The sequence below is a fragment of the Pseudophryne corroboree genome, chromosome 2 (assembly GCF_028390025.1).
Source record: "Pseudophryne corroboree isolate aPseCor3 chromosome 2, aPseCor3.hap2, whole genome shotgun sequence".
NCBI lineage: Eukaryota > Metazoa > Chordata > Amphibia > Anura > Myobatrachidae > Pseudophryne > Pseudophryne corroboree.
Genome location: NC_086445.1, coordinates 545,821,251 through 545,965,429, shown reverse-complemented (window position 1 = coordinate 545,965,429; position 144,179 = coordinate 545,821,251). Strand labels below are relative to the sequence as shown.

General features: G+C 48.2%; 1 protein-coding gene, 1 long non-coding RNA gene and 1 pseudogene across 4 annotated transcripts; all 3 read right to left on the bottom strand.

The window, feature by feature from the left end:
* Positions 1 to 32,689: 32,689 nt before the first annotated feature.
* AKIRIN1 (akirin 1) lies at positions 32,690 to 81,064 on the bottom strand. Its single transcript, XM_063954310.1, has 5 exons — positions 80,669 to 81,064; positions 59,097 to 59,234; positions 58,542 to 58,673; positions 45,677 to 45,748; positions 32,690 to 33,959 (listed from the first exon to the last, which is right to left on the bottom strand). The coding sequence occupies exons 1-5, from the start codon at positions 80,868 to 80,870 to the stop codon at positions 33,949 to 33,951; spliced, it is 555 nt and encodes a 184-aa protein (XP_063810380.1). The 5' UTR covers positions 80,871 to 81,064; the 3' UTR covers positions 32,690 to 33,948.
* Positions 81,065 to 94,030: 12,966 nt separating this feature from the next.
* On the bottom strand, positions 94,031 to 106,446 carry LOC135035033 (uncharacterized). Of its 3 annotated transcripts, XR_010230136.1 has the most exons (5): positions 103,910 to 106,446; positions 103,366 to 103,551; positions 96,016 to 96,062; positions 95,519 to 95,599; positions 94,031 to 94,285 (listed from the first exon to the last, which is right to left on the bottom strand). It is a non-coding gene; the product is annotated as an uncharacterized LOC135035033 (long non-coding RNA). The 3 variants fall into 3 exon arrangements; XR_010230130.1 differs by having other exon boundaries at positions 103,366 to 106,446; XR_010230142.1 differs by lacking the exon at positions 103,366 to 103,551.
* Positions 102,918 to 103,037, bottom strand: LOC135052029 (5S ribosomal RNA; annotated as a pseudogene).
* Positions 106,447 to 144,179: the final 37,733 nt, after the last annotated feature.

The window sequence follows — 144,179 nt, the reverse complement described above, 5'->3', positions numbered from 1 at the left end:
CAGCAACACCAATCACACCGTATAACCTGTGATCTGAACCCAGTTAACAGCATGATAACAGAGGAGCCTCTGAAAGATGGCTCACAACAATAATAACCCGATTTTTGTAACAATAACTATGTACAAGTATTGCAGACAATCCGCACTTGGGATGGGCACCCAGCATCCACTACGGACTATGAGAAATAGAATTATCGGTAAGTAAATTCTTATTTTCTCTAACGTCCTAAGTGGATGCTGGGGACTCCGTAAGGACCATGGGGATTATACCAAAGCTCCCAAACGGGCGGGAGAGTGCGGATGACTCTGCAGCACCAAATGAGAGAACTCCAGGTCCTCCTCAGCCAGGATATCAATTTTGTAGAATTTTACAAACGTATTTGCTCCTGACTAAGTAGCTGCTCGGCAAAGTTGTAAAGCCGAGACCCCTCGGGCAGCCGCCCAAGATGAGCCCACCTTCCTTGTGGAGTGGGCATTTACAGATTTTTGGCTGTGGCAGGCCTGCCACAGAATGTGCAAGCTGAATTGTACTACAAATCCAACGAGCAATAGTCTGCTTAGAAGCAGGAGCACCCAGCTTGTTGGGTGCATACAGGATAAACAGCGAGTCAGATTTCCTGACTCCAGCCGTCCTGGAAACATATACTTTCAGGGCACTGACAACGTCCAGCAACTTGGAGGCCTCCAAGTCCGTAGTAGCCGCAGGCACCACCAATAGGTTGGTTCAGGTGAAACGCTGAAACCACCTTGGGGAGAAACTGAGGACGAGTCCTCAATTCCGCCCTGTCCGAATGGAAAATCAGATAAGGGCTTTTTCAGGATAAAGCCGCCAATTCTGACACGCGCCTGGCCCAGGCCAGGGCCAACAGCATGACCACTTTTCATGTGAGACATTCTAACTCCACAGATTCAAGTGGTTCAAACCAATGTGACCTCTGGAACCCAAAACTACATTGAGATTCCAAAGTGCCACTGGAGGCACAAAAGGAGGCTGTATATGCAGTACCCCTTTTACAAACGTCTGAACTTCAGGGACTGAAGCTAGTTCTTTTTGGAAGAAATTTGACAGGGCCGAAATTTGAACCTTAATGGACCCCAATTTCAGGCCCATAGACACTCCTGTTTGCAGGAAATGTAGGAATCGACCCAGTTGAATTTCCTCCGTCGGGCCTTACTGGCCTCGCACCACGCAACATATTTTCGCCAATTGCGGTGATAATGTTTTTGCGGTTACATCCTTCCTGGCTTTGATCAGGATAGGGATGACTTCATCCGGAATGCCTTTTTTCCTTCAGGATCCGGCGTTCAACCGCCATGCCGTCAAACGCAGCCGCGGTAAGTCTTGGAACAGACAGGGTCCTTGCTGGAGCAGGTCCCTTCTTAGAGGTAGAGGCCACGGATCCTCCGTGAGCATCTCTTGAAGTTCCGGTTACCAAGTCCTTCTTGGCCAATCCGGAACCACGAATATAGAGCTTACTCCTCTCCATCTTATCAATCTCAGTACCTTGGGTATGAGAGGCAGAGGAAGGAACACATACCCTGACTGGTACACCCACGGTGTTACCAGAGCGTCTACAGCTTATTGCCTGAGGGTCCCTGGACCTGGCGCAATACCGGTCGAGTTTTTAATCATGTGGAAGACTTCTGGGTGAAGTCCCCACTCTCCCGGGTGGAGGTCGTGCTGAGGAAGTCTGCTTCCCAGTTGTCCACTCCCGGAATGAATACTGCTGACAGTGCTATCACATGATTTTCCGCCCAGCGAAGAATCCTTGCAGCTTCTGCCATTGCCCTCCTGCTTCTTGTGCCACCCTGTCTGTTTACGTGGGTGACTGCCGTGATGTTGTCCGACTGGATCAACACCGGCTGACCTTGAAGCAGAGGTCTTGCTAAGCTTAGAGCATTGTAAATGTCCCTTAGCTTCAGGATATTTATGTGAAGTGATGTCTCCAGGCTTGACCATAAGCCCTGGATATTCCTTCCCTGTGTGACTGCTCCCCAGCCTCGCAGGCTGGCATCCATGGTCACCAGGACCCAGTCCTGAATGCCGAATCTGCGGCCCTCTAGAAGATGAGCACTCTGCAACCACCACAGGAGGGACACCCTTGTCCTTGGTGACAGGGTTATCCGCTGATGCATCTGAAGATGCGACCCGGACCATTTGTCCAGCAGGTCCCACTGGAAAGTTCTTGCGTGGAATCTGTCGAATGGGATTGCTTCGTAGGAAGCCACCATTTTACCCAGAACCCTTGTGCATTGATGCACTGAGACTTGGCTCGGTTTTAGGAGGTTCCTGACTAGCTCGGATAACTCCCTGGCTTTCTCCTCCGGGAGAAACACCTTTTTCTGGACTGTGTCCAGGATCATCCCTAGGAACAGAAGACACGTCGTCGGAACCAGGTGCGATTTTGGAATATTGAGAATCCAATCGTGCTGCCGCAACACTACCTGAGATAGTGCTACACCGACCTCCAACTGTTCCCTGGATCTTACCCTTATCAGGGAATTGTCCAAGTAAGGGATAACTAAAATTCACTTCCTTCGAAGGAATATCATCATTTCGGCCATTACCTTGGTAAAGACCCGGGGTGCCGTGGACCATCCATACGGCAGCGTCTGAACTGATAGTGACAGTTCTGTACCATAAACCTGAGGTACCCTTGGTGAGAAGGGTAAATTTTGACATGAAGGTAAGCATCCTTGATGTCCCGAGACATCGTGTAGTCCCCTTCTTCCAGGTTCGCAATCACTGCTCTGAGTGACTCAATCTTGAATTTGAACCTCTGTATGTAAGTGTTCAAAGATTTTAGATTTAGAATCGGTCTCACCGAGCCGTCCGGCTTCGGTACCACAACAGTGTGGAATAATACCCCGTTCCCTGTTGCAGGAGGGGTATCTTGATTATCACCTGCTGGGAATACAGCTTGTGAATGGCTTCCAAAACTGTCTCCCTGTCAGAAGGAGACATCGGTAAAGCCGACTTTAGGAAACGGCGAGGGGGAGACGTCTCGAATTCTAATTTGTACCCCTGAGATATCACCTGAAGGATCCAGGGGTCTACTTGCGAGTGAGCCCACTGCGTGCTGAAATTCATTGAGACGGGCCCCCCACCGTGCCCGATTCTGCTTGTAAAGCCCCAGCGTATACTGAGGGCTTGGCAGAGGCGGGAGAGGGTTTCTGTTCCTGGGAACTGGCTGATTTTTGCAGCCTTTTTCCTCTCCCTCTGTCACGGGGCAGAAATGAGGAACCTTTTGCCCGCTTGTCCATGAAAAGACTGCGCCTGATAATACGGCGTCTTCTCATGTTGAGAGGCGACCTGGGGTACAAACGTGGAATTCCCAGCTGTTGCCGTGGCCACCAGGTCTGAAAGACCGACCCCAAATAACTCCTCCCCTTAATAAAGCAATACTTCCAAATGCCGTTTGGAATACGCATCACCTGACCACTGACGTGTCCATAACCCTCTACTGGTAGAAATGGACAACGCGCTTAGACTTGATGCCAGTCGGCAAATATTCCGCTGTGCATCACGCATATATAGAAATGCATCTTTTAAATGCTCTATAGGCAAAAAATATACTGTCCCTATCTAGGGTATCAATATTTTCAGTCAGGGAATCCGACCACGCCAACCCAGCACTGCACATCCAGGCTGAGGCGATTGCTGGTCGCAGTATCACACCAGTATGTGTGTAAATACCTTTTAGGATACCCTCCTGCTTTCTATCAGCAGGATCCTTAAGGGCGGCCATCTCAGGCGAAGGTAGAGCCCTTACAAGCGTGTGAGCGCTTTATCCACCCTAGGGGGTGTTTCCCAACGCACCCTAACCTCTGGCGGGAAAGGATATAATGCCAATAACATTTTTTCTTGTTATCGGGGGAAACCCACGCATCATCACACACCTCATTTAATTTCTCAGATTCAGGAAAACTACAGGTAGTTTTTCCTCACCGAACATAATACCCCTTTTTTGGTGGTACTCGTATTATCAGAAATGTGTAAAACATTTTTCATTGCCTCAATCATGTAACGTGTGGCCCTACTGGAAGTCACATTCGTCTCTTCACCGTCGACACTGGAGTCAGTATCCGTGTCGGCGTCTATATCTGCCATCTGAGGTAACGGGCGCTTTAGAGCCCCTGACGGCCTATGAGACGTCTGGACAGGCACAAGCTGAGTAGCCGGCTGTCTCATGTCAACCACTGTCTTTTATACAGAGCTGACACTGTCACGTAATTCCTTCCAACAGTTCATCCACTCAGGTGTCGACCCCCTAGGGGGTGACATCACTATTACAGGCAAACTGCTCCGTCTCCACATCATTTTTCTCCTCATACATGTCGACACAAAAGTACCGACATACAGCACACACACAGGGAATGCTCTGATAGAGGACAGGACCCCACTAGCCCTTTGGGGAGACAGAGGGAGAGGGAGAGTTTGCCAGCACACACCAGAGCGCTATATATATATATACACAGGGATAACCTTATATAAGTGTTTTTCCCCTTATAGCTGCTGTATAGTTAATACTGCGCCTAATTAGTGCCCCCCTCTCTTTTTTAACCCTTTCTGTAGTGTAGTGACTGCAGGGGAGAGCCAGGGAGCTTCCCTCCAACGGAGCTGTGAGGGAAAATGGCGCCAGTGTGCTGAGGAGATAGGCTCCGCCCCCTTATCGGCGGCCTTATCACCCGTTTTTCTATGTATTCTGGCAGGGGTTAAATGCATCCATATAGCCCAGGAGCTATATGTGATGCATTTTTTGCCATCCAAGGTGTTTTTATTGCGTCTCAGGGCGCCCCCCCCAGCGCCCTGCACCCTCAGTGACCGAAGTGTGAAGTGTGCTGAGAGCAATGGCGCACAGCTGCAGTGCGCTACCTTGTTGAAGACAGGACCTCTTCTGCCTTCTGGCTCTGTAAGGGGGCCGGCGGCGCGGCTCTGGGACCCATCCAAGCTGGGCCTGTGATCGTCCCTCTGGAGCTAATGTCCAGTAGCCTAAGAAGCCCAATCCACTCTGCACGCAGGTGAGTTCGCATCTTCTCCCCTTAGTCCCTCGATGCAGTGAGCCTGTTGCCAGCAGGTCTCACTGAAAATAAAAACGTAAACTAAAACTTTCACTAAGAAGCTCAGGAGAGCCCCTAGTGTGCACCCTTCTCGTTCGGGCACAGAGATCTAACTGAGGCTTGGAGGAGGGTCATAGGGGGAGGAGCCAGTGCACACCAGATAGTCCTAAAGCTTTCTTTAGATGTGCCCAGTCTCCTGCGGAGCCGCTATTCCCCATGGTCCTTACGGAGTCCCCAGCATCCACTTAGGACGTTAGAGAAATAAATAAAATAAATCTACCGGACAAGGGGGAAGATTTATTTAGCAGCACAGATCTTGCCGAGGCGAAGCAGGAAGGAACACCAACATCTCATCCCATCCCATCAGGATTTCATCCCCACCAGAGCACACAGCGCATCAGCTTAGTGCTAATGCGCTGTCTCCCTTCCCAGCCTCTAAAACGAATATTGAAAAGTCTTCCCCTGATATGGTGTTATCAACCTGCAGGGGCGTATCTATGCATTGGCCAGGATGGCACTTGCCAGGGGCGTTTGCTGAGGAGGGGGCAGCTGCCCGGTGGTGCCACCCTGGCCCGGCACCCTCTCTGGTCGCATGTGTGCGCGGCAGCTGAGACAGGGGCTGGAGATGCCTAGCCTGCTGACAGGGCCGTGCAGCGGTTCCCTTTATGTCCGCAGCACACGGTCCCGCCCCCTACCCTTCCTCACTGGCAGCTTCACACAGGCTAGTGCGGAATGTGCTCACACTCAGGGCAGTGAGTGCCGCTGGACCCACTGCTGCTCCTCCACAGTGGCCATGTGGCTGTGAACCTGTACTGCTCGCAAACTCAGCCACCCCCAGGGATTCAGGAACTACACATATGGGGGCTGTCCGACATTGCTTCACAGCTCTCCCTAGGGACCACCTTCCTTCACCACACTCTCCTGGTTTCCTGCACTTTTTAAAGGAGGAATGAAAAAAGCCAGGTACCATGGGGGCACTGTGTTTTGGGGGGTAATATGGGGTGCTGTGTGTATTGGGGATAATATGGGGGTTCTATGTGCACTGAGGGGGTAACGTGGAGACACTGTACTGGGGTTAATATTGGGTACTGTGGGGGTCATATAGGGTACTGTGTGTACTAAGGGTTATATAGGGGTGCTGTGTGTACTGGATGAAATACCATGTGGGGCCCTATGGGCGTCATTCAGACTCGGCCGCAACAGTGGCCCGCAGCGCAGTTTACCAGTGGCGCCAAACTGCGCATGCGCAGTGTCCGCACAGCGGTGGCGTAGCTGTACACATTGCGGTCGCATCCCCAATGGATGCAACTGCAATGTGATTGACAGGCAAGGCTGTTGCAAGGCGGAGTTTTGGTGTTGCGGGGGTGACGCTGGGCAAACGGGGCCGGGCAAGTTTTCAGGGCGGCTGCGTGACGTCACACATCACACAGATAAGGGTATAAGAGGGCAAAATGAAAGGGTTTCAAACAATGGGGTAGATGTATGATAGTTTGTTATGGTGGAGAAGTGGTACAGGTTGAGTATCCCATATCCAAATATTCCGAAATACGGACTTTTTTGAGTGAGAGTGAGATAGTGAAACCTTTGTTTTTTGATGGCTCAATGTACACAAACTTTGTTTAATATACAAAGTTATTAAAAATCTTGTATTAAATAACCTTCAGGCTGTGTGTATAAGGTGTATATGAAACAAATGAAATGTGTGAATGTAGACACACTTTGTTTAATGCACAAAGTTATAAAAAATATTGGCTAAAATTACCTTCAGGCTGTGTGTATAAGGTGTATATGTAACATAAATGCATTCTGTGCTTAGATTTAGGTCCCATCACCATGATATCACATTATGGTATGCAATTATTCCAAAATACGGAATAATCCGATATCCAAAATACCTCTGGTCCCAAGCATTTTGGATAAGGGATACTCAACCTGTATCAGATCACGTTATATATGCACTGACACCGCTTCCTCCCCATGTATTATTGCGGCGGTGTGTGCTGAATGACACAATGCTATCTGTAAGACAGCACGCCGATGTGCGGGGCAGTGTAAGAGTGGTCAGTGGCACTGACCATTCCAACACCTGCAGCTATCAATTTTGACAGCAGCAGGTGTAATTTCTCCATTGACAACCACTATAGCGGCTGACGGCTCCAGGATGCACACGGCAGCCGCATCAGGGATCGCTGGAGGGGGGAGTTTTCACTCCCACACTCTGGCAAACAAGATGTTCTTACATCTTGACGCTATTGCTTCCTGCTTTGCCTTGGTAAATAGGAAAAGCAGGTAGACTTATACCGGCATCATCTGTGCCGGTATCATACATTCCCCTCCAAGTGAGACTAGACCAACCATGTGTGAGGGGGAGGTGCGAGTGGAGTTGAGGGAGGTTTAAGTGAAAGTTCTAATTACAGAGTGTAATTATTCCGAAAATGTGGTGGTGGGGGCGGGGTGGGGAGGAGGGCGCGAGTCCCTTACTTTGCCAGGGGAGCTCAGACCCCTAGATACAACCCTGTCTACCAGACAAGAGGAGAGATGTATTATACTGAGGTGAAGCAGAAAGGAACACTGAACACTGCCAAGATGTATTAACATATCGTAAGCCGCAGTGGGAAAATCAAAACTCCCGCCTCTAGCGATCCTTACCGGAGCATACAGCACATCTGCTTAGTGCTGATGCCCTGCATCTCCCTGCCCAGTCAGCTCCAGTGCACGTGTGAGATCTCACATGCAGCCAGCCCGGAGCTGGCAGCCACCACAGCCAGGGACCACTGTGGTGTATGGCGTACAGGCAACAACACCTGCAGCTGTCGAAATCAATAGCTGCAGGTGTCGGAACAGTCAGTGCTACGGACTGGTCTTACATTGCCCACCACAATATCGGCGTGCTATCTAAAAAATAGCAGTGCCAATAATGACAGGGGCGCTTCACTGAGCACACGCTGCCGCAATCATACATAAGGTAAAAGTGTTATCAGCACACATACCGTGCGCTGATACCACTTCTCCCCCATATCAACTATTAATATATCTACCCCAGTATGCTTTTTCCAACACTACCTTGTAGAAGTAGCCAAAAAATTCCTTGAAACATAATTGATGTCACTTATTTTGTGACCGCTTTGGATTATTTTATCCATCTTCTTTAAGAGCACCAAACGCCAATGGCAATGACCTAGAGCTATCCTTGGATACTTTGGTTTACCATTGAATGTAACTAACTTTCTTCTGGCTATAATGGTGCAAAATATGCATTGGCTGTCAAAATCATTGTCTCTTTAGAAGCTTTGCATATAAAATGTACAGTTTCTTTAAATAACTTACATATCTATAAGCATCTCCTGCCTGCTCACTTTCACCAGTTTATCTAAATAAAAGTTATTCATTCAGAGGGGGAGATGTATCAAACCTTAGGTGTCTATTTACTAAGCCTCGGATGGAGATAAAGTCGCTGGAGATAAAGTACCAGCCAATCGGCTCCAGTCATTTTTTCAAACCCAGCCTGTGATATGGCAGTTAGGTGGGTACACACTGGAAAGATATATCTGCAGATCAATTGATCTACAGATATATCTATGGACGGATCGGGCAGTGTACTGTACATACACACTGCCCGATCCATCGGGGGCTGACGTCATGAACTGGGCGGGCCAGTTCAGCTGTCAATCACCGCCGGCCACCACAGCATGTGTACGGGCGGTCGGCCGACCGCCGTACACACATAACGACGTGCCAATATATCGTTAGATGTATTGGCCGTCGGCTGTGCTGCAGGGCCAACACGATACGTCTGTGAACGACAGAGTTCACAGACGTATCAGCTGTACACACTGGCCGACGGAGCCGCGATATATCGGCAATTCAAGAGAACGGACAATATATCGGCCAGTGTGTACGGGCCTTTACTGACCTTGAGACAGAGGACATAGCAACAATAGTTGAACTTAAAGATCTGGCAAACTTTTTCTATGTTTTTATCACCTGCATCGCTCATTGGACCACTTTGCTCAACAAGAATCACTCGTCTAGATAGGCAATAGCTGATTCAAACTTGGGGACAAAGGACCTGATTTAGAAGTGGACACTATTTGCATCACTGCTGTGTCGTTGTATGGTCACAATGGTCGCAGTCATCGCCCATCTAAGTCTAAGCTTACTTAGAATTGGCAACAGAAGTCTTCTGCCCAGGCCAGGAAACTGCGTAACCCTTGCCTCGGTATGCCTACTAAATGGGGGCAACACACTCCGTTCTTGAAAACCAGTGCCCATCCCACAACTGGCTGCAGTTTGTCAATCAAGCTGCAGCTTAGAGGGCACTGCCTGCGACAACACAGGACCCATTTTGCATGGATTCGGCTCATGCGCAGTCCACCCGCCATAGTAATTGTGCGCACACCTGCTGAGATCCTGAAAAAAATTATGGGTAATAGCTGCCTAATAGCTGCCGGCAGCCGCGCTTCAGGGCCTGCAGCATTAATTAGCCAGAGGTAATTTACCTTGCTCTAATTGAATCCATCCCCTTAATGTGACCTTCAACTTTTGGGGGGTTACAATCAATATTTTTCCTAAAGTTATCCTTCCTCAATTTGAGACACTAGGGTATATTTGAAGTGTTCTTCAAAATCCAAGTCAAGTTCACACAGACTTATATACACCTTGACTATCATGCAAAACTTCCCTGAAAACAATGTACTATCATCCAGTTTCTCAAATCTGTAAATTGTTCAGGAGGCTGATACTGTTCACAGCTTTTCTAGGGGAATACTCTTAATAAATGCTCCTTATGACCATTGGGCAAATCCTTATTGCAGACACCATGCACAAAATGTTGATTCTTCCAGCTCTTTTTTCCCTAGACATACAAATGGAAAAACATAAAAAAATAACTAGACTAATGTAAGGGTGTGTACCCACGGTGAGATACTATCTTTTGATTTTGACTATATAGTCAAAATCACAAGAAAAGTTAGTGCAGATCGCAAGGTGAAAGTCACCTTGCGATCCCGATACGATCCGATGCACGATCCTGCCAGGTCGGCATCACAAGAAAAGAGACTGTGCAGGCAAGTCAATCCTTGGTAGATCGGTGTACTATCTAGTTAATCTCACATGTCAATGACATCTCACATAAGCCAAAATCCTAAGCACACATAGTCCATATCTCAAGAAAAGTTAGTCAAGATCGGAGGTGCTGGGCTCCAGGGAGTTCAAGGGGAAATTCCAAGTGAAAATCGGGCATAGCAAGGATCTCACCGTGTGTACACACCCTTACCCTTAAAATAAGATTTTACTTACCGGTAAATCTATTTCTCGTAGTCCGTAGTGGATGCTGGGGACTCCGTAAGGACCATGGGGAATAGACGGGCTCTGCAGGAGACAGGGCACTTTACGAAAGAATTTGGATACTGGTGTGCTCTGGCTCCTCCCTCTATGTCCCTCCTCCAGACCCCAGTTAGAGAAACTGTGCCCGGAAGAGCTGACAGTACAAGGAAAGGATTTTGGAATCCAGGGCAAGACTCATACCAGCCACACCGTATAACTTGTGATAAACTTACCCAGTTAACAGTATGAACAACAACGGAGCAACAGATCAACCCTGATGCAACCATAACATAACCCTTATTTAAGCAATAACTATATACAAGTATTGCAGAAGAAGTCCGCACTTGGGACCGGCGCCCAGCATCCACTACGGACTACGAGAAATAGATTTACCGGTAAGTAAAATCTTATTTTCTGTAACGTCCTAGTGGATGCTGGGGACTCCGTAAGGACCATGGGGATTATAACAAAGCTCCCAAACGGGCGGGAGAGTGCGGATGACTCTGCAGCACCGAATGAGCAAACACAAGGTCCTCCTCAGCCAGGGTATCAAACTTGTAGAACTTTGCAAAAGTGTTTGAACCTGACCAAGTAGCCGCTCTGCAAACCTGTAATGCCGAGACCCCTCGGGCAGCCGCCCAAGAAGAGCTCACCTTCCTAGTGGAATGGGCCTTAACTGATTTTGGCAGCGGCAATCCAGCCGCAGAATGAGCCTGCTGAATCGTGTTACAGATCCAGCGAGCAATAGTTTGCTTTGAAGCAGGAGCCCCAAGCTTGTTGGAAGCATACAGGATAAACAAAGACTCTGTTTTCCTGACCCTAGCTGTTCTGGCTACATAAACTTTCAAAGCCCTGACCACATCAAGTAACTCAGAATCCTCCAAGTCACGAGTAACCACAGGCACCACAATAGGTTGGTTCATATGAAAAGATGACACCACCTTTGGCAGAAATTGCAGACGGGTCTGCAATTCTGCCCTGTCCATATGGAAAACCCGATAGGGACTTTTATGTGACAAAGCCGCTAATTCTGACACACGCCTAGCTGAAGCCAAGGCTAATAAAATTTCTCACGTGGAAGGTGGTCATGCTAACTCCACGGTCTTAAGTGGCTCAAACCAGTGTGACATTAGGAAATTCAACACCACGTTAAGATCCCAAGGTGCCACTGGAGGCACAAAAGGGGGCTGAATATGCAGCACTCCCTTTACAAACGTCTGAACTTCAGGTAGTTCTTTTTGAAAGAAAATGGATAGGGCCGAAATCTGGACCTTAATGAAACCCAATTTTAGGCCCAAAGACACTCCCGACTGTAGGAAGTGAAGGAAACGGCCCAGCTGGAATTCCTCCGTAGGGGCATTCCTGGCCTCACACCAAGCAACATATTTTCGCCATATACGGTGATAATGTTTAGCCGTCACGTCCTTCATAGCCTTTATCAGCGTAGGAATAACCTCATCCGGAATGCCTTTTTCTGCTAGGATCCGGCGTTCAACCGCCATGCCGTCAAACGCAGCTGCGGTAAGTCTTGGAACAGACAGGGACCCTGTTGCAACAAGTCCTGTCTTAGAGGCAGAGGCCAAGGGTCCTCTGTGAGCGTTTCTTGCAGCTCTGGATACCAAGTCCTTCTTGGCCAATCCGGAACAATGAGTATTGTTCTCACTCCTCTTCTTCTTATGATTCTCAGCACCTTGGGTATGAGAGGAAGAGGAGGAAATACATAGACCGACTGGAACACCCACGGTGTCACTAGTGCGTCTACAGCTATCGCCTGAGGGTCTCTTGACCTGGCGCAATACCTCTGTAGCTTTTTGTTGAGGCGGGATGCCATCATGTCTACTTGTGGCAGTTCCCACCGACCTGCAATCTGCGCGAAGACTTCTTGATGAAGTCCCCACTCTCCCGGGTGGAGGTCGTGCCTGCTGAGGAATTCTGCTTCCCAGTTGTCCATTCCCGGAATGAACACTGCTGACAGTGCTCTTACGTGATTCTCCGCCCAACGAAGAATTCTGGTGGCTTCCGCCATCACCACCCTGCTCCTTGTGCCGCCTTGGCGGTTTACATGAGCCACTGCGGTGACGTTGTCTGACTGAATCAGCACCGATCGGTCGCGAAGCAGGGTCTCCGCTTGACGTAGGGCGTTGTATATGGCCCTTAGTTCCAGGATATTGATGTGAAGGCAAGTCTCCTGACTTGACCACAGACCTTGGAAATTTCTTCCCTGTGTGACTGCTCCCCACCCTCGGAGGCTTGCGTCCGTGGTCACCAGGACCCAGTCCTGAATGCAGAATCTGCGGCCCTCGAGAAGGTGAGCACTCTGCAGCCACCACAGGAGAGACACCCTGGCCCTGGGGGATAGGGTGATCAGCCGATGCATTTGTAGATGTGATCCGGACCACTTGTCCAACAGATTCCATTGAAAGGTCCTCGCATGGAACCTGCCGAAGGGAATGGCCTCGTATGATGCCACCATCTTTCCCAGGACTCGCGTGCAGTGATGCACCGACACCTGTTTTGGTTTTAGTAGGTCTCTGACCAGTGTCATGAGCTCCTGAGCCTTCTCCATCGGGAGATAAACCCTCTTCTGGCCTGTGTCCAGAATCATGCCCAGGAAGGGCAGACGAGTCGTAGGAATCAACTGCGACTTTGGAATATTTAGAATCCAGCCGTGCTGTTGTAACACTTCCCGAAAGCGTGCTACGCTGATCAGCAACTGCTCTCTGGACCTCGCCTTTATGAGGAGATCGTCCAAGTATGGGATAATTGCGACTCCTTGCCGTCGCAGGAGCACCATCATTTCCGCCATTACCTTGGTAAATATTCTCGGTGCCGTGGAGAGACCAAACGGCAACGTCTGGAATTGGTAATGACAATCCTGTACCACAAATCTGAGGTACTCCTGATGAGGTGGATAAATGCAGACATGAAGGTAAGCATCCTTTATGTCCAGAGACACCATAAAATCCCCCCCTTCCAGGCTTGCGATGACCGCTCTGAGCGATTCCATCTTGAACTTGAACCTTTTCAGGTATATGTTCAGGGATTTTAAATTAAATATGGGTCTGACCGAACCGTCCGGTTTCGGTACCACAAACATGGTCGAATAGTAACTCCTTCATTGTTGAAGGAGGGGAACCTTGACCACCACCTGCTGAAGATACAATTTGTGACTTGCAGCTAACACTATTTCCCTCTCTAAGGGGGAAGCTGGCAGGGCCGATTTGAGGTAACGGTCAGGGGGCATCTCTTCGAATTCCAATCTCTATAGCCCAGGGATCCACCTGGGAGTGAACCCACTTGTGGCTGAAATTTCGGAGACGCGCCCCCACCGGGCCTAGCTCCGCCTGTGGAGCTCCAGCGTCATGCGGTGGATTTAGTGGAAGCCGGGGAGGACTTCTGTTCCTGGGAACTAGCTGTATTGTGCAGCTTCTTTCCTCTACCCCTGCCTCTGGCAGGAAAGGACGCACCTCGGACTTTCTTGCCTTTTTGTGATCGAAAGGACTGCATTTGGTAATACGGTGCTTTCTTAGGTTGTGAGGGAACATATGGCAAAAAATTTGACTTTCCAGCCGTAGCTGTGGAGACCAGGTCCGAGAGACCCTCCCCAAACAACTCCTCACCCTTGTAAGGTAAAACCTCCATGTGCCTTTTTGAGTCGGCATCGCCTGTACATTGCAGAGTCCACAGGACCCTTCTGGCAGAAATCGACATTGCATTTATTCTAGAGCCCAGTAGGCTAATGTCTCTTTGAGCATCTCTCATATATAGGACAGCGTCTTTTATATGCCCCAGGGTCAGTAATATAGTATCCTTGTCCAAGGTATCAAGTTCCTCAGATAAGGTATCCGTCCATGCTGCTACAGCACTACACATCCAGGCCGACGTAATCGCCGGCCTTAGTAAGGTACCTGAATGTGTATAAATGGACTTCAGAGTACCCTCCTACTTTCTATCCGCAGCATCTTTTAGGGTGGCCGTATCCTGTGACGGCAGGGCTACCCTCTTGGATAAGCGTGTTAAAGCTTTGTCTACCCTAGGGGAGGATTCCCAGCGTAACCTGTCCGTTGGCGGGAAAGGATACGCAATAAGCATCCGTTTGGAAATCTGCAGTTTTTTATCTGGAGATTCCCAAGCCTTTTCACATTACTCATTTAGCTCATGTGAAGGAGGAAAGGTCACCTCTTGCCTTTTTCCCCCATACATATAAACCCTCTTGTCAGGGACTGGGGTTTCCTCTGTGATGTGCAACACATCCTTCATTGCTATAATCATATAACGGATGGCTTTAGCCAATTTAGGCTGTAACTTTGCATCATCGCAATCGACACTGGAGTCAGAATCCGTGTCGATATCTGTGTCAACAATTTGGGATAGTGGGCGCTTCTGAGACCCTGACGGCCTCTGCGACATAGGATCAGGCATGGGCTGAGACCACGGCTGTCCTAAGGCTTCAGCTTTATCCAACCTTTTATGCAAGGAAGTAACATTATCATTTAAAACCTTCCACATATCCATCCAATCGGGTGTCGGCGGCGAGCCCACATTCATTTGTTCCCGCTCTGCTTCCACACAGCCTTCCTCGTCAAACATGTCCACACAAGCGTACCGACACCACACACATACAGGGGATGCTCTTTTTGAAGACAGTTCCCCCACAAGGCCTTTTGGAGAGACAGAGAGAGAGTATGCCAGCACACACCCCAGCGCTATATGTCCCAGGAGTCACACAGTAACTTAGTGTTAACCCAGTAGTTGCTGTATATACTGTTTTTGCGCCTAATTTATGTGCCCCCCCCCCCCCTCTCTTTTTACCCTCTTCTACCGTGATTCTGCAGGGGAGAGCCTGGGGAGCTTCCTCTCAGCAGAGCTGTGGAGAGAAAATGGCACTGGTGAGTGCTGAGGAAGAAGCCCCGCCCCCTCAGCGGCGGGCTTCTGTCCCACGTTTCTGTGTAAAAATATGGCGGGGGCCCCTGCATATATATATATATATATATATATATATATATATACACACACACATATATACACAGTGCCCAACTGTATATATGCCCACTTTTGCCAAGAGGTCTCTAATTGCTGCCCAGGGTGCCCCCCCCCGCACCCTACAGTGACCGGAGTATGTGGGTTTAGTGTGGGAGCAATGGCGCACAGCTGCAGTGCTGTACGCTACCTCAGTATAAAGACTGAAGTCTTCTGCCGCCGATTTCGAATTCGTCTTGCTTCTTTCACCGGCTTCTGTCTTCCGGCTCTGCGAGGGGGACGGCGGCGCGGCTCCGGGATCAGACGACAAAGGGTGAGATCCTGTGTACGATCCCTCTGGAGCTAATGGTGTCCAGTAGCAGGACCTATCTTCAGTGAGTAGGGCTGCTTCTCTCCCCTCAGTCCCACATAGCAGAGAGTCTGTTGCCAGCAGATCTCTCTGAAAATAAAAAAAACCTAACAAAATACTTTCTTTTATAGCAAGCTCAGGAGAGCTCACTAAGTAGCACCCAGCGCTTCCGGGCACAGATTCAAACTGGAGGAGGGACATAGAGGGAGGAGCCAGAGCACACCAGTATCCAAATTCTTTCTTAAAAGTGCCCTGTCTCCTGCGGAGCCCGTCTATTCCCCATGGTCCTTACGGAGTCCCCAGCATCCACTAGGACGTTAGCGAAAATGGGATGCGGTCAAAATCCCGGCAGAAGACTGATGGATCCCGGAGGTAAGTACTGGGTTTGGGGTTAGGCACTAGGGGTCATTTGTGTTAAGATGTGGGACAAGGTAAAATACTTAGCAGGATCAGTTGAGATTCTGCTGTCCTGTCGGGATTCCGACTGCCTGGATTTTATACCCAACCCCTTAAAAGGTTAGTGCTTACCTTGACCTAGTGTTTTTTTGACTTCTTGGGATCAGTTGCTGATCTATACTGCAGTCAAGTTCTGGTGAAATGCAATGCCGACCTCCATTGCCGGCAGGCTTTATGGGACATATTGCTATATTAGAGAATGGCAAGCCATAACAATACCCCTAAGGAGGGCTACCTTGAAGGCAGTAACACCAGGAATCATCTTGACGCTCCATAGCGCCGGGCCTGGCGCTAGCTGCTCAGCAAAGGGATGCAAAGCAGGGAGGCTCCATTCTGGAGAGGCGCTCTCCCTGCTCTGCATACCTGAGCTGATATCCCTGGTGCTGCCGGCTGCTGTGCCTGTTACACTCTATGACAGACAGCGGCGCCGGCAGCATGAAGCCTCCTCTCCCAAGTTCTCCCCCTCCCCTGTGACAGCCAGTGGGCTGACCTAACACAGGACCAGGCTACAGCAGGAGGATGAGCTGCTTCAGCACTAGCCAGCCAGACCTCCTTAGGTAAGTGTCGAGAGAGAGAGTGTGTGAATAATATATATATATATATATATATATATATATATATATATACACACACACACACACACACACACACACACATTTTATATATATATATATATATATATATATATAAAATCACATATATATATACATACACACAGTATCTTTATGTATGTGACATGTATGTACAGTGTGTATGTGGTGTGTGTAACAGTGTCATAATGTGTGTAAGCGTCACTGCTACAGGGGGCGTTGCGTGTGTCAGCGTCACTGCTGCAGGGGGCGTTGCGGGCGTCAGCGTCACTGCTGCAGGGGGCGTTGCGGGCGTCAGCGTCACTGCTGCAGGGGGCGTTGCGGGCGTCAGCGTCACTGCTGCAGGGAGCGTTGCGGGCGTCAGCGTCACTGCTGCAGGGGGCGTTGCGGGCGTCAGCGTCACTGCTGCAGGGGGCGTTGCGGGCGTCAGCGTCACTGCTGCAGGGGGCGTTGCGGGCGTCAGCGTCACTGCTGCAGGGGGCGTTGCGGGCGTCAGCGTCACTGCTGCAGGGGGCGTTGCGGGCGTCAGCGTCACTGCTGCAGGGGGCGTTGCGGGCGTCAGCGTCACTGCTGCAGGGGGAGTTGCGGGCGTCAGCGTCACTGCTGCAGGGGGCGTTGCGGGCGTCAGCGTCACTGCTACAGGGGGCGTTGCGGGCGTCAGCGTCACCGCTACAGGGGGCGTTGCGGGCGTCAGCGTCACCGCTACAGGGGGCGTTGCGGGCGTCAGCGTCACCGCTACAGGGGGCGTTGCGGGCGTCAGCGTCACTGCTACAGGGGGCGTTATGTGCGCTGTCCCTTTGTAAAGTATGGAAGGTCGCAAATTTATAGTTTGCAGGGGGGCACCGAACACCCTAGCACCGGCCCTGCACAGCACCCTGACTTTCTACTAATAAAACAGGGAAAACACAGGAAATCTAAGAAGGAATCCAGTGATATACAGTACCTTCCAGTGGCGTGAACATTCTTTCCTGTCTATCTTATACATTTTTCAGACAGAAATGTCTGAAAATACCGGCATTTACCCGGCCTTTTAGTGCCAGCTAGTTTTGCCGGTCCCTGCCTGAACCCCCTTTCACACAGTGGATCAACACGGGTATTTCGTCTGTGTGAAAGTGTCAACCCGGGTCAAAATTCCCTGGTCTCCAACCCTGGTAAATTCCTGGGTTAAAGTCATAGGAATTCAACCCAGCTTGGCTCTTTCACACAGAAAAAGACCCATGTTAATCGGTAAATTACCGGGTAGAACTGCTTCACCTGGTAATTTTACTTTGTCTGAAAAGGGTATTAGAAGAGTAGAATATAATCAATAAGCCAGGGCTGCCACATAGATTGAAAAAGGGATTTACTAGTGAAAGGCACTCACAGACATTAGCGGTAATGCTTAAATCTCACCACTGTAGAAGCAAAAATTATATAGTGGTGAACCTTGACGCAGACAAGGCCTTCTACCGGAATTCTTGGTTTTACTTATACAGATTTAAATTCCAGTATCGTTGACCCACCTTTTTACATATATGTGACCACCCTAAGAGGTTCCTGACAATTACTAACAATAATACTACTACACGCTTTTTCCCTGGGTTCCCCCTACCGCTTCTGCTTTTTAACTCAATCCTAAACACTCTCTTACGAAATTGGAAGTTAATTGAATGCAAGGACATAACATTCAGCAAAATGGAAATCCAGTTTTGCAGATTACATTTTGTTATACAGTATGTACATAATCCAAAGAAAGTCGTTCCTCATTTTAAATAAACTAGAAGACTAATATCGCAGGCTTTTAGTTAATAGTAATAGGATGAAAACTATGGCTTTCCAGTATCTGAAGGAGGTTAAAGTACATTAACAGGGTGCGGGGATTCAGTTAGCTGTGAAGAAACATTGTGAGACACAAAACGCTTTTTCCTGATGTTTCTCTGATTCTCCCCCCCCCCCCCCTTCCCCAGACAATCCAGTTTGGTCTCCCAGGAATTGAATAGCTGCCAGCGAAACACATGCCCGTGATCAATGATCGTGGATAATTCAATACCCTTTAATGGACTAACAAAATATTAAATATGTAGGACTGAAATTTCCCAAAATTCCAAACTTTACTAACAAAACTCAATACCTATTGGAAACACTATTATAGGCTGCTGTAACCCAATATGGTAACCTTTCATTATGTTACCATATACAGATGCTACCACTACTATTAAACAAGGTGTTAAAACTTTACGCAGAATGTTTTTTTGTAAATTCTTATGGTCCAAAAATAGGATTTTAATTACCTACCTGTAAATCCTTTTCTTGTAGTCCGTAGAGGATGCTGGGGTCCATGTTAGTACCATGGGGTATAGACGGGTCCACCAGGAGCCATTGGCACTTTAAGAGTTTAATAGTGTGGGCTGGCTCCTCCCTTTATGCCCCTCCTACCAGACTCAGTTTAGAAAATGTGCCCAGAGGAGCCGGTCACAGCTAGGGGAGCTCTACAGAGCTTTCTTAGTAGTTTCTTATTTTACAGGGAGGCTGCTGGCAACAGCCTCCCTGCATCGAGGGACTGAGGGGGGGAGCTGTGTCCACCCTGCGGGGTCTGAACCACTGTCTCCACTGACTGGACATTGAGCTCCAGAGGGGATAGATCGCTCCCCGCCACAGGGGGACGCTCACCCCAGCAGCATGCCTAACAAGCGGTAAAAACTGTGTTACCTATTAAGGGACACAGCGCTGGTTTAGGGTTTCCCTATACCTGTAATAGCGCTGTGTGTGACTAAGAGAAAAGGATTTACCGGCAGGGAATTAAAATCCTATTTTCTCTTACGTCCTAGGGGATGCTGGGGTCCATATTAGTACCATGGGGATGTACCAAAGCTCTCAGAACGGGAGGGAGAGCACAGAGGATCCTGCAAAACCGCTTGATCAACTTGAGGTCATCAGAGGCCAAAGTATCAAACTTGTAAAACTTAGCAAACGTGTTTGACCCAGACCAAGTAGCTGCTCGGCAAAGCTGTATAGCGGAGACACCCCGTGCAGGCGCCCAGGAAGAACCCACCTTACGAGTAGAGCGGGCCTTAACAGATTTTGGACAGCAATCCTGCCGTAGAATATGCATGCTGGATGGTGAACCTGATCCAGCGTGAAAATCGACTGCTTAGAAGCAGGACAACCAATTTTCTTGGGATCATAGAGGACAGACAAAGTCAGATTTTCTAGGACGAGCCATCCTCTTCACATAATTCTTCAAAGCCTTCACAACAACCAAGGCCTTTGAAGCAATTGAGTCAGTAGCCACTGGCACCACAATAGGTTGATTGATATGAAAAGCTGATACAAACCTTAGGCAGGAACTGCGTATGAGTCCTGCGTTCCACCCTATCTTCACGGACGGGACTTTTACAAGACAAAGCCTCCAATTCTGAGTCGCGTCGAGCAGAAGCCAAGGACAAAGTGACCACCTTCCACGTGAGAAACTCGATTTCAGCCTCCTGTAGAGGCTCAAACCAATCTGACTGCAGGAACTGCAACACCACATCAAGATCCCAGGGTGCCGTTGGCGCCACAAAGGGAGGCTGGATGTACAGAACCCCTTTCAAAAAAAGTTTGAACCTCAGGGAGGATAGGCAATTGTTTTTGGAAGAAAATGGACAAAGCTGAGATCTGGACCTTGATGGAGCCCAATCTCAGGCCCATATCCACACCTGCTTGCAGAAAAAGTAGAAAACGTCCAAGTGAAACGCCACCACAGGAAATTTCTTGGATTCACGCAAAAAAAAAAAAAAACTTTTTCCAAATTTAATGGTAATGTCTAGACGTTACCCCCTTCCTAGCCTGTCTCACTCGGGATACCCTTCCGAGCTAAGATCTGGCGCTCAACCGCCATGCCGTCAAACGTAGCCGTGGTAAGTCTTGATAAGCGAACGGCCCCTGCAGTAGCGGATCCTCCCGAAGAGGTAAGGGCCTTGGATCTTCCAGCAGACCCACGATGTTACCAGTGCGTCCACAACCACTGCCTGAGGGTCTCTCGACCTGGAACAGTACCTCTGCAGCTTCTTGTTGAGGCGGGAGGCCATCATGTCTATGTGTGGAACCCCCCCACCAACCGGTTACCTCTTCGAACACCTCCGGATAGAGGCCCCCTCTCCTGAATAGAGATTGTGTCTGCTGAGGAAGTCTGCTTCCCAGTTGTCTACTCCCGGAATGAAGATTGCAGACATCGCCATTGCGTGTCTTTCTGCCCAGAGGAGGATTCTTGACACCTCTGACATTGCCACCCTGCTCTTTGTTCCGCCTTGTCGGTTTATGTAGGCCACTGTGGTCACGTTGTCCGACTGCACCTGAACAGCCCGATCCTGTAGAAGGTATGCTGCTTGCAGAAGGCCGTTGTATACGGCCCTTAGCTCCAGGATGTTTATTGGGAGAAGGGATTCTTGATTCAACCACCTTCCTTGGAGGGTTTCCCCCTGAGAGACTGCTCCCCAACCTCTTAGACTCATCTGTGGTTAGAAGGATCCAGTCCTGAACTCAGACCCTTCGGCCTTCCAGAAGGTGTGGTAGTTGTAGCCACCAGAGGAGCGAAATCCTGGCTTTCGGTGACAGACGTATCCTCTGGTGCATATGTAGGTGAGATCCAGAACACTGGTCCAAGAGATCCAGCTGAAAGGATCGAGCATGAAACCTTCCATACTGCAGAGCCTCGTAGGAGGCAACCATCTTCCCCAGAAGGCGGATGCACTGATGAACAGATACCCGGGTAGGCTTCAAGACATCCCGGACCATTGTTTGAATCACCAATGCTTTCTCCACCGGTAGAAACACCATCTGCACTTCCGTGTCTAGGATCATCCCCAGGAAAGACAGCCTCCTCGTCTGCTCCAGATGAGACTTTGGAAGGTTCAGGATCCAACCGTGCTCCTTGAGCAGATGTGTCGTGAGAGCAATGGATCTTATCTTCTCCCTGGACGACACCTTGATCAGGAGATCGTCCAGATACGGAATTATGTTCACCCCTTGCTTGCGGAGGAGAACCATCTCTGCCATCACCTTGGTGAAGACCCTCGGTGCCGTGGAGAGACCGAACGGCAGTGCCTGAAATGGATAGTGATCGTCTAACAGTGCAAACCTGAGATATGCCTGATGCGGCAACCAAATGGGAATGTGGAGGTACGCATCCTTGATGTCCAAGGACACCAGGAACTCCCCCTCAGTTAGCCCTGAGATGACAGCTCTCAGAGACTCAATCTTGAATTTGAACTCCCTGAGGTAAGGGTTCAAAGATTTTAAGTTCAGAATTGCACATACCGAACCATCCGGCTTCGGTACCACGAAAATGTTTCAATAGTTCTTCCACTGATGAGGCGGAACTGGAACAATGACCGCGGACACTACCAATTTTCGGATAGCTTCCCGAAGAATTGCTCTGTCTGCCGGCAAAGCTGGCAAGCCTGATTTGAAGAAACAGTGAGGTGGGAGAGTTTGAAACTCCAGCCTGTACCCCCTGGACACTATATCTTGTACCCAAGAGTCCAGGCCTGACGACACCCAGACGTGGCTGAAACGCCGCATGACAGTGGACCGCACAGCCTGGAGGAAGGTCTCCCACCTGACTTTCCTCCAGGCTGTGCGGTCCACCGTCATGCTTAGGACTTTGAGGTACCAGAAGCAGGCTTCTGGTCTTGGGAAGCTGCGGGAGCAGGCTTTTTTCCTTTAGCTCGACCACCTCTGAAGAAGGTGCGAGAAGGCTTGTTCTTTCTAGGCCTCGCGGGCCGAAAGGACTGTGACGTGGCTGGTGTAAAAGGCTTCTTCGTAGCCGGTGCAGCTGAGGAGAGAAAATCCACGCATCCAGCACCTCCCCAAACAGAGCCTGACCTGTATAGGGTAGGCCCTCCACACTTTTCTGGATTCCGCGTCCGCGGACCATTGGCGCAGCCAGAGACCCATGCGAGCCGAGACGGACATGGGGGAGATCCCCGCAGCCATGGAACCCAGGTCCTTCATGGAATCTACCAGGAACCCTCCAGAATCCTGAATGTTACGTAAAAATAAATCAACGTCACCTTTATCCATCGTAGTCAAGTCCTCCTACAGAGTGATTGACCACCTGGCTATAGATTTAGAAATCCATGCACAGGCAATAAGTTAGCCGCAGTACAGTCCCTGAGTACATGGATTTGAGCGTAGCATCCACCTTGCGATCTGCCGGGTCCCGGGACTGGTAAAACCACCTGTTTAAACAGCCTGGAGACAGGTGTCAACTATCGGCGGGGACTCCCATTTTTTTTCTCTTGTCCTCTGGGAAGGGAAAAGCAACCAAGACCCTCTTAGGGATCTGGACTTATTCTCCGGATTTTCCCAGGCTTTTTCAAAGATAGCATTTAATTCCTTAGATGCTGGGAAGGTGAGAGGGGCCTTCTTACTGTCCGTGAAAAAGGCCTCCTCAACCTGCTCAGGAGTTGTGTCAGAAATATGCAACACATCCCGTACGGCCTCAATCATCAACTGCACCCCCTTTGCAAGTGATGCCGTCCCCCTCAACACATCCCCGTCTGCAGTGTCAGAATCGGTGTCCGTGTCATCCTGCATAGTCTTGGCAAGTGCACGTTTGAGAGAATGTACCGCAGGGGACCCTGAGGGAGCAGTATCAGACCATACAACCATAGAGGATTGCAGTACCTGAGTGACATGCTCAGTTCTTGTAACCCTTTCAGAAATCTGAGAAATAGTCCCCCTAAGAGAGGCTAACCACTCCAGTTCTCTAGCTGGGATCTGTGCTACAACAGTGCAATCCTGATTACATGGGATCTTCCCGAGAAGATAAATCCTCTGCAGCATATGAAACAGAGTCTCTAGACATGTTTGCTAATACACACCACTCACCCCACATACATAGAGGGTACTGGGCAGATAGAGTTTTCCCCCTAAGAATGGCAGAGAGACACAGAGTTTGGAACCAACCCACACACAGCGCTATTACAGGTATAGGGAAACCCTAAACCAGCGCTGTGTCCCTTAATAGGTAACACAGTTTTTACCACTTGTTAGGGGGGACGGTGACTCACTTGCCACACTTCAGCTCTGCAAGGGGGTGGCGGCATGCTGCTGGGGTGAGCGTCCCCCTGTGGCGGGGAGCGATCTATCCCCTCTGGAGCTCAATGTCCAGTCAGCGGAGACAGTGGTTCAGACCCCGCAGGGCGGACACTGCTCCCCCCCTCAGTCCCTCGATGCAGGGAGGCTGTTGCCAGCAGCCTCCCTGTAAAATAAGAAACTCTTAAGAAAACTTTTACTAATAAAGCTCTGTAGAGCTCCCCTAGCTGTGACCGGCTCCTCCGGGCACATTTTCTAAACTGAGTCTGGTAGGAGGGGCATAGAGGGAGGAGCCAGCCCACACTATTAAACTCTTAAAATGCCAATGGCTCCTGGTGGACCCGTCTATACCCCATGGTACTAATATGGACCCCAGCATCCTCTAGGACGCAAGAGAAAATTCACTAATGAATACATTTCAAAACAATGATACTACTGCTCACATACACGGTATCTCCTTGATTTAGATAGTGTATTAATGAGCAAGGCAAAGCGGACAGCTGCTCTTCCTCAGCATAGTCTTCGAGCTATTTTAAAGTCCATCTGGAAAAATAATATTTTACAGTACTTTAGATTTAAAGCTCCAATTGGAAATGTGCTGAAAACCATCTTTTTAAAAAAGTCATTCACCAGATGTGGACCTGGTATACTGCTTTTGGTCTTTTCCTAAGATACAAGATTTATCAATGACTGCTCAGATTGATCTTACTTTTTGGCAGGCCTAGCCAACCTGCGGCTCTTCAGCTGTTGTGAAACTACAAATCCCAGAATGCCCTGCCACAGTTTTGCTGTTAGGGAATGCTAAAACTGTGGCAGGGTATGCTGGGTTATGTAGTTTCAAAAACAGCTGGAGAGCCAGAGATTGGCCAGGCCTGCAATAAATTAGATCTGTATACACAAATGTGAGGCTGTGACCAAATACATGTGTAAAAATAAGATTTTACTTACCGGTAAATCTATTTCTCGTAGTCCGTAGTGGATGCTGGGGACTCCGTAAGGACCATGGGGAATAGACGGGCTCCGCAGGAGACTGGGCACTTTAAGAAAGAATTTGGATTCTGGTGTGTTCTGGCTCCTCCCTCTGTGTCCCTCCTCCAGACCTCAGTTAGAGAAACTGTGCCCGGAAGAGCTGACAGTACAAGGAAAGGATTTTGGAATCCAAGGCAAGACTCATACCAGTAACACCAATCATACCGTATCACTCGTGATAAATTTACCCAGTATAAACAACAACTGAGCATCAGATCAACCCTGATGCAACCAAACATAACCCTCATTTAAGCAATAACTATATACAAGCATTGCAGAAGAAGTTCGCACTTGGGATGGGCGCCCAGCATCCACTACGGACTACGTGAAATAGATTTACCGGTAAGTAAAATCTTATTTTCTCTAACGTCCTAGTGGATGCTGGGGACTCCGTAAGGACCATGGGGATTATACCAAAGCTCCCAAACGGGCGGGAGAGTGCGGATGACTCTGCAGCACCGAATGAGCAAACACAAGGTCCTCCTCAGCCAGGGTATCAAACTTGTAGAACTTTGCAAAAGTGTTTGAACCTGACCAAGTAGCCGCTCGGCAAAGCTGTAATGCAGAGACCCCTCGGGCAGCCGCCCAAGAAGAGCCCACCTTCCTTGTGGAGTGGGCTTTTACCGATTTTGGAAGCGGCCATCCAGCCGCAGAATGAGCATGCTGAATCGTGTTACAGATCCAGCGAGCAATAGTTTGCTTTGAAGCAGGAGCACCCAGCTTGTTGGGTGCATACAGGATAAACAGCGACTCAGTTTTCCTGACTCTAGCCGTTCTGGCTACATAAACCTTCAAAGCCCTGACCACATCTAGTAACTCGGAATCCTCCAAGTCACGAGTAGCCACAGGCACCACAATAGGTTGGTTCATACGAAAAGATGACACCACTTTTGGCAGAAATTGTGGACGGGTCCGCAATTCTGCCCTGTCCATATGGAAAAACAGATAGGGGCTTTTATGTGACAAAGCCGCTAATTCTGACACACGCCTAGCCGAAGCCAAGGCTAATAGCATGACCACCTTCCACGTGAGATATTTTAACTCCACCGTTTTTAGTGGCTCAAACCAGTGTGACTTCGGGAAACTCAACACCACGTTAAGATCCCAAGGTGCCACTGGAGGCACAAAAGGGGCTGAATATGCAGCACTCCCTTTACAAACGTCTGGACTTCAGGAAGAGAAGCCAGTTCTTTTAGAAAGAAAATGGAGAGAGCCGAAATCTGGACCTGAATGGAACCCAATTTCAGTCCCAAAGTCACTCCCGACTGTAGGAAGTGAAGGAAACGGCCCAGCTGGAATTCCTCCGTAGGGGCATTCCTGGCCTCACACCAAGCAACATATTTTCGCCATATACGGTGATAATGTTTAGCTGTCACGTCCTTCCTAGCCTTTATCAGCGTAGGAATAACCTAAACCGGAATGCCTTTTTCTACTAGGATCCGGCGTTCAACCGCCATGCCGTCAAACGCAGCCGTGGTAAGTCTTGGAACAGACAGGGCCCCTGTTGCGACAAGTCCTGTCTTAGAGGCAGAGGCCATGGGTCCTCTGAGCATTTCTTGCAGATCCGGATACCAAGTCCTTCTTGGCCAATCCAGAACAATGAGTATTGTTCTCACTCTTCTTTTTCTTATGATTCTCAGCCCTTGGGTATGAGAGGAAGAGGAGGAAATACATAAATCGACTGGAACACCCACGGTGTCACTAGTGCGTCTACAGCTATCGTCTGAGGGTCTCTTGACCTGGCGCAATATCTCTGTAGCTTTTTGTTGAGGCGGAATGCCATCATGTCCACCTGTGGCAGTTCCCACCTCCTTGCAATCTGCGTGAAGACTTCTTGATGAAGTCCCCACTCTCCCGGGTGGAGGTCGTGCCTGCTGAGGAAGTCTGCTTCCCAGTTGTCCACTCCCGGAATGAACACTGCTGACAGTGCTCTTACGTGATTCTCCACCCAGCGAAGAATTCTGGTGGCTTCTACCATCGCCACCCTGCTCCTTGTGCCGCCTTGGCGGTTTACATGAGCCACTGCGGTGATATTGTCTGACTGAATCAGACCGGTTGGTCGCGAAGCAGGGACTCCGCTTGACGTAGGGCGTTGTATATGGCCCTTAGTTCCAGGATGTTGATGTGAAGGCAAGTCTCCTGACTTGACCACAGCCCTTGGAAATTTCTTCCCTATGTGACTGCCCCCCACCCTCGGAGGCTTGCATCCGTGGTCACCAGGACCCAGTCCTGAAAGCCGAATCTGCGACCCTCGAGAAGGTGAGCACTCTGCAGCCACCACAGGAGAGACACCCTGGCCCCGGGGGATAGGGTGATTAACCGATGCATCTAAAGATGTGATCCGGACCACTTTGTCCAGTAAGTCCCATTAGAAGGTCCTCTCATGGAACCTGCCGAAAGGAATGGCCTCGTATGATGCCACCATCCTTCCCAGGACTCGAGTGCAGTGATGCACTGACACCTGTTTTGGTTTTAATAGATTCCTGACCAGTGTCACGAGCTCCTGAGCTCTCTCTATCGGGAGATAAACCCTTTTCTGGTCTGTGTCTAGGATCCTGCCTAGGAGAGGCAGATGAGCTGTAGGAACCAACTGCGACTTTGGAATATATAGAATCCAGCCGTGTTGCCGTTACACTTCCAGAGAAAGTGATACGCTGTTCAGCCACTGCTCTCTTGATCTCGCTTTTATGAGGAGATCGTCCAAGTACGTGATAATAGTGACCCTTGCTTCCGCAGGAGCACCATCATTTCCGCCATTACCTTGGTGAACATTCTCGGGGCCGTGGAGAGACCAAACGGCAACGTCTGAACTTGGTAATGACAATCCTGTACCGCAATTCTGAGGTACGCCTGATGAGGTGGATAAATGGGGACATGAAGGTATGCATCCTTTATGTCCCGAGTCACCATAAAATCTCCCCCTTTCAGGCTTGCAATGATCGCTCTTAGCGATTCCATCTTCAACATGAACCTTTTCAGGTATATGTTCAGGGATTTTAAATTCAATATGGGTCTGACCGAACCGTCCGGTTTCGGGACTACCACATGGTCGAATAATAACCCCCTCCTTGTTGAAGGAGGGGAACCTTGACCACCACCTGTTGAAGATACAATTTGTGAATTGCAGTTAACACTGTTTTCCTCTCGTGGGGGGAAGCCGGCAGGACCATCGGGGAGGGGGCATCTTCTCAAAGTCCAGCTTGTATCCCTGAGGCACAATATCTATTGCGCAGGGATCTAACAGGGAGTGAACCCACTTGTGGCTGAACTTACGAAGGCGTGCCCCCACCGGGCCTAGCTCCGCCTGTGGAGCCCCAGCGACATGCGGTGGATTTTTGTAGAGGCCGGGGAGGACTTCTGTTCCTGGGAACTAGCTGTGTTGTGCAGCTCCTTTGCTCTGCCCCCGCCTCTGGCAAGAAAGGACGCACCTCGGACTTTCTTGTTTCTTTGTTCGAAAGGCTGCATTTGATAATGTCGTGCTTTCCTAGGCTGTGTAGGAATATAAGACAAAATATCACAATTACCAGCTATAGCTGTGGAGACCAGGTCCGAGAACCCTTCTCCACACAATCCTCAGCCTTCCATATGCCTCTTAAGTCGGCATCATCTGTCCATTGCATATTCTACAGGACACGTCAAGCAGAAATCGACATAGCTTTGACTCTAGGACCCAGTATACTCATGTCTCTTTGGGCATGTTTTATTTATTTATATATATATATATATATATATATATATATATATATATATATATATATATATATATACACATATATACACAAACAGAGAACCCAGCACTCACCAAAGTAAACTCACTTATCCTCAACAATTCAATAAATAAATGATGGGGGTTTAGTTGGTGGATTGGCCAATGCACGGAAGCCCGCATACCGATTTTCAAGGTACCCCACCTTCATGCAGGTCCTACACTATCACAGAGTCTTAAAACCTGACTACCACACTGCTGCATCATCTGCCTGCTAGATGTAATGTGTACCTGCCACAGACTTTATGGCTTTTAAAGGCACACTAGTCACCTATTGCACTGGCTCAAAGATGATTGCTAAAAAACAGCTGAGACAGGTTCAGGATAATAAAGTCCACACAGGGGTGCATGAGAAAGCTAGTGGCCACGGTTAATAAGAGCTAACCATAGATTAACCCCTTCATATACACACAGAGTAAAAACCACAGCACTCACCGCACCAGAAGCGGGGCACAGCTATGCACTTACCACTCACAGGGTGGGGTGCATGTAACACTGCACTCTCCACCACAGAAGCGGGGTACACAGCTGTACTTACCACTCACAGGGCGGGGTGCATGTAGCCCATGACCACATCGCTCTAATAAATACAAACAGAGAACCCAGCACTCACCAAAGTAAACTCACTTATCCTCAACAATTCAATAAATAAATGATGGGGGTTTAGTTGGTGGATTGGCCAATGCACGGAAGCCTGTATACCGATTCAAGGTACCCCACCTTCATACAGGTCCTACACTAACCTGTCTCAGCTGTTTTTTAGCAATCATCTTTGAGCCAGTGCAATAGGTGACTAGTGTGCCTTTAAAAGCCATAAAGTCTGTGGCAGGTACACATTACATCTAGCAGGCAGATGATGCAGCAGTGTGGTAGTCAGGTTTTAAGACTCTGTGATAGTGTAGGACCTGCATGAAGGTGGGGTACCTTGAAAATCGGTATGCGGGCTTCCGTGCATTGGCCAATCCACCAACTAAACCCCCATCATTTATTTATTGAATTGTTGAGGATAAGTGAGTTTACTTTGGTGAGTGCTGGGTTCTCTGTTTGTATTTATTAGAGCGATGTGGTCATGGGCTACATGCACCCCGCCCTGTGAGTGGTAAGTACAGCTGTGTACCCCGCTTCTGTGGTGGAGAGTGCAGTGTTACATGCACCCCACCCTGTGGGTGGTAAGTGCATAGCTGTGCCCCGCTTCTGGTGCGGTGAGTGCTGTGGTTTTCCCTCTGTATGTATATGAAGGGGTTAATCTATGGTTAGCTCTTATTAACCGTGGCCACTAGCTTTCTCATGCACCCCTGTGTGGACTTTATTATCCTGAACCTGTCTCAGCTGTTTTTTAGCAATCATCTTTGAGCCAGTGCAATAGGTGACTAGTGTGCCTTTAAAAGCCATAAAGTCTGTGGCAGGTACACATTACATCTAGCAGGCAGATGATGCAGCAGTGTGGTAGTCAGGTTTTAAGACTCTGTGATAGTGTAGGACCTGCATGAAGGTGGGGTACCTTGAAAATCGGTATGCGGGCTTCCGTGCATTGGCCAATCCACCAACTAAACCCCCATCATTTATTTATTGAATTGTTGAGGATAAGTGAGTTTACTTTGGTGAGTGCTGGGTTCTCTGTTTGTATTTATTAGAGCGATGTGGTCATGGGCTACATGCACCCCGCCCTGTGAGTGGTAAGTACAGCTGTGTACCCCGCTTCTGTGGTGGAGAGTGCAGTGTTACATGCACCCCACCCTGTGGGTGGTAAGTGCATAGCTGTGCCCCGCTTCTGGTGCGGTGAGTGCTGTGGTTTTCCCTCTGTATGTATATATATATATATATATATATATATATATATATATATATATATATATATATATATATATAATCTTAAGACAGCATCTTAGATAGAGATAGAGATATATATATATATATCTCTATCTACATACTAGGGTCTCAATCTCTGCTGCTAAGGTACCTGTCCACGCTGCCACAGCGCTATAAACCCATGCCGACACAAACGCCGGTCTGAGTAGTGTACCAGAATGTGTACGCTATCTGCAGGATCCCTGAGAATAGCTGTTACGTCAGGGCTACCTTTTGGGCAAACGTGACACCCCAGGGGAAGATTCCCATCCTATCCCGACCCTAGTGGGGAAAGGATACTGCCTGAGAATTCTTTGTGGGAAGCTGCAGTCTCTTGTCTGGAGATTCCCGCTCTTTTTCATCATGAGAGGAGGGAAATTTACCTTAGCTTTCTTCCCCTTAAACATGTGTACCCTTGTGTTAGGGACAGATGAGTCATCAGTGATATGCAAATCATCTTTTATTACAATAATCATATTGAATACTTTTCTGCCATTTTGGCTGTAACTTTGCATTATCGTAGTCGACACTGGAGTCAACCTCCGTGTCGATATCAGTGCCTATTATTTTGGATAGTGAGCATTGAGAGACTCTGAAGGTCTCTGCGACATAGGGACAGACATGGGTAGATTTCCTGTCTGTTCTCTAATCTTTTGTGCAATAAATTCACCTTAGCACTTAATTACACATATCCAAACAGGTGTCGGCGTTGTCGACGGAGACACCCTCAGACACATATTTGCTCTATCTCCTCCTTAGGGGAGCCTTTTACCTCAGACATGTCGACACACATGTACCGACACACCACACACTCAGGGAATGCTCATCTGAAGACAATTTCCCCATAAGGCCCTTTGGAGAGACAGAGAGAGTATGCCAGCACACACCCCAGCGCTATTAACCCAGGAATAACACAGTAACTTAATGTTAACCCAGTAGCTGCTGTTTATATTGATTTTTGCGCCTAATTATGTGCCCCCCTCTCTTTTTACCCTCTTCTATGTAACTGCAGGGGAGAGACTGGGGAGCTTCCACTCAGCGGTGCTGTGGAGAAAAAACATGTCGCTGGTGAGTGCTGAGGAAGAAGCCCCGCCCCCTCGACGGCGGGCTTCTGTCCCGCTTTCATGTACAATTTTGGCGGGGGCTCATACATATATACAGTGCCCAACTGTATATTATGCTAACTTTTGCCAAAGAGGTCTCTAATTGCTGCCCAGGGCGCCCCCCCCCCCCCCCCCCTGCGCCCTGCACCCTACAGTGACCGGAGTATGTGGGTTTAGTGTGGGAGCAATGGCGCACAGCTGCAGTGCTGTGCGCTACCTCATATGAAGACTGGAATCTTCTGCCGCCGATTTCGAAGTCTTCTTGCTTCTGACACCGGCTTCTGTCTTTTGGCTCTGCGAGGGGGATGGCGGCGCGGCTCCGGGATCGGACGACCAAGGGTGAAATCTTGTGTACGATCCCTCTGGAGCTAATGGTGTCCAGTAGCCTAAGAAGCAGGACCTATCTTCAGTGAGTAGGGCTGCTTCTCTCCCCTCAGTCCCACGTAGCAGAGAGTCTGTTGCCAGCAGATCTCTCTGAAAATAAAAAACCTAACAAAATACTTTCTTTTTAGCAAGCTCAGGAGAGCCCACTAAGTAGCACCCAGCTCGTCCGGGCACAGATTCAAACTGAAGTCTGGAGGAGGGACATAGAGGGAGGAGCCAGAACACACCAGAATCCAAATTCTTTCTTAAAGTGCCCTGTCTCCTGCGGAGCCCGTCTGTTCCCCATGGTCCTTACGGAGTCCCCAGCATCCACTAGGACGTTAGAGAAATATATATATATATATATATATATATATATATATATATATATATATATATATATTTTAAGACACACTTGTAGTTTCCCAAAAATTTGCAGAGATCGATTCCCCGTGGAATGCAGATGTTGTTCTCATGTCCTCATATAATACTCCAGCCCCCTTCATGTTGGCTATTTGGGCCAAACAGCGCACACATACACAGGTTGATTTCTGTGTTTTTTTTAACTGGTCACAGCTTAGTAAAACAATTACTGAAGAAAACAGATTTCAAAGTTTCTATAAATTACATTTATGCATTTAATGTGATCAGAATTTTACATTAATGTCGTCTACCTACTTTTGAACATGCAACTGTATATTTAAAGAATATGTAAGCGTAATTAGCACAGTATGAGGTAACAGACTTAAAATATATAACATTTGGTTTTTTTTTTTGTGTACTTCATTTAAAAGATAAACCCCTTTCAGACACAGGAAGCCTATAGATCTTCAGCTACCGATATACTTTGCTAATTTTCTGTATGATGGGCGTTTTCGGTAAACTATACTGTTAAGTCATAAGACCTGGAAGAAGATCTGTGTAGCAAACACCCAGTCTTATTGTGAAAATCCTAGTGTACACAGTAAGGAAATAAGTAGAGTGCTGTGGAAAACACGGAAACATAGTCACTTATAACCGTTCTAGACACACGCAAGGTCTGTTAATTAGTAGGCTCAGATGGAACGGACAGCCATTTGTACAAGCTTACTGTTTAATTAAAGCAATAAATCACTTATCAATCAGAACTGCTCATAAGAGAAATTTAACCCACTTTCTTTTATTTCAACTAATTTAAAATGACACTAGAGGCACAATATTATATAAAGTCTGTGTGACTTCTTTCACACCCTTCCTATGATGAAGGATTATGATTAGTTCATGTACAGTCTGACAACCACATAGTATATTTTCATGCCAAAACAAAAAACTTTAAACAATGCACTCATCAAAATACCAGTAGATATTTTACTACAAAGTCCATAAACAATGTTGTCTCTGTAGCAGACAAAATATCCCCAAAAACATAATAACCAAACATTTCATAATAATCATGTTGGGATTGTGTGGTTATGTATACAGCAATGAGGTTATAATCACTACTCACTAAATATGCCACAATTATAGCCTGTATTGTCCTTTGTCATTTTCAGGCTAATAATTCCCCCCACTCTAACAAAAAAATAAAAAGTTCTTACAACTTAGTTGTAGTGCATCAAGCAAAGGCAAATTACTCCTCAAAATTATTCAGAGGGGAAAAAGAAAAAAACAAAAGAAAAAAACATGAATCACTCCATGGAAATACATGGTCCTTGGTCTAATGCCATATAGGGCACAAGACAGGGGTGAAGATGGGAAATAGCCATAAAAAAAAAAAAAAAATATACAATCTGGCAGATTACGGTCCGTTTTAATGGGTGATGCAGTATTATAACAAATGTCCATATAGAGAACTGGAGGATTTAAAAAAAAAAAAAAAAAAAAAAAAAAAAAATGGACGTGAAGGCAGCCAGCAATGACATTAAAATTCTCTCTAGATGACACAATGTGAAAAAAAATAATAATAATGTGCCATCTCACTGGTGGCAAACGATGTGGAGCAGCTGTAAAAGTCAAAACTGGTACCCAGATGGCAAAGTTTCAAGACACATCTGTAAAGATAAAAAAGGGAATTAAAGTATTTTGTCAAATAATCTAATGGCAAAATAAGTACTTTTCTACGTTTGAAATAACATAACCCTGCACAAATTAAGGAACTACAGATAGTATGAAAAACAAATCATAGATCAGTTGTAACAGCACTTTAGCATGAAACTGCATATTATTTATTTCATCCATGCACACAGCAAACACACCCTGGCCAGAGCCCACCCTGGTCTCCAAAAGGGCTCATCACCTTTGTCTATCCATGTTGCCTGCTCATCCAGCTTTGCTGCAGCATTTCAAGTGCTTCTTCTGTGATTTCAAGGGATAATCATCCCATACTATGTTGATACACAGAACACATCTAGACTCCTGAAAAGCAATACAGATAGCCAGGGCTGCACACTCAGAGCTCCTACAGTGAAATGGACTCCAGGCTGTCAGCTGCCCACACCAAGACTAAACCCACCACCCTACCAGTGGATGGAACACATTCAGGTTGAGGACCCTTTTGCCCTAGATGCAACCTGTGACTGCCCAAATAGTCTTGCCTCCTTGTTTCTGACCCCTGGAATGTAGACTGCCGAAATTGCTGGGATGCGTTTTTCTACCCACTGGTATACTGTATTTAGTTCATGTTTGCCATTTCCAAATCACTTTGAGTTAAAGCCTAGTGATTGATGTATGCCAACAGAATGCGTATTTGGCTTCCCCTGAAGAAAGTGTTGTACTTGCAGAAGAGTTCGAGAACAGCATGAAGCTCTAGAATGTGCATTAGCAGCCTTATTTTGTATATAAGACCAATGTCCCTGCAGGCAGAGATTAAGTGCCACTGCACCCAATCCCTGCTTGCTGGTGTCATTCACCACCATAGTCCACTAGTACTTAGAAAATATCCCTGAGAAAATGCTATCTGTAACCACTAGAGGGGAGATGAATGGCTAACAAAGAACAGTCTGAAAATCTGAACCTCCAAGCAAGAAGTTTGCCAAATCCATCTGGCTAGAATCTTAGGGTGGGTACACACTAAAGCAGAGGTTCTCAAGGCTGGACCACATTTGAGAACATTTGCACTAGAGCAATATCGGGACAATTTGCCACATTGGAACAACAAATCCTCTAAATAGTCTAGTAAGTACGCACAATTGTGCTCTCCCAAGTGTTACATGCTACATCTTCTGGTCTGCCATGCTGCGCAGCCAATCAGACGATATTGTATGTGGGGCTCTGCAGGGTAAGGAATGACGCAACGATGTATCGTTCATTACATCGTGTAGTGTGTACAGTCAAACTCGCATGGTCCAAGCCGAATAGAATTCAGCCAGACCATTGGGATGTTTGGCAGTCGCTCTAGTGTGTACCCACCTACCCACCCTCAGTCTGGAGGATGCTGGAGTGAATTCCTAACATTTTCATGTACTGGAAACAGGCATGTTGACTGACAGCGATGTTGCAGCCTACTAACGAACTGCTACAATCTTCTCAACCAGAAACACTGACAACCGATGTTGAACATGTTCAGCCTTTTACGATGTAATAAACACTATCTGAAAGCTGATCATCCAAACGGGATCGGTATGAAATCCCGCCAATCATAATCCCGACGGTCTATATACCGACACCCATTGACCGATGGTCGAAATCCCGACAAGGTCTAAATACCGACACGGACTAAATACCGACATGTAAAATACCGACAAGGTCTAAATACCGACATGTAAAATGCCGTCGGTATTTAGTCCGTGTCGGTATTTAGACCTTGTCGGGATTTCGACCATCGGTCAATGGGTGTCGGTATATAGTCCGTCGGGATTATGATTGGAGGTAAAGTGACTGCATCCCATCCAAACATGTCTTTGCAAGGTCTGCAGCACTAGTTGTAAATGGGATTTGAGCAATGGCTCTACCTTTATGAGAGGATAGTCTAGGTTTGGGATGACTGATATTCCACCACTTTGTTTGTCCAATCGTCTGCCAATATTGGTCAGAGTGAAATTCCTGCTGATAGCAAAACGGATTTAACTGGCCTCTCATATCTCTTATCTGCGGAGTCCTATAAAAACACTACATTAGGGGATAGGGTCACCAGTGAATTTAGGTAAAAGATACAGGAGCCATGGTTAAGATCACCATACGTCAAATCTTCATTTGAAAAAAATATGAGGGAAAGCATGTTGGCATTTATTTATTAAAATCTTTCCCAAGCCTCCTTTAGTACTCCAGCAAGTGAGAAATTGAGCATAAGTAAACTAATTGCTTGTTTTTCTTTTGTTCACTTAAGTAGATAAAGAACCTGAACCTCTGGTCTCAACACAGTCTAGAAACTAAAGTGCTTGACAGACAGCCAGCACCAAATAGCCTACATAGCTTTGTAGACTACCTCCTCTCAACTGGAAAGGTCAGCAAAATCCAAATCATCCTGAAACTCATCAGCATCTATAATTGAAAGATGCAAGTAGAATTAATTTGGAAAATGGACCTTTGCTGAAGCAAAGCGCTTTCAGTATTCACAGGATAAGGCATCACAGAACTTCCCAAGACCATGTCATCGAAAAACCTTTTACACGGACATGACTCAAGTGGTTCCCGAAACTACTGTGGAGATGGCAGGAGTTGGGATGACCCTAAGGCAGTGGTTCCCAAACTGTGTGCCGTGGCACCCTGGGGTGCCGCGGGACACTTGCAGGGGTGCCTTGGGTTGGTGGTCTAGGACCAATTCAAAATATTTATTATCCATGTAATAGGCAAAACTACTACTTGTGGCTGCCAATCATAAAATATGTGTACAAACAGAAGCAAATCTTGTCCCTCACCACATAACTGAACCTAAGTATGACATATAAACATAATTTACTTAATTTCATATTTTTTATAAATTTCCCAATAAGAAACTTTTGGCCTTGGGGTGCCGTGATAAAAATTCTGATACTCTAGGGCACCGTGATTCAAAAAAGTTTGGGAACCACTGCCCTAAGGAGATGGACATGGAATCCAAGAAACCTGTAATTGTGGACAGGGTTCCAGAAAAGAAAAGAATATCATGAACAAAAAGGTTTACTCACCTACTTTTAACTCTCAGGAGGCCCTATCACTATTTTTGCAAGGGACTATACCGGTCACATAAGCTAAACTAGTTCTGTCATGTCCAAACCGTCACCTGCAGCTATGTCAGAAATTTTGAGCAAGTGTAGTACAAAAAGGCCATGGCTGCTCTGGGTCTTGAAGTGCACCCTTCTTCAGACATAACAGAAAAGAGAACAACTGTAGTTGAAGCATGTATCCACAGAGTGAAAGTGTCCACAGCAGGACATACTCCCCAAAATAAGGAGTGGGCAGGGAAATCAACAGAAGAGAGGGAGAATGAATAGCAGTGTCCACAAATTTCCAGGACAAAACACATATACAACCGCGGTCGGTTCCGGGGCTTCTTGCGCCCCGGGCGGCATTAGGGGGCGTGGTCAGTTACGCCCCCGTACTGTAGTAGGATGTGCGGTGCGCGATGACGTAATCGCGCACCGCACAGCAAAGGTCCTCTCCACGAAGGAAAACTAGACGCTAAGCGTCTAGTTCCCTTCGTGGAGAGGACCTTTGCTGTGCGGTGCGCGATGACGTCAACGCGCACCGCACATCATTACAGTTAAGGTCCTCTCCAGGAAGGGAAACTAGACGCGTAGCGTCTAGTTTCCCTTCACAGGGCAGCGGCAGGGCACCACAGCAGCGGCGGATCTTGCCATGGTGCGGCACCCTCCGGATGGCGCCGGCGCCCTCGGAAGGCGGCGCCCCGGGCAAAAGTCCTGCTTGCCCGTGGCAAGATCCGCTACTGTATACAACACCCATACAAGCAGAATGAAATTAATGTTATTCAATAGTTTTGAGAGGTGTTCTATATGTAAAGTCACTCAAGCGTGCCTCACAGAAGAATGCAACGCTCTATCACCACAGACTTCTAGAGGTAAAACTGCAGTTCAACTGACAGGAAAGCCCTACAAGGAGAACTAATCACACACTCCCTCCAGTTGCTGCCTCACAAAATTGCACGGAGAATAACGGCATTCATATAGCTGACAGAGAGCCCACACAGGCAAAGAATGGGTCTCGTCAGACTGCTTCACAAGTAACAGATTAAAACCAAGCAATATCTGTTAACTAGGTAAGCACAGTCAACTGTGTTCAGTTTCAGCCACAGCCTACCAGCAGGTGGTACTCTTGTCCGGCAGCAAGCAAAATTCAGCAGTAGATCCCAAAGTGATTTCTCTTCAAAATTACATAAATACTTATGCGGGAAGCAAAAAACATAAAACCAGCGAAAGCAGTGGCGCTTGTTAGCACTCTTAGGTGCTCCATTTCATGCAGCTTTCAGTTAAAACTTAAGGCTTAAAAAGAAATAAAGGTAAAAATACAGCTGCAGGGGATGTTGCCCTCATGAGAATAGTTAAACTAGGATCTTATTGACCACTCAGACCAGATAGGATGTAGAGGGGAGGAGATTACTTTTACAATTTCAACATGCGCTCTACATTCCAAGGCTGAGACTCAGAGGATAGCCCCCTCTACTACTGGTCAATTTGCTATAATCTGCGGGCTTACTCACCAACTTCAACAAAGAAAAGAATTTTCCTTTCCACAATGAGGATACTCCAGTGAGATAAGTATATACAGGTGGAGTCTCCCTTAACCAAAATGATTGGGACAAGAAGTATTTTGGAATGTTTGCATGCCATAATGAGATATCTTGGGGATGGGACCCAAGTCTAAACATGAAATGTATTTATGTTTCATATACACCTCAGTCTATAGCGCGTATTTTACCTGCTTTTGATGTCCGGGGATTCACTTATCTAAAATGGGAGGGTCCCCGGGGACGCGCTCCGCAGCAGCAAATACTCCGGGACTCACATTTAGCGGAATAGCTGGACGCACTCATCTGAATCTGTAATCGCGCTAGCCAATCAGTGGCACGCAGGTGGTGACTGGCTGTTTCCTCAACCAATCACCTCCTGTAGTCTCCAGCCAATCATCCCTGCAGTGTCTCCCACCAGTCCGCCCGCTTTGAATCCTCCTCCCCTGCTGACCTGGGCTCCGCCGCCAGCACATTAATCTGTGCTGCAGCGCTGAGCCCCGCTCATCTCCACCTCCTCCCCGCTGCACGCTCCGCCGCCAGCACCAAGAGACTGGCCACGCTCATCTCCATTTCCTCCCCCCGCTGCACGCTCCGCCACCAGCACCAAGAGACTGACCAAGCTCACCAGGCACAGCGCCCTCCGCCGCAATGGTGAGTACCGCTCCGCATTAGCCCCCCCGCATCTGCCCCTGTGCTGTACCTGGAGCAAAGTGTATAACGTGCTCTATGTGGCGCAATATGTATAAAGTGCTCTACCTGGTGCAATGTGTATAAGCGGCACTACTGTGTGGTGTAATGTGAATTGGCACTATTATGTGGCCACGCCCCTTCCTCATGAAGCCACGCCCCTAAAATTTTGCAGCACGCCTTCGGCGCGCATTTCCTATACTTTGTGGTCTGGGAGGCGGAACACCAATTCACTTTCTGCCTAAGGGCACCAAAGTGTCTAGTATTACCTCTGGTGCAGGGTGTCCTGCATGATACACAGCTCAGCAGCATTGTCACCCCATCCCCCCACCTTGCAACACTTTTGTAGTGTCCAAACAAGATTAAAAAAGAACCTTCATTCCGATGGGAACCAAAAAAATAAGATTTTAAACCTACCGGTAAATCTTTTTCTCCTAGTCCGTAGAGGATGCTGGGGACTCCGTAAGGACCATGGGCACTATAAAGAACTTTAGAATGGGTGTGCACTGGCTCCTCCCTCTACGCCCCTCCTCCAGACCTCAGTTAGAGAAACTGTGCCCAGAGGAGACGGACAGTACGAGGAAAGGATTTTGGTAATCTAAGGGCAAGATTCACACCAGCCCACACCATCCACACCGTACAACATGGAATATACGCAACCAGTTAACAGTATGAACAAAAAACAGTATCAGTCAAAGACCGATTCCAACTGTAACATAACCCTTATGTAAGCAACAACTATATACAAGTCATGCAGAAATATGTCCGCACTGGGACGGGCGCCCAGCATCCTCTACGGACTAGGAGAAAGAGATTTACCAGTAGGTTTAAAATCTTATTTTCTCTTACGTCCTAGAGGATGCTGGGGACTCCGTAAGGACCATGGGGATTATACCAAAGCTCCAGACCGGGCGAGAGAGTGCGGATGACTCTGCAGCACCGATTGAGCAAACATGAGGTCCTCCTCAGCCAAGGTATCAAACTTGTAGAATCTAGCAAAAGTGTTTGAACCCGACCAAGTAGCCGCTCGGCAAAGTTGCAATGCCGAGACACCTCGGGCAGCCGCCCAAGAAGAGCCCAACTTCCTAGTGGAATGGGCCTTTACCGAATTAGGTACCGGCAATCCAGCCATAGAATGAGCCTGCTGAATCGTGTTACTGATCCAGCAGGCAATAGTCTGCTTAGAAGCAGGGGCGCCAACCTTGTTGGCTGCATACAGGACAAACAGTGCCTCTGTTTTCCTAACTCGAACCGTTCAGGCCACGTAAATTTTTAAGGCCCTGACTACATCAAGGGATTTGGAATCCTCCCAATCTCCCGTAGCCACAGGCACCACAATAGGTTGGTTCATATGAAACGATGACACCACCTTAGGCAAAAATTGAGGACGAGTCCTCAACTCTGCTCTATCCACATGGAAAATGAGATAGGGGCTCTTATGAGACAAGGCCGCCAATTCGGACACCCGCCTTGCAGATTGCCAAGGCCAACAACATGACCACCTTCCAAGTGAGAAATTTTAACTCAACAGTTTGAAGAGACTCAAACCAGTGAGATTTTAGGAACTGTAACACCACATTAAGGTCCCATGGTGCCACTAGGGGCACAAAAGAAGGCTGGATGTGCAGCACTCCCTTTACAAAAGTCTGGACTTCTGGGAGAGAAGCCAATTCTTTCTGGAAGAATATAGAAAGGGACAAAATCTGTACCTTAATGGAGCCTAACTTTAGGCCCATATCCACTCCAGTCTGTAGAAAGTGGAGAAACCGGCCCAAGTGGAAGTCTTCCGTAGGAGCATTTTTGGCTTCACACCAAGAAACATACTCCTCCAGATGCGGTGATAATGTTTCGCCGTCACCTCCTTCCTAGCCTTTATCAGAGTAGGGATGACTTCTTCCGGAATACCCTTCCCAGCTAGGATTTGGTGTTCAACCGCCATGCCGTCAAAAGTAACCGCGGTAAGTCTTGGAACACGCAGGGCCCCTGCTGTAACAGGTCCTCCCTGAGAGGAAGAGGCCATGGATCTTCTGTGAGCAGCTCCTGAAGATCTGAATACCAGGCCCTTCGAGGCCAATCTGGAACAATGAGTATTGTCTGCACTCTTTTTCGCCTTATGATTCTCAGTATCTTTGAGATGAGAGGAAGAGGAGGGAACATATAGACCGACTGAAACACCCATGGTGTCACGAGAGCGTCCACCGCTACTGCCTGAGGGTCCCTTGACCTGGCACAATACCTCCGAAGCTTCTTGTTGAGGCGTGACGCCATCATGTCTATTTGAGGAAGTCCCCAAAGACTTGTTATCTCTGCAAAAACTTCTTGATGAAGTCCCCACTCTCCTGGATGGAGATCGTGTCTGCTGAGGAAGTCTCCTTCCCAGCTGTCCACTCCAGGAATGAATACCGCTGACAGAGCGCTTACGTGATTTCCTGCCCAGCACAGAATCCTGGTGGCTTCCGCCATTGCCACTCTGCTCCTTATCCCGCCTTGGCGGTTTACATGAGCCAAGGCTGTGACGTTGTCTGATTGAATCAGAACCGGTAGGTCGCGAAGAAGATTCTCCGCTTGTCGTAGGCCGTTGTATATGGCCCTCAATTCCAGTATGTTGATGTGTAGAAAAGCCTCCTGGCTTGACCAGTGTCCCTGAAAATTCCTTCCTTGTGTGACTGCTCCCCATCCTCGGAGGCTTGCGTCCGTGGTCACCAGAATCCAGTCCTGAATGCCGAACCTGCGACCCTCTAGAAGGTGAGCACCCTGGAGCCACCACAGGAGAGACACCCTGGCCCTGGGGGACAAAGTTATTTTCTGATGTATTTGAAGGTGGGACCCGGACCACTTGTCCAGAAGGTCCCATTGAAACGTCCTCGCATGAAACCTGCCGAAGGGGATGGCCTCATAGGCCGCCGCCACCATTTTCCCCAGTACTCGAGTGCATTGATGGACTGACACTCTTTTCGGTTTTAACAGGTCTCTTACCATGTTCTGGAGTTCCTGGGCTTTTTCCCCTCGGGAGAAAAACCCTCTTTTGTTCTGTGTCCAGAATCATGCCTAAGAAAGATAGCCGAGTCGTTGGAACCAACTGCGACTTTGGCAGATTTAGAATCCATCCATGTTGCTGTAGCACTCTCAGGGAGAGCGACACGCTTTTCTGCAACTGTTCCTTTGATCTCACTTTTATCAGGAGATCGTCCAAGTACGGGATAATTGTGACTCCTTGAACAATAGGTGAGTGCGCTGTCAACGGCAGCCTGTATAGGGATGGTTAGTCCCTAAAAAAGTGAATACAGGACGAGAGAGTGAACTGGCGCCGGCTGAATTTCAAATAATGAACGGATGCAAATTTATCAATAACAAATTATTCATACATTTATTAAAATTAGACTAAAAATGATTACAACAAATCTAATTGTCAAAAGGGTAATAAAATAGATAAGGGATTGAGAGTCTCTCAAATTAACATGTGACCACTTCTATCTCCACTTAGGCAATGGAGGAGGAGAAGGGGCTCAACGCTGGTCTTGGTCACCACCAGCTTCATCAGGAGTATGCTCCTGAGGAAGCTGGTGGTGACCAAGACCAGCGTAACGCGTTGAGCCCCTTCTCCTTCTGATCACGGGCATTGCACCTGCCATTCTCAATCATCTGGCAATTATTGGACTTACAAACTCCCATAGGATCCTCACTAGTGCTGCCTATTTGGAATCTCTGGACATTCCCCTGCTGCCATTGGACCTCGACCTGCAATTGAGAGCCAAGGGGACTTCTTCCTGAGACCATGGTAATATCCATATCCAAAATTTATTGAGGACACTTTGGAGGACTGAGTCCTAGCCAGAAAACAAGTGCATATTGCCTAAGTGGAGATAGAAGTGGTCACATGTTAATTTGAGAGACTCTCAATCCCTTATCTATTTTATTACCCTTTTGACAATTAGATTTGTTGTAATCATTTTTAGTCTAATTTTAATAAATGTATGAATAATTTTTTATTGATAAATTTGCATCCGTTCATTATTTGAAATTCAGCCGGCGCCAGTATACTCTCTCGTCCTGTAATTGTGACTCCTTGCCTGCGTAGGAGCATCATCATTTCCGCCATTACCCTGGTGAACACCCTCGGGGCCGTGGAAAGCCCAAACGGCAATGTCTGAAACTGGTAATGACAGTCCTGTATAGCGAATCTCAGGTATGCCTGATGAGGAGGATATATGGTGACGTGAAGGTATGCATCCTTTATGTCTAATGACACCATAAAATCCCCCCCTTCCAGGCTGGAGATGACCGCCCTGAGCGATTCCATCTTGAACTTGAACCTTTTTAAGAACAGGTTCAGGAATTTTAGATTTAGAATGGGTCTGACCGAGCCATCCGGTTTCGGGACCACAAATAGGGTTGAATAGTACCCTTTCCCCTGTTGTGTTAGGGGAACCTTGATAATCACTTCCTGTTGACACAGCTTTTGAATTGCAACTAAAATGATCTCCCTCTCTGGGGGAGAAGCTGGTAAAGCCGATTTGAAGAATCGACGAGGAGGCACGTCTTCGAATTCCAGCTTGTAGCCCTGGAATACAATTTCCATCGCCCAAGGATCCACGTCCGACTGAACCCAGACGTGGCTGAAGAGTCGAAGACGTGCCCCCACTGGTGCGGCCTCCCTCAGTGGAGCCCCAGCGTCACGCGGTGGATTTAGTAGAAGCCGGGGAGGACTTCTGTTCCTGGGAACTGGCCGTAGCAGGCATTCTTTTCCCTCTACCCTTACCTCTGGCGAGGAAGGAAGAGCCCCGACCTCGTCTGGACTTATGCGACCGAAAGGACTGCATCTGATACTGTGGAGTTTTCTTTTGCTGTGGGGTAACATAAGGCAAAAAGGTAGAGACAGAGAGAGAGTATGCCAGCACACACCCAGCGCCAATAACACTGGAAAGAAAATTCCCAGATAAACCGCGCTTTTATATAATCATATAGATAAATCTATACACTCACTGCGCCTTACAAGTGCCCCTCACCCCCTCTTTTTTGCCCTCTGTCACAGTGTTCAGCAGGGGAGAGTCCGGGGAGCCAGCTTCTGCAGTGTGCTGTGGAGAAAATGGCGCTGGTTAGTGCTGTGAGATCAAGCTCCGCCCCCTCAGCGGCGGGCTTCGGTCCCGCTCAAATTTATTTATACTGGCGGGGGATTATAAAATATATTGCCTCCGCAGCCTATATATTCATAAGAGCCAGTCCTAGAGGTTTATTGCTGCCCAGGGCGCCCCACATGCGCCCTGCACCCATCAGTGCCTGCAGTGTGTGTAGTGTGTGGGAGCAACGGCGCGCAGCGTTACCGCTGCGCGTTACCTCATAGAAGATCTGAAGTCTTCTGCCGCCTTTGAAGTCTTCTTTCTTCTTATACTCACCCAGCTTCTATCTTCCGGCTCTGCGAGGAGGACGGCGGCGCGGCTCCGGGATGAACGGCGAGGGTGAGACCTGCGTTCAGGCTCCCTCTGGAGCTAATGGTGTCCAGTAGCCTAAGAAGCAGAGCCTATCATTTAAGTAGGTCTGCTTCTCTCCCCTCAGTCCCACGATGCAGGGAGCCTGTTGCCAGCAGTGCTCCCTGAAAATAAAAAACCTAACAAAATTCTTTTTTCAGAGAAACTCAGGAGAGCTCCCCTGTAATGCACCCAGTCTCCTCTGGGCACAGGATCTAACTGAGGTCTGGAGGAGGGGCATAGAGGGAGGAGCCAGTGCACACCCATTCTAAAGTTCTTTATAGTGCCCATGTCTCCTGCGGAGCCCGTCTATACCCCATGGTCCTTACGGAGTCCCCAGCATCCTCTAGGACGTAAGAGAAAAGACAAGTAGGAGGACCCCAATTTTTAAAAGTGAGGAGTCCATGGAACCTACTTTTTTTTTGGCTCAGCGCGATCACTGCACCTTATATAATATTTTAGGCAATTTTGTGCACGAAACAGTTTGTGTACACTGAACCATCAGAAAGCAAAAGGTGTCACCGTCTCAGTCATACTAAAAAATGTTGGATTTCAGAATATTTCGGATATAGGAGACTTAACTTGTATTAACACTGGGGAAAAAGCCACAGCAGATTCCTGCCATTGTAACTGCTAGAGTACACAGCATAAACGCTCATAATTTGTCACTAGAATCCCTTACATAAACAGCATTTGCATGTTGTTCACTAAAGAATCTTATAAAAGCGTAACTATCCGTTAATTTAAATATCAGAATTCATAGACTTTTTTCCCCCCCTATATTGACCTTTTTTTTTTGCAACCTCTTTAATCCAATGCAGTTTCCTTATAACTATGAAACCAGCGAGTCCTATGGAGCCAGAGTGCACACAAACTTCCTTCACATCAGATTTTGCTTCTGAAACTTAGTCGACATGTGGATTTTGAAAATTAAAATAAAATTCATACTTACAGCTTGCAGGCCTTGCCCCATACCGTCGCATAATCTGATCATGTGTAAATTTCACAAACGATTCATATTGTTCTACATAAGCAAGAAAAAGTACAGTGAAAAAAAAAAAATTGTTAGCATTTTCAAATATATTTAACATTTAATATTTTTTAATATTCCCTTTGTGCGTGTCTCTTAAAATTTGCAAGATCCTACCCAAGTTTCCTATGTTAAATTATTCACAGTTTAGTTAAAACATTAAAGGCCAAGTTTAATTAGCCGTTTTAATGCCATAGATTCCAGGTTAAGTGTCCGGATCTGTGGCAGAAAGTGCTATTTCCTGCAGATTTTTGTACAAACTACAGAAGGGTTCAAACAGAAGTACAGGGTAAGTGCAGCTTGCAGGCTTACCATGGGCTGAAACTGATTTGCAGCGGTAACAGCAGTGACTGGCTAATCTGGCCCATACTATCCTCACATCACAGCAGCTTTTACAAAAAATCATGGGTCATGGGGCTCTTGCATAATACTAAGGACCCATACCACTTGAGCCCTTTTTGCACACTGTTTTAACTTTAGAACAATATACAAAAATATGTTTGATAATATAATTGTTTCCAATGACCCTATAACCACTCATGACGTTACTTGTGTTTGGAAGCATTGAAGATTTGCACCTCATGCCTGCTATATCCAAATTGTTCCGACTTCCTATATATAGCCTGCTCCTTTCAGTGCCCTGACAGCTGGTAGTCAAGACACTGCCCATTGGAAAAAAAAAAACGCGTTGGCAGGAGTGCTACAGTCATCATGTCACCCATGTCCAGCAGACTGTACTTTATCAGTCAGGCAACAATATTACTTGTGTCTGATCAAGATGTATTGTGTGCTTCCAGATTCTATACACACTGGACCAAAGCAAATCATTTATTCAAACAGTCTAATAATATTTCAGCCAAACCAGTGATGAATCATGATTTACTAGTAAAGTGGACATAATGGGGGTGATTCAAATGTTTTTTGGGAGCCCATCAGAGTAATTCAATTGTTGCTCTAATTGTGCGCCCATTACGTTTTAATCATCAAAACAGACAGGGTTTAGAGGCAAATAGCGCTAATCCCGTCTAAATAGTCACTGCAATGCAAAGATACATTTAACACATTGCAAGCAGAAATGTCGGCACCACAGGTGATCACACCCAAATGGCAGAACAATTGAATTACTGCCATTGGGCGCCACCAAAAAAAATAATTGAATCAACCCCCGTGACTGCTGTGTCAAGGGTTCTCTCCCCTCCCCAATCACATTTTCCCACAGACCGAACTGCTGTTTCTCAGTGCCCCATAGTGGTAGTCGATATTAGGGGTGCTCAAAAGGTGCATATTAGTCTCAGAACATACTATAGCCAATTACATCAGAATCCAACAGTCAAACAAGTAGCCATAATATTTTATTTGCTCTGTACCCATAAAAGGGAAATTGGTGAAAATAAAATCCCACAAAGGAAACTTATAAATTGCCAATAAAAAGGTACTATCGTTGCTTCTTAATTTATTTTTTGTATAGAATAGATTGCATTAAAAATGGAGACTCTGCCCTGGGCTACCTAATGTAAAAGTCCGATGAGGGTGGCGGGACCTTTACAACTGCTGCTTGAACAGAGGTAGGAACTACCATATCCTGAGCCCTGCAGGAGCTGGAAGGTTTGACCCACCAGGTAAGATTCAATCAGTTGCCAATAGGGAGTAAGTGTGCAATGAAGGTGGCAAATGATCAGACTCCCTCACTCATACTTCTGTCAAAGCGACAATATTTAATAAAAAAAAAAAAAATCCTCATAATATATGAGAAACTATAATACATTTTAATTCTAGTATGAACTGCTTTCTATTCAGTCAAAAAATAAGAATTTACTTACCGATAATTCTATTTCTCGTAGTCCGTAGTGGATGCTGGGAACTCCGTAAGGACCATGGGGAATAGCGGCTCCGCAGGAGACTGGGCACATCTAAAGAAAGCTTTAGGACTATCTGGTGTGCACTGGCTCCTCCCCCTATGACCCTCCTCCAAGCCTCAGTTAGGATACTGTGCCCGGACGAGCGTACACAATAAGGAAGAATTTTGAATCCCGGGTAAGACTCATACCAGCCACACCAATCACACCGTACAACCTGTGATATGAACCCAGTTACCAGCATGATAACAGAGGAGCCTCTGAATAGATGGCTCACAACAAGAACCCGATTAGTTAACAATAACTATATACAAGTATTGCAGACAATCCGCACTTGGGATGGGCGCCCAGCATCCACTACGGACTACGAGAAATAGAATTATCGGTAAGTAAATTCTTATTTTCTCTGACGTCCTAGTGGATGCTGGGAACTCCGTAAGGACCATGGGGATTATACCAAAACTCCCAAACGGGCGGGAGAGTGCGGATGACTCTGCAGCCCCGAATGAGAGAACTCCAGGTCCTCCTCAGCCAGGGTATCAAATTCGTAGAATTTTGCAAACGTGTTTGCCCCTGACCAAGTAGCTGCTCGGCAAAGTTGTAAAGCCGAGACCCCTCGGGCAGCCGCCCAAGATGAGCCCACCGTCCTTGTGGAATGGGCTTTTATTGATTTAGGCTGCGGTAATCCTACCGCAGAATGCGCCAGCTGAATAGTGCTACAAATCCAGCGCGCAATAGACTGCTTAGAAGCACCCAGCTTGTTGGGTGCCATCAGGATAAACAGCGAGTCAGTTTTCCTGACTCCAGCCGTCCTGGAAAAATAAAATTTTCAGGGCCCTGACTACGTCCAGCAACTTGGAATCCTCCAAGTCCCCAGTAGCCGCAGGCACCACAATAGGTTGGTTCAAGTGAAAACCTGAGACCACCTTCGGGAGAAACGGAGGACGAGTCCTCAACTCTGCCCTATCCATACAGAAAATCAGATAAGGCCTTTTACATGACAAAGCCGCCAATTCTGACACACGCCTGGCCAAGGCCAACAGCATGACCACTTTCCACGCGAGATACTTTAGCTCCATGGTTTTAAGTGGCTCAACCAATGCGACATTAGGAAATCCAACACCACGTTGAGATCCAAAAAGTGCCACAGGAGGCACAAAAGGAGGCTGAATATGTAGTACTCCTTTAACCAAAGTCTGAATTTCAGGCAGTGAAGCCAGTTCTTTCTGGAAGAAAATCGACAGAGCCGCAATCTGGACCTTGATGGACCCCAATTTGAGGCCCAAACGTCACCCCTGCTTGCAGGAAGTGCAGGAATCGACATAGTTGAAATTCCTCCGTCGGGGCCTTCATGTCCTCCCACCAAGCAACAAATTTTCGCCAAACGCGGCGATAATGTCTTGCGGTGACATCCTTCCTGGCTATGATCAGGGTAGGGATGACTTCCTTCGCAATACCCTTTTCCTTTAGGATCCGGTGTTCTACCGCCATGCCGTCAAACGCAGCCGCGGTAAGTCTTGGAACAGACAGGGTCCCTGCTGCAGCAGGTCTTGTCTGAGCGGCAGAGGCCAAGGGTCCTCTGCCAGCACCTCTTGAAGTTCCGGGTACCAAGCTCTTCATGGCCAATCCGGAACCCCGAGTATGGTTTTCACTCCTCGCCTTCTTATTATTCTCAGTACCTTGGGTATGAGAGGTAGAGGAGGAGACACATAAACCGACTGGTACACCCACGGTGTCACTAGAGCTTCCCCAGCGATCGCCTGAGGCTCCCTAGACCTGGCGCAATATCTTTTCAACTTCTTGTTGAGGCGGGACGCCATCATGTCCACCCGTGGTCATTCCCAACGGTTTACCCGCATTTGGAAAACTTCTGGATGAAGTCCCCATTTTCCTGGGTGTAGGTCGCCCATCGGAGAATCCTTGTGGCTTCTGCCATCGCCATCCTGCTTCTTGTGCCGCCCTGTCTGTTTACATGGGCGACCGCCGTGATGTCGTCTGATTGGATCAGTACCGGCTGGTTCTGAAGCAGGGGCCTTGCTTGTCTTAGGGCATTGTAAATGGCCCTTAGCTGCAGAATATTTATGTGAAGCGAAATCTCCTTGGAAATTTCTTCCCTGTGTGACTGCACCCCAGCCCCGAAGGCTGGCATCCGTGGTCCCCAGGACCCAGTCCTGTATTCCGAATCTGCGGCCCACTAGTAGATGAGCCCTCTGCAGCCACCACAGCAGCGACACCCTGTTTCTTGCTGACAGGGTTATCCGCTGTTGTATCTGTACATGGGACCCGGACCATTAGTCCCACAGGTCCCACTGGAACGTCCTTGCGTGGAGTCTTCCGAATGGAATTATGCTTCGTACGAAGCTACCATTTTTCCCAGGACTCGTGTGCATTGATGTACCGACACCTGTCCTGGTTTTAGGATGTCTGACTACAGATGACAACTCCTCGGCTTTTTCCACTGGAAGAAACACTCTTTTCTGGTCTGCGTTCAGAAACATTCCCAGGAACAGAAGACGTGTCGTCGGGACCAGCTGTGACTTTGGAATATTGAGAATCCAGTCGTGCTGTTGTAGCACTTCCCGAGAGAGTGCTACCCCCACTACCAACTGTTCTTTGGACCTCGCCTTTATCAGGAGATCGTCCAAGTACGGGATAATAAAAACTTCCTTCTTGCGAAGGAGTATCATCACTTCGGCCATTACCTAGGTAAAGACCTTCGGTGCCGTGGACAACTCCAACGGCCGCGTCTGGAACTGATAGTGACAGTCCTGTACCACATATCTGAGGTACTCCTGGTGAGGGGGGGGGGGGGAATGGGGACATGCAGGTACGCATCCTTGATGTCCAGGGAGACCCTGTGATCCCCCTCGTCCAGGCTCGTAATAAGCGCCCTGAGCGATTCCATCTTGAACTTGAATCTTCTGATATAAAAGTTCAAGTATTTTAATTTCAAGATGGGTCTCACCGAACCGTTGCGGTACCACAACCACTGTGGAATAGTAACCCCTTACTTGCTGAAGGAGGGGCACCTTGACAATCACTTGTTGTGATTATAGTGTTGAATATCCACCAACACCGTCTCCCTGGCAGAGGGAGGTGCCGGTAAGGCAGTTTAGGAAACGGCGGGGGGAAGAACGTCTCGAACTCCAGCCTGTACCCCTGAGATACTACTTGAAGGACCCAGGGATCCATGTGAGAGAGCCCACTGTCCGCTGAAATATCGGAGACGGGCCCCCACCGTACCCGGGTCCGCCTGAGCAGCCCCAGCACCATGCTGTGGACCTACCGGACGCAGGGAGGACTTCTGCTCTTGGGAACTAGCTGTGTGTTGCAGCTTTTTTCCTCTACCTTTGCCTCTCGGCGGAAAGGATGAGCCTCTAGCCCACTTGTTTTTCTGGGGCCGAAAGGACTGTACTTGATGATACGGTGCTTTCTTTTGTTGTGGGGTAGCCTGTGGCAAAAAAATTAATTTCCCAGCAGTAGCTGTGGAAACGAGGTCTGAAAAACTATCCCCAAACAGTTTTACCCCCTTATAGGGCAACTTCCATGTGCCGATTCGAGTCTACATCGCCTGACCATTGCCAAGTCCATAACCCCCGTCTGGCGGCAATGGACCTAGCGCTCATTTTTGATGCCAGCCGGCAAATATCCCTCTGTGCATCACGCATGTATAAGACCACGTCTTTTATATGCTCTATTTTCAGCAAAATATTGTCCCTATCCATAGTTATTTTCCGACAGGGAATCTGACCACGTAGCGGGAGCACTGCACATCCATGCCAAAGCAACGGCTGGTCGCAATATAATGCCCTAGTGTGTGACCATATCTTATAGGGTAACCTCCTGCTTTCTATCAGCAGGTTCCTTCAGGGCGGCCGTACCCGAAGACGGTAGTGCCACCTTTTCTGATTAGCGTGTAAGCGCTGTATCTACCCTATGGGGTGTTTCCCCGCGTGACCTATCCTCTGGCGGGAAAGGGTACGCTGCCAATAACCGTTGTAGAAATTATCAATTTCTTACCGGGGGAAAACCACTCTTCCTCACACACCTCATTTAATTTCTCAGATGCAGGAAAAACTACTAATAGTTTTCTCTCACCAAACACAATACCCTTTTATGTGGTACCTGGGGTATAATCATAAATGTGTAATACATTTTTCATTGTCTCAATCCTGTAACGGGTGGACCTATTTGGAGGGTACACCAGTCTCATCGATGTCGACACTGGAGTCAGTATCCGTGTCGACATCTGTGTCTGTTATCTGAGGTAGCGGGCGATTTTAGAGCCCCCCATGACATTTGAGACGCTGGAAAAGGCACAAGCTGAGTAGCCGGCTGTTCCGTGTCGTCGACCTTTTATGTAAGGAGTTGACACTTTCACGTAATCCTTCCATAAGTTCAACCACACCGGTGTCGACCCCGCAGGGGGTGACAACATATTTACAGGCATTCGCTCCGCCTCCACCTCATTATCCTCCACATACCTGTCGACACAGCCGTACCGACACACAGCACACACACAGGGAATGCTCTGATAGAGGACAGGACCCCAACAAAGCCCTTTGGGGAGACAGAGGGAGAGTATGCCAGCACACACCAGGGCGCTATATATCACAGGGATAGCACCTATAAAAATAAGAATTTACTTACCGATAATTCTATTTCTCATAGTCCGTAGTGGATGCTGGGGACTCCGTAAGGACCATGGGGAATAGTGGCTCCGCAGGAGACTGGGCACATCTAAAGAAAGCTTTAGGACTATCTGGTGTGCACTGGCTCCTCCCCCTATGACCCTCCTCCAAGCCTCAGTTAGGATACTGTGCCCGGACGAGCGTACACAATAAGGAAGGATTTTGAATCCCGGGTAAGACTCATACCAGCCACACCAATCACACCGTACAACTTGTGATCTGAACCCAGTTAACAGCATGATAACAGAGGAGCCTCTAGAAAAGATGGCTCACTACAGCAATAACCCGATTTTTTGGTAACAATAACTATGTACCAGTATTGCAGACAATCCGCACTTGGGATGGGCGCCCAGCATCCACTACGGACTATGAGAAATAGAATTATCGGTAAGTAAATTCTTATTTTCTCTAACGTCCTAAGTGGATGCTGGGGACTCCGTAAGGACCATGGGGATTATACCAAAGCTCCCAAACGGGCGGGAGAGTGCGGATGACTCTGCAGCACCAAATGAGAGAACTCCAGGTCCTCCTCAGCCAGGATATCAATTTTGTAGAATTTTACAAACGTATTTGCTCCTGACCAAGTAGCTGCTCGGCAAAGTTGTAAAGCCGAGACCCCTCGGGCAGCCGCCCAAGATGAGCCCACCTTCCTTGTGGAGTGGGCATTTACAGATTTTTGGCTGTGGCAGGCATGCCACAGAATGTGCAAGCTGAATTGTACTACAAATCCAACGAGCAATAGTCTGCTTAGAAGCAGGAGCACCCAGCTTGTTGGGTGCATACAGGATAAACAGCGAGTCAGATTTCCTGACTCCAGCCGTCCTGGAAACATATTTTCAGGGCCCTGACAACGTCTAGCAACTTGGAGTCCTCCAAGTCCCTAGTAGCCGCAGGCACCACAAATAGGTTGGTTCAGGTGAAACGCTGAAAACACCTTAGGGAGAAAATGAGGATGAGTCCTCAATTCCGCCCTGTCCGAATGGAAAATCAGATAAGGGCTTTTTCAGGATAAAGCCGCCAATACTGACACGCGCCTGGCCCAGGCCAGGGTCAACAGCATGACCACTTTCCATGTGAGATATTTTAACTCCACAGATTCAAGTGGTTCAAACCAATGTGACTTTTGGAACCCAAAACTACAGTGAGATCCCAAAGTGCCACTGGAGGCACAAAAGGAGGCTGTATATGCAGTACCCCTTTTACAAACGTCTGAACTTCAGGGACTGAAGCTAGTTCTTTTTGGAAGAAAATTGACAGGGCCGAAATTTGAACCTTAATGGACCCCAATTTCAGGCCCATAGACACTCCTGTTTGCAGGAAATGTAGGAATCGACCCAGTTGAATTTCCTCCGTCGGGCCTACTGGCCTCGCACCACGCAACATATTTTCGCCAAATGCGGTGATAATGTTTTTCGGTTACATCCTTCCTGGCTTTGATCAGGATAGGGATGACTTCATCCGGAATGCCGTTTTTCCTTCAGGATCCGGCGTTCAACCGCCATGCCGTCAAACGCAGCCGCGGTAAGTCTTGGAACAGACAGGGTCCTTCCTGGAGCAGGTCCCTTCTTAGAGGTAGAGGCCACGGATCCTCCGTGAGCATCTCTTGAAGTTCCGGTTACCAAGTCCTTCTTGGCCAATCCGGAGCCACGAATATAGTGCTTACTCCTCTCCATCTTATCAATCTCAGTACCTTGGGTATGAGAGGCAGAGGAGGGAACACATACACTGACTGGTACACCCACGGTGTTACCAGAGCGTCTACAGCTATTGCCTGAGGGTCCCTTGACCTGGCGCAATACCTGTCGAGTTTTTTAATCATGTGGACGACTTCTGGGTGAAGTCCCCACTCTCCCGGGTGGAGGTCGTGCTGAGGAAGTCTGCTTCCCAGTTGTCCACTCCCGGAATGAATACTGCTGACAGTGCTATCACATGATTTTCCGCCCAGCGAAGAATCCTTGCAGCTTCTGCCATTGCCCTCCTGCTTCTTGTGCCACCCTGTCTGTTTACGTGGGTGACTGCCGTGATGTTGTCCGACTGGATCAACACCGGCTGACCTTGAAGCAGAGGTCTTGCTAAGCTTAGAGCATTGTAAATGTCCCTTAGCTTCAGGATATTTTTGTGAAGTGATGTCTCCAGGCTTGACCATAAGCACTGGATATTCCTTCCCTGTGTGACTGCTCCCCAGCCTCGCAGGCTGGCATCCGTGGTCACCAGGACCCAGTCCTGAATGCCGAATCTGCAGCCCTCTAGAAGATGAGCACTCTGCAACCACCACAGGAGGGACACCCTTGTCCTTGGTGACAGGGTTATCCGCTGATGCATCTGAAGATGCGACCCGGACCATTTGTCCAGCAGGTCCCACTGGAAAGTTCTTGCGTGGAATCTGCCGAATGGGATTGCTTCGTAGGAAGCCACCATTTTACCCAGAACCCTTGTGCATTGATGCACTGAGACTTGGCTCGGTTTTAGGAGGTTCCTGACTAGCTCGGATAACTCCCTGTCTTTCTCCTCCGGGAGAAACACCTTCTTCTGGACTGTGTCCAGGATCATCCCTAGGAACAGAAGATAAGTCGTCGGAACCAGCTGCGATTTTGGAACATTGAGAATCCAATCGTGCTGCCGCAACACTACCTGAGATAGTGCTACACCGACCTCCAACTGTTCCCTGGATCTTACCCTTATCAGGGAATTGGCCAAGTAAGGGATAACTAAAATTCCCTTCCTTCGAAGGAATATCATTATTTCGGCCATTACCTTGGTAAAGACCCGGGGTGCCGTGGACCATCCATACGGCAGCGTCTGAACTGATAGTGACAGTTCTGTACCATTAACCTGAGGTACCCTTGGTGAGAAGGGTAAATTTTGACATGAAGGTAAGCATCCCTGATGTCCCGAGACATCATGTAGTCCCCTTCTTCCAGGTTCGCAATCACTGCTCTGAGTGACTCAATCTTGAATTTGAACCTCTGTATGTAAGTGTTCAAAGATTTTAGATTTAGAATCGGTCTCACCGAGCCGTCCGGCTTCGGTACCACAACAGTGTGGAATAATACCCCATTCCCTGTTGCAGGAGGGGTATCTTGATTATCACCTGCTGGGAATACAGCTTGTGAATGGCTTCCAAAACTGTCTCCCTGTCAGAAGGAGACATCGGTAAAGCCGACTTTAGGAAACGGCGAGGGGGAGATGTCTCGAATTCTAATTTGTACCCCTGAGATATCACCTGAAGGATCCAGGGGTCTACTTGCGAGTGAGCCCACTGCGCGCTGAAATTCATTGAGACGGGCCCCCCACCGTGCCTGATTCTGCTTGTAAAGCCCCAGCGTATACTGAGGGCTTGGCAGAGGCGGGAGAGGGTTTCTGTTCCTGGGAACTGGCTGATTTCTGCAGCCTTTTTCCTCTCCCTCTGTCACGGGGCAGAAATGAGGAACCTTTTGCCCGCTTGTCCATGAAAAGACTGCGCCTGATAATACGGCGTCTTCTCATGTTGAGAGGCGACCTGGGGTACAAACGTGGATTACCCAGCTGTTGCCGTGGCCACCAGGTCTGACAGAGCGACCCCAAATAACTCCTCCCCTTAATAAGGCAATACTTCCAAATGCCGTTTGGAATACGCATCACCTGACCACTGACGTGTCCATAACCCTCTACTGGTAGAAATGGACAACGCACTTAGACTTGATGCCAGTCGGCAAATATTCCGCTGTGCATCACGCATGTATAGAAATGCATCTTTTAAATGCTCTATAGGCAAAAATATACTGTCCCTATCTAGGGTATCAATATTTTCAGTCAGGGAATCCGACCACGCCAACCCAGCACTGCACATCCAGGCTGAGGCGATTGCTGGTCGCAGTATAACACCAGTATGTGTGTAAATACATTTTAGGATACCCTCCTGCTTTCTATCAGCAGGATCCTTAAGGGCAGCCATCTCAGGAGAGGGTAGAGCCCTTACAAGCGTGTGAGCGCTTTATCCACCCTAGGGGGTGTTTCCCAACGCACCCTAACCTCTGGCGGGAAAGGATATAATGCCAATAACATTATAGAAATTATCAGTTGTTATCGGGGGAAACCCACGCATCATCACACACCTCATTTAATTTCTCAGATTCAGGAAAACTACAGGTAGTTTTTCCTCACCGAACATAATACCCCTTTTTGGTGGTACTCGTATTATCAGAAATGTGTAAAACATTTTTCATTGCCTCAATCATGTAACGTGTGGCCCTACTGGAAGTCACATTTGTCTCTTCACCGTCGACACTGGAGTCAGTATCTGTGTCGGCGTCTATATCTGCCATCTGAGGTAACGGGCGCTTTAGAGCCCCTGACGGCCTATGAGACGTCTGGACAGGCACAAGCTGAGTAGCCGGCTGTCTCATGTCAACCACTGTCTTTTATACAGAGCTGACACTGTCACGTAATTTCCAACAGTTCATCCACTCAGGTGTCGACCCCCTAGGGGGTGACATCACTATTACAGGCAATCTGCTCCGTCTCCACATCATTTTTCTCCTCATACATGTCGACACAAAAGTACCGACATACAGCACACACACAGGGAATGCTCTGATAGAGGACAGGACCCCACTAGCCCTTTGGGGAGACAGAGGGAGAGTTTGCCAGCACACACCAGAGCGCTATATACAGGGATAACCTTATATAAGTGTTTTTCCCCTTATAGCTGCTGTATAGTTAATACTGCGCCTAATTAGTGCCCCCCTCTCTTTTTTAACCCTTTCTGTAGTGTAGTGACTGCAGGGGAGAGCCAGGGAGCTTCCCTCCAACGGAGCTGTGAGGGAAAATGGCGCCAGTGTGCTGAGGAGATAGGCTCCGCCCCTTTTTCGCGGACTTTTCTCCTGCTTTTTTATGGATTCTGGCAGGGGTTAAATGCATCCATATAGCCCAGGAGCTATATGTGATGCATTTTTTGCCATCCAAGGTGTTTTTATTGCGTCTCAGGGCGCCCCCCCCCAGCGCCCTGCACCCTCAGTGACCGGAGTGTGAAGTGTGCTGAGAGCAATGGCGCACAGCTGCAGTGCTGTGCGCTACCTTGTTGAAGACAGGATGTCTTCTGCCGCCGATTTTCCGGACCTCTTCTGCCTTCTGGCTCTGTAAGGGGGCCGGCGGCGCGGCTCTGGGACCCATCCAAGCTGGGCCTGTGATCGTCCCTCTGGAGCCAATGTCCAGTAGCCTAAGAAGCCCAATCCACTCTGCACGCAGGTGAGTTCGCTTCTTCTCCCCTTAGTCCCTCGATGCAGTGAGCCTGTTGCCAGCAGGTCTCACTGAAAATAAAAAACCTAAACTAAAACTTTCACTAAGAAGCTCAGGAGAGCCCCTAGTGTGCACCCTTCTCGTTCGGGCACAGAGATCTAACTGAGGCTTGGAGGAGGGTCATAGGGGGAGGAGCCAGTGCACACCAGATAGTCCTAAAGCTTTCTTTAGATGTGCCCAGTCTCTTGCGGAGCCGCTATTCCCCATGGTCCTTACGGAGTCCCCAGCATCCACTTAGGACGTTAGAGAAAAAGTGTTTTCCCTTATAGCTGCATATATGTTGTATACTGCGCCTAAATTGTGCCCCCCCCCCCCTCTCTTTTTAACCCTTTCTGTAGTGTATTAACTGCAGGGGAGAGCCAGGGAGCTTCCCTCCAACGGAGCTGTGAGGGAAAAATGGCGCCAGTGTGCTGACGGAGATAGCTCCGCCCCTTTTTCGCAGACTTTTCTCCCGCATTTTTATGGAATCTGGCAGGGGTTAATATACATCCATATAGCCCTGGGGGTTATATGTGATGTATTTTTGCCAGCCAAGGTGTTTATATTGCTGCTCAGGGCGCCCCCCCCCCAGCGCCCTGCACCCTCAGTGACCGGAGTGTGTGGTGTGCATGAGGAGCAATGGCGCACAGCTGCAGTGCTGTGCGCTACCTTGGTGAAGACTGATGTCTTCTGCCGCCGATTTTCCGGACCTCTTCTTGCTTCTTCTAAGAAGCTCAGGAGAGCCTCCTAGATTGCACCCTGCTCGGTCGGGCACAAAAATCTAACTGAGGCTTGGAGGAGGGTCATAGGGGGAGGAGCCAGTGCACACCAGATAGTCCTAAAGCTTTCTTTAGATGTGCCCAGTCTCCTGCGGAGCCGCTATTCCCCATGGTCCTTACGGAGTTCCCAGCATCCACTAGGACGTCAGAGAAACAAAACATTATTTCAAGCAGGTAAGAGCTAATTAAACAATCAATGACTGACCTTCTAGTTTTGTGTTGAGAATTTGTTCATATTCTTCCCTTATCTTGTCCTCGTGGTCCTTCAAAAGACGTTCACACAAAATTCCTACTTGTCTTAAGCTGAAAGTTGGCTGGTCTTTCTTCACCGCCGACCCTGAACAGAAAGGCAGTGCCTTAAGAAGTCATTTTACATGCACAAAAAGCATTACCATGCTGCTACAGACTTACTGAATTCTCAGGAACAGACACTCCCCAGCCTTAAAATGTTCTCAAGACCCACTTGTTCACTCCAGCCTACTCTACTCCAAAAGGACTCCAATCTCCACTTTGAGCCACACTTGCTACTCCTTTCATTGTTTATATAGCACCAACTATAGTATGCAGAGCTTTACAGAAAATAATTATTCCCAACAGTCCCTTCAATTGCAAGCATTCCCCAGCAGGGCTTACCCTAGTCTTTGTTTTCCCATCTGCATTTATTCTGCCTGCCTAGTATGTCCCTATTTTATGTATGCATTGTTTTCCCCACTGTGGTACATGACATACATACATTATTATACTACAGTTCTCACATTACCTGGAGAGGATGGGGCTGTGAGAGATGAACTGGCCTGAACCTCACTTGAATGCCCAGTTTCACTTTGGTTGAAAGCTTCCAGCTGCCTTCGTCTCTGATAGCGTGTGTACTCCTGTCTCAGGTTCTGAAAGATTTGTTCTAAATGGAAGGAAACGGAAAAAATAAAATAAATACATAAAACAAAGGCTACACGTACTTTAATCAATCTTAACACACACAGTATGGGGCTGATTCAATTGATCTTCTCGCGGCCGCTACTAAAGGGCGCCCGACGGCAGCAATTGTAATTGTTCTGCCGTTTGGGTGCTAATTGGCCGCAGAGGACACATTTTTTTCTCCCAGCCTACTGAGGTGCAAGAAAAAAAAGTGTGTGTAAACTTGGGAGTTTGGACGCACAAAGCAGCAGGAAGTTTAGATAGGTTTAGCCTTTTTAGGTGGCTGAACTTGGTGTGTTTGAACGCGAAATGAGCGATGTGCATGGGCGTCAAAACACATTGAATTGTGACAATTATTTGGATGTCCAAACAGTCCTGTTTAGAAAGGATTTTTAGATGCCCATGACAATTGAATCAGCCCATAGTGTTCCCACCACGAAGCCAGGTGGACAAAGCGCACGGAAGGGGAGGGAGCGCTGCCCCACCTGTGTCAGTATTGAGGGCGAGCTGGGCCTCTCTGAGTCACTAATAGGGAGCTGGGCTTCCCCAAGCGCTCCCTTTCATGTGAATAGATGCCATGTGCACGACAGGCTGGTCGCCGCTAAAGGGGCAGGGCGCCCTGCTGAAACAGCCTAGCGTGAACACTACACACATATTATATTATATATATATATATATATATATATATATATATATATATATATATATATATATATATATATATATATATATATATATATATAAATAAAAATAAGATTTTACTTACCGATAAATCTATTTCTCATAGTCCGTAGTGGATGCTGGGGACTCCGTCAGGACCATGGGGGAATAGCGGCTCCGCAGGAGACAGGGCACAAAAGCAAGCTTTTAGGATCACATGGTGTGTACTGGCTCCTCCCCCTATGACCCTCCTCCAAGCCTCAGTTAGGTACTGTGCCCGGACGAGCGTACACAATAAGGAAGGATCTTGAATCCCGGGTAAGACTCATACTAGCCACACCAATCACACCGTACAACTTGTGATTTGAACCCAGTTAACAGTATGATAACAATGAAGTAGCCTCTAAAAAAGATGGCTCACAACAATAATAACCCGATGTTTTGTAACAATAACTATGTACAAGTAATGCAGACAATCCGCACTTGGGATGGGCGCCCAGCATCCACTACGGACTATGAGAAATAGATTTATCGGTAAGTAAAATCTTATTTTCTCTAACGTCCTAGTGGATGCTGGGGACTCCGTAAGGACCATGGGGATTATACCAAAGCTCCCAAACGGGCGGGAGAGTGCGGATGACTCTGCAGCACCAAATGAGAGAACTCCAGGTCCTCCTCAGCCAGGGTATCAAATTTGTAGAATTTAGCAAACGTGTTTGCCCCTGACCAAGTAGCTGCTCGGCAAAGTTGTAATGCCGAGACCCCTCGGGCAGCCGCCCAAGATGAGCCCACCTTCCTTGTGGAATGGGCATTTTCAGATTTTGGCTGTGGCAGGCCTGCCACAGAATGTGCAAGCTGAATTGTACTACAAATCCAACGAGCAATAGTCTGCTTAGAAGCAGGAGCACCCAGCTTTTTGGGTGCCTACAATATAAACAGCAAGTCAGACTTTCTGACTCCAGCCGTCCTGGAATTATATATATATATATATTTTCAGGGCCCTGACAACGTCTAGCAACTTGGAGTCCTCCAAGTCCCTAGTAGCCGCAGGCACCACAATAGGTTGTTTCAGGTGAAACGCTGACACCACCTTAGGAAGAAACTGGGGACGAGTCCGCAGTTCTGTCCTGTCCGAATGGAAAATCAAATATGGGCTTTTGTAAGACAAAGCCGCCAATTTTAACAATCGCCTGGCCCAGGCCAGGGCCAACAGCATGGTCACTTTCCATGTGAGATATTTCAAATCCACAGATTTGAATGGTTCAAACCAATATGATTTGAGGAATCCCAACACTACGTTGAGATCCCACGGTGCCACTGGAGGCACACAAGGGCTGTATATGCAATACTCCCTTGACAAACGTCTGGACTTCAGGAACTGAAGCCAATTCTTTCTGGAAGAAAATCTATAGGGCCGAAACTTGAACCTTAATGGACCCCAATTTGAGGCTCATAGACACTCCTGTTTGCAGGAAGTGCAGAAAACGACCTAGTTGAAATTTTTTTCGTGGGGCCTTCCTGGCCTCACCCACGCAACATATTTTCACCACATGTGGTGATAACGTTGTGCGGTCACCTCCTTCCTGGCTTTGACCAGGGTAGGTATGACCTCTTCCGGAATGCCTTTTCCCTTAGGATCCGGCGTTTAAACCGCCATGCCGTCAAACGCAGTCGCGGTAAGTCTTGGAACAGACAAGGTCCCTGCTGGAGCAGGTCCTTTCTTAAAGGCCGATGCCACGGTTCCTCTTGGAACAGACATGGTACTTGCTGAAAGCAAATCCCTTCTTAGCTCCCGAGGCCATTAGTCCTCTGTGAGCATCTCTTGAAGTTCCGGTTACCAAGTCCCTCTTGGCCAATCCGGAGCCACGAGTATAGTTCTTACTCCTCTATGTCTTATAATTCTCAATACCTTGGTTATGAGAAGCAGAGGAGGGAACACATACACCGACTGTTACACCCACGGTGTTACCAGGACGTCCACAGCTATCGCCTGAAGGTCTCGTGACCTGGCGCAATACCTGTCCCATTTTTTGTTCGGGCGGGACGCCATCATGTCCACCTTTGGTCTTTCCCAACGGTTCACAATCATGCGGAAAACTTCCCGATGAAGTTCCCACTCTCCCGGGTGGAGGTCGTGCCTGCTGAGGAAGTCTGCTTCCCAGTCGTCCACTCCCGGAATGAACACTGCTGACAGTGCTATCACATGATTTTCCGCCTAGCGAAAAATCCTTGCAGTTTTGCCACTGCCCTCCTGCTTCTTGTGCCGCCCTTTCTGTTTACGTGGGCGACTGCCGTGATGTTATCCCACTGGATCAATACCGGCTGACCTTGAAGCAGAGGTCTTGCTAAGCTTAGAGCATTATAAATTTGCTCTTAGCTCCAGTATATTTATGTGGAGAGAATTCTCCAGACTTGATCACACTCCTTGTGTGACTGCTCCCCAGCCTCTCAGGCTGGCCTCCGTGGTCACCAGCATCCAATCCTGAATGCCGAATCTGCGGCCCTCTAGAAGATGAGCACTCTGTAATCACCACAGGAGAGACACCCTTGTCCTTGGATATAGGGTTATCCGCTGATGCATCTGAAGATGCGATCCGGACCATTTGTCCAGCAGATCCCACTGAAGAGTTCTTGCGTGAAATCTGCCGAATGGAAGCGCTTCGTAATAAGCCACCATTTTTACCAGGACTCTTGTGCAATGATGCACTGACACTTTTCCTGGTTTTAGGAGGATCCCGATTAGCTCGGATAACTCCCTGGCTTTCTCCTCTGGGAGAAACACCTTTTCCTGGACTGTGTCCAGAATCATCCCTAGGACCAGCAGACGTGTCGTCGGAACAACTGCGGTTTTGGAATATTTAGAATCCACCCGTGCTGTCGTAGAACTACTTGAGATAGTGCTACTCCGACCTCCAACTGTTCTCTGGACCTTGTTCTTATCAGGAGGTCGTCCATTTTCTTTGAAGACGAATCCTCCTTTCGGTCATTACCTTGGTAAGGACCCGGGGTGCCTTGGACAATCCAACGGCATTGACTTGAAACTGATAGTGACAGTTCTGTACCACGAACCTGAGGTACCCTTGGTGAGAAAAAGCAAATTTTGGGACATGGAGGTAAGCATCCCTGATGTCCCGGGACACCATATAGTCCCCTTGTTCTTTGCTATCACTGCTCTGAGTGACTCCATCTGGATTTGAACCCTTGTAAGTGTTCAAATTTTTCAGATTTAGAATAGGTCTCACCTAGCCTTCAGTACCACCATATAGTGTGGAGTAATACCCCTTTCCTTGTTGTCGGAGGGGTAATTTTATTATCACCTGCTGGGAATACAGCTTGTGAATTGTTTTCAATACTGCCTCCCTGTCGGAGGGAGACATTGGTACAGCAGACTACAGGAACCTGCGAGGGGGGAAACCTCTCGACATTCCAATCTGTACCCCTTGGATACTACTTGTAGGATCCAGGGGTCCTGTACGGTCCCAGCGTCATGCTGAGAACTTGGTAGAAGCGGTGGAGGGCTTCTGTTCCTGGGAATGGGCTGCCTGCTGCAGTCTTCTTCCCTTTCCTCTATCCCTGGGCAGATATGACTCTTATAGGGACGAAAGGACTGAGGCTGAAAAGACGGTGTCTTTTTCTGCAGAGATGTGACTTAGGGTAAAAAACTGTGGATTTTCCAGCAGTTGCCCTGGCCACCAGGTCCCATGGACCGACCCCAAATAACTCCTCCCCTTTATACGGCAATACATCTTTGTGCCGTTTGGAATCTGCATCACCTGACCACTGTCGTGTCCATAAACATCTTCTTGCAGATGTGGACATCGCATTTACTCTTGATGCCAGAGTGCAAATATCCCTCTGCGCATCTCGCATATATAGAAATGCATCCTTTAAATGCTCTATAGTCAATAAAATACTGTCCCTGTCAAAGGTATCAATATTTTTAGTCAGGGAATCCGACCAAGCCACCTCAGCTCTGCACATCCAGGCTGAGGCGATCGCTGGTCGCAGTATAACACCAGCATGTGTGTGTATACTTTTTAGGATATTTTTCAGCCTCCTATCAGCTGGCTCCTTAAGTACGGCCCTATCCGTAGATGGTACCGCCACTTGTTCTGATAAGCGTGTGAGCGCCTTATCCACCCTGAGGGGTGTTTCCCACCGCGCCTTAACTTCTGGCGGGAAAGGGTATACCGCCAATAATTTTCTATCGGGGGAAACCCACGCATCATCACACACTTCATTTAATTTATCTGATTCAGGAAAAACTACAGGTAGTTTTTTCACCTCACACATAATACCCTTTTTTGTGGTACTTGGAGTATCAGAAATATGTAACACCTCCTTCATTGCCCTTAACGTGTGGCCCTAAAAGAAAATACGTTTGTTTCTTCACCGTCGACACTGAAATCAGTGTCCGTGTCTGGGTCTGTGTCGACCGACTGAGGTAAATGGGCATTTTACAGCCCCTGACGGTGTTTGAGACGCCTGGACAGATACTAATTTGTTCGCCGGCCCTCTCATGTCGTCAACCGGCTTGCAGCGTGTTGACATTGTCACGTAATTTCCATAAATAAGCCATCCATTCCGGTGTCGACTCCCTAGAGAGTGACATCACCATTACAGGCAATTTGCTCCGCCTCCTCACCAATATTTTCCTCATACATGTCGACACACACGTACCGACATACAGCACACACATAGGGAATGCTCTGATAGAGGACAGGACCCACTAGCCCTTTGGGGAGACAGAGGGAGAGTTTGCCAGCACAAACCAAAACGCTATAATTATCCAGGGACAACCTTTATATAAGTGTTCCTCCCTTATAGCATTTTAATATATATACATATCGCCAAATCAGTGCCCCCCCTCTCTGTTTTAACCCTGTTTCTGTAGTGCAGTGCAGGGGAGAGCATGGGAGCCTTCCCACCAGCCTTTCTGTGAGGGAAAATGGCGCTGTGTGCCGAGGAGAATAGGCCCCGCCCCCTTTTCGGCGGGCTTCTTCTCCGGAGTTTTAGATATCTGGCAGGGGTTAAATACATCCATATAGCCTCAAGGGCTATATGTGATGTATTTTTCGCCATACAGGTATTATACATTGCTGCCCAGGGCGCCCCCCTCCAGCGCCCTGCACCCTCCGTGACCGCTGTGTGAAGTGTGCTGACAACAATGGCGCACAGCTGCAGTGCTGTGCGCTACCTGAAGACAGAGTCTTCTGCCGCCTGGTTCCGGACCTCTTCATCTTCAGCGTCTGCAAGGGGGGTCGGCGGCGCGGCTCCGGGACGAACCCCAGGGCGAGCCCTGTGTTCCGACTCCCTCTGGAGCTATGTCCAGTAGCCTAAGAATCCAATCCATCCTGCACGCAGGTGAGTTGAAAATCTCTCCCCTAAGTCCCTCGATGCAGTGAGCCTGTTGCCAGCAGGACTCACTGAAAATAAAGAACCTAAAAACTTTTTCTAAGTAACTCTTTAAGAGAGCCACCTAGATTGCACCCTTCTCGGCCGGGCACAAAAACCTAACTGGGGCTTGGAGGAGGGTCATAGGGGGAGGAGCCAGTACACACCATGTGATCCTAAAAGCTTGCTTTTGTGCCCTGTCTCCTGCGGAGCCGCTATTCCCCCATGGTCCTGACGGAGTCCCCAGCATCCACTAGGACGTTAGAGAAATAAGATTTTACTTACCGGTAAATCTATTTCTCGTAGTCCGTAGTGGATGCTGGGGACTCCGTAAGGACCATGGGGAATAGAAGGGCTCCGCAGGAGACATGGGCACTTTAAGAAAGAATTTAGATTCTGGTGTGCTCTGGCTCCTCCCTCTATGTCCCTCCTCCAGACCTCAGTTAGAGAAACTGTGCCCAGAAGAGCTGACAGTACAAGGAAAGGATTTTGATAATCCAGGGCAAGATTCATACCAGCCACACCAATCACACCGTATAACTTGTGATAAACTTACCCAGTTAACAGTATGAACAACAACAGAGCATCAGGTCAACCCTGATGCAACCATAACATAACCCTTATTGAAGCAATAACTATATACAAGTATTGCAGAAGAATTCCGCACTTGGGACGGGCGCCTAGCATCCACTACGGACTACGAGAAATAGATTTACCGGTAAGTAAAATCTTATTTTCTCTAACGTCCTAGTGGATGCTGGAGACTCCGTAAGGACCATGGGGATTATACCAAAGCTCCCAAACAAGCGGGAGAGTGCGGATGACTCTGCAGCACCGATTGAACAAACACAAGGTCCTCCTCAGCCAGGGTATCAAACTTGTAGAACTTTGCAAAATTGTTTGAACCTGACCAAGTAGCCGCTCGGCACAGCTGTAATGCCGAGACCCCTCGGGCAGCCGCCCAAGAAGAGCCCACCTTCCTAGTGGAATGGGCCTTAACTGATTTTGGCAGCGGCAATCCAGCCGCAGAATGAGCCTGCTGAATCGTGTTACAGATCCAGCGAGCAATAGTTTGCTTTGAAGCAGGAGCACCAAGCTTGTTGGAAGCATACAGGATAAAATAAGATTTTACTTACCGATAAATCTATTTCTCGGAGTCCGTAGTGGATGCTGGGGTTCCTGAAAGGACCATGGGGAATAGCGGCTCCGCAGGAGACAGGGCACAAAAAGTAAAGCTTTTTCCGATCAGGTGGTGTGCACTGGCTCCTCCCCCTATGACCCTCCTCCAGACTCCAGTTAGGTACTGTGCCCGGACGAGCGTACACAATAAGGGAGGATTTTGAATCCCGGGTAAGACTCATACCAGCCACACCAATCACACCGTACAACTTGTGATCTAAACCCAGTTAACAGTATGATAACAGCGGAGCCTCTGAAAGATGGCTTCCTTCAACAATAACCCGAATTAGTTAACAATAACTATGTACAATTTATGCAGATAATCCGCACTTGGGATGGGCGCCCAGCATCCACTACGGACTCCGAGAAATAGAATTATCGGTAAGTAAAATCTTATTTTCTCTATCGTCCTAGTGGATGCTGGGGTTCCTGAAAGGACCATGGGGATTATACCAAAGCTCCCAAACGGGCGGGAGAGTGCGGATGACTCTGCAGCACCGAATGAGAGAACTCCAGGTCCTCCTTAGCCAGAGTATCAAATTTGTAAAATTTTACAAACGTGTTCTCCCCTGACCACGTAGCTGCTCGGCAAAGTTGTAATGCCGAGACCCCTCGGGCAGCCGCCCAAGATGAGCCCACCTTCCTTGTGGAGTGGGCCTTTACAGATTTAGGCTGTGGCAGGCCTGCCACAGAATGTGCAAGTTGGATTGTGCTACAGATCCAACGAGCAATCGTCTGCTTAGACGCAGGAGCACCCATCTTGTTGGGTGCATACAATATAAACAACGAGTCAGATTTTCTGACTCCAGCTGTTCTTGCAATATATATTTTTAATGCTCTGACAACGTCCAGTAACTTGGAGTCCTCCAAGTCACTTGTAGCCGCAGGCACTACAATAGGCTGGTTCAGATGAAATGCTGACACCACCTTAGGGAGAAAATGCGGACGAGTCCGCAGTTCTGCCCTGTCCGAATGGAAAATCAGATATGGGCTTTTGTAAGATAAAGCTGCCAATTCTGACACTCTCCTGGCAGAAGCCAGGGCTAGAAGCATGGTCACTTTCCAAGTGAGATATTTCAAATCCACCTTATTTAGTGGTTCAAACCAATGAGATTTTAGAAAATCCAAAACTACATTGAGATCCCACGGTGCCACTGGAGGCACCACAGGGGGCTGTATATGCAGCACTCCCTTAACAAAGGTCTGGACTTCAGGGACTGAAGCCAATTCTTTTTGAAAGAAAATCGACAGGGCCGAAATTTGAACCTTAATAGATCCCAATTTGAGACCCATAGACAATCCTGATTGCAGGAAATGTAGGAATCGACCCAGTTGAAATTCCTCCGTCGGAGCACTCCGATCTTCGCACCACGCAACATATTTTCGCCAAATTCGGTGATAATGTTGCACGGTTACTTCTTTCCTTGCTTTAATCAAAGTAGGAATGACTTCTTCCGGCATGCCTTTTTCCATTAGGATCCGGCGTTCAACCGCCATGCCGTCAAACGCAGCCGCGGTAAGTCTTGAAACAGACAGGGACCCTGCTGAAGCAAGTCCCTCCTTAGAGGTAGAGGCCACGGATCTTCCGTGATCATCTCTTGAAGTTCCGGGTACCAAGTCCTTCTTGGCCAATCCGGAACCACTAGTATCGTTCTTACGCCTCTTTGCCGTATAATTCTCAATACTTTTGGTATGAGAGGCAGAGGAGGAAACACATACACCGACTGGTACACCCAAGGCGTTACCAGCGCGTCCACAGCTATTGCCTGCGGATCTCTTGACCTGGCGCAATACCTGTCCAGTTTTTTGTTGAGGCGAGACGCCATCATGTCCACCATTGGTCTTTCCCAACGGGTTACCAGCATGTGGAAGACTTCTGGATGAAGTCCCCACTCTCCCGGGTGAAGATCGTGTCTGCTGAGGAAGTCTGCTTCCCAGTTGTCCACTCCCGGGATGAACACTGCTGACAGTGCTATCACATGATTCTCTGCCCAGCGAAGAATCCTTGCAGCTTCTGCCATTGCACTCCTGCTTCTTGTGCCGCCCTGTCTGTTCACATGGGCGACTGCCGTGATGTTGTCCGACTGGATCAACACCGGTTTTCCCTGAAGCAGAGGTTCTGCCTGGCTTAGAGCATTGTATATTGCTCTTAGTTCCAGAATGTTTATGTGAAGAGACGTTTCCAGGCTTGTCCATACTCCCTGGAAGTTTCTTCCTTGTGTGACTGCTCCCCAGCCTCTCAGGCTGGCGTCCGTGGTCACCAGGATCCAATCCTGTATGCCGAATCTGCGGCCCTCCAATAGATGAGGACTCTGCAACCACCACAGAAGAGACACCCTTGTCCTTGGAGACAGGGTTATCCGTAAGTGCATCTGAAGATGCGACCCTGACCATTTGTCCAACAGATCCCTTTGGAAAATTCTTGCGTGGAATCTGCCGAATGGAATTGCTTCGTAAGAAGCCACCATTTTTCCCAGGACTCTTGTGCATTGATGTACAGACACCTTTCCTGGTTTTAGGAGGTTCCTGACAAGCTCGGATAACTCCTTGGCTTTTTCCTCCGGGAGAAAAACCTTTTTCTGAACCGTGTCCAGAATCATCCCTAGGAACAGCAGACGAGTTGTCGGTATTAACTGGGATTTTGGAATATTCAGAATCCACCCGTGCTGTTTTAGCACTTCTTGAGACAGTGCTAATCCCATCTCTAGCTGTTCTCTGGACCTCGCCCTTATTAGGAGATCGTCCAAGTATGGGATAATTAATACGCCTTTTCTTCGAAGAAGAATCATCATCTCGGCCATTACCTTTGTAAAGATCCGAGGTGCCGTGGACAATCCGAACGGCAGCGTCTGAAACTGATAGTGACAGTTTTGTACAACGAACCTGAGGTACCCCTGGTGTGAGGGGTAAATTGGAACGTGGAGATACGCATCCTTGATGTCCAAGGATACCATAAAGTCCCCCTCTTCCAGGTTCGCTATCACTGCTCTGAGTGACTCCATTTTGAACTTGAACTTCTTTATGTACAGGTTCAAGGACTTCAGATTTAGAATAGGCCTTACCGAGCCATCCGGCTTCGGTACCACAAAAAGAGTGGAATAATACCCCTTCCCTTGTTGTAGAAGAGGTACCTTGACTATCACCTGCTGAGAGTACAGTTTGTGAATGGCTTCCAAAACCGTCTCCCTTTCGGAGGGGGACGTTGGTAACGCAGACTTCAGGAAACGGCGAGGTGGATCTGTCTCTAATTCCAACCTGTACCCTTGAGATATTATCTGCAGGATCCAGGGATCTACCTGCGAGTGAGCCCACTGCGCGCTGTAATTTTTGAGACGACCGCCCACCGTCCCAGAGTCCGCTTGAGAAGCCCCAGCGTCATGCTGAGGCTTTTGTAGAAGCCGGGGAGGGCTTCTGTTCCTGGGAAGGAGCTGCGTGTTGCTGTCTCTTCCCTCTACCTTTGCCTCGTGGCAGATATGAATAGCCCTTTGCTCTCTTATTTTTAAAGGAACGAAAGGGCTGCGGTTGAAAAGTCGGTGCCTTTTTCTGTTGGGGAGTGACTTGAGGTAGAAAAGTGGATTTCCCGGCTGTAGCCGTGGCCACCAAATCTGATAGACCGACTCCAAATAACTCCTCCCCTTTATACGGCAAAACTTCCATATGCCGTTTTGAATCCGCATCGCCTGTCCACTGTCGCGTCCATAAAGCTCTTCTGGCCGAAATGGACATAGCACTTACCCGTGATGCCAGTGTGCAGATATCCCTCTGTGCATCACGCATATAAAGAAATGCATCCTTTATTTGTTCTAACGACAGTAAAATATTGTCCCTGTCCAGGGTATCAATATTTTCAATCAGGGACTCTGACCAAACTACCCCAGCACTGCCCATCCAGGCAGTCGCTACAGCTGGTCGTAGTATAACACCTGCATGTGTGTATATACTTTTTTGGATATTTTCCATCCTCCTATCTGATGGATCTTTAAGTGCGGCCGTCTCAGGAGAGGGTAACGCCACTTGTTTAGATAAGCGTGTTAGCGCCTTGTCCACCCTAGGAGGTGTTTCCCAGCGCTCCCTAACCTCTGGCGGGAAAGGGTATAATGCCAATAATTTCTTTGAAATTATCAGCTTTTTATCAGGGGCAACCCACGCTTCATTACACACGTCATTTAATTCTTCTGATTCAGGAAAAACTATAGGTAGTTTTTTCATACCCCACATAATACCCTGTTTAGTGGTACCTGTAGTATCAGCTAAATGTAACGCCTCCTTCATTGCCAAAATCATATAACGTGTGGCCCTACTGGAAAATACGGTTGATTCGTCACCGTCACCACTGGAGTCATCGCCTGTGTCTGGGTCTGTGTCGACCGACTGAGGCAAAGGGCGTTTCACAGCCCCTGACGGTGTTTGAGTCGCCTGGACAGGCACTAATTGATTGTCCGGCCGCCTCATGTCGTCAAACGACTGCTTTAGCGTGTTGACACTATCCCGTAGTTCCATAAATAAAGGCATCCATTCTGGTGTCGACTCCCTAGGGGGTGACATCCTCATATTTGGCAATTGCTCCGCCTCCACACCAATATCGTCCTCATACATGTCGACACACACGTACCGACACACAGCAGACACACAGGGAATGCTCCTAACGAAGACAGGACCCACTAGCCCTTTGGGGAGACAGAGGGAGAGTTTGCCAGCACACACCAAAAGCGCTATATATATATATCAGGGATAGCCTTATAATAAGTGCTCCCTTATAGCTGCTTTGTTATATCAAATATCGCCATAAATGTGCCCCCCCCTCTCTGTTTTACCCTGTTTCTGTAGTGCAGTGCAGGGGAGAGACTTGGGAGCCGTCCTGACCAGCGGAGCTGTGAGAGGAAATGGCGCCGTGTGCTGAGGAGATAGGCCCCGCCCCTTTTCTGGCGGGCTCGTCTCCCGCTATTTAGAAACATTAGGCAGGGGTTAAATATCTCCATATAGCCTCTAGGGCTATATGTGAGGTATTTTTAGCCATTATAGGTAATCATTTGCCTCCCAGGGCGCCCCCCTCCCAGCGCCCTGCACCCTCAGTGACTGCCGTGTGAAGTGTGCTGAGAGGAAAATGGCGCACAGCTGCAGTGCTGTGCGCTACCTTTTGAAGACTGCAGGAGTCTTCAGCCGCCGATTCTGGACCTCTTCTGATTTCAGCATCTGCAAGGGGGCCGGCGGCGTGGCTCCGGTGACCATCCAGGCTGTACCTGTGATCGTCCCTCTGGAGCTTGATGTCCAGTAGCCAAGAAGCCAATCCATCCTGCACGCAGGTGAGTTGACTCCTTCTCCCCTCAGTCCCTCGCTGCAGTGATCCTGTTGCCAGCAGGCATCACTGTAAAATAAAAAACCTAGCTAAACTTTTTCTAAGCAGCTCTTTAGGAGAGCCACCTAGATTGCACCCTTCTCGGCCGGGCACAAAAATCTAACTGGAGTCTGGAGGAGGGTCATAGGGGGAGGAGCCAGTGCACACCACCTGATCGGAAAAAGCTTTACTTTTTGTGCCCTGTCTCCTGCGGAGCCGCTATTCCCCATGGTCCTTTCAGGAACCCCAGCATCCACTAGGACGATAGAGAAACAAAGATTCTGTTTTCCTGACCCTAGCCGTTCTGGCTACATAACCCTTCAAAGCCCTGACCACATCAAGCAACTCGGAATCCTCCAAGTCAGTAGTAGCCACAGGCACCACAATAGGTTGGTTTATATGAAAGGATGAAACCACTTTCGGCAGAAATTGTGGACGGGTCCGCAATTCTGCTCTATCCGCATGGAAAACCAGATAGGGGCTTTTATGTGACAAAGCCGCCAACTCTGACACACGCCTAGCCAAAGCCAAGGCTAATAGCATGACCACCTTCCACGTGAGGTATTTTAACTCCACCGTTTTGAGTGGTTCAAACCAGTGGGATTTCAGGAAACTCAACACCACGTTAACCCAAGGTGCCACTGGAGGCACAAAAGGGGGCTGAATATGCAGCACTCCTTTTACAAACGTCTGAACTTCAGGTAGAGAAGTCAAATCCTTTTGAAAGAAAATGGATAGGGCCGAAATCTGGACCTTAATGGAACCCAATTTTAGGCCCAAATTCACTCCTGACTGTAGCAAGTGAAGGAAACGGCCCAGCTGGAATTCCTCCGTAGGGGCATTCCTGGCCTCACACCAAGCAACATATTTTCGCCATATACGGTGATAATGTTGAGCTGTCACGCCCTTCCTAGCCTTTATCAGCGTAGGAATGACCTCATCCGGAATGCCTTTCTTTGCTAGGATCCGGCGTTCAATCGCCATGCCATCAAACGCAGCCGCGGTAAGTCTTGGAACAGACAGGGCCCCTGTTGCAACAAGTCCTGTCTTAGAGGAAGAGGCCACGCGTCCTCTGAGCATTTCTTGCAGATCTGGATACCAAGTCCTTCGTGGCCAATCCGGAACAAAGAGTATTGTTCTCACTCCTCTTTTTCTTATCATTCTCAGCACCTTGGGTATGAGAGGAAGAGGAAGAAATACATAGACCGACTGGAACACCCACGGTGTCACCAGGGCGTCTACAGCTATCGCCTGAGGGTCTCTTTACCTGGTGCAATACCTCCGTAGCTTTTTGTTGAGGCGGGATGCCATCATGTCCACCTGTGGCAGTTCCCACCGACTTGCAATCTGTGCGAAGACTTCCTGATGAAGTCCCCACTCTCCCGGGTGGAGGTCGTGTCTGCTGAGGAAGTCTGCTTCCCAGTTGTCCACTCCCGGGATGAACACTGCGCTTACGTGATTTTACGCCCAGTGAAGAATTCTGGTGGCTTCCGCCATCGCCACCCTGCTCCTTGTGCCGCCTTGTCGGTTAACATGAGCCACTGCGGTGATGTTGTCTGACTGAATCAGAACCGGTTGGTCGCGAAGCAGGTTCTCCGCTTGACGTAGGGCGTTGTATATGGCCCTTAGTTCCAGGATGTTGATGTGAAGGCAAGTCTCCTGACTTGACCACAGACCTTGGAAATGTCTTCCCTGTGTGACTGCTCCCCACCCTCGGAGTCTTGCATCCGTGCTCACCAGGACCCAGTTCTGAATGCCGAATCTGCGGCCCTCGAGAAGGTGAGCACTCTACAGCCACCACAGGAGAGACACCCTGGCCCTGGGGGATAGGGTGATTAACCGATGCATCTGAAGATGTGATCCGGACCACTGGTCCAGTAAGTCCCATTGCAAGTTCCTCGCATGGAACCTGCCGAAGGGAATGGCCTCGTATGATGCCACCATCTTTCCCAGGACTCAAGTGCAGTGATGCACCGACACCTGTTTTGGTTTTAATAGGTTCCTGACCAGTGTCATGAGTTCCTGAGCTTTCTCTATCGGGAGATAAACCCTTTTCTGGTCTGTGTCCAGAATCATGCCTAGGAAAGGCAGACGAGTCGTAGGAACCAACTGCGACTTTGGAATATTTAGAATCCAGCCGTGTTGCCGTAACACTTCCAGAGAAAGTGCTACGCTGATCAGCAACTGCTCTCTTGATCTCGCTTTTATGAGGAGATCGTCCAAGTATGGGATAATTGTGACCCCTTGCTTCCGCAGGAGCATCATCATTTCCGCCATTACCTTGGTAAATATTTTCGGAGCCGTGGCGAGACCAAACGGCAACGTCTTAAATTGGTAATGACAATCCTGTACCACAAATCTGAGGTACGCCTGATGAGGTGGATAAATGGGGACATGAAGGTATGCATCCTTTATGTCCAGAGACACCATAAAATCCTCCCCTTCCAGGCTTGCGATGACCGCTCTCAGCGATTCCATTTTGAACTTGAACCTTTTCAGGTACATGTTCAAGGATTTTAAATTCAATATGGGTCTGACCGAACCGTCCGGTTTCGGGACTACAAACATGGTCGAATAATAACCCCTTCCTTGTTGAAGGAGGGGAACCTTGACCACCACCTGTTGAAGATACAATTTGTGAATTGCAGTTAACACTATTTCCCTCTCGTGGGGGGAAGCTGGCAGGGCCAATTTGAGGTATCGGTGAGGGGGCATCTCTTCGAATTCCAGCTTGTATCCCTGAGACACAATATCTATTGCCCAGGGATCCAACTGGGAGTGAACCCACTTGTGGCTGAAATTTCGGAGACGTGCCCCCACCGGGCCTAGCCCCACCTGTGGAGCCCCAGCGTCATGCGGTGGATTTTGTGGAAGCCGGGGAGGACTTCTGTTCCTGGGAACTAGCTGTGTTGTGCAGCTTCTTTCCTCTGCCCCTGCCTCTGGCAAGAAAGGACGCACCTCGGACTTTCTTGTTTTTCTGTGATTGAAAGGACTGCATTTGATAATATGGTGCTCTCTTAAGCTGTGAGGAAACATATGGCAAAAAATTTGACTTTCCAGCAGTAGCTGTGGAGACCAGGTCCGAGAGACCCTCCCCAAACAATTCCTCACCCTTGTAAGGTAAAACCTCCATATGCCTTTTTGAGTCGGCATCCCCTGTCCATTGCCGAGTCCACAGGATCCTTCTGGCAGAGATTGACATAGCATTTATTCTAGAACCCAGCAGACTAAGGTCTCTTTGAGCATCTCTCATATATAGGACAGCGTCTTTAATATGCCCCAGGGTCAACAGCATAGTATCCTTGTCTAAGGTATCAATTTCCTCAGATAAGATATCCGTCCATGCTGCTACAGCACTACCCACCCAGGCCGACGCGATCGTAGGCCTCAGCAAGGTACCCGAACGTGTATAAATGGACTTCAGGGTAACCTCCTGTTTGCGATCCGCAGCATCTTTGAGGGTAGCCGTATCCTGTGACGGCAGGGCTACCTTCTTGGATAAGCGTGTTAAAGATTTGTCCACCTTAGGGGAGGATTCCCAGCGTAACCTGTCCATTGGCGGGAAAGGATACGCCATAAGAATCCTTTTGGAGATCTGCAGTTTTTTATCTGGAGATTCCAAAGCCTTTTCACAAAACTCATTTAGCTCGTGTGAGGGGGGGAAAGGTTACCTCCGGCTTCTTTTCCCCATACATATGTACCCTCTTGTCAGGGACTGGGGTTTCCTCTGTGATGTGCAATACATCCTTCAATGCTATAATCATATAACGGATGGATTTAGCCAATTTAGGCTGTAACTTTGCATCATCGTAATCGACACTGGAGTCAGAATCCATGTCGGTATCTGTGTCAACAATTTGGGATAGTGGGCGCTTCTGAGACCCTGACGGCCTCTGCGACATAGGATCAGGCACGGGTTGAGACCCTCTGTCCTGAGGCTTCAGTTTTTTCTAACCTTTTATGCAAGGAATTAACATCATCATTTAAAACCTTCCACATATCCATCCAATCAGGTGTCGGCGCCGTCGGCGGAGACACCACATTCATTTGCTCCCGCTCTGCTTCCACATAGCCTTCCTCGTCAAACATGTCGACACAAGCGTACCGACACACCACACACACAGGGAATGCCCTTTTTGAAGACAGTTCCCCCACAAGGCCCTTTGGCGAGACAGAGAGAGAGTATGCCAGCACACACCCCAGTGCTATAACCCAGGAATAACACAGTAACTTAATGTTAACCCAGTAGCTGCTGTTTATATTGATTTTTGCGCCTAATTATGTGCCCCCCCCACCCCCTCTCTTTTTACCCTCTTCTACCATGTATCTGCAGGGGAGAGCCTGGGGAGCTTCCTCTCAGTGGAGCTGTGGAGAAAAAATGGCGCTGGTGAGTGCTGAGGAAAAATCCCCGCCCCCTCGACGGCGGGCTTCAGTCCCGCTTAAATGTACAATTTTTGGCGGGGGCTCATACATATATACAGTGCCCAACTGTATATATGTTAAACTTTTGCCAAAAGAGGTCCCAATTGCTGCCCAGGGCGCCCCCCCTGCGCCCTGCACCCTTACAGTGACCGGAGTATGTGAGGTGTGTGGGAGCAATGGCGCACAGCTGCAGTGCTGTGCGTTACCTCAGTGAAGAACGGAGTCTTCTGCCGCCGATTTGAAGTTTTCTTGCTTCTCATACTCACCCGGCTTCTGTCTTCCGGCTCTGCAAGGGGGACGGCGGCGCGGCTCTGGGATCGGACGGCGAGGGTGAGATCCTGCGTACGATCCCTCTGGAGCTAATGGTGTCCAGTAGCCTAAGAAGCAGGACCTAGCTTCAGAGAGTAGGGCTGCTTCTCTCCCCTCTGTCCCACGATGCAGGGAGTCTGTTGCCAGCAGAGCTCCCTGAAAATAAAAAACCCAACAAAATACTTTCTCTCAGCAAACTCAGGAGAGCTCACTGAACAGCACCCAGCTCGTCTGGGTACAGTATCAAACTGAGGTCTAGAGGAGGGGCATAGAGGGAGGAGCCAGAGCACACCAGAACCTAAATTCTTTCTTAAAGTGCCCATGTCTCCTGCGGAGCCCGTCTATCCCCATGGTCCTTACGGAGTCCCCAGCATCCACTAGGACGTTAGAGAAACACATAGATATATATATATATACATATATATATATATATATATATCTCTCTCTAACATTAACGGCAGGGCACGCCCTTATTTGTGATGTCAACCAGGGCCGCACTGGCCCCAATAGTGACGCCAGTGGGACTGTGCCCCCCTTCTCAGCCGGGCACACCCTCTTTTCGAGCGTGTGCAGGTTACCCCTGCCCACATCCTAGCAGGATCACACACACAAACGTGTTATATATACACACACACACAGAGTACTGTGCAAATATTTGAGGCAGGTATGGAAAAAATGCTGCAAAATAAGAATGCTTTAAAAAAAATGTAAGTGTTTATTGTTTATTTTTATCAATTTACAAAATCAAAATGAATGAACAGAAAAGACATCAAAATCAAATCAATATTTGGTGTGACCACCCTTTGCCTTCAAAACAGCATCAATTCTTCTAGGGACACTTGCACATCGGTTTTGAAGGAACTCGGCAGGGAGGTTGTACCAAACATCTTGGAGAACTAACCACAGATCTTCTGAGGATGTAGCCTTGCTCAAATCCTTCTGTCTCTTCCTGTAATCCCAGATAGACTTGTTGAGGTTGAGATCAGGGCTCTCTGGCGGCCATGTCATCATTTCCAGGACTCGTTCTTTACGCTGAAGATAGTTCTTAAATGATATAGGCTGTATGTTTGGGGTTGTTGCAATACTGTAGAACAAATTTGGAGCCAATCAGATGCCTCCCTCATGATATTGCATGATGGAGCACAAAGAAACGGGCAACGGTGAGGACTGTAGACACAGTGGTCGACCAAAGAAACTTTGTGCATCAGATGAAAGACATCATGCTTACTTCTCTTCGAAATTGGAAGATGTCCAGCAGTGCCATCAGCTCAGAACTTGCAGAAACCAGTGGGACCCAGGTACACTGATATACTGTTCGGAGAAGTCTGGCCAGAAGCGGTCTTCATGAAGAATTGTGGCCAAAAGCCATACTTTTTATGTGGAAAAAAAGCCTAAGCTATGCACAAAAACATAGGAACTGGGGTGCTCTGGACTGATGAATTATGAGATATGTGGCTGTAACAGAAGGCGGTGCATTTGCCAAAGGGCTGGAGAGAAGCACAGAAATGAGTGTCTGCAGGCAACAGTGAAGCATGGTGGAGGTTCAAGCAAGCAAGTTAGGGGCTGCATTTCAGCAAATGGAAATGGGGATTTGGTCAGGATTATTGGTGTCCTCAATGCTAAGAAATACAAGCAGGTACTTATCCATCATGCAATACTATCAGGGAGGCATCTGATTGGCTCCAAATTTATTCTGCAGCAGAACAACGGGCACAAACATACAGCAGGGTCATTAAGAACTATCTTCAGCGTAATGAAGAACAAGGAGCCCTGGAAGTGATGATATGGACCTCACAGACCCTTGATGTCAACATCATCAAGTCTGTCTGGGATTACATGGAGACAAAAGGATTTGAGCAAGCCTACATCCACAGAAGATCTGTGGTTAGTTCTCCAAGATGTTTGGAACAACCTACCTACAGAGTTCCTTCACAAAATGTGTGCAAGCGTACTTAGAAGAACTGATGCTGTTTTAAAGGCAAAGGGTGGTCACACCAAATATTGATTTGATTTAGATCTCTCTTCTGTTCATTCACTTTGCATTTTGTTAATACAAACACACTATTAACACTTCTATTTTGAAACCATTCTTATTTTGCAGCATTTTTTCCACAGTACTGTATTATATTATAATATCAATTCATCTCTATATATACACACACACATACACAGAGGGGACTTCAATTTATTCACCCTAGGGCCGCTACTAGATGGCACCCAATCGAGCAATTCAACTGTTGCTCCATTAACGGGCAACATTTGATTATCGCTCCTGCCACTTTAGACTGGACATCGGGCAGCAATATAAATTGAATTCCCCCTAAAGATCTATACTTTACTCAACCACACCCACAATTTTATTTTAAATGCCTACGGGAATACCATTGTCGAGAAAACAAGACGGAAAAAAAAAAAAAATGACATAAAAAGGGATGTAATCAGTATCTCGACAGTGGCATACCAATGCATTCTGCCGCTAAGTATTAGCGTTAGGCTGCGGGAGAAGATATTTAGGAGAACGCTAAGGGTTACAATACTTACCAAAATGTGTCAGGATTTTGACCGTCGGGATCCCATACCCAACCCATAAAAAATGAGCAATATGGGTTCTTATTTTCTTGACAAATTTACACACTTTAGTGAGTGCAATAGTCAAACACTATCACTGTCAACAAAGACAATTCTAGAGGCACAACAAATGTATACTTACCACGCATGAAATGCAGGATCATAAATGTAAACACAGTACTGACATTTATGACAGACCATGGTACTGTAGCTTCCATCCAGCACTGGCTGAATAGCCTGCGTTTGAAGGCATGTTACAGACAAATGATAAAAAGTGTCCTTTAGGTTTGTTCGGTATTCTGCAAAAGTGTTCCTGATAATAAAACGTTTTTGGGAGCAGAGCTGGCAGATTGCACTACTAAAGTAACCCTAACATTCATTTTATTGTGCTACAAATATATGAAACAGAGAACTTTCAGTGTAAAGTAGATTAAAAAACAGACATGCCACTAGTGCTAGAGGGGACACTAATCCTCTTCTCCTTTGCCCTCCATTCATTAAACGTATCCCTGGGGACAAGGAGGCTAATATAAAGAGGGAGCAGCATCAGCATTTTAAAAAGCAAGGGACAAACAGGCCTGTGCACAGAAAAGCAAAGGTGACAATCCACATCATTTATAAATCACTGCTTTTACATTTCTTTCCTTTTGCACATAATGCTGAGCAGGACACAATGTAAAATTCAGGATAAAACGGTGTGGATCCATTGCCATAACTGGAAACAACGGGCACCAGAAGAGATTTTTTTGTGACATTGTTTATCAGCCTCTTGGGATCTGTCCAGCCCAGGCAGTAAGTGTCTATTATTTACACAAGATAAAATGTTTTAAGCAAAGGCCTCACGGTTCTCATGCAATTTTCTGCGAATATTCAGGAGGTGGAACCAAGGTGATCTAAAGCAGTGGGGAAGAGGCGGTATGGGGCTGCAAACAGGTTTTATAATAAATAGCAAAGGTGTCAGACAACACCACCAGCTGATGCATCAGCCAAAACTGGCACCTTCTCTAATCAGGAGTTAGCACAAAAGATACAGCTGTAAAACCATGTTGTGAGAATATATCAGCACAGATTCTGCATAAGCCACAGAAAATCCTTAGCATGTAATGAAAAGCTGTCACTTGAATAGAGGGCCAGAGCTCCAGACAATAACCACACAATATAAAGGATGCCGAGAAAAAGCACATAACCAACCAGCAGCGCCAGACACACACACATATGCTACACAAATATAACACAGCAAAAACTAAAGACACACTATAATCATGCCAAGACTCTGATGGCCAGCAAATACACACCTAGTTATGTGCACAGATGGCACTGTGCCCAGGACACACACATTATATATATATTTATTTTTACACACACACATTTACCTCTGTATATAAAGGGATGGCCTTCCTTATCAATACTGCAAGTCACACGAACCCATCACTGCACACACAATGTAAACTCTGACTGGGAGACATTTCTATTCCCGACCCATACACTGTACATCTCACAATATGAATGTCATAGGTTGGACGCTAAGGACAGGTCAGGAGTGTACGTACCCGGTGTAAGCCTCCGGTCACCACCCAGCTGGGGCAGTGGGGATTGCTGGCCTGGCTGACTCTCTTGCCTTAACCCGCATCTCTGGGGGGAGGGGGTGGCCGGGGACCCCGGGAGTGGGATGCACCGACGGCGCTTAGGAGACTGAGGGTTTAGCAAGGCCTCAAACTCCATTGAGCGCTTTAGCGTCGCCCCGCAAGCCATGGTCGCCCTTTGCAATCCTAATGAGACGAAGGATAACGTTGCTGTAAGGCCGGAGTGTGGCCGCGGAGAGGGTGACAGTGGCGATAACACAGCTGGCTGGACGCCTCTACCCCAGCTGCTTCCTCTCCGGTAACCTCACACTACAGCAATGGCGACTCCTCTCCGGCAGCCGGCCAACTGCCGCGATTGTGACGTCACGAGGAGAGGACCGCACCACTGCACCAGAGTGGGGTTGGGAGGCCGAGGGACAATCTCTCGGTTCTAGCTATTAGATTTAGGTTTCGAATTAATTGTTTTCAATATTCGCACACAATCTATAAAGAGGGATTGCTGTTACTTGTTAATGTATGCCTAATGCAGATGTTGTCCCCTATCATCTTTGACAGTGGCATATTCCCATACATAGGCCATATAAAGAACCAACCATATAGTCAGTGGCAGAGGAGAGGTCAGAGAGAAATGGCCAGGGTGCTGGGGAGGCTGCTATAGGCAGCAGGCAGTTGTAGACTGAGTGAGAGTGCTGCCCTCAGTGTCGAGATTATATATATAGTTCAGAACACAGTGTTCTGAACTGGTTTAATGTTGTTCTGAAGCAGTTTAGTTATGCTAATCAAGGGGGTCCCATGTTCTGAAGTTGAACTTAAAATATAGCGCAGATAAGTGATTGTCATCGACCTTTGATGTTGGTTTGCCACCAATGGTTTTTCCATTTGATGGCAGTGTTCCGATGATTCTCCATCATCGGTGGCAGACAGGGAGGCAATTTTTTTTTTTTTTTTTTTACCTCCGATGGCAATTGCATGGAGTTTATCCATGCCCCAGTGGCCCGTGAAGCCCTGCCCTGATGCTGATTGGCCCGTGGCCCACCTTGCCCCCAGCAGTGATGTCAATCAAGGCTGGCAAACCATTGCTGGTTCACTATCTATAGTTTCATGCCATCAATGGTAATCACCCATGGCAACATCTATGGTTAACCCACCGATAGCCATCCGAGCTTACAATCCCTATTCCCTACCACATACACACTCGACTACAGGTTTTTTTTTGTTCAGCAGCAACACCCAGCGGAAACCCATACAAACGTGGATAGAACATACCAACTCCACACATACAGGCCAAGACTGGGAATTTAACACCTGACCTTAGTGCTGTGAGGCAGTAATGATAACCACTACGCAACAGTACTTCCCAGTATCAGTTTCCTGATTTTAGCAGAGTACCATATATATCTCATACTAGCTGGGGTACCCGGCTGTTTCCAAAAATAAATGTAAATATTAAACACACCGTATAAATAACATTGTAGATAGCGGAATACCCGTGCTTCGCTACGGATGAGGATGGTAAATTAGAATGATAGTTGTTCGTTAATTTACGTTGGTTGGAGATCTAGTATATAGGCATATCTTGCTTCCCTGACGCACTTTGTGTAGTGGCCGGACCCCTTTTTGGTCCCCTAAGGGCAGGGCCGTAACTACGTGTGTGCCAAGGGGGCGTGGCACACAGCGCAGTTGCCCTGAGGGCGCAACGGCCAGCGGCATGTAATGAGTCAAATTGACTCATTACATGCCGCCTCTGCTGTGTGCGCCGCCGCCGCGCTGTGGAGGGGAAGACAGAAGCGCCGAGCAGCGGAGAGAAGGAGGAGGAGGGAGGGGGAGCAGGGAGCCGCAGCAGCACTATTTGATTGGTAGTAAGCGCCGCTGCAGCATCCCCCTCTCCTTCTGTATTGGCTAAGGGACCCAGCTCTTTCCACTATACAACTTTTTCTGTGGCTTCCTTCTGCCTCCATTCCTCTTGTCACATCATGTCAGTTCCCCAGCGGAATTATTGATTTTTTTACAGTTTCTTATATAGCGCTGCACATTATGTATCTCCTGAAATACTCTGTGCTGCTGGGGGACCGTGCTACTTCCACTATACAGCTCTCAGTGTGTGGGTTTGTGCTACCTCCATTCCTCTCCTCACATCATGTCACTGGCCCTGTCACATGCAGCCCTGTCATCACTGACATACCGTGCATGTCCTGATATAGTCTGTGCTGCTGGCCCACCACTAGGGGTGCTAGTGGTGTGTTTCCCTCACAGTGTTTGTTCCCAGAGTGTAAGTCATATGTGTAGCAAGTTTGTTGTAAATTGCTCCAGGCATTCCAGAGTTATGCTGACTGCTGAAAAACTCTGTGCTGCTGCCTCACCCCTAGGGGTGTCTTACCCCCACAGTGTTTGTTCCCAGCTTGTAAGTCATATGTGAACCAAGTTTGTTGTAAATTAGTCCAGGCATTCGGGAGTTATGCTGTCTCCTGACATACTCTGTGCTGGTGTCCCACCCCTAGGGGTGTCTAACCCCCACAGAGTTTGCAGATTGTAAGTCAGATGTGTACCAAGTTTGGTGTAAATTGCTCCAGGCCTTCCACAGTTATGCTGTCTGCTAACATACTCTGTGCTGCTGTCCCACCCCTAGGGATGCTAGGAGTGTATGACCCCCACAGTGTTTGTTTCCACAGTGAAAGTCATATGTGTACCAAGTTTGTTGTAAATAGCTGCAGGCATTCCAGAGTTATGCAGTCTGCTGAAATACTCAGTGCTGCTGCATCACCCCTAAGGGTGCTAGGGGTGTATTCCTCCCACAGTGTTTGTTCCCAGATTGTAAGGCATATGTGTACCAAGTTTTGAGTACATTGCTCCAGCAATTGCGGAGTTATGCTGTCTCCTGATATATCCTGATATATCCTATGCTGCTGTCTGCCCCCCTAGGGGTGCTAGGGATTTCTAATTGTTTTAGTTACCTCCGCCGTGTTTTAATACGCTTGTATGTAAAATGTAACGATCGTCACTTATAAACTGTGGATTTGTATAGAAAGACAGAAGGACGGATTTTCGCTTTTATATAGTAGATACACTTAGAGTTTACTTTGATATGTGACTGTCATACTTGGCAACATTTTATAACAAGTTCCAGGGATGCTTGGTGGCTGAGCCCAGTGCATGGTGGAATGTCATGTGCGGATCTGTCTAGGAGGACCTTGCTGCACTACAACTCCCATCGTGTCATGTTTACTGGACTTCATTATAATGTGATGATTTGTTTTTAATTCATGTTAATTACTCATGTTCCATACATTTTTATTTATACCACTTAATGTGCACATAACACAGTGTTTATGGGGCCTAATTCAGACCTGAACGCTCACTAGCGTTTTTTACAGCGCTGCCATCAGGTCAGAACTGCGCATGCGTATCCACCGCAATGTGCAGGCACGTTGCACAGGTACAAAGCGGTTTGTTGCTCTGCGATGGGTTGTGCAAAGAATCCATTCACATGGGCGATCGCAAGGAGATTGAGAAGGAAGAAGGCATTTGTGGATGTCAACTGACCGTTTTCTGGGAGTGATTGGAAAAACACAGGCGTTCCCAAGCGTTTGCAGGGCGGGTGTCTGACGTGAATTCCGGTCCCGGACAGGTTGAATTGATCACAGCGGCTGAGTAAGTCCTGGGTTACTCAGAAACTGCACAAAATCTTTTTGTACCGCTCGGCTGCACATGTGATCGCACACTTGCACAGCTAAAATACACTCCCTGGTGGGCGGTGACTATGTGAACGCAGGACTGCAAAAAACAGCTAGCAAGCGATCGGGTCTGAATTGGCCCCATAGATCCTCCAGAAACCCCATGGGACTGTTTTACTGGTCCATGTCAGGCTTGGCCATTCAAGTGCGAGGTCAAATTGATGAATAATCCTGGGCCGCAGCTCCAGAGGCGGGATGGGCCTGCGTGTGGCCAGCTGTACAGTGGAGACATCGGATAACAGCCCATGTCCTCTCATGCTTTACAGTGTTTAGTTGCAAAATTGGTGGTGGTGGTTGTTTGGTAGACTTAAGCACTGGGGCTCGTTACAAATACTGGAGTCTATTTACTAAGCCTTGGAGAGAGATAAAGTGGACAGAGATAAGTACCAGCCAATCAGCTGCTAACTGTCATATTATAGGCTGGGTTTGAAAAATGACAGGAGCTGATTGGCTGGTACTTTATCTCCATCCACTTTATCTCTCTCCAAGGCTTAGCACATAGTCCCCATTGTATGCAGTGGATGTGGGGGTGATGAAATGGTTAAAAAATAGATACTTTTTTGCTGGTGAACTACAGGGCCCAGATATCACACACTTACCAAGTTCTTGGCTGCCACTTGGGAGGGGTATGGTGCAACCATGTGGGCAGTGCAGGGGCATGACAGCAGAATGGCATCATCAAGGCACAGTATATAAAGCCACGATTACATCATTGTAAAGCGGGGGAAGGGGCCATGATGATGGGATTCAGCAGGAATAGCGTCATCAGCTCGCCTGGACTGGTCACTTCACATGGGAAGTGGGCATCAGCGTGTGGAACTGAGGCGTTACTGAAGATATGCCTACACCTTGGTGCCTGCTATCCTGGAGTCTCCAAGACATTGCGGGAGAATAGGCAAGTACCATATGCTCTATCATGCGTTGGGATCATGTAACCGGCGGTTGGGATCCCGGCGGTCAGCATCCTGATGCTGGGATCCTGGCCGCCAGATTTCCGGTGGGGTACGAGTGCAAGAGAGCCCCATGCAGGCTCGCCCAGGGTGTAGCTACCATAGGTGCGAGGAGTGCAAATGCTATGGGACCCAGAGCTGAGAGGAGCCACCTTCCCTGTCACAGTTACATGTGTTATATACAAGGGTGTAGCTACCATAGGTGTGAGGAGGACAGCTGCTATGGGGCCCAGAGCTGAGAGGGTCCACCTTCCCTGTCACAGTTACATGTGTTATATACAAGGGTGTAGCTACCATAGGTGTGAGGAGGACAGCTGCTATGGGGCCCAGTGCTGAGAGGGGCCACCTTCCCTGTCACAATTACATGTGTTATATGCAGGGTGTAGCTAGCATAGGTGCAGCTGCTTTGGGACCCACAGCTGAGAGGAGCCACCTTCCCTGTCACAGTTACATGTGTTATATACAAGGGAGTAGCTACCATAGGTGCAGCGAGTGCAGCTACCAGGGGCGATTGGCCCACCAGGACAGATTTCGATGGGCTGGTCCCATATCCCCCTCAGCCAGGCCGATTCACACTCAGGCTGGTCTGGCACACACTGCTTTTAGTACTTGTGGTTCATTGGAATGCAATCCGGAAGTTAGGCTAGCGGGCACTTCCAGGTGCAGCTAGCCTTGAAAAGTGGTGATGCTGTTCTACCAATGGGGGGCCTTGAGAAAGTTAACCAGCCCAGCAGCATCCTCTCCCTGGCCCCGGCCAAACATCTCTTCAACGAGCCCGGCCCAGGAGCAGCAGCATAGCGATGGTCGGAGCCGGGTTCACTACACCCGCTGCAACCCCAACTCCCGCACACGCTCACTGACTGAGCATTGAAGGGGACCCGGCAGAGAGGTTATTTTTAATTACATTATTTGCATTATCATGTTAGTGTAAGGGTTAGGGCAGAGGTTCCCAAACTGTGTGCCGTAGCTCCCTGGGGTGCCTCGGGACACTTGCAGGGGTGCCCCGGGTTGGTGGTCCAGGACCTATTCAAATTATTCATGGTCAATATAATAAGCAAAACCAGTGCTGGTGGCTGCCAGTCATAAAATATGTGGCCAAACAGAAGCAAATCTTGTCCCTGACCACACAACTGACCCTAAGGATGACATATAAACGCGATCTACTTAATGTAATATTTCTTTCTAAATTTCTCAATAAGACATTTTTGGCCTAGGGGTACCGTGAAAAAAATTCTGATATGCTAGGGTGCCGTGATTCAAAAAAGTTTGGAAACCACTAGGTTAGGGCGTCCCCAGTCACAGTGTATGGTTTGGGGACTGGACAGGAGCAGGATGTACTTTGTTCTCAGGATGCCAGCTGACCAGGCAGCACTCACAGCCAGCCCTGGGACAATCTCTAATGCAACGTCCTTCAGCCTTATAGCTGCCCAATGTCTGTCCATGATGATGGGCCTATTTATGTGGTGTCTACGTATGTAATGCAGTGGCTACATATGTAATACGGTGGCTATGTATGTAATGTGGTGCTAGCTGTATAATGCGGTGATATACGTGTAGTGCGGTGCAATACCTGTAATGTTGTGCTATTCGTGTTATGTGGCGCTATTTGTGTAATGCCGTGCTATACGTGTAGTGCTATACATGTAATGCAGTGCTATATGTGTAATGTGGTGCTATACGTGTAATGCAGTGCTATTTGTATAATCTGGTGCTATTCATGTAATATGTGGTGGCTATGTATGTAATATGGTGGCTATGTATGTAATCAGGAGCGGATTGGCCACTGCGACAGATTCTACTGCGCTGGTCCCCTGTGTCTGTTTTACTACTTGTGTGCGCTCCCTCCCTGTACTGTATGTAGTGTGTACTCCTCCTCCCTGTACTGTGCTGTATGTAGTGTGTGCTCCTCCTCGCTGTACTGTGCTGTATGTAGTGTGTGCTCCCTCCCTGTACTGTGCTGTATGTAGTGTGTGTTCCCTCCCTATACTGTGCTGTATGTAGTGTGTGCTCCTCCTCCCTGTACTGTGCTGTATGTAGTGTGTGCTCCCCCTCCCTGTACTGTCCTGTATGTAGTGTGCGCTCCCTCCCTGTACTGTGCTGTATGTAGTGTGTGCTCCCTCCCTGTACTGTGCTGTATGTAGTGTGTGCTCCTCCTCCCTGTACTGTGCTGTATGTAGTGTGTGCTCCCTCCCTGTACTGTGCTGTATGTAGTGTGTGCTCCCTCCCTGTACTGTGCTGTATGTAGTGTGTGCTCCTCCTCCCTGTACTGTGCTGTATGTAGTGTGTGCTCCCTCCCTGTACTGTATGTAGTGTGTGCTCCTCCTCCCTGTACTGTGCTGTATGTAGTGTGTGCTCCCTCTCTGTACTGTGCTGTATGTAGTGTGTGCTCCCTCTCTGTACTGTGCTGTATGTAGTGTGTGCTCCTCCTCCCTGTACTGTGCTGTATGTAGTGTGTGCTCCCTCCCTGTACTGTGCTGTATGTAGTGTGTGCTCTCTCCCTGTACTGTGCTGTATGTAGTGTGTGCTCCTCCTCCCTGTACTGTGCTGTATGTAGTGTGTGCTCCTCCTTCCTGTACTGTGCTGTATGTAGTGTGTGCTCCTCCTCCCTGTACTGTGCTGTATGTAGTGTGTGCTCCCTCCCTGTACTGTGCTGTATGTAGTGTGTGCTCCTCCTCCCTGTACTGTGCTGTATGTAGTGTGTGCTCCCTCCCTGTACTGTGCTGTATGTAGTGTGTGCTCCCTCCCTGTACTGTGCTGTATGTAGTGTGTGCTCCTCCTTCCTGTACTTTGAAACATATAAGGTTAAAAAAGGGATTTGTACATACCTCCCAACTGTCCCGATTTTCGCGGGACAGTCCCGTTTTTTGGGGACTGTCCCGCTGTCCCACCTGTGGGCAGCAGTGTCCCGCGTTGTGTGTGTGGGGGGGCAGTTGGGAGGCTCTGTCTCTCGCTGCCTGCTTAGCAGCGGTGAATAGATGCTGTGCGCATGCGCACAGCATCTATTCACTGGAGTCAGAGGGAAAGGGGGAATGCCAGCAGCTCACAGAGCGCTGGGCATGCCCCCTCAGTGGTGAAAACGGGGGCGTGGCTCGCAATCGCGGGTCCTCCCGTGAAGCCACATCCCTTTTTCATAGGCCACGCCCTCTTTTCGGGAGCGCGTACGGCTTTGCCGTGCGTGTGTCCCTCTTCCAATGAGGACAAAGTTGGGAGGTATGGTTTGTAGAATGAAAAATTACAAAAATCAGAAGTAGATTAAAAAAACAGCAAAACTGTGCATGGGTATGCACCGCAATGCGCACGCGCATCGTATGGGTACAAAGAGCATTGTTGTTGTGCAATGCTTTTAGCGACGAATCCATTCGCACAGCTGATCGCAAGGAGATTGACAGGAAGAGGGCGTTTGTGGGTTGCAACTGACCGTTTTCTGGGAGTGTTTGGGAAAACGCAGGCTTGCCCAGGCGTTTGCAGGGCGGGTATCTGACGTCAATTCCGGGATCCCCATCACTAGAATCATCGCACAGGATAAGTAACTACAGGGCTGGTCTTGTTTTGCACAAAATGTGTTCGTGTCGCTCGGCTGCACAGGCGATCGCACACTTGCAAAACGAAAATACACTCCCCCGTGGGTGACGACAATGCGTTTGCATGGCTGCTAAAAGTAGCTAGCGAGCGATCAACTCAGAATGAGGGCCACAGTCGCAGGTAAACATTAGCATAACGTAAAGCAAAGGAGGCCCCAACTATGTCTATCTCAGAATCAGGACCTCTAAGGAGTGACCCAGCCCTCTTGACAAGGCCCCTCCCACTCAACAGACTCTGCCCTCATTAGGGCTGCTTCCATAAATTTCCTGGGCTGGTGTTCAATCCCAATCCACCCCTGGCAGCTACTATGGGGCCCAAAGCCGAAACAGGCCACCTTCCCTGTCACAGTTACATGTGTTATATATAGAGGTGTAGCTACCATAGGTACTGTGACTGCCTACCAGTGCAATGCCTCACCTACTGGTGTGATCTCCACCTCCTGTGACAACTGACAAGATTCTCCTGTTGGTGCTGTAACTGCCTACCAGTGCAATACCTCATCCACTGGTGTGATCTCCACCTCCTGCGGCAGGATCCTCCTGCTGGTGCTGTGACTGCCTACCAGTACAATGCCTCAGCTACTGGTGTGATCTCCACCTCCTGTGACACGATCCTCCTGCTGGTGCTGTGACTACCTACCAGTGCAATGCCTCACCCACCGGTTTGATCTCCACCTCCTGTGACACGATCCTACTGCTGGTGCTGTGATTGCCTACCATGCTGCATTAGCCTTGCTTACTACCACTGTGAGTAATGCTAAGAGTTTGCTTAAGCCCAATTTGTGTTGGGCCCCGCTTATAGCTGACTCTCTCCAACCTACATGAGGCTACTTTTCATATATTTCCAGGGCCACTTTACGTTCCCAATCCACCCCTGTCTGGCATGGAAGAAATGTGAATGATAAATCAATGTAATGTACCAGGAGGTATTGACAAGCCTTTATAACATTATCTTATACTGTGAATTTCTTACCCTGTTTCCAAGACAATTAATTTAACTTGTTACTTAAGTGAAAGAAAGACATGATATTTTCCGGGAGATATAGTAAGCCGTGGAGAGAGATAAAGTTGAGTATTTGCCCAAGTCAAATGAAGCTTCTAACTACAGGTATTATTTCATGTACTGTGCTAGATAAGTGACAGAAGATGATTGTGTGGTTTGGACATACACTCTCTCCAAGGCTTTATACATCTCCCCAAGAGTGCTGTACAGTGTCGGACTGGGCCGCCGGGGAGCCGGTGAAACCAGCGGTAGGCCCCACTGATTTTTGGCCACATCCTCTTTTATGTGAGGGCGGGGCCTACTGTAATAACGTGGAGCAGCGGCGTGGCGCTTGTAACATGCTGCCGTCAGTGGCCCTGGGAGAGAGAACGGCAGCACACACTGGCCGGCAGAGTCAGTTGAGGGGAAGGACGCTCTCCTCCCCGCCCCGACACAGGAGCAGCAGCAGAGCCCGGACGGCGGCGGTAATTAGATCCCACGCAGAGTGGGACTGAGGGCCAGGAGAGGCGCAAGCTGCGCTCTCCTCCCCGGCCCAAAGACACGGAGCAGCAGCAGAGCCCGGGCGGCGGTGGTGAGTAACGCGTAAATTGCCACAGTATGTGTAACTGGCACTGTGGGGGGATATGTATATCCTGCACTGTGGGGAGCATTTGTGTAACTGGGGGTCATTTGTGTAACTGGCACTGGGGAAGGGGGGGGTATGTATATCCTGCACTGTGGGGGTCATTTGTGTAACGGGGAGGGGGGGGGGATATGTATATCCTGCACAGTGGGGGCATGTGTATTTCCTGCACTGTGGGGGCATGTGTATATACTTCACAGTGGGGGCATGTGTATATACTGCACAGTGGGGGCTTTTGTGTATATCCTGCACTGTGGGGGCATTTGTGTATATCCTGCACTACTGTGGGGGCATGTGTATATACTGCACTGTGGGGGCATGTGTATATACTGCACAGTGGGGGCATGTGTATATCCGGCACTGTGGGGGCATTTGTGTAACTGGCACTGGGGGTACATATGTATATCCTGCACTGTGGGGGCATTTGTGTAACTGGCACTAGGGGTACATATGTATATCCTGCACTGTGGGCGCATTTGTGTAACTGGCACTGGAGGTACATATGTATATCCTGCACTGTGGAGGCATTTGTGTAACTGGCACTGGAGGTACATATGTATATCCTGCACTGTGGAGGCATTTGTGTAACTGGCACTGGGGGTACATATGTGTATCCTGCTCCGTGGGGGCATTTGTGTAACTGGCACTGGGGGTACATATGTGTATCCTGAACCGTCAGGGCATATGTGTAACTGGCACTGGCAGGCGTATGTGTATCCTGCACCGTGGGGGCATATCTGTAACTGGCACTGCTGGACGCGTATGTGTATTTGGCACTGCTGGGCGCGTATGTGTATCTGGCAATATACTCCAGTCATTATGTGTATCTACTGTTCTCTCCCAGATTATCTCAGGTGTATATATACTACTGCTCTCTCCCGGTGTAACCCAGGCACGTATACTACTGCTCTCTCCCGGTGTAACCCAGGCACGTATACTACTGATCTCTCCCGGTGTAACCCAGGCACGTATACTACTGCTCTCTCCCGGTGTAACCCAGGCACATGTATACTACTGCTCTCTCCCGGTGTAACCCAGGCACATGTATACTACAGCTCTCTCCCGGAGTAACCCAGGCACATGGGGTGTGGTATGGTATGCCGGCGGCCGGGCTCCCGGCGACCAGCATACCGGCGCCGGAAGCACGACCACCGGCATACCGACAGCGCGGCGAGCGCAAATGAGCCCCTTGCAGGCTCGCTGCGCTCGCTACGCTGCGGGCATGGTGGCACGCTACACGCTATTTGTTCTCCCTCCAGGGGGGTCGTGGACCCCCACGAGGGAGAAAAAGTGTGGTATGCCGGCTGTTGGGATTCCGGCGCCGGTATACTGTGCGCCGGGATCACGACAGTCGGCAACCTGAAGACCACCCGGCACATGTATACTACTGCTCTCTCCCGGTGTAACCCAGGCACATGTATACTACTGCTCTCTCCCGGTGTAACCCAGGCACATGTATACTACTGCTTTCTCCCGGTGTAACCCAGGCACATGTATACTACTGCTCTCTCCCGGGGTAACCCAGGCACATACACAACAGCTTGAAGTGGACAGCGAGGTAGAGCTCTTTTTCTTTATATACTATGCTAGGTGGCGCCTCTAATGGCTGGCCACTCCCCTCTGGTCATGTAGCCACACCCCTTCCAGCATATGGCAGCGCCTTTAGTGGGCCCCTTTGATTACATTTCCCTGGTGGGCCTTCATGCCCCAGTCCGACACTGGTGCTGTATATAAAATATATGTCTGGCTGCTATACAGCAGGCCAGGAGCACCAGCAGGACAGTAGAGTAACAGTCATATCAGTAATAATTTGCGGACCCTGTGAAATTAGCATTCAGTAAAGACAGGAGACTCAGTCAATGAATACATAAAACATTTTTTAGTTTATGTTAAAATATAAAAAGTTTATTAAGTGGAATATTTAATAAATAATATTTGCAAGACATCTCCAAAAACAGTTGGTTTTGGGGGCTGCCCACAAATATTAACCAGCCCCTGAATGTATGTATTGGGGACTGCAATGGATATTTGAGATATCTATTGTGTTCCTCCTATTTTGAACACAAAAGCAGCCACCAAAAGTTTCTACGGCAGATGGTAAACTGTGAAACTCACCAAGATCCAGAATGCAAAGCATTGCTGAGCTTGGCCCGGCAGCAAATGCCATTTCTAAATGGCTTTTGTAGCCTGTGGTCTACATTATGCAATAATTCCCAGGAGAAGGATCCTTGGGATCCCTCTGCATTACTGTCTGCTCTCACATATGCAGTCTGATGATTGCACATGTGAACTAGCGCAGCCGGGGTCTAAACCCAGAAGTAAAGTGACCGCATTAGCAATTATTTTACTTCTTATACATTGCAGGGGCGGGCATGAGATTGGTACTCATTATGGCATAAAAGCTACACCGCTGGACTCACAAAGAGTCATCCTTCAGCACTCAGGAGAGGAAAACCCCCTTGGGGGGAAACCTCTGGGGAACCATGGCCTCAGGATCGCCCTTCCCTCTGGGCATTAAGAGGTGTACTAATAGAGAGGTCAGTATGCTATCCCAGTGCATGGGATCCTGGTGGTTGTCATACCGATGCCAGTACAGAAAAGACAGACAGGGGTGAGTAAGGGGTGTTCTCCCCCCTAACCCTGCCTGTCCGCAGTCTAACCCTAACCTCCCCCCACCCACAGCCTAACCTTAACCCCTCCGCCTGATGCCTATCCTGCTCCCTCTCCCCACCCCCCTAACCCTTCCTGTCCGCAGTCTAACCCTAACCTCCCCCCTTTGTGCCTAACCCTCCCGCGGAGGTGCCTAATCATAACCTCCGTCCCTGCTGCCTAAACCTAACCCTCCCTCCCTCGCAGCCTAACCACTCCCGTGGGTGCCTAACCCTAACCCACCCTAGCCACAGCCTAACACTAACCTCCCCCCATACGCAGCCTAAACCTAACCCAGCACCTGATGCCTAAATCTAACCCCCCGCCTGATGCCTAAACCTCCCTACCTTGCGCCTAACCACCCCCAGGAGTGCCTATCCCACCCTACTCGCAGCCTAAATCTAACCTCCCCCCACCCACAGCCCAAACTTAACCACCCCACATGACGCCTAAACCTAATCCCCCCGTCTAAATCTAACCCTCCCTCCCCCGCAGCCTAACCACCACCGGGGGTGCCTAACCCTAAGTTCCCCCAACCCGCAGCCTAAACTTAACCACCCCGCCTAACGCCTAAACCTAATCCTCCTGTCTGATGTCTAAACCTAACCCTCCCACGCAGCATAACCTCCACCAGGGGTGCCTAACTCACCCTATCCGCAGCCTAAACCTAACATCCCCCCACCTGCAGCCTAACCCTAACCCCCGCCTGAAGCCTAAACCTAACCCCCGCCTGACACGTAAACCTAACGCTTCCTCCCATGCAGCCTAATCACCCACCCTCCCCCCATGCCTGATGCCTAAACCTAACCCCCCTTGCCCAGCCCTAAACCTATGATCGTGGGGATACAGGTGTCGGTATCCTTGCCCATTCAGATTTCCAACGTCGGGATTCTGAAGAGTGTCGGGATCCCAGTATCAGTATTCTGACTGCCGTAAACCTGACAGCCGGCATCTTTACCGCATCTCCTAATAGGTAATACATATGTCCCAACATTTGGAGCATGTGTCCGCAGCTCTCCTCCCAGGGCAGCTATTCAGGGATCACCCACTGCATGTAGACAAAGAGGAAGAGATGAAAAATCATTGTTAGTGGATGAACAAGCAGAGAGACAAACTGCAAACAGTGGTGTGGTTGTGTAGAGAGAAAACTCTCTCTATGTAAATGTGTTACTCTAACTACTGAGGACATAGAAAATGCCTAAAATAAGGACAATTATCCCAAAGGGCCCATTGTTTTTATACAATACACACATTGGGGGGATAAGTTCTCTCTTATAGTAATTAGTGGGCACCTTCAGAAAACAAATTTGACCAGTAAATAATAAAAGCTATAAATTGCTAACATTTAGGGGTCAATCCAATGAGGTACGAGTTACCATTGCTGCGACGTTTCAACAGCATCCAAACTCACACCCTTCGTGGCCAGATTCAGCCTATGGGGCTACCGGAAAGTGCGGCTGTTGTAAGACAAACTCGCATCTAATTAAACTGACCCCTTAGTTGTTAAATGTGATAAAATAGTAAAATATAATGGTGTAATTGTGGGCCTGATTCAGTTGTGGTTGTTGAAGCGATCGCTGCTGCAGTCTTGCCGCTCACAATTGCATCGTGAGTCTGAGCAGTCGTAGGCTGAGCAAGTCTCCTAGACACAGGGGGCTCTCCAGCAGCAACACAGGTCGCAATGGGTAATTTATGCACGCACATGGAACGGCGTTTGATCGGACCTGACACGCCTGTATACAGTTAGCCACCCCCGTTACCACCTAAAACGCTGATTTCCTGTCAATCACTTTGCGATGGGATCCTCTATGTGAGCTTGATTTCATTCCGTGCGCAGTGCAGCTTACACGCATGCACAGTGAAAAAGCATTGAGCCACTTGGTGCAACAGCAGCTCTGCGTCCACATCTGAATCAGGCCCCCTGAGCGGTAAGGAGAAGGACTCTAGGGCAGGGATGGGGAACCTTTGGTCCTCCAGCTGTTGTTGAACTACACATACCAGCATGCTTTGCTACAGTTTTGCTATTTGGCCATGCTGAAACTGTTGCATGGCATACTGGGATGTGTAGTTCAACAACAGCTGGAGGACCGAAGGTTCCCCATCCCTGCTCTAGGGAAAGGACTATGTCACCTTTATTATATGTAAAGATAGGGAAACAGTCACTTGTTAAAGCTCCAATTCACATCATTTATACCATTCTGTACCATTTCATCATTTGGTTATTCTATGGGGGAGATGTATTAAGCCCTGCAGAGTGATAAAGCGGAGAGAGGTAAATTACCAGCCAATCAGCTCCTAACTGACACTTTGCAGATCTCTTTGCCGGTCACCCGACACTCTGCAAATCTCTTTGCCAGATGATCTAAAAAACACAAAAGACTATCATTAAGCATAGTACTAGTTTAAGTACAATAAAATGTCCATGAGTCAACCAGTTTCCCCAATTTTTCTTAAACCAAACAAGATACTTTCAAAGTTATCAATATCCCATTTATCAATTTTATTAACTTTTCCATCCCAAAGCCACGATCCTGCCTCATTAGAGACCCAGGTTATCTGCATCCCCTGTATGTGTGCTTATCCTCCATACTGCCCTCTTTATTCCTGTAACGCTACATTTTTAATCCTAAATATGTCGTTCCTTCCTGTGCTTCTCCTATTATTGTGTTCTTGTACCTGTATTCCCTGTTCTGTCTGTCTTGACTTGCCTTTCAGCTGACTATACTGTACTCTGTCTTCCTTACCCCTCTCCAATATACCCTGCTATGTAGGACTCACCTCCTCCTACCTGTCTTCCTGCATGGAAACTGGAAACGTCAGCAGCTCTAGATAGAATGTTACAGGAAGAAGCATTGTGATGTCACGGGCTAGTGATGTCACAGGCTAGGTGTGATGTCACAGTAACGCAACAGCAAAGCTATAGAGTTAAAGCTATCTTACATATACATTTTCTACATCAATTACAACTGGATATACATGAGTTTCTAGTTTTAACAAAATGAGACTAGTGTAGAGAATGAAGTATAAGGCAAAGTTGTATAGAGTGCCTCAATATATAGGTAAAGGGAAAACATAAGTAACTAGTTTATTTCTAGACTAAATCACCGCTTATATTTTATAAGGAAATAAACCTCTTTATTTAAGAGGCTGAATTAATCATTTTCCATTAAGTGTGTGTGTATACACACACACACACACACACACACACACACACACACACACACACACACACACACACAGCTATACTAACTATGCTATCCCATTAAACCAGGAAACTCACGAATTATACAGTTTCTGTGGCTGGCTGACCTCAAGTCTGCATTTCACCTGGTTTAATCAGCCACAGAACCTGTGTAACTGATAAGCGTGACAAAAAGAACCAAAACTAAGAGTTGGAAAGTAGACTCTTGTGTGGGAGCACTCTAATTCAGAGGATTTGATATAATATATTCGGGTTCACTATGGTATGCCGGCAGTCGGGCTCCCAGCGACCAGCATACCGGCGCCGGGAGCCCGACCGCCGGCTTACCAACAGTGTGGCGAGCGCAAATGAGCCCCTTGCGGGCTCGCTGCGCTCGCCATGCTACAGGCACGGTGGCACCACGCTATTTTATTCTCCCTCCAGGGGGGTCATGGACCCCCACGAGGGAGAATAAGTGTCGGTATGCCGGCTGTCGGGATCCCGGCGCCGGTATAATGTGCGCCGGGATCCCGTCAGTCGGCATACTGAAGACCACCCAAGATATTCAATACTGATAAAATCACAATTTTATTAGTTTTTATATTAAAATTGAATTAATGGAGTAAATTGTATGTGAATCAGATAGCTTTGCGAAAATATAGTAGTAAATTGTGTATAATTCGTGGTATCAAATGTCACAATATACAGAATGCCGGAAATTAATGTCTGTGGTCAATTGAATTTGTTATTACATAATAACACAATATCCTGCCTGTAATAAATGACTATCATTTGTTCTGCACATATCCATTTAGCATTTTTTCTGCTGCGGGGTACACTGGGCTCCACAATGATTGGACAATGAGGTGTAGATTAGGATCTTGATCCGAGGCACCAACAGGCTCAAAGCTTTGAGTGTTCCCAGAATGCACAGCGCCGCCTCCTATATCACCTCGCCTCCCAGCACAGGAGCTCAGTTTTGTAAGTTGGTGCTGCAGTAAGCAGGCACTTAACAGAAGGGCTGCTCTAAGCAGCCCTAAGAAAAGCTTTTTATGAGGTAAAAAGTGAAGACTTCAAGGGCAGCAGCGGTGGTAAATGTCTTGTGACATTCACTGCTGCAGCTCCAGCTCTCCTCAGCGGCCCTGTACACTTCCGAGCCCTGGTTGCCGGGTACCTACAGCGGAGGCTCCGGTTTTCTTCACGTTAGACACACACGGCTGGGGGTCTCCAGGATCGAATGGCCGCGCTTCGGGAGGTGGTAAGTGGGTCCCGCTTGCGGGAACCGGTCTTTATCGCGATCTGGCGTGGTCAGTGGGAGGCGGGCCGCGCGCGCTGGCGGTGGACACTGTGGCAGTACAGGCGATCCCACTAGATCACCAGGGCATGGGCGCAGGTCAGGTTTTCTCTCTAAACCAATTCTTATATCGCCCACAGTACCCGGTGGTTTTGCCAGCAGAGGGGATAAGGCTTAGACCTGAAGCCCCTCCCCCAGCCCCAGGGCGCCATTTCTAGCAAGTGTTCCCGCCCTGGAGCTGCATATCTGTCTTTTCCTCACTCCCTGTCAGTGTCTGCGGCACCATTATCCCTCAGCTCACAGTTCCTGGGACTGCTTGGGCAAATCCTCCTATGTAAAGCCGCCTGGTTGTCAGCGCTGTGCCTTTATATGACACTTAAGTATTCTGGGGCTGAACACACTGCCGGTGTTGCTGACGCCACGGGGCCATATGAGGAGAATATAGCAGCTGGGGGCTCCTTGCCCCCCAGTGGGACTGTGGCAACGGAGGCACATACTGACCCACCATGGGCCGCTTTTTCCACGCTTCTGCATACGCTAGTTCATAAACTAACTCCCCCTATGGGACCCCCGATGCCGGTACAGCCGTATGTGGTCCCTGCAGCTAACCCGCCGTGGGCGGACGATTTATCTGCTCAATTAAAGAAGTTGAACCAGTCCTTGACTACTAAAAAGTCTGACCAACGCTCGCCTAAGTCCAAGAGGTCATCTAAGCGAGCGCTTATCTCCTCACAATCCACTGCTGTCACTGACACCTCGTCTGATGAAGACGGCACATATACTGACCCCTCAGGTTCTGACTCCGATACGGCTGATGGGGAGGGTAGTTCACATGTGGATGTTCCTGATCTTTTGGAGGCGATTAAGTTAATTCTGCAGATTGCGGATGATCCCGAGCCATCCGTCCCTCCTAAGAAACCAGATAGGTTCAAGCGTCAGAAGGTGGTTAAGCAAGTTTTACCTCACTCTGACCACCTAGTGGATATACGTCAGGAACCCTGGGAAAACCCGGGTACGAAGTTTGTGCCTCAAAAGAAGATGCTGGCTCGCTATCCCCTCGCGCCACAGCTGTCTAAAAATTGGGAAACGCCTCCTCCAGTAGACTCACATGTGGCTAGTATGGTGGTTTCCTCAGCTCTACCTGTCACTACCATCACGTCTCTAAAAGAGCCTACGGATAAACGTGTCGAGGATTGTCTGAAAGCGATTTACACCCTCACGGGTGCTGCACAAAGGCCCACTTTTGCAGCTACATGGGCTGCAGAGGCTATTGAAGCATGGGCCTTGGAGTTAGAAGCTGAAATCTCTTCTGACCATGCTATACAATGCTTGTCATATATTGTCACAGCTTCTCGATATATTAAAGAGGCAGCTTCTGATGCCGGTATCCTAGCAGCCAAGGCCTCTACTACGTCAGTCCTGGCTCGCCGGATATTGTGGCTGAGATTCTGGTCTGTGGATCTGGACTCTAGAAAAACCCTGGAGGTACTCCCTTTCAAGGGAGATATTCTGTTTGGGGAGGACTTAAATAAGATTGTGGCTGACTTGGCTACTGCCAAAACTGCCTGTCTGCCTAATACCGCTCCTTCTGTGTCGAAGACTAAAGGTACATTCTTTCGCCCCTTTCGTCCTTCAGGTAAAGCAAAAGGTCAGGCGTACCATAAGCAGGCCCGCACTTCCAAACCTGGTAAGCCGAAGCCCAAAAGAGCATGGGCTGCCCGTCAGCCAGCTGCCAAAACCGATAAGCCTGCCACATGACGGGGCGGGCCTCCCCCTGGGGGATCCCAGGGTGGGGGGCCGGCTTCTAGGGTATATCCAGGAATGGTTGAAGACCACTTCAGATGCCTGGGTACGGGAAGTCGTCACTCGAGGTTACGCCATAGCCTTCAAATACCGACCCCCTCATCGATTTTGCCAGACAGACGTCCCTTTGGACAAGACAAAGGCAAAAACTCTACACTCGGTGGTACAGACCCTCCTGGATACAGGAGTCGTAGTACAGGTGCCTCTTGCTCAGAGGGGCCGGGGGTACTATTCTCCGCTGTTTCTAGTCCCGAAACCGAATGGGTCCTCCCGGCCCATTCTCAACCTCAAGGCATTGTACAGGTTTGTGAAGGTTTCCAAGTTCCGTATGGAAACCCTTCGCTCTATAGTTCTGGCCTTGGAACCTGGGGACTACATGGTCTCCATGGACATACAGGATGCTTACCTGCATATTCCTATAGCAGTGTCACATCAACAATACCTGAGGTTCGTTATTGGCAACCTACATTACCAGTTTCGGGCGTTACCTTTTGGTTTAACAACGGCTCCGCGAGTCTTCACCAAAGTTATGGCGATGATGACGGTGGTACTCCGCCATCAAGGGGTCAGGATACTGCCATATCTGGATGACTTTTTAATCCTGGCAAATTCCTCAGATCTTCTCCTGTGTCATCTGGATATGACGGTCCAGTTTCTACAAGCCCACGGGTGGCTCATCAACTGGAAGAAATCCTCCCTGGTCCCTGCTCAGAGCATGGTGCACCTGGGAGCGTTGTTGGACACTCACAACCAGAGGTTGTTCTTGTCTCAGGAGAAAGTCCTGAAGATTCAGGACAGGATTCGTTGCTTCCTTTCTCGTCCGCAAGTGTCGATACATTCGGCAATGCAGGTGCTGGGCCTAATGGTATCAGCATTCGACATGGTGGAGTATGCTCAATTCCATTCTCGCCCCCTCCAGAGGCTGATTCTAGCCAAGTGGGACGGCCTGCCTCACCGGATCAGATCTCAAATGATCTTATTGACTCCGGAGGTCCGTCTGTCGCTACACTGGTGGCTCCGGGACCAACAATTGTGCAGGGGTTGTCCCTTCTGGATATCCAACTGGGTCCTGTTGACGACAGATGCCAGTCTAAGAGGTTGGGGCGCGGTGCTGGAGCAACACTCCCTTCTCGATCAACATTCTGGAATTGCGGGCGGTCTTCAATGTGTTGAACCTGGCCCAGAATTTAATTCAGAACCGTCCTGTTCAAGTACAGTCGGACAACGCCACCACAGTGGCTAACATAAATCATCAAGGTGGCACTCAAAGCCGTTTAGCAATGAAGGAAGTCTCACGGATTCTACGTTGGGCGGAACGCCATCTACCGGCCATATCAGCAATATTCATTCCGGGAGTCCTGAATTGGGAAGCGGACTTTCTCAGTCGTTAGGACGTGCATGCCGGCGAGTGGGGCCTCCATCCAGAAGTGTTTCAACTCCTCGTGGAAAAGTGGGGTCTTCCAGACGTGGATCTGATGGCGTCTTGACACAGTCACAAGGTTCCGGTCTTCGGAGCAAGGAAAAGGGATCCTCAAGCTGCATTCCTGGATGCGCTAGTGGTGCCGTGGAGGTTTCGGCTGCCGTATGTGTTCCCTCCGGTGTCACTCCTGCCCAGGGTAATTCGGAAGTTCAAGCTAGAAAAAGGAAATCTGCTTCTCATAGCTCCAGCGTGGCCCAGACGGCACTGGTTCTCAGACCTGCAGGACCTATCGTCAGAGCGTCCAATTCTACTTCCACAACGCCCAGACCTCCTCGTTCAGGGCCCCTGTGTCTACCAGGACCTAGCCCGGCTATCTTTGATGGTGTGGCTCTTCAAGCTTCCATCTTGAGGGCTAAAGGGTTTTTCTGAAGGGGTCATTAAAACTATGTTGTGGGCCCAGAAACCGGCTTCTGCTCGGATTTATCATAGGGTCTGGCATTCCTACTTTGTTTGGTGCGCATCTAACAATTATGACGCTTCCAAGTTTAGTACAGCCAAACTGTTGGCTTTTCTGCAGCAAGGCCTAGATTTAGACCTGCGTCTGGCCTCCCTCAAGGTTCATATTTCTGCCTTGTTGGTGTGGTTTCAGAGAAAAATTGCGACTTTACCTGATGTTCATACTTTCACTCAGGGTGTGTTGCGTATCCAACCTCCCTATGTCCCGCCTGTGGCTCCTTGGGACTTGTCGGTGGTTTTGGAGGCGTTGCAGGAGCCTCCATTTGAACCTCTTGGTTCAGCTGACCTTAAGTGGCTTTCCCTTAAGGTGGTGTTCTTGCTGGCTATTGCCTCTGCTAGAAGAGTGTCGGATCTGGGTGCCTTGTCTTGTAGTTCCCCATATCTGATTTTTCACCGTGACCGGGCGGTTTTTAGGACTCGTCCCGGATATTTACCTAAGGTGGTTTCTTCGTTCCACCTTAATCAGGAGATTGTGGTTCCGGCCTTTGTCTCTCCTGATTTGTCTCCCAAAGAGCGGTCTTTGGATGTGGTACGGGCTCTCTGTATCTATGTGAAGAGAACTGCTTCTATTCGAAAATCTGATTCTCTCTTTGTTTTGTTTGGATTTCACAAACGTGGCTGGCCTGCTCACAAGCAAACTCTGGCCAGATGGATTAGAATGGTGATTGCACATGCTTATGTAAAGGCTGGTCTCTCTGCTCCTGATCACATTAAGGCCCATTCTACTCGGTCTGTTGGACCTTCTTGGGTGGCCCAACGTGGTGCGACCCTTGAACAATTGTGCAAGGCGGCTATGTGGTCCTCTGTGAACACGTTCATAAGGTTCTATGCCTTCGATACTGCCGCTTCCCAGGATGCTTCCTTTGGACGCCGGGTTCTTGTGCCCGCTACAGTGCGTCCCCTCCCATAAGGAACTTCTTTAGGACATCCCCATTGTCCAATCCTTGTGGAGTCCAGTGTACCCCGCAGCAGTAAATGAGTTTTATGGTAAGAACTTACCTTTGTTAAAACTCTTTCTGCGAGATACACTGGGCTCCACAAGGCGCCCACCCTGACGCACTTAGCTTCTTTGGGTTGGTATGGCATTAGCCGCTGACACTTCTCCTGTCATGAGAGTGCGGTGGAAGTGGCTACTAACCGTTGTCGTCTCTTTTCCTGCTACTGCATTGGGCTGGTTAACTAAAAACTGAGCTCCTGTGCTGGGAGGCGGGGTGATATAGGAGGCGGCACTGTGCATTCTGGGAACAGTTAAAGCTTTGAGCCTGTTGGTGCCTCGGATCAAGATCCTAATCTACACCCCATTGTCCAATCCTTGTGGAGCCCAGTGTACCTCGCAGAAAGAGTTTTAACAAAGGTAAGTTCTTACCATAAAACTCATTTTTTAAACGCAGAGAATGAAACCATAGGTCATATGCAACCGAGTACCAGTGGTATCAATGTGAATGACACTGTATCAAGCAGCAAATTTATTGCAGTACCAGGGTGTTCAAAGGTGGTCTCCCATCCAATTACTAACCCGGCCCTCCACTGCTTGGCTTCCAAGATCAGAGGAGATTGGGCATCTCCAGTGGGGTATGTCCGCAATTATTAGCTTTGCCTATTTTTGTCACTCCAAATAGTGTAGTGTAACCACTATATTAATTAAATGCAATAACCTAATTGGTATACATGTGACACATCGACCACAGACAAATTGAATGAACAATTATAGCACCAGTATGGCCATCTAGAGTGTCATATGTCTATGTGCCAGGTATAATTACTCCGTACATATAAATGACCATCATTTGTTTTGCAAATATCCATTTAGGATTTTTTTAACGCCGAAAATTAAATCATAGGTCATATGCAACCGGGTACCAAGTGGTATCAATGTGAATGACACTGTATCAGGCAGCAAATTTATTGCAGTACCAGGGTGTTCAGAGGTGGTCTCCCATCCAAGTACTAGCCCAGCCCTCCACTGCTTGGCTTCAAGATCAGAGGAGATTGGGCATCTCCAGTGGGGTATGTCCGCAATTGTTAGCTTCGCCTGTTTTGTCACTCCAAATATGTATAGTGTAAACACTATATATCCACAGTAATGCGGATTGAAAACATCTGTAGCATGACATGAAAAAATTAATTAAGTGCAATAACCAGATTGGTATACATGTAACACATCGACCGCAGACGAGTTAAATAAACAATTAGAGCACCAGTATGGCCATCAAGAATGTCATATATCTATGTGCCAGGTATGATTACTCCGCACAAATTACCCTGCAATTATGGCAGGAATAGAACAGTGGTATGTGTAGAAGCAACAAGCAACTCCTGTATTGCCCCTATGCACCACTGAAATGGCTAAATCACAACACTTATGTCGTATATATGTAAGAGGGTGACGGCGGTGCGTGTAGTGCCTGCTGCCGTGCAGGTGTAGGTTCACCACTTACCAGGCGCCGCACTCTCTCACCTTCAGGTACCGGAACCTTCAACGGACCTGGAAAATCTTCAGTCGGACCCGGACACGATGACCTAGGAGGAAGGAGATCACTGAGTGCCGTCCTCCTGACTGTGGACCGAAACACCCTCCGGAACCCAGAAATATAACGCTTTCGGGCTAGGTGAGGGTCATCCCAGGCGTACGCCTCAGAGCCCGAATTTCACCTATTGGCACTCTCGCACCAGGTGGAAATTCTACCTTGCACCGGTGTGCAAGGCTCACCGTTCGCCCTGAAGGAAGGGAGACAGATAGGGACACACAGACAGATGTTACTCACCGTCCTACGTCTTGTACTCCGATCTTCTCCACTTACAGGTCCCTGTAAGGAGGCAAAGAGAGAAACAGCCGTGCAGGGCCTAACTCTAACCTAGTGTGCATCCGCTACACTAGCTACATAAACAAGGCCCTCAAACTGGCTCAAGTGTGGGTGGTGCAACACAAACTATGCACAAACTCTAAACAACACTTTGCCCTGCACGGTAACAACACACATACCAGAGTACAACATCAAATTGTGCTATTCCTTTGAATCCCTACCTACCGCTGGAAAGGGGTGGGCGCCACACAGCCTGCCCACCTCCTGTACACTTCCTTCTATGGGGCTCAGGTCAAGCGGACCTGCCTACCTAAACACCTCAGGGTGGCCTGGGCCTATTGCCCAGTGCCACCTTTATCCACCTTTGAGGAGGGAACCTCTTATTTACTGGGCCTAATGCCCCCTAACTGCCCACAAGCCCGAGGCCTGACTTTATCCCTCGGGCCTAGCGCCCGCCTAACTTGTCGCCCGTTGGGTGACCTGGGCCTGGTGCCCAGGGTCACCTTATGTTCCTAGTGGTCGCCAACTGGACTAGGGCCTAATGCCCTCTACTGTCCCCCAGGCCTATTGCCTGTGTTTGTCCCTCGGGCCTAATGCCCGTCTATCTTGCGCCACGGGCCGGGGGGGGGGCGACTAAATGTGGCCGCGGGCCTAGTGCCTGGCTAACAGGGTCACGAGCCCGACTACGTGCCCACGGGCCGGGAGGGCCCGACTACGTGCCCACTGTCCGGAAGGGCCTGACTGTGCCCACGGGCCTAATGCCCGAACACCCGGTGGTCTAGGGAGGAGCAGGTACAGGGGCACCTGAGAAGGGCCTACCTGACCCGCTGGGAGAGGCACCAGGGGGGAGCTTCATCAACTCTCTTACTTTCCACCCCTGGTGACCTCTCCGGCGCTCTTTTTCAATCTTCGGCCGCTGGCCCGTCCTGGCCAGCGGCGCCTCCGTCGCCTCGACGCGTCCAGCCGCCGCTGGACATCTTCTTTCCGAAGCCTGGAGTCTTCTGGCCTCTTCCGCGGCCACCGGAGCTCCTTCCGCGACGTCTTCCTCCTCCTGGCGCCACTCCGATCTTCGCCGCTCTTCGGTGCGGCTTCTTCTGTCTTCGGCTCCCGCCCGGCATCTGACGTCAGATGCCGGGGGCAGGGCCTGTGATGCGGCGAGCGCCGATTGGCTCGCCACGCCCGCTTCTGATTGGCCGGCGAGCCGCGATTGGCTCGCGGACGGCGCCGGATTTGAAAAGCCACGGGCGGCGCTTCTGATTGGCGGCCAGAACGGTGCCAAGTTTAAAGCGCCACTACCGCGCCGTTACCCGCCGCCGCCGACAGCCTGGTGCAGGGAAACATCCGATCCCTGCACCAGACACCCGCCGCCGCCGCACACCCAGCGCTGGGGACAGACAAGCTGCCCCAGCACTGTCCACCCTCGCGCTCTGCAGGGGACACAGATCCCTTGCACACTGTTGTGGTGATGTGCCCTGGGACACAGGGCACATCTCCACATATACATAGAACCTGAAGCTAAGCATAACTTAGTTATGGTGATAGGAACAGGGCCTATACACAATTCCCGCCAGCAAATACACAGTTGAAGATATGAAAATAAACCTAAAATAGGTAATTAATCAGAAGTCCAACAGAGGCAAACACAAGAGCAGTGGCTGGAGCAGTTTTTTGTTGAGAAACAACCCAAACTATTCGGCATGTATTATAACTTCAAAAAGCCACAATATTCCTATGGCCCCTGTGGCGGGTGCACACAGTAAAAAGCTCCCAATACTTGTTAAATAGCAACACAGTAACCATTTCCAACAATTCCAAGAGTGATCTGTATATATACATCCACTGCAATAGAAAGGAATTCTGTGGCTATAAAAGTATATCTTATCACTCATATAATACACAGTAACATCATATAACCAACTGATGGCACTATATGTATATAAGAGATAACAAGCCGTGCTTGAAAGTAGCTAGACAATAGGTAATCACCCCTGCCTGGCTCAAGAATAAGTGCTGGATGTGTTTAGCAGGAATATATAATATTTTATGGTGCGGGGTATGTTATACGATACCAATAACACCGTAAATGCTGCCGCTGAGAGTCCCGCATCCGGCCGTATGCTGGCTTCGGGGTGCAGTGGCGTGAGGCCGTGGTCCGAGCATGTAGTGGCGTCCGGCTGTTGCCTAGTGACTGTCTTCCGGCTGGTGCGAACACGTGTGCGCACCACGTGATCGCAGTAGTCCTGACGTACGTTTCGCAATGTAAGCTTGATCACAGGACATAATGTGATCACTATGAGTTTCTGTATTTAAAGGGCAGTACTAGTTGCTAATTAGATATCCAGTGTTGATGTACACCTCATCCACCAATCATATTGTTCTCCAATGAATCAGTTTAAAATGGAAAAACCTTTTTAGATTGTTAGCGTCTTAAACTAATCACAATTCTCCTAGATTAATTAATTGATTATAATGTCCATTATTAAATAAGATTTTACTCACCGGTAAATCTATTTCTCGTAGTCCGTAGTGGATGCTGGGAACTCCGTAAGGACCATGGGGAATAGCGGCTCCGCAGGAGACTGGGCACAACTAAAGAAAGCTTTAGGACTACCTGGTGTGCACTGGCTCCTCCCACTATGACCCTCCTCCAGACCTCAGTTAGGATACTCTGCCCGGAAGAGCTGACACAATAAGGAAGGATTTTGAATCCCGGGTAAGACTCATACCAGCCACACCAATCGCACCGTATAACTCGTGATATTATACCCAGTTAACAGTATGAAATATAACTGAGCCTCACTAACAGATGGCTAATAACAATAACCCTTTAGTTAGGCAATAACTATATACAAGTATTGCAGACAATCCGCACTTGGGATGGGCGCCCAGCATCCACTACGGACTACGAGAAATAGATTTACCGGTGAGTAAAATCTTATTTTCTCTGACGTCCTAGTGGATGCTGGGAACTCCGTAAGGACCATGGGGATTATACCAAAGCTCCCAAACGGGCGGGAGAGTGCGGATGACTCTGCAGCACCGAATGAGCAAACTCAAGGTCCTCCTCAGCCAGGGTATCAAACTTGCAGACTTTTGCAAAATTGTTTGAACCCGACCAAGTAACAGCTCGGCAATGTTGTAAAGCCGAGACCCCTCGGGCAGCCGCCCAAGTAGAGCCCACTTTCCTCGTGGAATGGGCTTTTACAGATTTAGGGTGCGGCAGTCCAGCCGCAGAATGTGCAAGTTGAATCGTGCTACAGATCCAGCGAGCAATAGTCTGCTTAGAAGCAGGAGCACCCAGCTTGTTGGGTGCATACAGGATAAATAGCGAGTCAGTTTTCCTGACTCCAGCCGTCCTGGAAACATCTATTTTCAGGGCCCTGACTACGTCCAGTAACTTGGAGTCCTCCAAGTCCCACGTAGCCGCAGGCACCACAATAGGTTGGTTCACATGAAAAGCTGATACCACCTTAGGAAGGAATTGGGAACGAGTCCTCAATTCCGCCCTATCCATATGAAAATCAGATAAGGGCTTTTGCATGACAAAACCGCCAATTCTGATACACGCCTGGCCGACGCCAAGGCCAACCGTATGACCACTTTCCACGTGAGGTATTTTAGCTCTACGGATTTAAGTGGCTCAACCCAATGCGACTTCAGGAAATCCAACACCACGTTGAGATCCCACGGTGCCACTAGAGGCACAAACGGGGGCTGAATATGTAGCACTCCCTTAACAAAAGTCTGAACTTCAGGCAGTGAAGCCAGTTCTTTTTGGAAGAAAATGTACAGAGCCGAAATCTGGACCTTAACGTAACCCAATTTTAGGCCCGTAGTCACTCCTGACTGTAGGAAGTGCAGAAATCGACCCAGTTGAAATTCCTCCGTTGGGGCCTTCCTGGCCTCACACCAAGCAACATATTTTTGCCATATGCGGTGATAATATTTTGCGATCACATCTTTCCTAGCCTTAATCAGCGTAGGAATGACTTCCTCCGGAATGCCTTTTTCCTTTAGGATCCGGTGTTCAACCGCCATGCCGTCAAACACAGCCGTGGTAAGTCTTGGAACAGGCAGGGCCCCTGCTGCAGCAGATCCTGTCTGAGCGGCAGAGGCCATGGGTCCTCTGAGATCATTTCTTGAAGTTCTGGGTACCAAGCTCTTCTTGGCCAATCCGGAACCACGAGTATAGTTCTTACTCCTCTCCTTCTTAGTATTCTCAATACCTTGGGTATGAGAGGCAAAGGAAGGAACACATACACCGACTGGTACACCCACGGTGTTACCAGAGCGTCCACAGCTATCGCCTGAGGGTCCCTTGACCTGGTGCAATATCTTTTTAGCTTTTGTTGAGGCGTGACGCCATCACGTCACCTGTGGCCTTTCTCAACGGTGTACAATCATTTTGAAGACTTCTGGATGAAGTCCCCACTCTCCCGGGTGGAGGTCGTGCCTGCTGAGAAAGTCTGCTTCCTAGTTGTCCACTCCGGAAATGAACACTGCTGACAGTGCTAACACATGATTTTCCGCCCATCGGAAAATCCTTGTGGCTTCTGCCATCACCATCCTGCTTCTTGTGCCGCCCTGCTGGTTTACATGGGCGACCGCCGTGATGTTGTCTGACTGGATCAGCACCGGCTGGTGTTGAAGCAGGGGTCTAGCCTGACTTAGGGCATTGTGAATGGCCCTTAGTCCCAGAATATTTATGTGTAGGGAAGTCTCCTGACTTGACCATAGTCCTTGGAAGTTTCTTCCCTGTGTGACTGCCCCCCAGCCTCGAAGGCTGGCATCCGTGGTCACCAGGACCCAGTCCTGTATGCCGAATCTGCGGCCCTCTAGAAGATGAGCACTCTGCAGCCACCACAACAGCGACACCCAGGCCCCTGGAGACAGGGTTATCAGCCGATGCATCTGAAGATGCGACCCGGACCTCTTGTCCAACAGATCCCACTGGAAGATCCTTGCCTGGAACCTGCCGAATGGAATTTCTTCGTAAGAAGCTACCATCTTTCCCAGGACTCGCGTGCATTGATGCACCGACACCTGTATTTGTATTAAGAGGTCTCTGTCTAGAGATGACAACTCCTTGGCCTTCTCCTCCGGGAGAAACCCTTTTTTCTTGTTCTGTGTCCAGAACCATACCCAGGAACAGTAGACGCGTCGTAGGAACCAACTGCGACTTTGGACTATTCAGAATCCAGCCGTGCTGTTGTAGCACTTCCCGAGATAGTGCTACTCCGACGAACAACTGCTCCCTGGACCTCGCCTTTATCAGGAGATCGTCCAAGTACGGGATAATTATAACTCCCTTTTTTCGAAGGAGTATCATCATTTCGGCCATTACCTTGGTAAATACCCTCGGTGCCGGGGACAGACTAACGGCAACGTCTGGAATTGGTAATGACAGTCCTGTACCACAATTTTGAGGTACTCCTGGTGAGGAGGGTAAATGGGGACATGCAGGTAAGCATCCTTGATGTCCAGTGATACCATGTAATCCCCTTCGTCCAGGCTTGCAATAACCGCCCTGAGCGATTCCATTTTGAACTTGAACCTTCGTATATAAGTGTTCAAGGATTTCAATTTTAGAATGGGTCTCTCCGAACCGCCTGGTTTCGGTACCACAAACATTGTGGAATAGTAACCCCGGGCTTGTTAAAGGAGGGGTACCTTAATTATCACCTGCTGGAAGTACAGCTTGTGAATTGCCGCCAGTACTACCTCTCCTCGAGGGCAGCAGGCAAGGCTGATTTGAGGTAACGGCGAGGGTGAGTTGCCTCGAACTCCAGCTTGTATCCCTGTGATACTACTTGCAGAACCCAGGGATCCACCTGTGAGCGAGCCCACTGGTCGCTGAAGATCCCGAGACGCGCCCCCACCGCACCTGGCTCCACCTGTGGAGCCCCAGCGTCATACGGTGGACTCAGAGGAAGCGGGGGAAGATTTTTGATCCTGGGAACTGGCTGTCTGGTGCAGCTTTTTCCCTCTTCCCTTGTCTCTGTGCAGAAAGGAAGGCCTTTGACCCACTTGCTTTTCTGAAGCCGAAAGGACTGTACCTTATAATACGGTGCTTTCTTAGGCTGTGAGGAAACTTGAGGTAAATTTTTTCCTTCCCAGCTGTTGCTGTGGATACGAGGTCCCAGAGACCATCCCCAAACAATTCCTCACCCTTATAAGGCAGAATCTTCACGTGCCTTCTAAAGTCAGCATCGCCCTTCCACTGCCGGGTCCCTAATACCCTTCTGGCAGAATGGACATTGCATTAATTTTAGATGCCAGTCGGCAAATATCCCTCTGTGCATCCCTCATATATAAGACGACGTCTTTAATATGCTCTATGGTTAGCAAATAGTATCCCTGTCCTGACAGGGTAATAGACCACGCTGCAGCAGCACTATCCATGCTGAGGCAATTGCAGGTCTCAGTATAGTACCTGAGTGTGTATGTACAGACTTCAGGATAGCCCCTGCTTTTTATCAGCAGGCTCCTTCAAAGTGGCCGTATCCTAAGACGGCAGTGCCACCTCTTTTGACAAACGTGTGAGCGCCTTATCCACCCTAGGGGATATCTCCCAACGTGACCTATCCTCTGGCGGGAAAGGGTACGCCATCAGTAACTTTTTAGAAATTACCAGTTTCTTATCGGGGGAACCCACGCTTCATTCACTCATCTGATGGGGGAACAAAACACTGGCTGCTTTTTCTCCCCAAACATAAAACCCCTTTTTTGTGGTATTTGGGTTAATGTCAGAAATGTGTAACACATTTTTCATTGCCGAGTGCAACGGATGTTCCTAGTGGATTGTGTATATGTCTCAACCTCGTCGACACTGGAGTCAGACTCCGTGTCGACATCTATATCTGCCATCTGAGGTAGCGGGCGTTTTTGAGCCCCTGATGGTCTTTGAGACGCCTGGGCAGGCGCGGGCTGAGAAGCCGGCTGTCCCATAGCTGTTACGTCATCCAGCCCTTTACATAAGGAGTTGACACTGTCGGTTAATACCTTCCACTTATCCATCCACTCTGGTGTCGGCCCCACAGGGGGCGACATCACATTTATCGGCATCTGCTCCGCCTCCACGTACTGACTGAGGACAGGACCCCACAAAGTCCTTTGGGGAGACAGAGAGAGAGTATGCCAGCACACACCAGAGCGCTATATAATGCAGGGATTAACACTATAACTGAGTGATTTTTCCCCCAATAGCTGCTTGTATACACAGTATTGCGCCTAAATTTGGTGCCCCCCCCCCCTCTCTTTTTAACCCTTTGAGCCTGAAAACTACAGGGGAGAGCCTGGGGAGCTGTCTTCCAGCTGCACTGTGAAGAAAAAATGGCGCCAGTGTGCTGAGGGAGATAGCCCCGCCCCTTTTTCGGCTGACTTTTCTCCCGCTTTTTTTATGGATTCTGGCAGGGGTAATTTATCACATATATAGCCTCTGGGACTATATATTGTGATTTTTTGCCAGCCAAGGTATTCATATTGCTGCTCAGGGCGCCCCCCCCCCAGCGCCCTGCACCCATCAGTGACCGGAGTGTGAGGTGTGCATGAGGAGCAATGGCGCACAGCTGCAGTGCTGTGCGCTACCTTGTTGAAGACCGAAGTCTTCTGCCGCCGATTTCCAGGACCATTTTCATGCTTCTGGCTCTGTAAGGGGGACGGCGGCGCGGCTCCGGGACCGAACGATCGAGGTCGGGTCCTGTGTTTGATCCCTCTGGAGCTAATGGTGTCCAGTAGCCTAAGAAGCCCAAACTATCTCCAGTCAGGTAGGTTCGCTTCTTCTCCCCTTAGTCCCTCGTAGCAGTGAGTCTGTTGCCAGCAGATCTCACTGAAAATAAAAAACCTAAAATATACTTTCTTTTCTAGGAGCTCAGGAGAGCCCCTAGTGTGCATCCAGCTCAGCCGGGCACAAGATTCTAACTGAGGTCTGGAGGAGGGTCATAGTGGGAGGATCCAGTGCACACCAGGTAGTCCTAAAGCTTTCTTTAGTTGTGCCTAGTCTCCTGCGGAGCCGCTATTCCCCATGGTCCTTACGGAGTTCCCAGCATCCACTAGGACGTCCGAGAAAACCAGATAACGTATTTTCTTTGTTGCTTCAATATTGGAAATAATTGGAAATTTTAAAACAGAAAAAGAGCATAATTATTATAGTGTGTTTAAAATATGAGTATAAATAACTAATTGTTTAGTAGTGCATAGATATACTTAATTATGTGGGAGTGGGGTTATTGAAGTGAGAATAGTGATAAAGGAAATATTAATTGGGATTATATTCATAGTCACTGATCAATTTATCCAGATACAAATAGGTGATTGTTGTGAAAAATAAAAAGGAAAAGGGGAAAAGAAAAGAGGGAAGGGGAAGGGGGTTGGGGGGGGGGGGGGGGGATGGATGAAAGGGAGGGATTATGTGGGAAAGGTTAAAGGGAGTGAAAAAGAAATAAAAGAAAAAAATTATAAAATAGAATGTGCTGATGATGCAAAATAAAGGTGAGTATGGGAAACGGTGAGGAAATGTAAAAAAAGGGGGGGGGGCAAGGGGTGAACAATATATATAAATTAAGAGGGCAAAGTGCAAAAACCAGATTAATCAATAATGTGAAATAAATGAAGAGTCCATGGTGCAAAAAGGTGATAATAGTGTAATGTTGTAGTGATGTATGGTGAGCCAAAATTATTATGTGTTTCAATACCTAATTTTTATGCCATTATCAAATTCTTATAGATCTATTGGTTCTACATAATTTGAAATTATAAATGTGCGAAGTGCTATGGCCCTCATTCCGAGTTGTTCGCTCGCAAGCTGCTTTTAGCAGCTTTGCACACGCTAAGCCGCCACCTACTGGGAGTGAATCTTAGCTTATCAAAATTGCGAACGAAAGATTAGCAAAATTGCGAATAGACATTTCTTAGCAGTTTCTGAGTAGCTCCACACTTACTCGGCATCTGCGATCAGTTCAGTGCTTGTCGTTCCTGGTTTGACGTCACAAACATACCCAGCGTTCGCCCAGACACTCCTCCGTTTCTCCAGCCACTCCCGCGTTTTTCCCAGAAACGGTAGCGTTTTTTCACACACACCCATAAAATGGCCTGTTTCCGCCCAGAAACACACACTTCCTGTCAATCACATTACGATCACCAGAACGAAGAAAAAACCTCGTAATGCCGTGAGTAAAATACCTAACTGCATAGCAAATTTACTTGGCGCAGTCGCACTGCGGACATTGCGCATGCGCATTAGCGACTAATCGCTCCGTTGCGAGAAAAAAATAACGAGCGAACAACTCGGAATGACCCCCAATGTGCATACTAATACACTACTTCAAAAACATTATAAAACTAAATCTGAGAATTATTGGTTGTTGAGGAGATGAGATGCTTGTTCCTCTTGAGAATAGGAAGATTGGTTCAAAAATACCCCATAGTTTATGTTCTCATTCATAACAGCTGGGTGTAAGGATCCGATCTTGAAAATCCATTCACTCTCTTTTTTCAGTAACCTGTCAGTTAAATTTCCTCTCCGTATGCCAAGCCTGATCCTCTCCAAGCCGAAGATTTTAAGCTCTTCCCATCTACTTTCATGGTAAGTATAGAAATGACGGGCGACTGATGTCAGTTATTTAATTTTCGCCTTGTATGAGATGGCGTTGCGTATAGAACCTATATGTTCTAAAATACGCTGCTTAAAAGGACGGGTTGTCATGCCGATATATTTCTGATTGCAGCTACATTTGAGGCAGTAAATGACGCCTTCAGTTTGACAATTCATATAGTCTGTGATTTGTATTATGTTACCATACTTATCTTCTATTTCTTTTGTTGGATCAATATATCTGCAGGCTTTGCATTTGCCACAAGGGTATGTTCCAGTAATTATTGTTTTTTTATTGGGAAATTTTTGAAAATGGCTCTGTACAAATCGGTCTTTAAGATTTGTAGATCTGCGCCAACTCATAGAGACCTTGGGACCAAGTTTCTTAGATAAGGTAGTATCTGCATGTAGAATATGCCAATGTTTCTGTATTGCTTCATTGACTTTTCTCCATTCTTGGCAGAAGTTACCGACAAAGCAGATGTTATTATCGGCGTTTGTTCCTTTTTGGTCTTTTTTTGAAAATGATATCCTCTTTCTTCATAGTTTTGACAGATTTCATGGCTTTTTTTTACTGATGTTTTACTATATCCTCTATCACATAATCTCTTGGTCAGTTCTGCACTTTGTATTATAAATTTCTTATCGTCCGAACAGTTTCTGTGAAGACAGAGAAATTCCCCTTTAGGTATATTTTCTATCGTTGGGGGAAAGTGAGAACTGGTTTGGTGTAGTAATGTATTTGTCCCTGTACTTTTATGGTATAAGCTTGTAGCAATCATTCCTTCTGAGTTTTTATAGATCATCAGGTCCAGAAATGGTAGTTCTGATTGGCTTATACTGTGAGTGAGACAAATATTCAGATCATTCTTATTCAAGTGTTCAATAAATTGATGCAATAGCTGTGGATCACCTTCCCAGATCATAAGAATGTCATCTATATACCTGTTCCACATAATGACATGGGCTGTGAAAATGTAATTGTTATCTTTGAAAACAATTTCTTTTTCTCACCATCCGAGGAATATGTTAGCATATGTAGGTGCACAGGCTGTCCCCATAGCTGTACCTCTTGTTTGGAGGTAGAATTGATCGTTAAATGTGAAGAAGTTATAGTGTAGTACAAAATGGAGTAGCTTAATAAGGAAGAGATGAAAATCTTCTCTCCCTTCATTGTGTAGAAAGATTTCCACTGCCGTTATCCCATCTTTGTGGTATATGGAGGTATACAGTGCCTCAACATCTAGTGAAACTAGATATTGGTTATCCTCTAATCTTAGGTCGTGACATTTTTTGACTCTAGGGAGCACCACTGGAGGTAGCACACTTATGCAATGGGATAGTTAATCCCTACATATATGGCTGCTATATTCAGAAGTAATTCAGTTATTTAATTCAGTTTTTCAGAGGATATTATCTGTCTAATTTTGGACTGGTGCGGTTCCCACCAAAACCTTCTCTTTATAACTGATAAGCGTATAAAGAGGAGAAGAAATAAGAGTTGTCTTTTTTTGTGGCGCACTAGAAATTTATTATTCAATACCAGCGTATATAAAATTGTAAGGCGGGCCCCCAAGGTGACATTCACAGGGAATAGGTAATGACATCCACTCGACTTGTTCACACCCGCTGGATGTGTTGGAAAGAGGTTGAGTGGACAGTGAGCATGGCTGTGACCTGTGGCACCATTGTACCGACAGCTGGACTGCTGAGAACGGAACCTGGAGGGAACATAACTTTTTGGTTTTCATTTAATCTCATGTCACTCCACCCAAAACTACTCTTCTGGTTATCCTATCAACTAGGACCAGTGGAGGAACTAGCGAGCGGTGGGCCAAGGTGCAACAAAATGCCCCCTCTCATCCAGTCCAAGTCCACCCCCCTCCTCCCCAACTCCAAATTAGTGATTCTTTGCATGCCCCCACAGTGACAGACATGCACCCCACGGTGCTAGATATGCCCCCTTGGTGCCAGATACACATATGCCCTCACATTGCTAGATACACATGCCCCAACAGTGCTAGATATGCCCCCACAGTGCCAGATACACATATTCCCCCACGGTGTCAGATATGCCCTCATAGTGCCAGATATGCCCCCACATTGCCAAATACACATGCCCCCACAGTGCTAGATATGCCCCCACAGTGCCAGATACACATATTCCCCCACATTGCCAGATATGCCCCCACACTGCCAGATACACATGCCCCCACTGTGCCAGATATGCCCTCATAGTGCCAGATATGCCCCCACAGTGCCAGTTTAGATATTTTTACCTGCACGTTGCCAGGGGTTTCATGCGCATTGCCAGGGGTTTTAGATGTTGTGTTATGCTTGTTCCCAGTGGTTTTATGTGCTGGGATCCATGCTCGTTGCCACGGGGAATGCTCATTGCCTAGGGAATGCTCTTTGCCTAGGGGTAGCTAGGGATGGCCACTGACCATCGATGTGGGCATTTGCTGGTGGGCACGAGCCCGCCAACACTATAATGCTCTCGCCTTCCATCCTCCCTTCCCCCTGTGCTTCGCTCAGCTGGCAGAGATTTCAGGAATGACATTCACTGGGCTGGCCGAGCGGAGTAAGGAGGAGGGAGGGGGAGAGGGGCCCACCTCTGTCAAAGGGCCCAAAGCCAGCCGCATTTCACCTCTTCACTGGCATGCCACCGAAGAGGTGAAATGCCGCTGGCTTTGGACCCCTTGACAGCGCTGGGCTCCAGTGACTAGGACAACAATGAAGGTGACTCCATAACATTTCTTCCATTGTTTTTCCATGTCACAGAAACATTGCATGTGTGTTACAGGTGACCATCCTAATCATCTCTCCTTCACTTCACAGTAATGTCATTGTTAGTGATACATTATTTGGATCAAGTATCAAAAGGAAACTTAGATATAAGAGTCTGGCCGGCATATCACTTATTGCATGACGAACTTGTGCCCGTGCTGTACTGTATGTAGATGGAGCATTTGGTTTTCCTATTGACTTACATAGACTCCATAAGAGGGAATGCCGATATAGCATATTGTTGAATGTTTACATGAATGATCTTAAATTCCATCTATAAATGTTCTTTTGCAAGACTTCCAATATGCTCAGAATATTGCTACTGTGACAGATGATTTAGTATATACTAGCTGGAGTACCTGGCGTTGCCCTGGATTTTAAGAATGTCTGTTTACAAAAATATATGTAAATATTAAACACACAGTATAAATAATATTATAGATGGATGAATACCCTTGCTTTGGTAAGGGATGAGGATGATAAATTAGAATGATAGTTTGTTAATTTATGTTAATTGGAGATCTAGTATATAGGCATATCTTGCTTCCCTGATGCACTTTGTGTAGTGGCCGCACCCCTTTTTGGCCCCCCAAGGGACCCTGCTCTTCCCACTATACAACTCTCAGTATGTGGCTTCCTGCTGCCTCCATTCCCCTCCTCACATCATGTCACTGGCCCTGTCACATGCAGCCCTGTCATCACTGACATATAATGCATGTCCTGATATAGTGTGTGCTGCTGGCCCACTCCTAAGGGTGCTAGTGGTGTGTTACCCTCACAGTGTTTGTTCCCAGAGTGTAAGTCATATGTGTAGCAAGTTTGGTGTAAATTGCTCCAGGCATTCCAGAGTTATGCTGACTGCTGAAAAACTCTGTGCTGCTGCCTCACCCCTAAGGGTGTCTTACCCCCACAGTGTTTGTTCACAGCTTGCAAGTCATATGTGAACCAAGTTTGTTGTAAATTAGTCCAGGCATTCGGGAGTTATGCTGTCTCCTGACATACTCTGTGCTGCTGTCCTACCCCTAGGGGTGTCTAACCCCCACAGAGTTTGTTTGCAGATTGTAAGTCAGATGTGTACCAAGTTTGGTGTAAATTGCTCCAGGCCTTCCACAGTTATGCTGTCTGCTGACATACTCTGTGCTGCTGTCCCACCCCTAGGGGTGCTGGGGGTGTCTGACCCCCACAGTGTTTGTTTCCACAGTGAAAGTCATATGTGTACCAAGTTTGCTGTAAATTGCTGCAGGCATTACAGAGTTATGCAGTCTGCTGAAATACTCAGTGCTGCTGCCTCACCCCTAGAGGTGATAGGGGTGTCTTCCTCTCACAGTGTTTGTTCCCAGATTGTAAGGCATATGTGTACCAAGTTTTGAGTACATTGCTCCAGCAATTCCGGAGTTATGCTGTCTCCTGATATACTCTGTGCTGCTGTCTGCCCCCCTAGGGGTGCTAGGGATTTCTAATTGTTTTAGTTACCTCCGTCGTGTTTTAATACATTTGTATGTAAAATGTAACGATCGTCACTTGTAAACTGTGGATTTGTATAGAAAGACAGAAGGACGGATTTTCGCTTTTATATAGTAGATACACTTAGAGTTTACTTTGATATGTGACTGTCATACTTGGCAACATTTTATAACAAGTTCCAGGGATGCTTGGTGGCTGAGCCCAGTGCATGGTGGAATGTCATGTGCAGATCTGTCTAGGAGGACCTTGGTGCACTACAACTCCCATCGTGTCAAGTTTACTGGACTTCAATATAATGTGATGATTTGTTTTTAATTCATGTTAATTGCTCATGTTCCATACATTTTCATTTATACCACTTAATGTGCACATAACACAGTGTTTATAGGGTCTAATTCAGACCTGATCGCTCGCTAGCGTTTTTTGCAACGCTGCCATCAGGTCAGAACTGCGCATGCATATGCACCGCAATATGCAGGCACGTCGCACAGGTACAAAGCGGTTCGTTGCTCTGCGATGGGTTGTGCAAAGAATCCTTTTGCATGGGCGATCGCAAGGAAATTGACAGGAAGAAGGCATTTGTGGGTGTCAACTGACCGTTTTCTGGGAGTGGTTGGAAAAACGCAGGCGTTCCCAAGCGTTTGCAGGGCGGGTGTCTGACGTGAATTCCGGTCCCGGACAGGTTGAAGTGATCGCAGCGGCTGAGTAAGTCCTGGGCTACTCAGAAACTGCACAAAATCTTTTTGTACCGCTCGGCTGCACATGCAATCGCACACTTGCACAGCTAAAATACACTCCCTGGTGGGCGGCGACTATGTGAACGCAGGACTGCAAAAAACAGCTAGCGAGCGATCGGGTCTGTAATGGCCCCATAGATCCTCCAGAAACCCCATGGGGCTGTTTTACTGGTCCATGTCAGGTTTGGCCATCCAAGTGTGAAGTCAAACTGATCAATAATCCTGGGCCGCAGCTCCAGAGGCGGGATGGGCCTGCGTGTGGCCAGCTGTACAGTGGAGACATCGGATAACAGCCCATGTCCTCTCATGCTTTACAGTGTTTAGTTGCAAAATTGGTGGTGGTGGTGGTGGCTGTTTGGTAGGCTAAAGCACTGGGGCTCGTTACAAATACTGGAGTCTATTTACTAAGCCTTGGAGAGAGATAAAGTGGACAGAGATGAGTACCAGCCAATCAGCTGCTAACTGTCATATTATAGTCTGGGTTTGAAAAATGACAGGAGCTGATTGGCTGGTACTTTATCTCCATCCACTTTATCTTTCTCCAAGGCTTAGTACATAGTCCCCATTATATGCAGTGGATGAGGGGGTGATGAAATGGTTAAAAATAGATACTTTTTTGCTGGTGAGCTACAGGGCCCAGATATCACACACTTACCAAGTTCTTGGCTGCCAGTTGGGAGGAGTATGGCGCAACCATGTGGGCAGTGCAGGGGCATGACAGCAGAATGGCATCATCAAGGCACAGTATATAAAGCCACGATTACATCATTGTAAAGCAGGGGAAGGGGCCATGATGATGGGATTCAGCAGGAATAGCGTCATCAGCTCGCCTGGACTGGTCACTTCACACGGGAAGTGGGCATCAGCGTGTGGAACTGAGGCGTTACTGAAGATATGCCTACACCTTGGTGCCTGCTATCCTGGATTCCCCAAGACATTGCGGGAGAATAGGCAAGTACCATATGCTCTATCATGCGTTGGGATCGTGTAACCGGCGGTTGGGATCCCGGCGGTCAGCATCCGGATGTCGGGATCCTGGCTGCCAGATTGCTGGTGGGGGTACGAGTGCAACAGAGCCCCATGCGGACTCGCTCAGGGTGTAGCTACCATAGGTGTGAGGAGTGCAAATGCTATGGGACCCAGAGCTGAGAGGGGCCACCTTCCCTGTCACAGTTACATGTGTTATATGCAGGGTGTAGCTAGCATAGGTGCAGCGAGTGCAGCTACTAGGGGTGATTTGCCCACCAGGACACCATGACAGATTTCAATGGGCTGGTCCCATAGCCCCCTCAGCCAGGCCGATTCACACTCAGGCTGGTCTGGCACACACTGCTTTTAGTACTTGTGGTTCATTGGAATGCAATCCGGAAGTTAGGCTAGCGGGCACTTCCAGGTGCCGCTAGCCTTGAAAATTGGTGATGCTGTTCTACCAATGGGGGGCCTTGAGAAAGTTAACCAGCCCAGCAGCATCCTCTCCCTGGCCCCGGCCAAACATCTCTTCAACGAGCCCAGCCCAGGAGCAGCAGCAAAGCGATGGTCGGAGCCGGGTTCACTACACCCGCTGCCACCCCAACTCCTGCACTCTCACTGACTGAGCACTGAAGGGGACCCGGCAGAGAGGTTATTTTTAATTACATTATTTGCATTATCATGTTAGTGTAAGGGTTAGGGCGTACCCGGTCACAGTGTATGGTTTGGGGACTGGACAGGAGCAGGATGTACTTTGTTCTCAGGATGCCAGCTGACCAGGCAGCACTCACAGCCAGCCCTGGGACAATCTGTAATGCAACGTCCTTCAGCCCTATAGCTGCCCAATGTCTGTCCATGATGATGGGCCTATTTATGTGGTGTCTTCGTATGTAATGGGGTGGCTACGTATGTAATGCGGTGGCTATGTATGTAATGTGGTGCTAGTCGTATAATGCGGTTATATAGGTGTAGTGCGGTGCTATACCTGTAATGTTGTGCTATTCGTGTTATGTGGCGCTATTTGTGTAATGCAGTGCTATATGTGTAATGCTATACGTGTAATGCTATATGTGTAATGCAGTACTATTTGTATAATGTGGTGCTTTTCATGTAATAAAGCGGTGGCTATGTATGTAATGATGTGTTAACCCGTAATTTGCCCAAAAACCAGTGACGCACTCTAGGGCAATAAACTATTATAATGATGGGTTAGCCCTGGACGAGCCCTGTTGTATACTGAAAATCCGGACGCAGCTCACTTCCGGTAACCACAGAAGTGACGCTTGCGTTCCAGCACATGGTTCCCCCACTTCCGGATTGCGTTCCACGGCGCGCCCGATGGCATACTCAATAAGACGGACGCAGCTCACTTCCTGTGAAGACGGAAGTGATGTCTGCGTCTCAGCCATGCGTTCCACCCCACTTCCTGCATGTGTGAAGGCGGGATTGGCGCCCATAACGCTGGTTATTTAATGGGGGCCGGTGAGGCAATATCTCTGTATAACAGTTACCTGCTATGTTGACACTTGCCGTGACGCTGACTGTTTTGACCACGCTGTAACTCCTTGACAAAGGTCCTGGTGTGGACCGAAACATCGGAAATGGATATTACCCTTGAACTGTGAGATTACCTTTTACATTAAATACTTTCTTTGCTGATTTATTGAAGTAAAGTCTGGAGAGTGCTATCTGTTCCACTCGGTGGATAATCCTGTATTGTACTATGGGTCCCACCTCTTTGTGGGTCGGACTCTGATTGGCACCCCAGTTGTTGGCATAGCTGCGTGAGAGTGCAGGGATCTTTATGTGTATATATATATATATATATATATATATGTTATGAGCCACGGCTGTGGCTCATTCCTGTTTTGCATTTTGGTTATGTATTTTATGTTATACTTCTGTTTATGTTCCCCGTGGGTGTCATGGGGTGTTCGGAGCTCACCCTTAAGGAGAGGGTACTGTTATGAACCACAGGTAGTGGTTCATTCCTGTTTTCCGTATTTTATGTTTATAGTTGTCTTGCAGGCCAGGATTTCCCGTTGCTCTGGTTTAAGAAGACTCTTGTTTGCTGCCGGTGGTGAGTCTGTGTAATTGCAGCTTGTTCCCATGTGTTCAGCCTCACCTGTCTGTTAATTGCACCTCTCAGTTGTGCAGCAGGGCAGCTGCACGACATAATTAATTAGAACTCTCTGTTATATTCTGGCTCAGTGCAATACACAGACGCTAGTGATAGTTCCAGAGTTCTTGAGTTCTGAGCTAGTCCCTGCCAGTTCCTGAGCTCCTGTCTAGCAGTGTCTGTCTAGCTGCTTCCAGTGTCGGTTCCAGTGTCGGTTCCAGTATCTGATCCCGTGTCCTGCCGTGAAGCGTTCCTGTCCAGAAGTCCTGTGGCTTTGTCTGTGCCTGGTCGAGTGGGAGTGTCTTGTCTAGTTTAAAAATCCATTCTTGTCTTGTCTAGAATCTTGTCTAAGAATCTTGTCTTAGAATCGTGTCTAGTCTTGTCTTGTCTAGTTTGAAATCCTCCTATGCCTACTATGCAAGCCCTGCAAGCGTCTCTCTCAGCCCTGAACTCTGCTTTCAGTGCTTTGAAACCTGAGCGACTGGAAGTTTTGCAGCAATCCTTAAAGCAACTGCAAAACCTTCTGACTAAAATTTTGCTTATCTTGCCAGTCGTTGAGAGTTCATCTACCTCTAAAGAGACTCTTGCTCACAATATGGTGACAAGAGAATCCTCAGGTTCAGTTGGAGAGAAAAAGTTTAAGAGTTTTCTGCGGCCCAGGCTCTCAGAAGAGGAGCGTCTGCGTCGCAGAAACTTAAATTTATGCCTATATTGTGGGGGTTTAGGCCACTATCTGCAGACCTGTGAGTTGCGCAAGCCAAAGTGTGGTGACAAGTCCTGCCCTCTGGTCAAGTTGAGTCAGGATACAAGACCTACTCCTGTCTCTACTGTGGCAGAGGTACTTGTCACACAACCCACACTAAAAAGCACTCTGTCCTATAATTGGGGTCCTTGGGCTAGGGAGCCCCATTATAGATTCAGGAACCAAAGGAGAATGTTTCTCTCCTCTCTTGATTTTCCTGTTGAAGCAGAGTTGCAAACCCCTGGAGTGGTGCCCGATGCCCGGGGTCCTGGAGTGGTGCCCGATGCCCAGGGTCCTGGAGTGGTGCCCGATGCCCAGGGTCCTGAAGTGGTGCCCGATGCCCAGGGTCCTGGAGTGGTGCCCGATGCCCAGGGTCCTGGAGTGGTGCCCGATGCCCAGGGTCCTGGAGCGGTGCCCGATGCCCAGGGTCCTGGAGCGGTGCCCGATGCCCAGGGTCCTGGAGCGGTACCCGATGCCCAGAGTCCTGGAGCGGTACCCGATGCCCAGAGTCCTGGAGCGGTACCCGATGCCCAGAGTCCTGGAGCGGTACCCGATGCCCTGGGTCATAGAGGGACATCGAATATTATAGCTCAGGTGTCAATACCAGAAGGGGTCTCAGAAGCTGTTACCCCAGGTAGAGACTTGAAAAGTGCAACTCCAGAGAAGGTGTCTAAAACCATAGTTCTAGAAGGGAACTCGAGAAGCAAAACCCCAGAAGGGATCTTTGAAGTAATATCCCCAAGTGGGGTCTCGAGAGACACAGCCCCAGAGAAGGGTCTAGAAGTCGCTTCCCCAGGAAAGGACTCAAGAGGCATAGCGTTAGTGGAGGTTCTGAAGGTTATAGCTTCAGCAAAAGTCCCGGAAGTCGTTGTCCCGGGAGAAGTTTCGATAATTATCGACTCGGAGAGGGAGGCTGACGGCCTGGTCCCAGAGAGGGAGGCTGATGGCCCGGTCCCAGAGAGGGAGGCTGATGGCCCGGTCCCAGAGAGGGAGGCTGACGGCCTGGTCCCAGAGAGGGAAGCTGATGGCCCGGTCCCAGAGAGGGAGGTTGACGGCCCGGTCCCAGTAAAAGAATCCGAGGTGCTGCCCCCAGCGGGGTTCCCGAAGGCCACTGCCCCGGTTGGGGTTCAGAAAGTCACTGCCCCGGTTTGGGTTCAGAAAGTCACTGCCCCAGGTGGGGTTCCGAGGGCCACTGCCCCAGGTGGGGTTCAGAAAGTCACTGCCCCAGGTGGGGTTCAGAAAGTCTCAGCCTCGAGTAAGGTCAATAGTGACCAGGTCCTAGCAAAGCACTCTAGTCAGTTAGATGGGAAGGAAGCAGATCCTGACTCTGTTGATATCTCAACATCTATAATCTTTGATGGGGACTTAGTCCAATTTCTGGCGCTTTACAAACACTATTACATCATTATGTTGTCTAGACCATTTCTGGGCATCACTTCAGAGAACCTTGTGCTCTATCTGATATATTCTTTTAGAGGGGACCCTTTTGAGTGGGCATCCAATTTAATGAAAACTGAAGATCCCATTCTTCAGGATCCCCCAGCATTCAGTGATGCAGTTATTAAACAATATGGTTCCAAAGAAATTGGTTCAGGTTCCTCTAGGTCACCCGTCTTATCTGCTGAGAGTTCACCGTATACTGTAAACTCGGCACAAGAGTCTCAGCCCGTTGTTTTGACTGCAGGATGTGCTTTTCTGTCTTCTTCTAATAGTAGTACTTTGCCTGAAAGTTCAGCTTCCAAGGTTAAGAAACCAATCTCTGATTTGAACCCAGCCTTGCTAGGAGGTACCATCAGTTCAGACAATGTTTGGGGAATTACCTTGGTCAGACCTCAAGAACTTTGTAAAAAATAATAAGAAGAAGAAAAATAAATAATTATTGACTCTTGCCTTGATATATAAAAAAGCAAAAAAAAGATTTTTTTTCCTTGTCTTGTGTCAGGTGGCCACCGTCAAGAGGGGGGCACTGTTACAAGCTGTTGCCACAGCTTGTTTCTGTTTCTTGTCTTTGTCTGTTTGTTCCAGTGTCAGGTTTATTAATGTATACCTTGTTTTGGAAAACCTGAATTTTGGGGTCCTTTGACCCCTCCTCAAGGGGGGGTACTGTTATGAGCCACGGCTGTGGCTCATTCCTGTTGTGCATTTTGGTTATGTATTTTATGTTATACTTCTGTTTATGTTCCCCGTGGGTGTCATGGGGTGTTCGGAGCTCACCCTTAAGGAGAGGGTACTGTTATGAACCACAGGTAGTGGTTCATTCCTGTTTTCCGTATTTTATGTTTATAGTTGTCTTGCAGGCCAGGATTTCCCGTTGCTCTGGTTTAAGAAGACTCTTGTTTGCTGCCGGTGGTGAGTCTGTGTAATTGCAGCTTGTTCCCATGTGTTCAGCCTCACCTGTCTGTTAATTGCACCTCTCAGTTGTGCAGCAGGGCAGCTGCACGACATAATTAATTAGAACTCTCTGTTATATTCTGGCTCAGTGCAATACACAGACGCTAGTGATAGTTCCAGAGTTCTTGAGTTCTGAGCTAGTCCCTGCCAGTTCCTGAGCTCCTGTCTAGCAGTGTCTGTCTAGCTGCTTCCAGTGTCGGTTCCAGTGTCGGTTCCAGTGTCGGTTCCAGTATCTGATCCCGTGTCCTGCCGTGAAGCGTTCCTGTCCAGAAGTCCTGTGGCTTTGTCTGTGCCTGGTCGAGTGTCTGGCTTCTTGGTGTCCACCGGTCTGTCGTTTGGGATTCTGCTTGTCCTCCGGTTCTGAGAGTCTGTGTCGGCTGCATTGGGGGTTCCTGTCCATTTGCCAGTATTTGTACCGGTTCCGTGAGTAGCGGCTTTGCCGCGTCCGTCGGCCTAGGCCGCAGTATTCTTTAGTTATATTTTGTTACTGGTGTTTTGCAGAGGGTTCTGCTTATGCTGTCACCGCCAGTACACAACAGTATTGTGTCGGCGTGTGGACAGCATTTCCTTTGTTGTTATATATTTAGTTTTAGGGTTGTTAGTAGCCCCTAGCCTTCTGTTTGCTTTAGTTAGAGGTCCCCTTGTTATTATCCTGTCTCGGTTCACACCTTGTCTCACTCTAAGACCTGGGGGCATCGGAGTTGGGCAGACCTAATCCGCCCTTCAAACGCGGCTGCCGTGGGCCCAAGAAACCATAGTCACTCAGGCGTGAACTGACCACACGGGTGAAACAATGAAGGTAGGGTGCTAGGGGCTATTTCCACACCACACCTTATTTCAGCGTCACGTTCTGATGCTCTGGACTCACTACGCAACATCTCCCTTGTTCTGAGCACCAGGAACCTAACAATATATACATATATATATACACTGCTCAAAAAAATAAAGGGAACACTAAAATAACACATCCTAGATCTGAATGAATGAAATATTCTTATTAAATACTTTGTTCTTTACATAGTTGAATGTGCTGACAACAAAATCACACAAAAATTATCAATGGAAATCAAATTTATTAACCCATGGAGGTCTGGATTTGGAGTCACACTCAAAATTAAAGTGTAAAACACACTACAGGCTGGTTGAACTTTGATGTAATGTCCTTAAAACAAGTCAAAATGAGGCTCAGTAGTGTGTGTGGCCTCCACGTGCCCGTATGACCTCCCTACAATGCCTGGGCATGCTCCTGATGAGGTGGCGGATGGTCTTCTGAGGGATCTCCTCCGAGACCTGGACTAAAGCATCCGCCAACTCCTGGACAGTCTGTGGTGCAATGTGGCGTTGGTGGATGGAGCGAGACATGATGTCCCAGATGTGCTCAATTGGATTCAGGTCTGGGGAACGGGCGGGCCAGTCCATAGCATCAATGCCTTTGTCTTGCAGGAACTGCTGACACACTCCAGCCACATGAGGTCTAGCATTGTCTTGCATTAGGAGGAACCCAGGGCCAAGCGCACCAGCATATGGTCTCACAAGGGGTCTGAGGATCTCATCTCGGTACCTAATGGCAGTCAGGCTACCTCTGGCAAGCACATGGAGGGCTGTGCGGCTCCCCAAAGCAATGCCACCCCACACCATTACTGACCCACTGCTAAACCGGTCATGCTGGAGGATGTTGCAGGCAGCAGAACGTTCTCCTTGGCGTCTCCAGACTCTGTCACATGTGCTCAGTGAGAACCTGCTTTCATCTGTGAAGAGCACAGGGCGCCAGTGGCGAAGTTGCCAATCTTGGTGTTCTCTGGCAAATGCCAAACGTCCTGCACGGTGTTGGGTTGTAAGCACAACCCCCACCTGTGGACGTCTAGCCCTCATTCTACCCTCATGGAGTCTGTTTTTGATCGTTTCAGTAGACACATGCACATTTGTGGCTTGCTGGAGGTCATTTTGCAGGGCTCTGTCAGTGCTCCTCCTGTTCCTCCTTGCACAAAGGCGGAGGTAGCAGTCCTGATGCTGGGTTGTTGCCCTCCTACAGCCTCCTCCATGTCTCCTGATGAACTGGCCTGTCTCCTGGTAGCGCCTCCATGCTCTGGACACTACGCTGACAGACACAGCAAACCTTCTTGCCACAGCTCGCATTGATGTGCCATCCTAGATGAGCCGCACTACCTGAGCCACTTGTGTAGGGGTTGTAAACTCCGTCTCATGCTACCAATAGAGTGAAAGCACCGCCAGCTTTCAAAAGTGACCAAAACATCAGCCAGAAAGCGTAGGAGCTGAGAAGTGGTCTGTGGTCACCACCTGCAGAACAACTTCTTTATTGGGGGTGTCTTGCTAATTGCCTATAATTTCCACCTGTTGTCTATTCCATTTGCACAACAGCATGTGAAATTGATTGTCAATCAGTGTTGCTTCCTAAGTGGACAGTTTGATGTCACAGAAGTGTGATTGACTTGGAGTTACATTGTGTTGATTAAGTGTTCCCTTTATTTTTTTGAGCAGTGTATATGTATATATATTTATATATATATATACACACACACACACACACACACACACACACACACACACACACACAGAGAGATAGCTATACTAACTATACTATCCCATTAAACCAGGAAACTCACGAATTATACAGTTTCTGTGGCTGACTGACCTCAAGTCTGCATTTCACCTGGTTTAATCAGCCACAGAACCTGTGCTACCCATTAGCGTATAAAGAGGAGAAGAAATAAGAGTTGTCTTTTTTTGTGGCGCACTAGAAATTTATTATTCAATACCAGCATATATAAAATTGTAAGGTGGGCCCCCAAGGTGACATTCACAGGGAATATGTAATGACATCCACTCGACTTGTTCACACCCGCTGGATGTGTTGGAAAGAGGTTGAGTGGACAGTGAGCGTGGCTGTGCCCTGTGGCACCATACGACCGACAGCAGGACTGCTGAGAACGGAATCTGGAGGGAACATAACTTTTTGGTTTTCATTTAATCTCATGACACTCCACCCAAAGCTACTCTTCTGGTTATCCTATCAACTAGGACCAGTGGCGGAACTAGCGAGTGGTGGGCCCAGGTGCAACAAAATGCCCCCTCTCATCCTGTCCAAGTCCACCCCCCTCCCCCCAACTCCAAATTAGTGATTCTTTGCATGCCCCCACAGTGACAGACATGCCCAACACGGTGCTAGATATGCCCCCTTGGTGCCAGATACACATATGCCCCCACATTGCCAGATACACATGCCCCAACAGTGCTAGATATGCCCCCACAGTGCCAGATACACATATTCCCCCACGGTGTCAGATATGCCCTCATAGTGCCAGATATGCCCCCACATTGCCAAATACACATGCCCCCACAGTGCTAGATATGCCCCCACAGTGCCAGATACACATATTCCCCCAGATTGCCAGATATGCCCCCACAATGCTAGATACTCATGCCCCCACGGTGCCAGATATGCCCTCATAGTGCTAGATATTCCCCCACAGTGCCAGTTAGATATTTTTACCTGCACGTTGCCAGGGGTTTCATGCGTATTGCCAGGGGTTTTAGATGTTGTGTTATGCTTGTTCCCAGTGGTTTTATGTGCTGGGATCCATGGTCGTTGCCACGGGGAATGCTTGTTGCCTAGGGAATGCTCGTTGCCTAGGGGTAGCTAGGGATGGCCACTGACCATCGATGTTATCCATTGATGGTGACCATCGATGGATAAACCACCGATGGCCATCCCTAACATTTGCATTTGCTGGTGGGCACTAGCCCACCAGCACTATAATGCTCTCGCCTTCCATCCTCCCTCCCCCCTGTGCTTCGCTCGGCTGGCAGAGATTTCAGGAATGACATTTACTGGGCCGGCTGAGCGGAGTAAGGAGGAGAGAGGGGGTGAGGGGCCCACCGCTGTCAAAGGGCCCACCGCTGTCAAAGGGCCCAAAGCCAGCTGCATTTCACCTCTTCACTGGCATGCCACTAAAGAGGTGAAATGCCGCTGGCTTTGGGCCCCTTGACAGCGGTGGGCTCCAGTGCAAGGCACTGCTTGCACAGGCGGTAGTTCCACCACTGACTAGAACAACAATGAAGGAGACTCCATAACATTTCTTCCATTGTTTTTCCATGTCACAGAAACATTCCATGTGTGTTACAGGTGACCATCCTAATCATCTCTCCTTCACTTCACAGTAATGTCATTATTAGTGATACATTATTTGGATCAAGCATCAAAAGGAAACTTAGATATAAGAGTCTGTCCGGCATATCACTTATTGCATGACGACCTTGTGCCCGCGCTGTACTGTATGTAGACGGAGCATTTGGTTTTGCTATTGACTTACATAGACTCCATAAGAGAGCATGCCGATATAGCATATTGTTGAATGTTAACATGTATGATCTTAAATTCCATCTATAAATGTTGTGTTGCAAGACTTCCAATATGCTCAGAATATTGCTACTGTGACAGATGATTTAGTATATACTAGCTGGAGTACCCGGCGTTACCCAGGATTTTAAGAATGTCTGTTTACAAAAATAAATGTAAATATTAAACACACAGTATAAATAACATTGTAGATAGCTGAATACCCGTGCTTTGGTACGGGATGAGGATGGTAAATTAGAATGATAGTTTGTTAATTTATGTTGATTGGAGATCTAGTATATAGGCATATCTTGCTTCCCTGATGCACTTTGTGTAGTGGCCGCACCCCTTTTTGGTCCCCCAAGGGACCCTGCTCTTCCCACTATACAACTCTCAGTCTGTGGCTTCCTGCTGCCTCCATTCCCCTCCTCACATCATGTCACTGGCCCTGTCACATGCAGCCCTGTCATCACTGAGATATCATGCATGTCCTGATATAGTGTGTGCTGCTGGCCCACTCCTAGGGGTGCTAGTGGTGTGTTACCCTCACAGTGTTTGTTCCCAGAGTGTAAGTCATATGTGTAGCAAGTTTGGTGTAAATTGCTCCAGGCATTCCAGAGTTATGCTGACTGCTGAAAAACTCTGTGCTGCTGCCTCACCCCTAGGGGTGTCTTACCCCCACAGTGTTTGTTCCCAGCTTGCAAGTCATATGTGAACCAAGTTTGTTGTAAATTGGTCCAGGCATTCAGGAGTTATGCTGTCTCCTGACATACTCTGTGCTGCTGTCCCACCCCTAGGGGTGTCTAACCCACACAGAGGGGTATATTTACTAACATTCGTAATTCTCCCGATTTGGTGGGAGAATAATCACGAATGACATCGAAAGTGTAAAACTGCAACTTTTTGAATTTATTACGACTAATTTACTAAGCTGTCGTATTCTGCATTTTCTTTTGTTCCGATGTCGATGTCATTCGTGTTTTTTTTTTAGTTTTTTACGGCAGTGATTCGCAAAACACTGCCGACTTTTTCTAAATGAATCTCGGCCGGATCTGTGTGATCCGTGCTGGGGTTCATTTTTTTTTTTTAAATAAGCACTGTAAAACTGTAAAAAAAATGGCGTGGGGTCCCCCCTCCTAAGCATTACCAGCCTCGGGCTCTTTGAGCCGATCCTGGTTGCAGAAATATGGGAAAAAAAATGACAGGGGTTCCCCCATATTTAAGCAACCAGCATCGGGCTCTGCGCCTGGTCCTGGTTCCAAAAATACGGGGGACAAAAAGCGTAGGGGTCCCCCGTATTTTTAAAACCAGCACCGGGCTCCACTAGCTGGACAGATAATGCCACAGCCGGGGGTCACTTTTATATAGTGCCCTGCGGCCGTGGCATCAAATATCCAACTAGTCACCCCTGGCCGGGGTACCCTGGGGGAGTGGGGACCCCTTCAATCAAGGTGTCCCCCCCCCAGCCACCCAAGGGCCAGGGGTGAAGCCCGAGGCTGTCCCCCCCATCCAATGGGCTGCGGATGGGGGGCTGATAGCCTTTTTGTAAAAGTGTAAGATATTGTTTTTAGTAGCAGTACTACAAGGCCCAGCAAGCCTCCCCGCATGCTGGTACTTGGAGCACCACAAGTACCAGCATGCGGCGGAAAAACGGGCCCGCTGGTACCTGTAGTACTACTACTAAAAAAATACCCAAAAAAAGACAATACACACACACTTTGAAAGTAAAGTTTTATTACATCCATCCACACAAACATACATACATACTTACCTTATGTTCACACGCAGGTCGGTCCTCTTGTCCAGTAGAATCCATGGGGTACCTGTTGAATAAATTATACTCACCAGATCCAGGGTACCAGGCTCCTCGGATAATCCTTTTGTAATCCACGTACTTGATTAAAAAAATAAAACGGAGACCCGAGCCACGCACTGAAAGGGGCCCCATGTTTTCACACTTTCAGGTCAGCGGTGAGGTCACTTTCGGTCAACCGCTAACCTGAAAGTTCCCACCATTGGTTACAATGGAGCGCATAGGCGCTACATTGTAACACTGCCGTGTTCCGCCTGTCAGACAGTACAGGAGCACACAGCCGATCAGGAGGGTGCTACAACGTGGCGCTCCCTGATTGGCTGAAGAAACCCACTTAGACATCAGTCAGAGTGGGTTTCTGGCATACGGGGAAAGGGGTCCCATGTGAAAACATGGGTCCCCTTTCAGTTCGTGGTCGGGTATCCGTTTTTTTATTTTTTCAAGTACGTGGATTACAAAAGGAGTTACCGAGGAGCCGAAAACACTGGATTATGTGAGTATAATTTTTTCTACAGGTACACCATGGATTCTACTGGAGAAGAGGACCGACCTGCGTGGGAACATAAGGTAAGTATGTGTATATGGAGGTGTGGATGGATGTATTAAAGTTATACTTTCAAGGTGTGTGTGTGTTGTCTTTATTGGGGTATTTTTTTAGTAGTAGTACTACAGGTACCAGCGGGCCCGTTTTTCCGCCGCATGCTGGTACTTGTGGTTCTCCAAGTACCAGCTTGCGGGGGAGGCTTGCTGGGCCTTGTAGTACTGCTACTAAAAACAATATCAATCACTTTTCACAAAGGCTATCAGCCCCCCATCCGCAGCCTATTGGATGGGGGGGACAGCCTCGGGCTTCACCCCTGGCCCTTGGGTGGCTGGGGGGGGGACCCCTTGATTGAAGGGGTCCCCACTCCCCCAGGGTACCCCGGCCAGGGGTGACTAGTTGGATATTTGATGCCACGGCCGCAGGGCACTATATAAAAGTGACCCCCGGCTGTGGCATTATCTGTCCAGCTAGTGGAGCCCGGTGCTGGTTTTAAAAATACAGGGGACCCCTACGCTTTTTGTCCCCCGTATTTTTGGAACCAGGACCAGGCGCAGAGCCCGATGCTGGTTGCTTAAATATGGGGGAACCCCTGTCATTTTCTTTCCCATATTTCTGCAACCAGGATCGGCTCAAAGAGCCCGAGGCTGGTTATGCTTAGGAGGGGGGACCCCACGCAATTTTTTTTTAAAAAATTAACACTTTCCCACCCCTTCCCACTGATATACATGCACGGATCTCATGGATCCGTGCATGCCTATCCAATCACGGCTCAAAAAAGCAGGTCTGGTTTTTTTTAGCACTTTTTTACGAGTTGTATTTTTTCACGGCAGTGTTTTTTTTTTTTTTTGCTTTGCACTTCTTAGTAAATGACCGAGATTCATACTTAAACAGCCGCGTTTTGACCGATGGTGTATTCATTCGTATTTTTTTTGTTGGACTTCAAAAAAAATACGAATGCCCTCATCACTGCCGAGATTTGAGTTTAGTAAATGACCGAGATGACACTTTGAAGAAAAAACGGCATCTCGGTCAAAATCTGGACCTTAGTAAATATACCCCAGAGTTTGTTTGCAGATTGTAAGTCAGATGTGTACCAAGTTTGGTGTAAATTGCTCCAGGCCTTCCACAGTTATGCTGTCTGCAGACATACTCTGTGCTGCTGTCCCACCCCTAGGGGTGCTCGGGGTGTCTGACCCCCACAGTGTTTGTTTCCACAGTGAAAGTCATATATGTACCAAGTTTGTTGTAAATAGCTGCAGGCATTCCAGAGTTATGCAGTCTGCTGAAATACTCAGTGCTGCTGCCTCACCCCTAGGGGTGCTAGGGGTGTCTTCCTCCCACAGTGTATGCTCCCAGATTGTAAGGCATATGTGTACCAATTTGTGAGTGCATTGCTCCAGCAATTCCGGAGTTATGCTGTCTCCTGATATACTCTGTGCTGCTTTCTGCCCCCCTAGGGATGCTAGGGATTTCTAATTGTTTTAGTCGCCTCCGCCATGTTTTAATACGCTCATATGTAAAATGTCACAATCTTCGCTTGTAAACTGTGGATATGTATAGAAGGACAGAAGGACGGATTTTAATTTTTATATATTAGATAAGAAACATAGGGTCTGCTCATTAAGGGGTCTATTCATCATCACTTCATTTCTATAAAAGCAGGTGAAAATGAACATTTTCCCCTACTTTTGTATACGTTAAGTGTCAAACCTATTCATCATCCCTGTAACTCAGAAGACATCACAGATATCTTGTGGTTTCTGTTAGAGATGAGCGCCGGAAATTTTTCGGGTTTTGTGTTTTGGTTTTGGGTTCGGTTCCGCGGCCGTGTTTTGGGTTCGACCGCGTTTTGGCAAAACCTCACCGAATTTTTTTTGTCGGATTCGGGTGTGTTTTGGATTCGGGTGTTTTTTTCAAAAAAACCCTAAAAAACAGCTTAAATCATAGAATTTGGGGGTAATTTTGATCCCAAAGTATTATTAACCTCAAAAAACATAATTTACACTCATTTTCAGCCTATTCTGAACACATCACACCTCACAATATTATTTTTAGTCCTAAAATTTGCACCGAGGTCGCTGTGTGAGTAAGATAAGCGACCCTAGTGGCCGACACAAACACCGGGCCCATCTAGGAGTGGCACTGCAGTGTCACGCAGGATGTCCCTTCCAAAAAACCCTCCCCAAACAGCACATGACGCAAAGAAAAAAAGAGGCGCAATGAGGTAGCTGTGTGAGTAAGATTAGCGACCCTAGTGGCCGACACAAACACCGGGCCCATCTAGGAGTGGCACTGCAGTGTCACGCAGGATGTCCCTTCCAAAAAACCCTCCCCAAACAGCACATGACGCAAAGAAAAAAAGAGGCGCAATGAGGTAGCTGACTGTGTGAGAAAGATAAGCGACCCTAGTGGCCGACACAAACACCGGGCCCATCTAGGAGTGGCACTGCAGTGTCACGCAGGATGTCCCTTCCAAAAAACCCTCCCCAAACAGCACATGACGCAAAGAAAAAAAGAGGCGCAATGAGGTAGCTGACTGTGTGAGAAAGATAAGCGACCCTAGTGGCCGACACAAACACCGGGCCCATCTAGGAGTGGCACTGCAGTGTCACGCAGGATGTCCCTTCCAAAAAACCCTCCCCAAACAGCACATGACGCAAAGAAAAAAAGAGGCGCAATGAGGTAGCTGACTGTGTGAGAAAGATAAGCGACCCTAGTGGCCGACACAAACACCGGGCCCATCTAGGAGTGGCACTGCAGTGTCACGCAGGATGTCCCTTCCAAAAAACCCTCCCCAAACAGCACATGACGCAAAGAAAAAAAGAGGCGCAATGAGGTAGCTGTGTGAGAAAGATAAGCGACCCTAGTGGCCGACACAAACACCGGGCCCATCTAGGAGTGGCACTGCAGTGTCACGCAGGATGTCCCTTCCAAAAAACCCTCCCCAAACAGCACATGACGCAAAGAAAAAAAGAGGCGCAATGAGGTAGCTGACTGTGTGAGAAAGATAAGCGACCCTAGTGGCCGACACAAACACCGGGCCCATCTAGGAGTGGCACTGCAGTGTCACGCAGGATGTCCCTTCCAAAAAACCCTCCCCAAACAGCACATGACGCAAAGAAAAAAAGAGGCGCAATGAGGTAGCTGACTGTGTGAGAAAGATAAGCGACCCTAGTGGCCGACACAAACACCGGGCCCATCTAGGAGTGGCACTGCAGTGTCACGCAGGATGTCCCTTCCAAAAAACCCTCCCCAAACAGCACATGACGCAAAGAAAAAAAGAGGCGCAATGAGGTAGCTGTGTGAGAAAGATAAGCGACCCTAGTGGCCGACACAAACACCGGGCCCATCTAGGAGTGGCACTGCAGTGTCACGCAGGATGTCCCTTCCAAAAAACCCTCCCCAAACAGCACATGACGCAAAGAAAAAAAGAGGCGCAATGAGGTAGCTGTGTGAGTAAGATTAGCGACCCTAGTGGCCGACACAAACACCGGGCCCATCTAGGAGTGGCACTGCAGTGTCACGCAGGATGGCCCTTCCAAAAAACCCTCCCCAAACAGCACATGACGCAAAGAAAAAAAGAGGCGCAATGAGGTAGCTGACTGTGTGAGTAAGATTAGCGACCCTAGTGGCCGACACAAACACCGGGCACATCTAGGAGTGGCACTGCAGTGTCACGCAGGATGTCCCTTCCAAAAAAACCTCCCCAAACAGCACATGACGCAAAGAAAAAAAGAGGCGCAATGAGGTAGCTGTGTGAGTAAGATTAGCGACCCTAGTGGCCGACACAAACACCGGGCCCATCTAGGAGTGGCACTGCAGTGTCACGCAGGATGTCCCTTCCAAAAAACCCTCCCCAATCAGCACATGATGCAAAGAAAAAGAAAAGAAAAAAGAGGTGCAAGATGGAATTATCCTTGGGCCCTCCCACCCACCCTTATGTTGTATAAACAAAACAGGACATGCACACTTTAACCAACCCATCATTTCAGTGACAGGGTCTGCCACACGACTGTGACTGATATGACGGGTTGGTTTGGACCCCCCCCAAAAAAGAAGCAATTAATCTCTCCTTGCACAAACTGGCTCTACAGAGGCAAGATGTCCACCTCATCTTCACCCTCCGATATATCACCGTGTACATCCCCCTCCTCACAGATTATCAATTCGTCCCCACTGGAATCCACCATCTCAGCTCCCTGTGTACTTTGTGGAGGCAATTGCTGCTGGTCAATGTCTCCGCGGAGGAATTGATTATAATTCATTTTAATGAACATCATCTTCTCCACATTTTCTGGATGTAACCTCGTACGCCGATTGCTGACAAGGTGAGCGGCGGCACTAAACACTCTTTCGGAGTACACACTTGTGGGAGGGCAACTTAGGTAGAATAAAGCCAGTTTGTGCAAGGGCCTCCAAATTGCCTCTTTTTCCTGCCAGTATAAGTACGGACTGTGTGACGTGCCTACTTGGATGCGGTCACTCATATAATCCTCCACCATTCTATCAATGTTGAGAGAATCATATGCAGTGACAGTAGACGACATGTCCGTAATCGTTGTCAGGTCCTTCAGTCCGGACCAGATGTCAGCATCAGCAGTCGCTCCAGACTGCCCTGCATCACCGCCAGCGGGTGGGCTCGGAATTCTGAGCCTTTTCCTCGCACCCCCAGTTGCGGGAGAATGTGAAGGAGGAGATGTTGACAGGTCGCGTTCCGCTTGACTTGACAATTTTGTCACCAGCAGGTCTTTCAACCCCAGCAGACCTGTGTCTGCCGGAAAGAGAGATCCAAGGTAGGCTTTAAATCTAGGATCGAGCACGGTGGCCAAAATGTAGTGCTCTGATTTCAACAGATTGACCACCCGTGAATCCTTGTTAAGCGAATTAAGGGCTGCATCCACAAGTCCCACATGCCTAGCGGAATCGCTCCGTGTTAGCTCCTTCTTCAATGCCTCCAGCTTCTTCTGCAAAAGCCTGATGAGGGGAATGACCTGACTCAGGCTGGCAGTGTCTGAACTGACTTCACGTGTGGCAAGTTCAAAGGGCATCAGAACCTTGCACAACGTTGAAATCATTCTCCACTGCACTTGAGACAGGTGCATTCCATCTCCTATATCGTGCTCAATTGTATAGGCTTGAATGGCCTTTTGCTGCTCCTCCAACCTCTGAAGCATATAGAGGGTTGAATTCCACCTCGTTACCACTTCTTGCTTCAGATGATGGCAGGGCAGGTTCAGTAGTTTTTGGTGGTGCTCCAGTCTTCTGTACGTGGTGCCTGTACGCCGAAAGTGTCCCGCAATTTTTCTGGCCACCGACAGCATCTCTTGCACGCCCCTGTCGTTTTTTAAAAAATTCTGCACCACCAAATTCAAGGTATGTGCAAAACATGGGACGTGCTGGAATTTGCCCATATTTAATGCACACACAATAATGCTGGCGTTGTCCGATGCCACAAATCCACAGGAGAGTCCAATTGGGGTAAGCCATTCCGCGATGATCTTCCTCAGTTGCCGTAAGAGGTTTTCAGCTGTGTGCGTATTCTGGAAAGCGGTGATACAAAGCGTAGCCTGCCTAGGAAAGAGTTGGCGTTTGCGAGATGCTGCTACTGGTGCCGCCGCTGCTGTTCTTGCGGCGGGAGTCCATACATCTACCCAGTGGGCTGTCACAGTCATATAGTCCTGACCCTGCCCTGCTCCACTTGTCCACATGTCCGTGGTTAAGTGGACATTGGGTACAACTGCATTTTTTAGGACACTGGTGAGTCTTTTTCTGACGTCCGTGTACATTCTCGGTATCGCCTGCCTAGAGAAGTGGAACCTAGATGGTATTTGGTAACGGGGGCACACTGCCTCAATAAATTGTCTAGTTCCCTGTGAACTAACGGCGGATACCGGACGCACGTCTAACACCAACATAGTTGTCAAGGACTCAGTTATCCGCTTTGCAGTAGGATGACTGCTGTGATATTTCATCTTCCTCGCAAAGGACTGTTGAACAGTCAATTGCTTACTGGAAGTAGTACAAGTGGGCTTACGACTTCCCCTCTGGGATGACCATCGACTCCCAGCGGCAACAACAGCAGCGCCAGCAGCAGTAGGCGTTACACGCAAGGATGCATCGGAGGAATCCCAGGCAGGAGAGGACTCGTCAGACTTGCCAGTGACATGGCCTGCAGGACTATTGGCATTCCTGGGGAAGGAGGAAATTGACACTGAGGGAGTTGGTGGGGTGGTTTGCGTGAGCTTGGTTACAAGAGGAAGGGATTTACTGGTCAGTGGACTGCTTCCGCTGTCACCCAAAGTTTTTGAACTTGTCACTGACTTATTATGAATGCGCTGCAGGTGACGTATAAGGGAGGATGTTCCGAGGTGGTTAACGTCCTTACCCCTACTTATTACAGCTTGACAAAGGGAACACACGGCTTGACACCTGTTGTCCGCATTTCTGGTGAAATACCTCCACACCGAAGAGCTGATTTTTTTGGTATTTTCACCTGGCATGTCAACGGCCATATTCCTCCCACGGACAACAGGTGTCTCCCCGGGTGCCTGACTTAAACAAACCACCTCACCATCAGAATCCTCCTGGTCAATTTCCTCCCCAGCGCCAGCAACACCCATATCCTCCTCATCCTGGTGTACTTCAACACTGACATCTTCAATCTGACTATCAGGAACTGGACTGCGGGTGCTCCTTCCAGCACTTGCAGGGGGCATGCAAATAGTGGAAGGCGCATGCTCTTCACGTCCAGTGTTGGGAAGGTCAGGCATCGCAAACGACACAATTGGACTCTCCTTGTGGATTTGGGATTTCAAAGAACGCACAGTTCTTTGCGGTGCTTTTGCCAGCTTGAGTCTTTTCAGTTTTCTAGCGAGAGGCTGAGTGCTTCCATCCTCATGTGAAGCTGAACCACTAGCCATGAACATAGGCCAGGGCCTCAGCCGTTCCTTGCCACTCCGTGTGGTAAATGGCATATTGGCAAGTTTACGCTTCTCCTCCGACAATTTTATTTTAGGTTTTGGAGTCCTTTTTTTTCTGATATTTGGTGTTTTGGATTTGACATGCTCTGTACTATGACATTGGGCATCGGCCTTGGCAGACGACGTTGCTGGCATTTCATCGTCTCGGCCATGACTAGTGGCAGCAGCTTCAGCACGAGGTGGAAGTGGATCTTGATCTTTCCCTAATTTTGGAACCTCAACTTTTTTGTTCTCCATATTTTATAGGCAGAACTAAAAGGCACCTCAGGTAAACAATGGAGATGGATGGATTGGATACTAGTATACAATTATGGACGGACTGCCACGGTTAGGTGGTATAAAAAAACCACGGTTAGGTGGTATATATTATAATAATAATACAATTATGGATGGACGGACTGCCTGCCGACTGCCGACACAGAGGTAGCCACAGCCGTGAACTACCGCACTGTACACTGGTTGATAAAGAGATAGTAGTATACTCGTAACAACTAGTATGACACTATGACGACGGTATAAAGAAAGAAAAAAAAATACCACGGTTAGGTGGTATATATTATAATAATAATACAATTATGGATGGACGGACTGCCTGCCGACTGCCGACACAGAGGTAGCCACAGCCGTGAACTACCGCACTGTACACTGGTTGATAAAGAGATAGTAGTATACTCGTAACAACTAGTATGACACTATGACGACGGTATAAAGAATGAAAAAAAAAACCACGGTTAGGTGGTATATATTATAATAATAATACAATTATGGATGGACGGACTGCCTGCCGACTGCCGACACAGAGGTAGCCACAGCCGTGAACTACCGCACTGTACACTGGTTGATAAAGAGATAGTAGTATACTCGTAACAACTAGTATGACACTATGACGACGGTATAAAGAATGAAAAAAAAACCACGGTTAGGTGGTATATATTATAATAATAATACAATTATGGATGGACGGACTGCCTGCCGACTGCCGACACAGAGGTAGCCACAGCCGTGAACTACCGCACTGTACACTGGTTGATAAAGAGATAGTAGTATACTCGTAACAACTAGTATGACACTATGACGACGGTATAAAGAAAGAAAAAAAAATACCACAGTTAGGTGGTATATATTATAATAATAATACAATTATGGATGGACGGACTGCCTGCCGACTGCCGACACAGAGGTAGCCACAGCCGTGAACTACCGCACTGTACACTGGTTGATAAAGAGATAGTAGTATACTCGTAACAACTAGTATGACACTATGACGACGGTATAAAGAATGAAAAAAAAACCACGGTTAGGTGGTATATATTATAATAATAATACAATTATGGATGGACGGACTGCCTGCCGACTGCCGACACAGAGGTAGCCACAGCCGTGAACTACCGCACTGTACACTGGTTGATAAAGAGATAGTAGTATACTCGTAACAACTAGTATGACACTATGACGACGGTATAAAGAATGAAAAAAAAACCACGGTTAGGTGGTATATATTATAATAATAATACAATTATGGATGGACGGACTGCCTGCCGACTGCCGACACAGAGGTAGCCACAGCCGTGAACTACCGCACTGTACACTGGTTGATAAAGAGATAGTAGTATACTCGTAACAACTAGTATGACACTATGACGACGGTATAAAGAATGAAAAAAAAACCACGGTTAGGTGGTATATATTATAATAATAATACAATTATGGATGGACGGACTGCCTGCCGACTGCCGACACAGAGGTAGCCACAGCCGTGAACTACCGCACTGTACACTGGTTGATAAAGAGATAGTAGTATACTCGTAACAACTATTATGACACTATGACGGTATAAAGAATGAAAAAAAAACCACGGTTAGGTGGTATATATTATAATAATAATACAATTATGGATGGACGGACTGCCTGCCGACTGCCGACACAGAGGTAGCCACAGCCGTGAACTACCGCACTGTACACTGGTTGATAAAGAGATAGTAGTATACTCGTAACAACTAGTATGACACTATGACGACGGTATAAAGAAAGAAAAAAAAATACCACGGTTAGGTGGTATATATTGTAATACAATTATGGATGGACGGACTGCCTGCCGAGTTCCGACTGCCGACACAGAGGTAGCCACAGCCGTGAACTACCGCACTGTACTGTGTCTGCTGCTAATATAGACTGGTTGATAAAGAGATAGTATACAATACATACAACAATATACTACTATACTGGTGGTCAGGCACTGGTCACCACTAGTCACACTGGCAGTGGCACTCCTGCAGCAAAAGTGTGCACTGTTTAATTTTAAATTAATATAATATTATGTACTCCTGGGGGCTCCTGCTATAACAACCTGCAGTGCTCCCCAGTCTCCCCCACAATTATTATAAGCTTTGCCTTTTATACATTGATGTGCAGCACACTGGGCTGAGCTGAGTGCACACAGACTGAGTCACACTGTGTGACTGGCTGCTGCTGTGTATCGTTTTTTTTCAGGCAGAGAACGGATATAGCAGAGAACGGATATATTATATTAAAATAAATAAAAGTTAACTAACAACAACTGCACTGGTCACTGTGGTAAACTCTGTCTGACTCTGCACAATCTCTCTCTCTCTTCTAATCTAATTTCTAATGGAGAGGACGCCAGCCACGTCCTCTCCCTATCAATCTCAATGCACGTGTGAAAATGGCGGCGACGCGCGGCTCCTTATATAGAATCCGAGTCTCGCGAGAATCCGACAGCGTCATGATGACGTTCGGGCGCGCTCGGGTTAACCGAGCAAGGCGGGAGGATCCGAGTCTGCTCGGACCCGTGAAAAAAACATGAAGTTCGTGCGGGTTCGGTTTCAGAGAAACCGAACCCGCTCATCTCTAGTTTCTGTTTTCATCCGATAATTTCCTCAGTCCCCATTCTTTATTACTTTAGTGCTGCCTCCTCCTCAGTGATTGGGAGCTGGGTGCTGCACTGTGACATTCTCCTGCAGTACCAGGCTCCTATCACTGAGGACAAACCGGCGTTGCAGGCAGTGTCTTCAGGCGCAGCCCAGCACCTCCAAGATTGCTGGGCACACCCCTGGAGTAATGTGATTGGGGACTTCCCGCCAGGCAAGGTCACACCCTTAGATTGAGGTAAACATGGGCCCCTACATGGCCATATCCCCTTCATGCTATTTCACGTGCCCTTTCAGCATTGAGTGCCTTTGACGTGCGCAGGGTGGCTATTACCCCGGTGCCGTTACCAGCACAACTTACAAACCACCAGCGTTATTATGAAAAAGGAGACAATAATATTCTTGCTGTAAATCTTTGAGGCAAAATATCAAATAACAAATGAACTAATTTGTGCCACCAAAAAAAAATAAATGATGAAAACTTATACATGATCCCTGAACCTTACTAAGGAAGCAAGATCCCAATGAACCATTATAGAAGACAACAACTTGTGCTACACAAAGGTTTGCAGACTCTCAGTGGGTACAAAGTTTGCATCACATACTCACACCTGTTTGTGACAAAATGGAGAACCTCCACATTTGGCAACATGATAGTCTTATCAACAACAGATCTGTAGAAGAATCTGGACAACAAACAAAGAAGATCTTGAAAAAATCTTAATGTATATTAACAACAATACTGTAATGAGGCCTTAAAATTCTTATGATGTGTACACATAGTGAGATCCTTGCTATGCCCGATTTTCACTTTGCGATTTCCCCTGAACTCCCCAGAGCCCAGCACCACCGATTTTGACTACAGTAACTTTTCTTGAGATATGGACTATGTGCATATTTGCCTACCCTCCCGGAATGGCCGGGAGGCTCCCGAAAATCGGGTGGCCCTCCCGGCCCCCCGGAAAGGTGGGCAAGTCTCCCGTCTTCCCTGTCAGGCCCACCACTCCCCCTCTCGGCCACCCACAGCATAAAACAAGTGGGCGGCCGAGGGGATCCAATGATGCGATTCATGCCTATTTTCTCGGCATTGTATAGCGAGGGGGTGGAGCCACAATGATGCAATGGTGATGCCACGCCCCCAGACTGCCCACTTCCCCGTCATCATGCCCCCGGACAGCCAACATTGGCTCTGACCACGCCCTCAGACGCCCCATCATGCCGCCGGCCACGCCCCCATGTGCCTACAACGCTGCCTCCTCCCGGAGGAGGGGGCAACAAGGTAGGCAAATATGACTATGTGTGCTTACGATTTTGGCTTATGTGAGATTTTGGCTTATGTGAGATGTCATTGACATGTGAGATGAACTAGATAGTACACCGATCTAGCAAGGATTGACTTGCCTGCACAGTCTATCTTTTCTTGCAATACCGACCTGGCGGGACCGGGATTGCGATTTGCACTAACTTTTCTTGCGATTTTGACTATATAGTCAAAATCGAAAGAAAAAATCTCACCGTGTGTACACACCATTAGAAATGGGGTATAACGAGGCTGACTTTTGCAATGTTATGTTAAAAGTTTGTCTATCCATGTAAGTCTGTCCTTTACAAAATGTATTCTCTTCACTGAATTGGGAATTTAATTTCTAGGTTCAATTATAGTGTTTATGCCAGTAACTATATGTGGTGAAGAGTACAATTGTGCAAATTAATACAAATTGCTAAACATCTGTGTTTTTGTTATATATAACAGACTTTCATTTTGGACACATCTAATGCTATGTACACATCGGGGGTCATTCCGAGTTGTTCGCTCGTTATTTTTTTCTCGCAACGGAGCGATTAGTCGCTAATGCGCATGCGCAATGTCCGCAGTGCGACTGCGCCAAGTAAATTTGCTATGCAGTTAGGTATTTTACTCACGGCATTACGAGGTTTTTTCTTCGTTCTGGTGATCGTAAAGATTCGTAATGTGATTGACAGGAAGTGGGTGTTTCTGGGCGGAAACTGGCCGTTTTATGGGAGTGTGTGAAAAAACGCTGCCGTTTCTGGGAAAAACGCGGGAGTGGCTTGAGAAACGGAGGAGTGTCTGGGCGAACGCTGGGTGTGTTTGTGACGTCAAACCAGGAACGACAAGCACTGAACTGATCGCACTGGCAGAGTAAGTCTCGAGCTACTCAGAAACTGCACAGAGAAGTTTTTTCGCAATATTGCGAATCTTTCGTTCGCAATTTTGATAAGCTAAGATTCACTCCCAGTAGGCGGCGGCTTAGCGTGTGCAAAGCTGCTAAAAGCAGCTTGCGAGCGAACATCTCGGAATGACCCCCATCGTATGATATTGTATAAGATATCATATCGGATCGGATTGTGTGTACACACTACAAACGATGTCTAGAAACAAAGGGGGTCATTTCGAGTTGATCGCTCGCTGCCGTTTTTTCGCAGCGCAGTGAACAGGTTACTACTGCGCATGCGTATGCACCGCAATGCGCAGGCGCGTCGTACAGGTACAAAGCGAATCGTTGCTGGGCGATGGATTTA

Bases quoted from the DNA above. Each gene is read 5' to 3' on its own strand.
- AKIRIN1 (XM_063954310.1), bottom strand. From the start codon at position 80,870: ATGGCTTGCGGGGCGACGCTAAAGCGCTCAATGGAGTTTGAGGCCTTG. The intron at 59,235-80,668 runs GTACGTACACTC...CCTTCCATTTAG, and splicing joins TGACCGGAGGCTTACACCGG to AACAAATCTTTCAGAACCTG. The intron at 45,749-58,541 runs GTCAGTCATTGA...TTGCTTATGTAG, and splicing joins TCTCAACACAAAACTAGAAG to AACAATATGAATCGTTTGTG.